Source organism: Lagopus muta, chromosome 1 (genome assembly GCF_023343835.1).
Source record: "Lagopus muta isolate bLagMut1 chromosome 1, bLagMut1 primary, whole genome shotgun sequence".
NCBI lineage: Eukaryota > Metazoa > Chordata > Aves > Galliformes > Phasianidae > Lagopus > Lagopus muta.
The window spans coordinates 34,491,244-34,635,422 of record NC_064433.1 but is presented as its reverse complement, the minus strand read 5'-3'; the positions used below and the strand labels follow the sequence as shown (position 1 = coordinate 34,635,422).

Genomic DNA, 144,179 nt, shown 5'->3' with positions numbered 1-144,179 from the left:
AAAAAGTCATTCTAAAAGCAATACATTATCCACCAGAATATTAATCCAGATAAATATATGGATATTTTTTTTTCTGAGAGGATTGTTGCAGTTACTGCCTTAAGGAGTCACTAAGGCCACTCTTCCCTTTGCTCAAATTCCTCATTGAAACTTATGCCTTTTAGGAGGCTGGTGAGAAGTAAGGCTATTCATAATGTGCAAGTAAAGGAGATTAGGGAATACATAAAGGACACAAATCACAAACTTAGGCTTCTCTTTTTCTCTGTTGCTTCCCTTTTTGAGCTAGGGATGATGAGTAAAAGCTTGGCTTTTACCAGATAAAGAATTTAAGGCAATTTTTAAAATGTATGTACAGTTTCTATTGGATCCTTTCAGTCAGCCACAGGAAAAACAGCAAATGCACTGTTATGATTACTTCAAACTTGGGCAAGCACATTGCAGACTTCTAGCCCCAGGCTGCTTAAACTCTGAGGCATGGGTCAAACAAAGGGTTTTAGAGTGTTGCCTTTGGAGGCCTTGTTTCTGTTGTGCTTCTGTGGCTTTTTTGTACACTTTGTAGACAAGCAAAAATTTCAGAATTATTTCCTCCTCATTCAGAATTTGCAATCTCTGGTCTGTCTCTGATTAAGTTCTTTTCTGTGTTTTGCCACAGAGTCTCAGAGTAAGATCCCTGGAGTGAAAGTGTAAAAGCTTACTCCACTGTTAGCCTCTTCTGCAGGACCTCCAGGTTCTTTCCTGGGCATGTTGGACTGAGAAGTGCCTGGGGTCCTCTGCCCAGTGCCATAGGGCCTTCTGTGTTTATCTCCAATGGCAGCTGCTCCTCAGAAAGGCACTGGCTGTAGCTGCTGATGTTGTGAGGCCTCCGGCAAAGATGTATGAGATGGCAGGAAGTGTGGTATACAGCAAAAGTGCGAGGAGCTTGGGAGGAAGGGTGAATGACCCTGAAGGTTGGAAATGGGTCCTCATGGTTTCTTGGGGTCACCTCCTCTGGCCACTCATGAAGTTACCAGGGACACTGAGTGTGATACGTGGCATCATCAGTCAAGTCTGTTGTATAACCATGGCTGAAAAGTGGTTATTGATAGTTCACCAAAAGCTTGTACAGAGGTAGCAATAGGGTTGGATGGAGACCTCTCTGCATCTGGAGCTATGCACTGATTTCATTATCATCTGAGATGAAGAAACAGTGAATTTGCAGACGGCACCATTTGAAGACTGCTAGTGCACTAGAGGAGAGGATGAGAATTTAAAAATAATCTTGAGATTTTGGAGAAAAAAAAGTACACCATGCCTTAGAATTTTGTCCCTTTTTTTCCCCTGTCTTTGAGTTTAGATGTTTCAAGAACGACTGAGCCATAGCTGACCATGTTCAGACGAGAAATTCCCAGCCCAGGTCTCTGCAGACCTCCTTGGGCTGGCTGTAAAGCCAGCTACCTAACTGTCCCAGTCTGATGGCTGTGAGGCTGCTGGAGGCTGGGCACAGACATAGAGGCCTTGGGAAGTGGTTTGAGTGATAGTTTCTCTTCCCTCAAGCTTTCCCATTTAAAGGTGGATTGTCGTGTGTTATGCTGACCATGTTTGCTATCTGAGTAGTCAAAGTAACATTTTAATGTGGGGATTTTCCTGACCAAATGCATTTTGGTTGTATCTTCTGTGATGAAATTTGATAGTTTTAGTGTCTGGTGCAGTTAGTGCAGTGGCAAAAAAACCCTAAAATAATATTCAGAGGTCTTGGCCTGAGGGAAGAGAGAAAAATAGGAACTGTAATGTTTTTGGAGTCTTCATGTCTATAGCACGTGAGTTATTTGATGACACAGTCCCCTAGTAAGAGTCTTGCGTGATATGGTTTAATACTAGTGGTGGCAATGGTGATGAGGAGATGGTTGGACTGGATGATCTTATAGGTCGTTTCCAACCTTGTGATTCTATGATTCTATGATTCTATGATTCTTGCTCTCATATTCCTCTTCCTGTTCATTATCACATGTCTACACACAAGCAAGTAAAGGTCAGGACAAGTCTCCCGTCCTGTCTGGCTTTTGCCATGCCCTTAGGTGCTCTGACCTCATAATTCCTGCTTTAGCCCTGAGTACACATAAGATAGGAGAATAGGAAGGGAGCTTGCAAGCCTTGCCATCCTGCCACAGGCCTTATGGAGGAGCAGCATCACCTTCCAGGTACATGGACAGCCCCATGCAGGAGGAAGGAATGGGAGAGCATGAGGGATGTTGCTGTGCAGCCCCTCCAGGCTTCCGTCATTGCGCTGAAGCGGTGCTGTGAGAGCTGGGGCTGCTCCATAGGCTGACAGTCTGCGTGGGGGTGCAGGGCCTACAGAGTGGATGTGGGGCAGGAGATGGCTGCAGCAGCCTTTCAGTGCACCGACCTATGTCCTGCACGTTTGTCTGCAGCTATTCCTGAGCTAACATCCTGATATCTGTATTGCGGGAGGCAGAGCTTAATGACTTCATTAACCTGAGTAAATAATTAAAATTGTCCCCACACTTCAAAGGAAAATGCATTAAACAATTACCTAAGTGTACAAGATTAAGTTAAAAAATATGAATCTACTTATGTGTGTCCTTGTTTGTTTCCATTGCTATCTGGTCTGTCCCTTGCTAACTGAAGGAAATGTATCTTTTCTTCTTCAAAGTCAATATGGTTTTATGTTTATTATGTCTTGTCACTTAGTGGCACATCCAGCTAGATTTCTAGAATTAGATGTTGATATTAATAATTACTTGTCTGAGCTAAATGAAGGTGCTAATGAAGTCAAGGTCCCTCTGGGGGTAAGGTCTGAGCTCATATTCCTATGGAGGCGTATCTGATTTTTTGGGAAGGCAGCTAACACTGTTTCCACACAAACACTTCTCTTGAGTGATAATACAGCGTATCATCTCCTTTAGCAAATAGTAACAAGTGCTACAAAGCAGGGAGCAATTTGTGAAATGCTGAAGAAGAAAAACAAAATTGCTGCAAACTACCCAAAGGCTACGGAGCTTAACTCAGCATGTGGCAGAACTGAAGGCAGAGCTACTTTAAATAATTGATAGTGCTGTAAATGTGCATGATGTGGTACAGGAAGAGGTCAGTGCCTAACACATAATGAGCCCTTACCCCGAAGGGCTGATGGTCTGATAGTGCAAACAGAGGAAAGCCTCAGCACCTCTTTAGAGGAAAGGGATGCAGGCAGCAGCGTGGCCCTTTGGAGCAGAGATGCCTCAAGGAGCGTGGGGGTACACATTCAGAGAAGAGGTCTGCAGGTAGAAACAAGTGAGAGGGACTGGCAGAAGGTCAGGTGCAATTTGGAGGAGGTAGCCAGAATATTCAGAGCCGTGCCGTTTTAAGCTGGCTGACTAAGACACTTCAGTGATTCAGCGGCAGTTCTGGCATGCCAGCAGAGCTTCAGGAGCTCATGTGAAACTAGCTGGGTTACTCTGAACCCAAGGTCTGGCGTGAGCGGTGCAGACAGAGAACCCTGCCGCTGCGACTTCCTCCGCTCAGATGCAGGGAGATTATGGCCGTGGGTGGATGGCTCCAAAGATCACACTCGTCATCTGAAATGTTAGATGCAGGGAATAGTATGCCTTGGGAGCAAGCAGCTTTGTCTTTATTTCCTGCGGCATTACCATTAGATGATGTTCATCACAACATGTGAGATGTGGTCCAGAGAGAAATGGCAACGCTCCTGTAAAATAATTGTGCTATTCTGAGGCATCATTGCCATTACCCTCCAACGATATCCAAGGATTGCCCTTGGATATCGCCACAATTCTGCAGATCTCTTCTCTACTCCTAAGGGCAAGAATTTGGCATAGAGCGCGCTGAATCTGAACCAGAGACATTTTCCCTCCCAGTTCTCCCTCCTCCCTTTTTGCTGTCTCTCACAGCATGGGACATCTACCGATAGGACTGAGGCCTCAGAGGGCAGGGAGAGTGGAGCCAGGGAGACAGCTGGTTGCCATTATGTTATTTACTCTTTATCCTGAAACATAAAAATAATGATGAAATGAATATTATTTGAGAGACGAAGAAAACTGGAAAGATTATTTTAGAATGACAGGTTTGGCTCTAATGGATTTGCATCTGAAACATCTGTCTGCGTGTAAAGAATTTTCACGCACAATTGCACAGAGTGGAATTCTCCATACAACACTCAGCAACTGCCACAAAAATCTTTGGATACAGCTCTCTCATACTATGTTAAGTAGCTTATCAGTAACTTAAGAAGAGGGACGTCCAGTAAAAACGATCTTATCCCTTTCCCCATTTAGCACATATTGATTAGGGGTAGATCTTAAGATGAAATTTTAAACAGAATTCTCCATTGCTTTCCATAGTATCCTGGTTCTGAAAAGTGGCATGATACCACCATATGTTAGCTTCATAAAAATGTTGTATATAACCAAGCAACAAGAAGTCAATTTTGTGATACGGAAGAAATGTAAAGACATATGGTGAGTAGACCTGCCCTGTGAAACAACCAATTTTCTGGTTTACAGAACAAAAATCTCAGTATTTTCACTGCCTACTCTAGGCTCTGCTTCCAAGAGAGCCTGCAAAATGAAGACATATGGGGCAGGACTCATCTCACCTAGCCTGAGTCACTGACAATTCAAACATATGCATTTCAGTTAGACACCTGATCTTCGGATGGAATACAGGCCCTTGCTGGTTTCTCTAATGCTCTGTACTTTTCAATTTCAGGCCTCACTGTTTTGGAAACATTCACATTACTTCTTGAACTTTGCAAGATACCCTAGTAATAAAACAAATTATGTGCAGCATGAGCTGACTCTGGGAAGGCCTGGAAAATGTATTTACAACATACTTTACATCTTTGCTAGTATAACGTTTTATGACACAAATGCAGATGCTAAATTAGAAACACTCTTTTTCTCTTTTGCTAAAATGTCACAACAGTTTCTATACTTGATCCTCGTTCCTTCGAGCACACACAGACAGGCACACTGTTTTGCTGCTGCTGTTCTTCTGGCAGTGACGGAAGTCTCGCATTCGTGGTAAAGGGGAATGATGGCTACCCAACTGTAGTCAAAAATAAATAATGAGGAAGCAAGGGGCAGACTGATAATACTTTCTCCCCGTGGGGAACCATCACAGGCAAAACAGTGGCTTAAGGTGATGTTCTTCGCTACATAAAACAGCTTAGCTCTCTCAATTCTCTTGGCTTTTTCTTCTTTAAGGTCTGCCTCCTTAGATTTCAGTTTCTCAGACAATGAGGAAATGCTGTGTGCTCTGTGACTTCCCTCCCAACCCTGTGATGTGCTCTGCATTACTGAAATTGTATTTGAGCAGATCGGGGGGGAAGAAGCCACAGCACCAATTTGGAAGACTGCACTGCATTAATGGCAGCCCCTCTCTTTTTGGTTTAAGTATAAATGCAGTCATGAGTGCAGATCTGCTCTTGTGTCTGCTCAAAACAAAAATTTCACTGAAAGCAGAATTACAGCCCTGACTGCTGAACAGGTCAATGGAATATCCATTTGGAACTCTATTTCTTGTATCAGGAATAAAGAAGCCTGTAGAGCAAATGCAAGATCAAAATGTTACACTTTCAGATAGACTGTGTTTCAACAAATATTAATCAATCAGTAAAATTCAGGGAGATGAAAGCATCTCCACCTGGGAAAGCAGAACTCACAGGCTGAAGGTACAAAGATAAGAGATGCACCACTAGATTTTTCTGCACGTTTTCCACTCTCTCAGCAGGTTTCCAGCATGAGGACTGTGGGTGAGGTGTTTAGATTGTGTGTGTGTTCCCTGAGCTCTCCTTTCTTGTAGATAACTTTGTATAAAACTGTATAAATGGATTCTGCAGTTTACTTTTATGCTTTCCTGTGATCACTGTGTGTGTCAGGAAACCCAACCTATGAAGAGTGGCTTGTCTAATGATTTTGTATTTGCTTGGAGTCAGAAGCAAGAAACACAGTACTGGCTCAATATCAGCAGAACCTTTTTCCAATTTAAGGAATCTTTAAAATGCATTTTCAATTCTAGCTGAAACTTCAGGGTTGTGAAGTCAGGAAACAGTCCACAATCTGCCTACAAACAGCATATACAAACACGTAAACCAAACAAGCCAAAGGAAATGACAGTGCAATAGCCCTTGAACATATGGGCAGAATGATTATCTAGGAGGTTATTTTTAAGTTGGAAAAACCTTTATTTGTCTCTAAAGTTCCAGGTTGTTCAGAGAAACATTTTCTGATGTTGCTGGCCTGTTTGCACTTTCTTCTGGACAATTTGTGTGGCATTCAGAAACGTATGCTTGTGACTAATTAAATTGCCTCCTGACTGCTTCTAACACGCATGATTATTCAACATAACAAATTCAGCAATAAAAATACAGCAAAGCAAGTAAAAATTACACAGTGAACTCTTTAGACCCAAATACGAATCATTCAGATTTAGTTGGGAAAGGAAGGCATTTAATTGTTTCCCATACTATCAACTACAAATAAAACACAAATGTAAATATTTAGTTAAAAAACAGTGGTGCTCCTGGCGGCTGAGTCAAAGTACTCCCAAATGCAGGGCAGATTCTGGTCTCATGTTGCAGAGAGATTATTGCTGAAGTCAGTGGGAACCCTGCAGGGGAAAAAATGGGCCTTTCACTCTATTGAACAAATGTTGTGTGCAAGGCTGCACCTCAGGAAAGGAAGAGGGCATAGGAGAGAGGCTGGAAAATAGTCATTTATACAAATATAAATGTCAGCAGGTCATCATCTACAAGAAAGGCCCATATGAAGCTGATGTAAGGCTTACTGGCTGATGTTTTTGGAAGAGAAGTAACAATAACCCTCTCCTAATACGGGGGGGGGGGGAGAAAAAAGGTACAGAAATGGGGAAAAAAGAAGTATGGCACAGTTTGAACAGGCCCTGAGAAGAGCCCAGCACAGGGGTCTGCATTAACGCAATGCATACTCATAGCTCCTGTCATCCAAGTAGCTTGAACAACTTTCTTAGAAACTGTATAAGCCTCTCAGTAGATGAGCATTATAGTTTAAAAGATGGACATGGCAATGTGCATGCATGTTAAGTGAATTGTACAACCTCTTAAACAGTTGTTTTAAAGACAGAGCCATAACCTACCAGTTCTGACTCCCAGTCTCACGTTAATACTATCTGGACCATTCTTGATTTCATCCTTCATAATGAGTAACTCAGCTGTTTGTCAGACTTACAGCAATGTTTTCCACAACATGCAGGTAAAATTCCATGCTGCATCTCCAGTATACATGTTATATATGCTACGGACCTGGGGGCACGCTCCCAACTGTGATCAGTGATGTATAGTGGATAGCAGATAGAACTTCGAAAAGTATTGCAGCTTAAACCCAATCCCTTCACAGACCACAACATAACCCAGGCCGTTCTTGTTCCTGCTGCTTTTCATCTCCCTTCCTAGCATTTCCCACTGGCAGATGCTGGCGTAGATGCCCAGGTTTTCCTACTGTCTTCTGCAGCACTTGACTCAAAGGAATATTTGCCACTGTCAGTTTTGTGCACCTCTTTTGCTGTGCTGTCAGTGCTGTATTCATCATAATGAGGCTGAAACACAGCAAAAGATCTTGATGCTACCTACTGTTGAATCTCAAGTTTTCTCTCTCCAGATATTTGTGGGTTATACATAAAACATAATCGGTAACCAAATAAACATGAACGGACGAGACCATTTTAAAATATTACTCTTTGAAATGTTCTCTATCCTGTAATTAAAGCAATGGTAGCTAATGAGCATCGAGATGCAAAACTGTGGAAGTGGACTTGCTTATGAGCCACTGGATATACGCTTTCCAGACAGTTCATAAAACTCACTGTGCACTGAACTAATGAGAAAGAAGCTGCAGCTGCCAACCTTTCTCCCTGCTGACCTACCACACTGCATGCACTGACCTGCCATTTCTGATGGTCATGTCACCTTCATTGCAGAACACAGAATTTACAAAGGGAGCCATAGAACTTTAATCTACACAGTATGATTTTTATTAGAGGGTAAATGCACTATTGATGTAGGTGACTTATCATGAATATTCATATTGCAAGTGGATGACCCAAATGGCACAATTTTAGGTTTCAGATTAAATATAGTAAATGGCATGTTTCTGGCCCATTGCTATGGTTTAGAATAGTTAAAAACATCCACACAGTGCATAGATGGAAGGGATCATTTAGTCCAAAAGGGTCGCAAAGGAACAAGGTTTAATCAAAAGGTGGGAAATTTTAATTGCACTTTTCAAAAGTTTAGTAGGTGAAAATAATAAACAGAAGAATGAAAAAAGACTCAACAATCTGTGTAAGGCAGCAACACTGCAGTCAGCAGAGTGGTCAAATTTTTAGGTCTGTTTGTGCCTGAACTTCAACACAACTCTTTTCAGGATAGGATCCTGCCCATGTCACACCTTCCTCATTCAGAGGACCAGCTCAGAGCAGTCGCGGTCTTTGCCAGTGTCAGATATAAAGTTTCTTTTATTTCTGAGGAAGGGGTGGAAGAACTTGAATACGGTGTCCTGGTAAAAAAATAATCTAATATTGTCACTTCTTTGTAATTCTACGTTCCTCCTATCTGCACATTTAATGGCCGGGTCACACTCTAACCTGATAGCCAGCCTAGCAGAGTCACATCCAGGCATGTGCCACATCTGACTTCAGGCTTGCTTCTGAAACTGGAAGAATGCAGAGCAGTGCTGACTCTGGCACAAATTTTGTTTTATAAAGGACAATAGAGATAATCATCAGAACAATTATGCAAAACTCATTAAAACTTCCAGGAATTCACAAGTAGGTACTGAGAAATATTCAAGTAGCAATTGGTGGGATTTCAAGTGCTAGTCCTTCTTTTTAATCTAAACAAGCACTGAAAGACCATGACAAAAGTGGTTAAACTGATATAATAAAGTGGAGTTGAAACAAGAAGTGGATGTTGGCACATACAAACAGTGTGGTAAGGAAGATCTATAAAAATAAGTACAAACAAACCAAAGTAAAATTGGAGGAGTAAGACTTTACTCTCAAATTGTAGATAGCTCTTTACTAACTTCAGATGATACCATGAGAAGATGCCTCTAGAAGAAGCCAAACTATTGACAGTGGTTGCCTCATCCGCCCTCCTGCCACCGGGCTTGGACTCAGAAGAGAATTTGAGTCATGGAAGTAAACAGAAGTAAACAAAAACTGTTGTGCTGTGTGGGAAGAAGATGACAGCAAAACTAAAGTGGGTGAGAGTAGGTAGGAGACAGAAACATGATATACTGCCTGGGGAAAGGAGTCTCTAAGTCCTCACTAAGCACTGTGTAAGCAGAGCAGAGTTTGGTAGACGGACAGTGCTTCTGTCAACACCACCAGCTCTAATGTTAGTGTCCACCCTGCTTGTCAGATATTGCACACTAATACAGTATAACCATTCTTAGATCAAACACACACAGTTGAGTGGCTTTGCTAAAAGGAAAGCCTAGCTGGAGCAGTTTCATTTTGAATTATGGCTATGGTAGGGAAGAGCTTCAGACATCTTCAGTAACAAAAGTTGTGAATCTCTACCCCAGCAATTCATCTACAAACAAGGGCATAACTGATCCGTGAAACTACTAAATTAAAATACACCAGCCATATTTATCAACCTGCCTGATCAGGTCACTGAGAGCTGCCATAGAGGCACTGCACACCCTGCTTTAGGCTGTCAGCAGCACCTGCATCCAAGCCCTGTCTGTCATGAAATAGGGGCTTGGATTTCCCACGTTCCAGATTACTTGACTACTTGTAAAATGATAATAACCTTTCTTTTCATGTGCATAAATTCTCCACTGAAACCTGACCCTTAAACTGTTGCTGTTTCTTAGCACATAAGGGGCTTGGTGTAAAGCAAATAAGAATAAGACATAAGAATGCCTGGTTCTTGCTTTTTTTTTTTCTTTCTTTTTTCTCTTCTGGATTGGATTAAACTCTGAGAATATCAGCTGCTTTCCAGTCAGGATAAATACCAAAAAGCAACCAGGTGTCATATCTGTGCCTGGCCATGGAGCCTCTCAGTCCTGCCCTTGGCTTGACTTTCTGGCCTTCAGATCTGGCCAGAAGCATGGGATCACAACTCCTCTGTTGGTACGCCATTGTATGCTTAAGGAAGCAAAGCTGTGGAGGGTGTTGGAAACAGAGAGCTCTTGCATCTATAGGTGTCTGGTTTTGTCTGGAATTTCTCCTCCTTGAAGACAATACACAGGACCCTAAATTTTGTCCAGTTCAGGCTCGAGAAAGTTATGCAGAGCACGTGACTGATATTGCCGAGGTGCAGAATGTTTGTGTCAATAAGAATGCAAGAGGTTCTTGTTTCAATGGCAGACCTTACTCTTTGCGTCACAAAGCCCTTGTTTTGTACAGGCTCCCTCACCAAAGGGATTTTCTCTTTTGCAATCTGATCCTGAGCTGGTAGCTTGGCATCAGACCTCCCCATCACATAGCACAGGAGGACTAGGCACCTGAACAATGGAGCTTTGTTGCTAGTCTGTATCCATCAAAGAAACAGAGACCCCAGACCTCTTCCTGACATGGCTAATAGCTGATTAACAGCTCTTGACATAGCGAGGTGGATCCTGTGGCTCAGGATGGCCTTAAAGTATACGAAACACAGGCAAGAGCCAATCTTGAGGCTGGTCCCTCGCCCCCCCCCCCTACCCCCATCCCTTCCACAGTTTTGTTAAATTAGCAAGAAGTCCATCTTTTCTTTGCATGTTTTCCAATGAGGGTTCATGATATTTTGCCCAAATCTGGTAATATGATATACTGAACTTTAATAAAGATGGTAATTTTTGATAAATCAGTTCCTGTTTTTTGTTTTTCCAATTGGATTTTCACGTTCCTTGCAAATTCCCACAATACTGAGGGTCTTCTCAGAGGGATTTGCTGGTGCATCTAATTATAGGTGTAATTGTATTAGGTCCCTGATATTTTCCCCCACCACTTTCTGTTTAGTGAATGAACTTATTTCAAATCACAGTATGGATGTTACAAAAACCCTTTGGATCTGCGGAAAAGAGTCAGGCAGCAGGAAGGAGAAGAAGTGGAGATGACAGTGCTTGTCTGTTGTACTGCCAGGCAATTGCAAGGTGTAAACCAGAAGCAGCAGGTGCTCTGCTAACAGCTGTCCCCAACATACGAGGAGCCAAAGAAATTGAGAGGAGAGATAGGCAGATAGAGGGTGAAAGTTTGGGGCAGAGCTGCTCAGTCAGCCAGTAACACATGAGTAAAAGGAGGACGATACCACTTTGCTGTTGCCTAAAGCATTTCATAGCTCCTGATGTGGTGGCTGCATGTATAAGGGAGCCTGCTGGACTCCGAGTGGCTGCTGAGCAAGTCTTAGTAATTATTTAGTGTGCAATGTATTAGCTGGATTAAGGCATTTGGACAGAGATTTGTATGGTACGTTGTGTCAGAAGGCTTTAAAAAATGATGGAATTACATTGATATTAACTCTAGAGGAACTGGTTTCTGCAATTTTTGTTCAGGGCAAATGGCCATAACTCTAGGTGTGAATGTTTTTTTACGTCCTTAGGCTAGATTTGCAAAGGCATTAGGTGCTGAAACATAGACTGCTACTAACATTTTCAGAAATATTGTCTGCTTCATAAAATCCTTCTTGGCACATTGGCATAGTGTTTGGCTCTTAAATATCTTGGAAATCTAGAATTGTGTGTGTAATAAAGATGTGAAAATAATAGGAGGTCAGAATACAAAAAATTGAGGCTGTTTTCCACCATGTCAGGATTGGCAAGCTGTTAAACTGTTGTCACAACAAAGTGAGAATCTCTCACATGGAGCTCATGGAACTGAGGAGCGGAAATGAATAACGGCCATCTAAAAAAAGAAAGAAAATGAAGAAATGCAGAAAGCCTATTTTATAAGCCCCTCGTCATGCAAATTTAGATGATTTACTTTTGCTTTTGCTTTTTTTTTTTTTTTTTTAATCTTTCCACCAGAGAATTATTAGATGAATGTAGAATTGTAAATCGAGCACATAGATCTTTCTGCACACTTGCAGAAAGAGAGATCTGAAATCACATCACCGACATTCTTAAAACTGGTAAGGACGCTTCACTTGTTCAGGAAGGTTAAATATATGCTGCAACACTGAGAAAATTGAACTGCACAATGAGGGACGTCAGGAGATCGCAGCATATCCTAATCATGAGGTGGATCCTCCAGCTTTTTCTTTCTTTCTTTCTTGTTTTTTAACTTTCCTTCTTTATTTCCAAGAGTGAGAGATAGAATGGTTCTTGAATATGTAGATCAGTATAATTTAATTAGCTTTTATGACCAGGACTCCTCAGAGATAACCATAAAAGTCAATTAGTCTGTGTTAAAATGTAGCCATTTCCCTGAAGCTTCTGCTGAACAGCCTTTTCTTCAGAGAAGTGTTAGAAATCTAGATATTTAATCTAATAAAAAGAATGGTCACATAGAAAGAATTGTGCTGTCTTTTCTAATATGAGAGATTTCCTTCTGCACTTTCTCAGTTCCTGAAGCACGTTGTAACGTGCAGTGCATACCTTCAGTTTATGCATTTAGAGGCTGTACTGGTCAGCCAGCATTACAATACGATCTTGCAGTGCATTTAAAATTGGATTTGAGGAAGATGGTTAGCAAAGTGTAGTGCCTCAGGGCACAAGCTGAGTGTCTGCAGGGATCAGGAAAGGTCTGTGTCCCAGCTGTGCTCCCCCTCCTAATTCCAGATGTTGCACACACAGCTGGCTGAGCACTCCGGAAGATGTGCAAATGTCTCACCATGCAGCCAGATGATCACATCTCCATGGGTGCTTCCTTTCCTCGCCCTAGCCTCTCTATTCTGTAATCAGACTCCCTACTCCTACGCTGCATTTCCCTGCTCGGCCTGCTTGCCTGCACCTCCCTTTCACATGGCCACCGCTGGTCCAGGTGCTGTGGCTCTCATCCTGCAGGTATAGATTGAGCAGAGCAGAGGAGGAGGGTGAGCAGCCTGAAGCCATGGAGTCGTGCCTATCAGCAGTTGGGCACTCACATGACAGGCCTTGAGGGGAGTGGCAGAGCAGCTGGGCATGTTCCCCATCACAGCCATGAGCATCCGGCCCTGAATTCCAGCAGAGACTTATTTATTTCAATTAGCTCATTAGGCTTTCCAAGCTCCTGTGCTTATCTCAAAAATAAATATTTGCTGTACAACACGGCACACTGCTGGGTATTGATGTTCTCTGCGTAAGAAAAGTCCTTGCAAAGCATAGCACAAAGAGCTTGCTAAAAATTCTATTGTAAGGATCTTCGTTCTGGCTTTACACATTTTCCTTCAGGACTAAAGTCTAAAGGTTGATGCTGCATTAGTGTGAAATTTCTGTGGAAAATACCACGTTTCTTAACAATGCACTCAAGTTCCTCAGGAAAGAGACAAATATGCAGCAAACAGAACTTATATGAAACTTCTGGTGGATAAGAGCAAGTACTGCCTTGAAATCTCAAGTTCTTCTCTCATTTTTTTTTGTGGAATAAGGAGAAATGCTTCAGTGTTAGCAACCGCGGCACTGAGGCGATGGTACTTGCATTGATGCAGTTAATGTGTCAGCAATTCCATCAGCAAACCTGCTTTTCAGACCTGTTAGCTGAGGTCTGAAAATCAATTCCAGACTTAATCAGGGACAGAGGGGTGTACCACAGTGTCCTGCATGCTGGCGGTACACAGGCATTGCTGGGGAGGGCAGATTCCAAGGTCTCAGGCCATGAGAAATTCTGTGCTTACAGTATTTATGACACAATAACACAGTTATGCTACAGACTACAGAGAAATTAGACAAAATAGGGGATTCAAATGCAAAATAGTTTGATCCTCTGATAGAAATTCCTTGGCCTTTTGGCATTATACCACAATCTGAGGCACGTAAAAATTGTGCTGGAGTTTGCCACTTGTCATATCTCATCACTTAATTATTAAACATGCGTGGCATGGTACGGTTGCTCTATAATAAGGTCTGTCATTACTTGTGCAAACGAAATTCCTTGTGCGTTTGTCCCCTCCCCTCAATAGTCGCTTCCTGATAAGGGCACTGCTGCACTCCTGGCTGATGCAGGCTCTGAGGTGCAGAGCAGCTTTGGGGTGAGATCTGCGCTCCGTGAGCAGCCACATGCCACACTTCAGCCTTGCCTTCTTCATAAAGGAACAAATCGTGCCAGAGGAGCTGGCTTGGGCAGCAATGAGCAGGGCAGTGGAGCGTGCTGGTGTTGTGGGAGCTTCTGCGGACGCCTTGCAGCTAATTTATCTTCATCAGCTGTGTGTGCCACACACTAGCCTGCAGCTGTGGCCTGCTCATGGCTGCCTCTGCTGCAGAGAAGTGGCAGATTTTGGCAGGGGGCAAGGTGAGGAGCAGGAGCGGTGCTTGTGTCTGGGCCTTTTCTGAGGGAGGGTGTGTTTTTGCTGAGGCAATAAAAAAATGGATCTTTTGCGGTTTCATAAAATCATGGAATTGTAGAATCCTTTGAATTGGAAGGGACCCTTAAAGGTCACCTAGACCAACTCCTCTGCAATGAGCAGGGACATCTACCGCTACATCAGGTTGTGCATAGTGCCCCCAGCCTGACCTTGAATGTCTTCAGGGGTAGGGAATCCACCACCTCTCTGGGCAACCTGCTCCAGTGCCTCACCACCCTTACTGTAAAAAACTTCTTCCTTATATCCAAGTTATATCTCCCCTCTGTTAGTTTGAAACCATTTCTCCTTGTTCTGTCACAATAGATTCTACTAAAGAATTTGTCCCCTTTCTTCTTACAGCCCCTTTTTAGATACTGAAAGGCCTCTCTTGGGTCTTCTGGAGCCTTCTTTTCTCCAGGCTGAACAGCCTCAGCTTTCTCAGCCTCTCCTTATAGGGAGGTGTTCCATCCCTTGGATCATTTTTGTGGCTTCACAAAATTCAGAAGGAAAGCCTTCTGAATGATCTTCTAGCTTTTTTCCTTGTCAGATCCCCATAGGGTATTTCATTGACTAATTCCCTGAAGAGCTGGAATATGGCTTTCCTAAATTAAGCTTCCTGATATTACTTTTTGTCTGTCCGATGTCCCTCAAGAATGTGAATTCCACCATAGCATGGTCACTACAGCCCAGACAGCCTCCAATCCTGATGTCACCAATCAGTTCACTTGTGTTGGTGAGCAACAGGTCCAGCACTATATTCCCCCTATATACAGTGGGAACATATACATACTATATACAGTAGGGCTGTCTATTACCTGGATCAGAAATTTATCCTTGATGCCTTCCAGGAGCCTCCTGGATTGCCTACAGCTTTCTGTGCTACTTTCCCAGCAAATACATGAATTTATAAGTACATACTGTGCACAGCAATGCTGTATCTTTATAGCCATATAATCTAGCCTATATTTAATATATGTATATATATTTAAATGATCCTAGGTATTTCTTTCTGAAGCTGGCCTAGCGCTTGCAAACCCAGCCCTACAAAAAGCGCTCTGTGCAGAACCTTGGTCCATCTTGCCCTTGATAATGAATTGGAAATTACTTCGCTTTAATGTCTTGACCTCAGGGCTCAGAGAGATCTGGCAGCAGCCCCATAACAGAGCCCGAATGGGAAACATTTTGCTGCTATGGTGTACACAAAGAAAAATTGCTTCAGGGAGCACAAGGTGAGATTTATGGACCACACAACTCTGCCAGAGCAGGGGTGAAATATAAACAAATGAGAAAATAAATATGTCGATTCCGTCCTTTATCGTGCAGGTAGTAGGGATAAAACAATGGTCCTGCAGGAAAATGCTGAGGCAAAGCTTGGCTGAGGAGGCCCTTTAACGTTTAATTTTATTGTAGAATCTCTTAGCCAAACAGTAGAGCTCTGTAAGGCCCAGACATGTTTGCTGTGTGTGGAGACCTCTGTTTGCAGGGCAGTCCTGCATCTTCTCTGTGTTCACGCGTGGCCTTCCAAGATGTCCTGTCTTTACCACTTAGGCTTTCCCTGTCCCTATCTCAGAAAGGAACCAGGAGTTTTCCCATTGTGAATGAAATTAATGAGGAAGGAATCTAGGGAAACTGGCTATTCTTTGACTGATTACTTTTAGTATTCCTACTGGCTGTGTTGGGGTTCAGCTTTACTGAAAGAACAAACAATAATGTAATTAATATGATTACTCTAATATAATGGAGTCTAAAGATGCCTTCAGCTTGTCGCAGCATGCACTTTTAAATTTTTTGCTCTGCAGTAACATTAGAACAGCCAGACTTTCAGCCCTACAAACTGTGGATAATGAATTTCTTTCATCCCAAACAATTTACTAGCCTGTGTATTAAAACACTTAACCAGATCAGTTGTATATGTGCCAGTGCATGCTCTGACGTGCTCAGCAATGGAAAAAAATGAGCAATCAGTGTGCAGTAATGATTATTTTCTTAGTAAACGCTTTTTCTAAAAATGATGGAAAGAAAGTCACATATTTCTCAGTGAGAAGTGAGTGCTGTTTACACAACCAACATGAGTAATGAAAACAAGTATATTCCCTCCTGCCCTTGCTCTCTTTGGACAGCATCCAGCATTGACTGAAGTCAGTGAGAGCTCTGCCGCGGACTCCTTTGGAGCAAGGCTGGATCTGCTGTCCACAGTCAGCATTCCCCTCCGACAAGGACAGCTTTGGGAAGGCTGAAAAATCCCATGGAGAATGCAGTGATTGTCAAGCTTGTGTTTAGAAGGGCCTCAAAGCAATGTCAAACTGGGGAGAGGGGAAAAAAGAACAAAAACAAAAAAGAAACAAAAGAATAAGAAGAGCATTAAAATAGAGGTTTGCATGCTTTTTTCTAACATTCTCATTTCTGAGGCATTTGGCTATATTTGGTTATATTCTTAGGCTCGATTCCAGGAGCAGATAGAAGAACTAAAAACTTTGTGAGATGAAAGTAAGGATTTCCACACAATCGTCTGACTTCAAAAACTGACGCTCAGGAAGAAATACCCCACCCTGAAACACTTGTTAAAATACCAATATTTTGTAAACATGTAATTTTAAGCTAGCAACACGAATAAGGTCTAAAGAATATATCTTTTTTTTTAACATTTGATTCAACGGTGTAGAAATTATGCAGCAAGGGACCATCCTTTCCCCTTGGAGCTAACCCCCATGTTTTATCACAAACCTGAATGGGACAAGATTTGCAGTCACAACGTGCAGGAACATTTTCTAATGCAACTCCTAGAAATGGAGTTTACAGAAAATCATCCTGCATCCCAGAGAACCAAAACTGCATGGTTTAGCCTGCGGGGGTGGATGCCTCGTGTGGGACTCGCCCATCCGCTTCTGTGACCTGGGCTGGATATGGGTCCTGCTGTTCAGCCACTGGCTTCAGAGGGAGATTTGCCTCACAGAATATGGGGTGAACACAAACTTTCCACTCATACATCTGCTAGAGCAGAGCTTTTTCTCCAATTGCTGATCTCTCCGATCCTGCTTGCTCTCTGGGGTGATTTGATCTCAAAGCATATGAACTGAGACTATTCTTGCAGTTGTAAAAACAATGCAGATTAATGAGAGTCACTCCCTACTAGGTGACCCCTAGAAAGCCTACTCTGCAGACACTGGAAGGCAAGAATTTTTAATCCATTTTGGTCAGACAGCGATTAAATCACTGGACTTTTTTTCCCATCAACAGCATCTTCAGTGTGGAAACACAGCACTGCACGTTTCCTGGTAGGCATGCACATTACGTGCTTTTAAAATTCATTTCAGGTAATCTGCTGTAAAGGAGAATATTGAGGCCGTGTATCTTGGCCACCCAATCTATACTCTCCTGTTAGCAGATCTATTCGCCTCTGCCATAATAAAAGCACCATCGAGCAGAGCACATGTGGAAGTGTTCCCAAGGAGATCACTGCATCTTAATCGCTGCCTTACGCCCTGCTTAGCACCACGTCCTCCAAAGCCATGCACATGTCCGTGCAGCTGTATATTTTCATCGCATGTCACTCCCAAATAAATTATTCAGCACTGTTAGATTAGTTATAAATGACACCAATCAATTAACACCACAGCCGGCCGTCTTTGGGGCTTTTGTCACAGGCCAGGATGGTAAAGCTCTCGCCTCCACATCTCCCAGTAAGAAGGATTATGTTAATGACAGCTTATTTTTATAGAATTTTTAATTGATGAGCAATACGTGTGGACTCACTGTGCTAACATTAGGTCTAGAGAGAGCTAATCTCTTGAAGGAGAATGCGATACGAGCAGAGCTGCCCTTCCCCAAACAAAAGCCCCACTTGTATGTGGCACCAAGCAATGATATGAGCTTGCTGCTGTCAGCTGTCAGAGCGTTTCACAGGACTTTCCACTAAATATATGGGCCTTTTCCTGACAGAGGGCTGAGCAGGCCTTTGAGAAGGCCACACACTGACATACGCTTCGTTGCTGCTCTGTAATAAGGTGAAAAACTGGGGTGGCTCCGGGTCATGTGCAACAAAGACAGCAGGAGCCTGCATTGAAAAATACTCAACCCCAGAATGGCTTTGCTGTTGTGCATGTGGAGTAAGTAATGAAGAGAGCTGTGTTTCAGTGCTGGCAGAGGATAACACAGCTGATCCGGTGTCTTCTGTGCTTCCTTAAAGAGCAGTAAAGCTTCATGATGATGGATAAATGCTATTATTGTGCGTTAAATGTGTGTGTTAAGAACAGGGAGCAGTATGATGCTTACTTCTTCAATAAAGACTGACCATGCATCTCTAACTGCTTGAGTGTTTTATATCTAAACCATTCCTGTAGCCCGAGGACTGAAACCATGCTGCTCACAGTCCAGTTGAATTCACTGTGCAATGTCACCAAGAATTGTTCAAAAACATACACATGGTACGTGGACATGGATTGATTCATTAAAGGTGATAGTAGAGTCTGAACTGGAGGGTGCAGTGAAGATGATGGTGAATTTTAATGTGGCCGGTGGCTACTGTTCAGCAAATATGAAATTGGAAATCAATGCTAGCTGTTAAATACAAATGGATGCTGCTTTCTCAGTTGAAGCTGTCTTCTATTCCTAGTCTTTCAGTATGCCAGGGGATTGCTCGTGTGAGTGAAGAAATCTCAGCTTCACAGCAGTGCCACTGCCCAGGAGTTGCATGACTGCATTTGAACATAAGGTTATAACTGTTTATAGATCTCGTGCTCAGGGAGAAACTTGAGGGAGTGTTTGATGGTGCAGTGATGCCTGAACCTGCTGGCACCTCGACACTGGCCTGAGGCATGAGATCAGAGTGCAAACCCTGCAAGCTAGGAGTGACCACATCCCAGCTTGGAGGTGGTATAGGAGAAGTGTGACATACCCAGTCACAGGTGCAAGGAAATGCTACCAGATGTCCCCTGGCTGCTGGCAGGAGTGGCTGGAAGGGAAATGTCTGCCTCTGCCTGCCAGGGAAGCAAAGTCCCCTGTGGTGGAGATACAGCGTGTACTTGGGAGTGCGGAGGAAGCACCAGGAGGTCCATGCTATATTTTGTCTAGGGCAGAAATCTGCCATAACCCAGCTGTGTTCCTGTATAAGGTGTTTTAGCCTCTGATGCAGTGGCATCTCGTGTTCTTCACTTCTATCTTCAACACATAATGTTTACGATGGAAAAAACGTTGTTTCTTCATAATAAAATACTAGAGAACACAGTGACCCCCTCCTCTGAAGCAATGCAATGAAGGAATGAGTATCCCAACCTCATTTAAATATTTGCTGGCTCTGTTGACACTGAAACGTGGAGCAAAGTCTGTAATTAAATGAGAAAACAATAAACACAAGTAGCAAGCTATTGGTTTTCATTAATCCCCATCTAGAATATTTTTAAACTGTGTCTAACAAAACGAGCATCATATTTTAAAAGCTCATCCTCCAGATCTCTCAAGTGTAACAAGTGATGTTTATCACTTCCTTTATGAAAATGTAGCTTCTCTCTCCCTTTTGCATTGCAGCAGCAGAGGAAGACTGGGGGCAATTCCTAGGTAAGGGTAAGGTACAATGGAGATTTACAGTATGTAACTGGATGTGCACTGGAATGTGCACTGGAAACAAACATGAATACTCCTGTGTGAATATGATAGGGGTATTGGTGTAATCAGCTCTTCTTGGGTAAATAAACAAGATGAGCTGATCTGTTCACAGTGAGGGACCTGGAAGATGTGGTCACTACATAGCACAGGGAAGTCAGGATGGCAGAAGGACTTTGAGAACCTCCAGCCTACAGCCTGGCATTGGAATAAACCAACATGGTCTTATGTATTGAGTCACAGACAAGCTCCATCTAACACAGCTGGTCCTGCCACCAGGGGCAGAGCTCACATGAGGACATTCACAGGACACCAGATGTGGTTAGAAGGGACAGTAGTGCATCAGCTCCACTGTGTTATATTGACCCATGTCAAAATTTACCTGCCTTCCCCAATTGTTTATTTTGATTTTACCTTGTGTTGGTTCCCACATGACAGCGATGTTTTTCTCATTTCCATGCTATCCTCGAGCCTGCAATGGCAACTGGGTATCTATTTCTCCTTGACTAGTATGCAGGAATTGAGCTAATAAGGTTGAAGCATTCATGATTCCCAGCTACTTTGGCCAACATTTTAACACTATCAGATGAAGTTTCATAATTTGAAGTTTATTGGAGCTGATGATCAAAATGGGAGGGAGGAGTGAAGTGTTGCTAACACATCTCTAGAAATTATTCATTTTGTGAATGTTAGAGGGTTTTTAAAAAATAAAAAATAATGATAATAAAAAAAGATATTCGACATTTCAACCAAGTCTGAAAGCTTCAGTATTTAATTGCAGTAAAATCAATGGTGCACCAGAAGTAATGAAGTGTGCCTGAATTATTCTGGCATAGATATAATTGCCATATAACTCCCGCAGCAGGGCCTGGTCCCCCCCACCACAGTCAGCATCTCATTGTTTGCCAAGAGTAAAGATGTCAAGAGCCAGTGGGGCAGAGAGCAATTAGCCAGGGTGATCTCCCTGCCTGCTTTTGTGCTTTTGAACGATGAATAGCAAACAGCATGTGTGAAGAGGAAAGAGTGCTAGAAGAAGATGGCTTGCTGGCATCCTGAGCACGCTTCACACTCCAGTGGTAGAGAAGATGAGTGTGGAGGTGATGTGGGAGTAGAGCAAAGGCTGGTGCAGAGGGTTTTGTTCAGGTGGGAGGTGTGGGTAGAAAGCAGCAGTGTCCTCTGTCGCAACTGAGTTTTGACTTTCACTGCTGTACAGAAAAATCAGGATGAAATGCCCTGCAAACTATCATCTGCCACCTCTTAGAAGCATGGCATTGCACAGGGTTAGGGGAGAATAAGGCACAGAGCCGGAGAGTGATAGAAACCAGTGTGAGGACTCTGTCCTCCTAAAGGACTCTGTGGGGCAAGCATCTCTGCTCAGGGTTTCTTACTGAGTTGTCTCTGTTGCCTTTTCTTCTCTTGGAGTGAAACATATCTAAGATGTGGTGAAAGCAAGGTGAATGTCTTCCCTGGCGTGAGGATACTTTGCTCCACACCTCCTCTGCTGGAGATAAGCAAGGCACCAGGTTTCAGCTTATTTTACTGCAGAAGCTCCCTTATACACAAAATTACTGTGCCTTCATTAAAAGCACTTAATTCAGCTGGGTGAGATGCAATGTAGGTCTGCCTACTGATGCAATTCCTGAGCCACAGGGGCAGCTTTTGTGATGAATAGATAGAAAGATAATTTGATAGATTACTATTAAGCCTTCCCTCTCTCTTTCTCTCTCTCTTTTACAAATAGATCATTTACAAGCTCAGGGAGATGTAATGGGGATATACAGTCATCTGGACTTTTTCTAAAAATAATACAAGATAAATTTAGTTAATGAGTTCAGCATGTATATGTTTTAATAGCTTTCATCTGCTACAGTGTCATACTGGTTCCTATAGTATACATCATTGCTTCTTTCAGCACATGTAAATGGAATAGAAAGCATAATTCAAATTCCCACAGAAAATAACTTGCTTTTAGTTAAGAATAAAAACAAATGCAGCAGCAATCGTACAGGCAGTATATCAAAAGTTGGGCAAACTTCTGCACTTTTACTCAGGAAAATAATCCCTACTGACTTCCTAACCTCAGTATGATAAACAGGGCTATATTTTCTGAAGAAATTTTATGTTGAAGTATATTTCATCCTAGCTCCTAATACCAAAGGCGCTTAGAAAACTTTCCATATGTGTAGCTGAAACAGAGTGGATGAGCTCTCTACATTAATAGAGAACACAACCAATCAATTAGTATAAGGACTATCTCTCCATAATCACTTGTTCATACATCATCTAACTACAGTGCTACTAAGGCAAGATGTTATAAAAAGCCTGCATTTGTTCATGAAGTCAACACTTTTAGACAAGACTCCTGTATCTATCAGTATAAGTTACAAGAACAATTGGTCTAAAACAGTGGATTAAAATCTGAGGTGCAAGATGAAATGTGCTGCACGTCTCCTAGTGGTGAAGTAGGCCTACTCTTTGGACCCACTTCTGCTTATTCTGGAGTACTGTGTCCAGTTCTGGGCTCCCCAGTACAAAAAAGACAGGGATCTCTTGGAAAGAGTCCAGCGGAGGGCCACAAAGATGGTGAAGGGCCTGGAGCATCTCTCCTATGAGGAAAGGCTGAGTGAACTGGGTCTGTTCAGCCTTGAGAAAAGAAGACTGAGAGGGGACCTGATCCAGGTCTATAAGTATCTGAGGTGTGGGGGGCAGAATGGCGAGGCCGGACTCTTTTCAGTGGTGAGTGGAGACAGGACAAGGGGAAACGGCCGGAAACTGCAGCATAGGAAGTTCTGCACAAATGTGCGCAAGAACTTCTTTACAGTGAGGTGACGGAGCACTGGAACAGGCTGCCCAGGGAGGTGGTGGAGTCTCCTTCTCTGGAGATGTTCAAGACCTGCCTGGATGCCGACCTGTGTGACCTGCTGTAGGGAACCTGCTTTGGCAGGGGGGTTGGACTCGATGATCTCTGGAGGTCCCTTCCAACCCTTACAGTTCTGTGATTCTGTGATTCTGTGATTATTAAGACAGGGCCATGCCAATGTTGCTCAATGGATGGTGGCCTGCTATACACAACTATGGACAAGGCTTGTACTTGCAAGCTGAATTTGCAAAGAAGTGTTAAGAAAGTTATTTTCAGGTTGGCCTTGCTGCGTATTGGTGGTTGAAGTCATGAGGGCATCAGTAACAGTGTAACCCTTTGCTTCTGCCTTTGGAACTAAGTGTTTGAGATGTGAAATGTGTCTCCTCTCTTCTCACAAGATCGTTATTTTGTTTCATCATGTTCTCTGTTCCTATGATGATGTCCCAATTCTTAGCCGGGAAATCAGTTGAGAATGGGCTGGTAGGGGTAAAGAGTGATGTACAGAAGCTTGCTGGCCAATATTTTCTAACTGCAGGTACTCTTCAAAGAATTTTTACCTGGATAAAGTATTTTAATATAAAATATACCAATGCAATGAGATATTCAGTATGAAACTATGAAGCAGAAGTTGGTGTATCTATCTCCTTCACCTTGATCTTAATCTACATCACCAAGGTTTGTTCTTGTCCACGTGAAGATGGCTGCTGTTGACTTCAGTGGGATTAGGTATTAGAAACGTGCAGAGGGAATGACACAAGACAGCATTTCACAGCCTTTCTGCACAGAAAGAATTAAAATACCAGGTGCAAATTCAGGGAGAAGAAAGATGCAGATGTTGCATTTGCTGCGTTTAGAAATAGGTGGCCAAAAATCAATATTCCTTATACATAGCTTTGAAATATGCTGCCTAAGGTGACTTGGATGCTACAGTGATGTGTGTCCTAGAGATCTGATCAATACAACATCTGCTCCAAAGGCCTACCTTAGTGAAAACTGGTATGACTCCTGACTTCTCAGAACGTGGTGAGCTCCTGCAGAAAGTAAGCACAAGCGCACTCTCTAATCAAATGTGATTATTGCAAGTAATGTTCCAGGTACAGTTTTCTATATAATACACTTATTGTACTAAATTCTAAAAAAAAAGATCAGATCTGTCTGGAAGATTTTTTATAAGAAGTAGAAAATACGTGCTCAATGCAGTAAACTTGGCTGATAAATGTACACTATTTTGCTTTGTTCAACAGTATAAGTTTGTTCTTCTTCTCCTCCATGCCTAAATTCATTGTGTAGGTATGTACAAGAAATACACTAATTTAATATGACATCTTTCCTTGTACCTCTTGTCTTCTACTATGACCTTATAAGTCTTTCAAATTGAAATACAGTGGGAAGCAATGAGGCAAAGATTACAGATGAAGAGCTGTAAGGGCAATGGAAAATCCCTCAGGCGTTCCCAAAATATTTCCACGTCCAAAGGAAATTCCTTTTATCTTGAGGCTGATATTGTACCAGAACGCTTTCCATTTTATGCCACTTTATTCATGTTCATCGAATCACCAGCGTTCCTAAGAAACCCACACTTAAAACCCCTGGTTAGATTTGTCAGAACTGTAGAAATCATGGAGAGCAAACTTGTAGGAGAACACTCGTGTGTAAGGATAACTGAGGCCCACTAGCATAGATATTCTTACCTTCCTACTGCAAAGAAACAAAAACACGTTAGAAATTCCCATACTTCACACAATAATGAGAGAGAAGTAGAAAAACAATATCAAAATGCCCCACTGCTCCCAACTGGAACTGCACAAACACTGATATTTTCTACACACTACTGCTTCCTTTCTAAAAACTATTTACAATTCAACTCTCTGAACTCAGTTAAAAACAAATCCAATAGGAACAATGAGTTCAAAGGCAGGATTCCCTTATCATCATCAGTTGTATTTATGGGCACTGGTCAGAAATGTTTTGTGCATCTTTGAGGTCTCCTTTCAGTTAAATATCTGCCTTCTTTAGCTGAGATGAAAGGTCTTGGTACTACAAGCACACTGTGCCCTTCGTTGTCTTAGTACCAGAATGAATGTATGATAGAAAAGAAAACCGTTTGCATTTATTTAATCCGTCAGGAAGATGGCACAGTTTGAAAGGAGTGTATGTGAGTATAAGAAATTGAAAGAGCCATTCTGCTTTCTGGAGCTGAGGCACATGCATTTATTACTTTTTTAAAGGTTACTTTTAATGATGCTATGGGGAAGCACTTTCTGAAAGGGGTATTCTGAGTGCAGCACTATTATTCATAACAAATTAGTCATACTGCATCATCAAAACAGAAAACAATGAAACTAAGGAGTCGGGGCTCTAATTTGCTCTCATGTGTGCTGGTGAGACTCCATGGGACTGATTTTCTGGCTGGGCTGAGCTGTATCAGAAAAGACAGTTGCAGCCTGGAGGCTGTTCCACACTGCTGAGGCTGAGGACCGCAGGTGGCCACCTCCCTGCTCTCTTTCCCCTCCCATGGGATACGCAGCCAGTCCAGGAGGCTGTCTGTCTTCTCCCTTGGTGCTAGTGGGGTGGTATGAGGCACTGCTGGATGAGAAAGAGTCACTCTTCTTACCAGGATTAAGGAATTGCAGAAGCCCGTTGTTTTTCATGCCACCTGAAAAGCAAGAAGGACATCAGAATGTTATGGTAGAATTTGTAGAAAGATAGCTTTCTGCTCTGTTCAAATAATACAATGTTCTGTGTTCTGATTAAGCTTTGTGGTGTTAGCATTTTTAACATGCATTCTTAATTAAAAAGAGCTGGAACGAATGTCCATTCTTGGTCTGGGGCTGTGCCGGAGATCAGAGGTGGGTCTCTGTCACATAACAGAATGAGAACTCCAAAAACCGAATGCACATGCTTGGATTGGAACTGTGCTCTCAGTGAGGTTTCCAGCAACACAGTACAGTTGACAAATTGTGGCACCATTTTAGAGAAGCAAGCTCAAAATCTGCCCTTGACATTTGAGCCTCCCTCCAGTTTAGACCAGAAGTTTTGATTCTGACAAACTAGGATTTCATTCTAGGTCTGTTGTAAAAAAACCTTCCTCCCTGCTCTTTGCAGCATCATGCTTGTATATAAACTGCATAGTAAAAAATCAAATAAGTAACCAAGGTAGTAGCAGTTAGCTGGTACATGAGCTACCAAGTATCATCATCATCTGAGCAGTTCTCCCCCTCCCCCTGCTTGCCTGCTTGTTGCAAAGTATTAAATCACTGTAAGAGCACTGCCCTAAAAAGAGCTCCCTAGGAAAGCAGCTGTAGTAAGCTGGGGCTGGCTTCATCTTTCTGTATTTGTAACTGTGGTGGATGGGGGTGAGACAGCTATGTGGGCAGGGAAGTAATTGGAAGTAATCACAAAACAGACTTACATAAGTGAAATGATGCATACAAGTAGTCTTCGGAGATTACAGATATTTGGGTTGGGAGAGGAGCTTTAAATGGAACTGACCTTGTAAAACACGCTCCCTTATGCTCAGGCTTATAATCATGGGTGGGCTGGATGATCTATTTTAAAAATGCCTGGCTCACATTAACCACACAGTTTTTATAGAGAGTTTTCAGGCACTTGTTTGAGTACTGATCTGGCTTGCAAGTGGTTAATGGAAACAAGCATGAATATTTTGTGTAGCACCTCAGACAGCACTCCCATGCAATGTTTTGACATAAGAAAACACTTTCTTTCAGGAAAATAATGTACTAATAATACAAGGGTTTCTACTAGGACAGTAGATTTTCAGTTGCTGATTTGGATTTATTTTTAGCAGGAAGAGGAATTAGAGAAAAAGATCTAATAAGCAGGGAGATTCTCCTAAGAAGAACTGGTCAAAATTAGTTCCTTTTATTATAGCACAGAATCTAATCAGCCCATCAATAATAAGCAAGCCATTTAGCTTGGTAAATTTGTGCAGGAAAGAAATGCTGCATCTTTTTGCATTTTGAGTGGAGGCAGAGCTGGGCTGGAAGGGGCAAAGCAGAATTTATAAAGAAGTTCAGGGCTGCGCTTTTCAGGCTCTGGCTGCAGCAGCCAGTGATTCACTTTAGAAAGGAAGAGCATGAGTAGAGGATATCTTCAATTTGTGGAGTTCTGATTACATGTACCTGATGTGAACTTTTACACAGCTCCACTTTGGGGCAGAATGAAAATTTTCTTAGGAATAGCTTAGTTTCCTCTGTGACATGAAAAAAAAAAAGTATTTTCTTTCCCTCTCTTTATAATTGCTCAACTAAAATTGAGAACATTGCTAGTTTGCTGCCAAAAATCAAGTTTCCTGTAAGGAAACTCTTTCTTATCCGTGTGTCCAATTTCTGACTGCCTTCATGTATACAACATTCATCACTTCAGTGTCTGAATGCAGCATCACACTTCCAGGAAACCAAACCAAATTCACATCTGACACCAGTGACTCAGGAACTTACATCAGAGTAATGTACTAAAACATGCTCTTTGTATAAGAAATGGGAATTGTTAAAAGTGTTTTCAAAGAAGTTGCCTCTGATCTTTTGCTTCCTGCAACCTCGGACTCCCTTAAAATCCTTCACTGTGATTCAGTTTTGTTTTTTTCTTCCAGCCAATCTTCAGTTGCTAACCTCTACACAGGCTTTCAAAGTGGATGCTATCCAGAAATCCTATTACAATAAATTCACTGTATTAGAAAAATCTAGAGGATATAAGATATGGTCTTATTATTAAGTCTGACTGTTCACTATTGCCAGTTTCTCACCTAGCCCTTTGCTTATTGTCATTTTATTCTGCACTTAATCTCATTAAAAGTGTAGGTGCTTTAGTGTGAGGACCTTCCATTTGCTTTCTTTCAAGTGCCTTCTGCATATATGACACCACATTTAAAGGATCTAATTATTTCAGAAACAGTTCCTGCCATGTTGTCTCTCTTTACTGTGCTTTCCCTGTTTGTGATGTTAAAGACATAAGTTTTTGTTACAAAAGCTTAATTAACAGTTGTGAGCCCAACCAGAACATATTTCTGTAACTTTCAGTTTCCTGTGTCATAAGCAGTGGGGCCAGATTTCCTGAACTTTCAGAGAGGCTGACTATTGTAACAACCCCAGATCCTTTTCTTCCTTGCTGCTTTCCAGCCACTCTGCCCGAAGCCTGTAGCATTGCCTGGAATTGTTGTGACCAAAGTGCAGGACCCTGCACCTGGACTTGTTGAACCTCATCCCACTGGCCTCAGCCCAGAGATCCAGCCTGTCCAGATCCCTCTGAAAGGCCTTTCTACCCTTAGACAGATCAACATTTCCTCCCAACTCGGTGACATCTGCAAATTTACTGAGGGTGCTTTCAATGCCCTTGTCCAGGTCATCAATAAAGATATTAAAAGGACAGGCCCCAGTATCAACCTCTGGTATGCTCCATCCCTGGAGGCATCCAAAACCTGGCTGGATGTGGCTCTGGGCAGCCTGGTCTATTGGTTGATGCCCTTCCCACAGCATGGGATTGAAACTAAATGATGATTGAAGTCCTTTTCAACCCAGACCATTCTATGATTCTATGAAATGAACACCACTCATGATCTGTCTCCAGCTGGATTTAACTCCATTCACCATCACCCTGTGGGCCCAGGTCTCCAGCCAGTTCTTCAGCCAGCAAAGAGTGTGTATGTGCAGATGGATCAGATATCACCAACTCTGAATTAAAAATGAGTTGTATGTGAGAGTGCATATCTCTAAAGAAGTCTTTCTGACCACTTACTTGAGCAAGCAGATCTGTCCTACTGAAGTGGATGACCACCCCAGGCTTGCAGGCTGACATTGCACCAGAGTACATCTGCCCCAGAGAACAGCTCTTCCCACTTTTGGAGTGCTGGCTGGGAAACCAAGCAGTGCTGTGAGCTTTGAGTTCAGGCCTTGGGGCCTGAAAGCAGGGCTGCACCCAGTGAGCGGCATGGCTATTGCCGGGCAGTGGGACAACAGTGCCAGTGTGCTGGCCTTGGTTGTACGGGCAGCCTGAGCCTTGCCTGTCATGCAACTCCAAGAGGGAAAAAGTGCATTCTTTACTGGCTGCTGGAATATAGAAAAAAAATTACAACAACGAGTTTTTATGCTCTGTTACAAAGGTATTACGCCTCCCTCCTTCATCTTTAAAACCGGTTTGCAAATCAGAATAGAGAGGGTTTTTTTCTACCCGCTGATGGCTGGTGAGGCAGTGATCCCTTCCCCGTGCTGGATGCCGAGTCCCAGCAGTGCTGGCTGCTGCAGCACGTCGTGCCACCTAGTGGCGACAGCGACATCGTGCCGCATCCTGGCCAACCTCTTCCAGAGAAACAGCAGTAACCAGCGTGCTTGCAATTGCCGAGCCGCGGTGTCTTATGTTACTGTTCCGTACCCTGTATGCTTATGTAAGTTTGCCTCCAAACTGCACGTTAGCCCTCAGAAGACTGTAGATTACACCCCGTTGAAAGTAAATGCCAGAGGCAAGTGCTGACATTTGCAGCTTTGCCTGCCCACTGCAGGCAGCCCCTGCCTGGCTCTTGCAGCTAGAGGCTACGTGCTTGTAATAAAGCAGAATACAGAGTCATGCAGTCCTCCAGTGCCACTTCTGCAGCTCTCTACCTTTGACTAAGTCATAATATAGCTGTGAATGGTCCCTATATTGCCTGGAAACCCTGGAAGGTACAGTTTGAAGAGAAATGTTTCTAAGTTTTATTTAACTGATTTTGTATTTCATGTTCATTTATGATTATTGTCTAAACTTTGCTCCAACTAGGTCTGCTTAACAACTGGCTGTCAGCAAACCTTCAGCAAATTCTAAATTGCATTTTTTTCCATCTGTCTTTGTTCACTGACCCTGGCAGCAGAGTGCTTTTGAAGGTTTGTTATCTTTCTGTTGTGTGATTTTAAGCAGAGAGTGAGAAAAAAGTATCTATCCACACTGTGTCATTGGAGTTACATCAGGAAAGAATCTGCATCAGGACATTTATCGACCAAAACACAACAGAAGAAACTGTTGACTTCCATCATTCTGCATTGAACAAGCCAGAGTACAGGCTACAGCTTTAACGAATAGACTGCAGTGGAAAATTTCTCATATTGTACATTCATGCACAGTTTAATGGATTCAGGCCAAGCCTGAAAAGAAAGTCAGCACTCAAATCTTCAGAGAAACTGCCGTGCCACAAAATCTGCATTGTCCCCACCCAGAGACTGCTGATTTGCCCTGCCTGGTGCCAGGCAGGAGCCATCCCACAACCCATGTGCTGCAGAAGCCAGGCCCTGGGGGGAGTGGGGGTGGGACGACAGGAGGACATGGTGTTGCTTCCACTCTGTTCTGGAAAATATTAGAGATGAGCTTTAAATTAAAACCCGGATCCCCTATGATTTATTCTGGCAGAAACTGCTGATAAAAGGTGTTGCTGGACCTAACCCTCACTCCATCACATCAACAGTTGTTCCTGCTCCCTATGGGATGTGCAGGCCTCGGCCTCCTCCTTACAGCCGGGCTTCTGCTGCAAGGATTAGCCAAGTGCCCAGGAAACAAACACCACTTTTGAGTCTGACATAATGCCAGTAAGGCTTTCAGGCATTTTCTCTGTACTTCTTAAATAATCCAATCCAAAACACAACAAAAATCATGCCTGAGAGATGAGCTGCAGCTCTCAATGAATGTAAAAAAAGGATTAGAAAAGTATCGTTTATTTTGTTTATTGAGGATTAAGCATTGTATAGACAGAAGAAACATGAGAAACATATCTTCTTTAAGCTGTCTTAATACCACGCTTTCAGTGTTGAGTACATGTCAAGAGTGGAGTAAGTAGACGTGGAAAGAGTAGGAGGAAAATCACTTGGAAGAGCTGCTGCATTACAGTTGTATTGTAAAGTCATAGAACAGATGCAGCATGTTATAACAGGAACTAATGTAACATCTCCAAGAGCAAATTGTTTATGTGAGGATGACTGTCTGGGAGGGAGATAAGGCTGTGAGCAGAAAAAGACACCAAACACATTGACATTCAAATAATTTTTTAAACTTGAAAAGCCATCGATTTCACAGAGACTGCCAGCAAGTCCTGTGCTTAAGGGAGAGATCCAAAATGCTGAGAAAACCAAAATGCTCATTTTTGTGTAAGACACAGCAGATGTGATAATAGAATCAAGTTGGATTGCCTTATTCGATCCTGTTGCTACTGCTCAATTAACATGTCCAATGATTTTTGAACACTTTTTGATATTATTTCTGCTAAGTCCAATTTCTGATAAAAGCAGGGCAGGTGAAGACTTTCCTCTTTCCTTTCTTTTTTTCTTCCTCAACACAAGGTAAGGTTTTTGAAAAATCTGAAGCTTTTGCGTTGAAAAATTATGATTTTATCATCAGATGATTACACACGAAATATTTAACTTCCAATTATTTCCACACAGTATTGTATCTACCAGACTATGTGGGAGGTAAATACCATCCTGGAGACTATATGTGGACAGATAGATAGCTATTTCACTACTATTCAGCCCCAAACACTAGGTGACTAGAGGATAAGAGGTTATTATACATAATTCTTTTTAGGCCTCTTAGCAGAGATGATGAATCAATGACGCTATGGCTCGATCTGGCATGCAAAGCAGCTAATGTGGTCTGTGGAAAGAAGAGACACCTTCAGCAGACTGTGCCTCTGAGTTTGCTCCATTGATTTTACTGAGAGCTATGCAAGAGAAGGAAATTGCAGGACTTGCTTCCAGGTACTGTTATAGAAAGAAAAACCCTAATGAAATTATATTTGGACATGTACTTCTGCAAGTCAAGTATTTTGAAAGGAATCCAAACTATCATATTTAGTGGCACGCATTTTCTCAGAAGTACTGAAAGCACCAGTGTGTCTGAAATCGACAAGGCATGCAAGATTAAGTTGATTGAAACTGGACTTCTGGGCATCAAGACTGAGTAAACGTGATAAGGACCAGATTGCTGGTTGGGTGGCAATTTCCAGCAGTGAATGGGAGCTTTAGATTTTGCTACCAAAAAAATGCTATAAAGCACTCTGTTTGTTCAAACCAGTTGTCAACATGGCAAAGCCCACTGTGCTCATTTTGTGAAGGCCCTGAGAACATCCACTCCTAGGATGCCAAACTCTCAGGGCCTGGGGATGATACCATCATGGATGAGGCGCTCCAGGAACACCCTCATCTTGAAGAAATAATTTCATTAAGAAATTCAAGATATGTCACAGTGATGTCATGTCTGCCTCTGAAGGTACTTTAGGATTTCTGCCAAATGCAGTTTACACAGAACTCAGAATGGTGTCCTGGGGAGCTCCTGGCAAGGCAGGAGGTAGAATACAGTTGCGCTGGTAAATATTCAATTTCTCTGTGCTCTCGTGTGTGCCAGGCAGAAGAGAGGCTGAGACAATTAAGAAAACTCAGTTTTAGGGAGGACATACTGACAAGACCATTAAGATTTGATTAGCGTGGTACTGTTATCACCTAGCAGTCCAGGACTGGGCAAGAGCACATGCTTGTGCTGCTGCTGAATTATCCAGAGTACACAACATGGTATTTATACTTTACATGGTCTGCAGGGAGCTGACAATACCTAATCGGACATAAAACCAGAGTGGTATGTGCAGAATATACTAAAACCAATACAAGCACAGATTTTTTTTAGCGCCATCAAATCCCTTGCAGCACTTTGCACCTGCAGTGTTTTGTACCTGCTGTATTAAGTGCCCTAAAACATTCTTATGCGTTGCCTAACTTAATCCCAACTGAAATGCTGAGCTGCAGAAATGGAAAGCTTATGTAGAGTTCAAAAGCTCTTGACCTTGTGAACAGCCCATCAACAACAGGCACAAAGTAAACCAGGTTCTTTTCAATAGCTAAATAAAGCTGAGACATTTACACGACCTCCTGCGTGTACCTGGTGCAAACAAAGAGCTGTTCAGGTTTGTGCTAGCCCAGATCTACAAGGTCCTTGCTACTTGCAGGTTTGAGTTGATTTTGGAAGGCGGCTAGAACTGGGCTTTTTCAGATGCCCTAGTCACTTTGTATGCTCTTTGATGGGAAACAAGCTTATAAATTGGACTTTTACAAACTTTTAAAGCCAGGTACCACCATGGGCAGGGACACTGGTGGCAGAGATAACTGCTAGCAGCAGTAGTGGTGGCCATGGCTAGCAACAGCAGCTCTTAGCCTGGGCTGCAAAAACACTGTTAAAACTACTGGCACAATGTATTTCAAGCTATTAGTGCCATCTCTTTCAATATTTACATTATAAAAAACAGTTCTACGTACATTTTACTCAGAACATTATTCATTATCATTGTTTTATAGATAACAGATAAGATGCAGATTTTAGCACCCATGATGCCACTGGCAAATTGCACTGATAGACGGTTACTACCAAAGCAAGAATAATTTGTACAAGTTTCTTTGTCCTGGTGCTGCCAGATGAAAAATATTTGCCTCTGTGTTGATTTAGGTATATAAAATCAGAGTTTGAACACTTTCACACTGTCCTCTGAGGTGTTAGAATAGACTCATCATTCCATTTCCAGAAGGACATCAGTGGGGTGTCTGGGGAGAGGCAGAGTTGTACATGTTTAGATTCCAAAACGTAAAGGGCAATGTCCTGTGTACAGTTTGGTTAATTTCCACTCTCCTAATGAGCTTTCCTTTTTAAATGGTTATGTGGCTGTTGAAGTTAGTGCCATGGAAGGGATTTGTTATTAGTACTTGTACATAGTGCCAATAGTATGACAGCAGATTATTGTTACAGAGAGCATACAGAGCCAATGGAGAAATGACAAAATTTCATTGTACAGAAAGTTCAGCAAGTCTTTTATAAAACTTTTTCTTAATATGTCAGATAGTTTTGGTCACCTAGCAGATGGCCCTCTGCAGTGACAATTAGCCACTTCTTCTTCCCCTTTGAGACTGAATTGCATTACCTTGCCAACCCAGCTGAGTCCACCAAGCCCAGGCCTGAGAAACTCGAGGCCACGCTTGTGTTCCCATTGTTACGGGGCCGTTACCAGTGCATCAGGCCATCCAGGGATTACACACACACTGCCAACAGGAGTTACTCCCCGAGGGGTTGTCATAACACATTATTCATGCCAGCATTGCACAATTTTGCTACTGTGGTGTGTAAAAAAGAAAGGAGATTATTACTGCATTATGAACAGTCACTTAGACTGGGAATGATTGAGTGTGTGCAGCCACAAAAATACAACAAAGCTTCCTATAGAAATAGAGATCACTTGTTTACAGCTATAAGTTGGGTATACGCTTCTTCACTAGAGGATAAGCAGCTGTGGTTTTATTCTGCTCTCAGGCAAATGATAGAACAAAATTAGATCAAAATGACACACGCCTTACTACTTTGCTCTTTCTTCTGAAGCAAGAAATGAAGTTAACCATTGTCACCCTTGCATCAGCAACACATTTGAGATTGTTCTGCTTCTGAGCCTCTATCCTTCTTAAAAATCTTGTGCTTTTATAATCAAAACAAGCTCACAATTAGCAAATATCAAACTATGGCTACATATCTCATGTTGTTCTCACTTAAGAGAAGGGAAAATTTCAGAAAGCCTAAGGATGCTGATTTCGGAAGGGATCTGATCAGTTTCAGGATCACCCAGCGCTGACATGCAGGCTGGTAGCTCTTGGTTATAGAAGTGCTGCAGCATGGGCCTGGCCTCAAGCGGCTAAGAAATGAAGTTCTCAAAGGCAGCAGTCACTTTTGACAGTGATTTGTCCTAAGAGAGCTCACAGTGTACAAAAAAAAGTGGGTGGTGGGCAAAGAGAAGAACCTTCTATCCACACTTTATATTTTTTTTACTTCTTTTTCTGTTAGGATGGTGAACTATGTGTAGGCTTTTCAGCAATTCAGAATGAAATTATATCCAACTGACAGGCAGGTAACATCTGATGTATTTGCCAAGCCCAAGAACTATTACTGTGGCACAAAGCCAGGATATCTTCGAATCCAGATCCTTGTAAGCAAAAAAAGTGCTGCCCTTTAACAACAGCTGGATCAGCTCTGTGAGTTGAAAATAGGATTGAAATGAGTAGTAAAGTTAGAGTAGTTTTGACACTACAGTTTCTAAATGAGTTGTAAAATAAGCTGGAACAAGTTTGCACTAGAAATATTTGCTATTAAGAGTAAAACTATGGGACTTGAGGCAGGCCAGCTGTGCTTTCCTTCTCTACTCATGTACCAGTGGGTGCCAGAGGCTACAGACACTGGAGGTAGAGAACACGTTTCACTGCTCTCATTTGATTCCCCAGGGCTGACACACAGCGTTGATGGGCTCCACAGCAAGCTGTGTCTAGCCACCCTTGGCTGGAGGGAGGATTTCTGACATACTGTATGTTGTGTTTTGGCAGGACAGACCATCAGTGCTAAAGCAAAAGAAAAGGAAAAGACTGATTACTGGTTACTGATTCTTTAAGGCGTTGCTTGTAGTATAGAGGTTTGCAAGGAGCATGAGCAGCAGGTCATAAGGAGGTCTCCATTTACTTAGATGGAATAGAGAACTATTCACAGGCTAACGTTCAAGTGAAAGGTGCTCAGGGAAAATCTAATTCAATCATGCACTTGAAGTCAAAACTCAAGATTGCTGAGGCCAAGAGACCCAGAGAAGGTCAAAGATAAAGATCGTGACATGCTTGAGGGATAGTGAAGCAAATGGGCAAGCAATCAAATTGAAAATAAAAATATATGAGTCATAAATTATCTGTTTGAAATTGCACATAAAAAAAGAGAATTGTGTGATTTAGAATGTGAAAATACATCTGTTAATTCATTTGAAGAACAGCAATAACATCAAAATCTGGAATAAAAATCACTTAAGGCAAGATGAAATACTGATATTTGCTTCATAGGAAACAAAGGAGGACGACGGTCATCCTCCCAAGTGTTGAGGAAATCTGAAGTGACTTGAACTGCACTGAAAACTATTTGAATGTGTTGTATGGAAACACTAGTTTTAATGCTATTTTTTTTAACAATGGGATTCAATAAATAACAGAGACCAATTACCAAGGGATGTACATTTACATCACTCCCAGATCATTTATTTTCCAGAAACCTCTTCATAGGTTTTCAGACACAATATTTTCCTTCTTTCCTGTGCCATAAGTTTGTGAGTATGTTGTGACTTTTTCTACACATGGATTCATTTCGACGATTGCATTATTTATTCAGCACACATGACAATATTCTTACCTGCTTAAGCATTTTAGCATTCTTACATTATATAACCTTAAACAACTGTGAATTAATTCATGTATATGCACTGAATTCAAAGTAGCTGCTAGTATGTTTCAGCATGGTAAGGAGCATCAGGTAAGGATCCCAGCTTCCTCACATCAGGTAGAGACAATTCTTAGCTGAAAGGAGGAGAGTTAAAATACAATTTAAGGCAATCAGTGCATACAGAGGAATATGTATTCCACTGATTCAGGATAATTTATTTTGCTTTATTTTATGAAAATAGGGAAGGCACAGTTAAGAAATACAATACCTGGTATTTCAGGATGGAGTGGTGTCACGTTATGTATTTGCATTACAGAATCAACCTCTGAAAGCAGACAGCTCCAAACCATCTACAAACATCATCGTTTGGCTAATTGCAAAACACTCCAAAAATACACTGAAATTATCTTTGGCCACGTTTCCTCGCATATCAAAGGAGAGAGATTCTGGGCAAACCTGCAACCTGTGTACTGAACAAGGAGCACGCCAGCTGGCTTTGCATGGCCTGTAACAACTCTGTGTGTTACTACAGAAAAGGTACTGAACTAGACCTGAGCAAACATCACAAATAACTCACTGCGATAACACAGCAACTGGTTTCTTCAGTGATCCTAAGAATCTCAAATTTGATCAATAAATAAATCATAACTTTATTTTTTCTTTTCTAAACACCCTGTTTTTTTTTAAACTCCATGCACTCTAACAGGAGCTGAGGGTCCTCGCGGGAGGATCAGCCCGAGGAGGCGAATGAGGAGCCCGGCTGAGGGGGCAGCGAACCCCGGCTGCTGAGAACGCTGCGAACACGGCCCCGCCAGCAGCGCCGTGAGGGAGGCGGCGGGGCCCGCCCCGCTGCGCAGCGCCGCGCAGGCTCGCTCGGGCCGGCGGCTTTGCCAAGGGAACGGCGGTGCTGAGGGCCGCGGGCCTGCGCCTTGTGGGCCGCCATGCCGGTGCGCTTCAGGGTGAGGCCCCGGGGCCCGGCGGGGAGTGCGGGTTGGCCGGGCTGAACTGAACCGGGCCGGCACGAGCCGGGCCTGAGGGGCGTTGGGCGGGTGGGGGCGGCGGCAGCGGCTCCGGCGCGGCGGGGAGCGCGGCCGCAGCTGATCGCGGGTGCCGCTGGCTTTGCGGAGGTGGGAGACCCTTGTGCTGAGGAGCTCGTAGGGGGAGACAGGCAGAGCTCAGTCGTGCTCACGGAAGAGGTCTTTTAAAGCTCTGTTTAAATATTTTGTGTGCTCTTTTTTGCTTTTTTTTTCTTTTTTTCTTCTTCTGCTATTTGGAGGCTAATACGTTGGTTTATGTTCTTGGGTGGGATTTGGTTTTGAGGATGAAGAGCACCTTCTGAGTTTAAGTGGATTCTGCAGCGGCTTTCTGTATTTCCCCTTGGCAATGAGTTACCTGTAGGTGCAGAGGAGCTGGACCGCCGTCAGTTGCTTGACAGGCATCTCTCTTTGCTGCAGGGCTTGAGCGAATATAAGAGAAACTTCAGGTGGAAAACCCCTGAGCTGTGTAGCCCATCCCAAGAGCAGAAGTCCCCATGGGCAGGCCTTCGGTCGGATCAGTTGGGTAAGCACCTCCAAACTGCCCCCCCTGATGTTATATAGAGTTCTAGGTCCAGTTCTGAACTCCCCAGTACAAGAAGGACAGGGAACTTCTTGAGAGCGTCCAATGGAGGGTCACAGAGATGATGATAGGCCTGGAGCATCCATCTCCCTTATGAAGAAAAGGCTGAGAGACCTGGGGCTGTTCAGCCCGGAGAGGAGAATGAGTAAGGGAGAACTTATCAGTGCTTATAAATATCTAAAGGGTGGGAGTCAAGTGGATGGGGTCGCACTTTTTTTAGCAGTGCCCAACAGCAGGACAGGGGGCAATGGGCACAAAATGGAACGCAGGAATTTCCGTCTGAACATGAGAAGAAACTTCTTAACTTTCAAGGTGGCAGAGCGCTGGAATAGGCTGCCTAGACAGGCTCTGGAGTCTCCTCCTTTGGAGTGCCTGGATGCTTTCCGGGGTAACCCAGTCTAGGGAACCTGCTTTAGCAGGGGGTTGGACTGGATGATCTCCAGAAGTCACTTCCAACCCTACAATACTGTGATTGCAGCTGCAAGGGGTTGAGAGAGGTTCCCTTTGAGTGTGTGAGCACAGTATGGACACTTTACTGAATTAAAAGTATATTCTTAATTATCATAAAGTGGAATGTGTTTTTTGGATGGTTTTAGTACTAGTGCTACTTACATAAAACCTGAAAAACATGTGGTTTCTGATGTGTGGCATCGACTAAATCCCAAATGTGAAGCACAAATGCATTAGCCCATACAGGGTGTGTAAAAGGAGGCATTGGGTTACCTGTAGTGCACAAAAACAGCAAGGAAAACTTTGTATTAAAGAATAGACTAACTTGGGTCAAAGTTTAATATAAATTGAAACTGTTAGGAAGGCTCCCAGGGACACTAAGTGGGACAATAAAAAAAATAGATGGGCATTGAAGGGTGAAGTTTGTAATGCTGCAGTCTAGGATTCAACCTTATACACAGATGCTATTATGGCAGGAAAATGTGGGATTGGAACGTAGGAAATGAATGAAATTGCATCTGGGTTGAAAGACCCATAGTGAGTAGAGGAATAGGAGTGATCTGTAGAGTGACCACAACTGCAGTGCTTTGAAAAGGAGCAGCAAAATCACAAAATAAACAGTTGTGCAATTCAGTGTGACTGTGCTATGCAGTATGTGTAATTAGAGTCCAGTGTATTCATTCTGTGTTATTGTAAGTGCTCTAAATTATGACCTAGTAATTAAGAGCCAGCTGCTGGATGTATAGTTGTTTTTTTTTTTTTTTTTTTTTTTTTTTTGACTGAGATACAAGGCATTCCAATAACCAACTTTGCAAAAAAAAATTATTTTATATATAAAACTAGTTTTTTCCACTTACTGCAGAATATGTATTTCTTTAGCCTTGTTTTCCTTAACACGTGGTTGTATGTATGGGTACCTGTATTTAAGAGAGCAATTTCCACAAATCTTGAAATGTGAGAACATTTGAATACGTTAACTTCTGTTGAAAACTGTAAGTTGTGAATCATCTCCAGTCGTGTGGGGTGGTGAAGCTTTATACTTACTGCAAATACTACCAGCCTTGCAGTAAATTTATGAGTTAGCAGTACAGCAGTTTCTCCTCCTTTAGTTTTCTTACATGTTTTGATTCATTTTTACTCCCACCTTTTTTCTGGCCACTTAACAGTGTGTATCTTTGAATGTCTCTCTTGACACCTTGTAGGACTTTACCATCTGTGCAGATTGCAGTTAATTCACTTGCTGGTTTTGTTGAAATGCATAGTTGACAGTTTTAAGAATGACTTGAACACTACCAGAAAAATACGTGCAGATGCTCTGAGGTTTTTTTCTTGCAACTTTTCCAGCAGTTTCTCCACTGGAGTTATTTCCAAGTACCTGTGTGCAGTTGGAAGTTGGACAAAATCGGATAGAATGTCCTGTTGAACATTTGTATCCTGTTGGACATTTTGTATACTTCTCACTGCAGGCTATTGTCTGGTTTTACTCTGATTTTCTTTTTTTTTTTTCTCCCATAAAACAGGAGTTTCATTCCCTCCAAGAAAATGTTTCTTTCAACCAGTTATAATCCTTCAATTATTTTTCCATTATAGTTTCACACTTCACAGCCGCATTGTCATTTCCTACTTTAAATGAGTTCAGCCATTCAATCTTTGTCCTAAAATGTCAGGGTATGTTTACTTTCATCTGCATGTGTAAAAGTCAGAAACTTTAACTTGATACATTGTCTTTCTATGTGATGTTTTTAGGATTTTGAGAACTATTTTATGTTTGTGGTGTAGAAAGTTACCAGCAGTCTGAGATAAAAGTTTTAAGTCAAACCTGCAAGGTGATTAAGAATGGAAATGAATTCAGGTACCTCTTTAGTGATCTACAGTTGTATTAAGGGTCTGTCGTGGTCCCTGCACTGTGAGTACCTGCCTAGCAGGTACATAATGCTGGTGTAGGTAGAAATGCTTGTGAGGTACTTCATGGCTGCAGACTGATTATTCTGTATCTGCATTAACCACCACCTCTGCTTTTCTATTCTCAGAATCAACTTGGAGAAGATGGTTTGTTGGCCATATTTTATTTATAGGTTTCATCCAGTGTGGTCCTGGAGTGCCATGTTACGGTCCCTCTTTAGTGGAAAGGAAAGGCATTTACAGATGTGAAAGAAGCCATGATTTTACAGTTGTGCCCATAATTCATAGGCTCTTGTTGCTCAAAGAAAATAGTTTTTCTCCACTGGATGATAAACTTCCAGTTTCTTCTTGTAATACAGTAATATTATATATTCAAGATTATGTCTTACGTTAAGCTTAGTATGTTGTTTTTTAAGGAATCACAAGAGAGCCAAACTTCATTTCGAAGAGAAGAGTACCTTACCATAACCCACAGATTTCAAAGTCATTTGAATGGACAGGGGATTGTGATTTGGATGACCCAGGTGAAACAGAGGCTCTCAAGACCGCAGAGTCACATGCAGACCACAGTAATGATGTGAATCAGGAAAACACTGAAACACCAGAAGGACCAAGGCTCCCCCCAAAAGTTCGGTCACATTCTTCAGATTCTGGAGTCAAAACTGCTCTTGCCCTTGCAGAAAATAGTATGAAGAAATCACCACCTGTAGCTCCACCTAATCAAAAGGAAGCATTTGTACCTCCAAAAAAGGAAGCAGAAAAGGTGAACAGAGGGGTAAGAGAAGACTTTTTTTAATTGACTGATATAAAAATTACTCATGTTATTTACAGAAATTTAATACAGTAATTTAATACACTTACACCAGCCTCTGTTGTTTAACTCTCCTTAGTTCTGTATTTTGATCTTCTACTCCAGCTTCTCTGTTGAGGGAACTACTTTTGAGACCAGATTTTGGTTCCATGTAGATCAATAGGGCTTCTTCCGTTCATGTGCAGTTTGGATTGATTTCAGTTAAACAAGGATTTAGCCAATGACTTACAGACCTTTTGGAATTGTTGACTAAAATGAGAAAATGTACTTTGCATTCATGTAATTCAATTAATAACAACAAAAATTGGTTTCAAGATGTGCACTGAAAAGATTTCTGACTTGCAAAACATGGTAGGGAAGGGAGCAATTGGTGTAAAATTTTCTGCTTTTTTATGTTGTCAGCTTCACAGAGTCCTTCAGAGGAAAACAGGCATGAATATTCCCCATTTAAGTACTTTCCCTAGAAATTCTGAATATCAAAGTCAATTTGTTTGGAAGAGTCCTCAGGAAAAGTCACCAATACTTGCAGCTGAAGAGGTAACTCAAAGAAGTTTCGAAAAGTAGATGAATAATTTCTTTTATGTTTTAAGTTGCTTATTTTCCCCTCTTTCCTTTTTTCTTCCCCTCTCTTTCTTCTTCCTCTTTCCTTTCATAAGCTGGCATGCTGTTATGTATATTTTTTTTCACCTCCTTTACCATCTATAGATGTGCAATGTGGTTACATGTTTCCCCATGAATTTTCATTGTCTACTACTTGATCATCTCCTTCCTGGTTGTATTCAGCTCTTTCAAAGACCATTTTCTTCAATTTTCATGAATTAACTTTAGGTGCTCTTAAGTATTACTTTTTATTTTCATAGTTTTTATGCTTAGTATGTAGCTAATCAGCACAGGAATGTTCAGGTGTTCAATGTTAGAATAACATCTTGCCACTGAAATCATGCAGGTTTCGGTATTTATTCTCATGATCTTTTTTGGGTTACCATAGTTTCTTACTCTCAATCTGTGTGCACATATGCTCCTAGGCCCCAAAAGGCAACTCTGTAGTTATTCAGCTGTAGTTTTCTTTCAGGAGAACTGCTTATATGTAGAAGTGGAATCTCCTGATTATAAAAGACCCTTGTGGCGTTTCGATGCATCTCATCCATTTTTGGACTTTGTAGGACTGAGAATACTGCTATTTCTAATCTGGCCATAAAGAATCATTCTGACTGCAAGACTGCTTTGGTTTTTCCATGTATTGTTACTGAGGTCAGAATGAGGAGATCCAGTCTATCTTTTGGCCCTCTTACAGGGTGGGCTTTCCTGCAGAATTTGGATTTCTAAACTTTGTTGTAAAAGAGAATTTCTATCCTGTCTTCTGTTTCCTCAAAAGAAACATGTGCACTAATAGGATTACTACAGATAGTGCTATCTCTGGTTTTATCTACAGGTTGCAGATTGGCTTAGTAGCAGCTTTCAAAGGCAGTATATGATAACTAGGAATAATTCCTCCAAAAGCCGTTCCTGACTTTTTTTGTTGCGGTGCCAAGCAGGTGGGCATGCTTTGAGATACCTGTTTCCCAGCAGTCCCTCATGCAAGGAAAATTCACTGATAAGCATGGAAGTAGTATAGACTGGTTGAGGAGGAGTCTGGTCCCAGAATGTCAGTTTGATGCTTGTGAATACTGTGCTATTTCAGAGGAAAGAACGTAGAAACTAAAATAGCAAACTTTTTTTCCACACAGATTATAGAGAATAGGAAATCCTAAGAATAAGTTTGTAAGTACTGTAAATGCTTAGATAAATATATTTAGATTTTCTCTAACCTCTATGTAACTTCAGCTTCTGAGCTTAAGGCTACAATGTCATGATTAAAAATTAAAATATTAACAATCTGTTTTTCTTCTGATTGCTGTTGAGATGATGGAAAGCACGGCTGGGTATTGAATCATGACAGTATTATCTCTCAAAGAAAGTTCTGTGGAAATGACCAAGTTATCCAAGTTAGGTTAGAAGTCTGACCTAAACTCACGTAGTAAAGCTGAGGAAAATGTGTGCCATATGTGACATGTGGCATCGTCTTTTAACTCTCAACACCCTGTGTAGGAATGACACCAGAAGACACATTGGGCCAACTCTGTGCCTTGCCTTACAATAAATGCTGTGGTGGTTGGAAAACTGCCTAGGTAAAACCACCAAACCCTAAGCATCCAGTTCTAAATTGAAGAACAGTTGTTACTTAGGACAGGGCATGTACTGAGGACTCTGCGAAAGTTCTCTGGCATTTCTATTTGAAAAAGAAAAGATCTTTTATGAAAGTCTGAACTGCAACATCCCCCCAAATAAACTTTCCTAAATAAAAGTAACTTCTGTTAATGGAGTTCAGTAAGAATAGTATTTGAGCACAGGTCTAACCTAACCTGATTCCACCTCCTGTAATGAATGTTTTTGAAAATAAGTTTCTGTTCAGTTTGTCCTAGAAGTTAGTCTGCACATATTGTGTATTTACGCATGGCTGCCTCTCTGCTGATTTGTGAGTACATCTGTGTGAATTGGTTAACTGATTTTGAACATTTAGCTTAAGTTAAAGCAAATCACAATGCTGATATTACTGTTCTTTTTTTTTTTTCCCCTCTCTCCTCAAGGCTCTTTACAATGTGACTAAATCTGTACCTCCATTTAAATCTCCTGCAATTACTTCTGAAACTGAAAATGTGAGAAATTTCAAAGGTTCTCCTGCTGCTAAGGGTCCTCAAGAGAAATCTACAGAAGAGAAAGAATTTCTGGTTTGTGAGCAAGTAAATATTTCCCTAAAAGAAAGACGTATATATTGTTTAATAGTTTTGATAGTTTTTTTCAGTAATATGGGAATGGGTTTTAAACATTTTCTAAAGTTACATTTTATAGTTGTTAATGAGTCTGGTCTCAGGCAATAGTAGTTTTGCTGTGGAGGACTGGGAGTAACACTGTTACACCTCTCTTTGCAATAGCAGTTTCTGCAATGCTTTTTTTCTATTTACGAAGTCTTTTTTTTTTTTTCCCCTTGAACTGCCACCTTAATTTGAATTTTCAATTTTATTTTATTTTTTAATTGAAACTTTCTAATTCTCCTGTTCATTCTTTCATTGCTACCAGTGCAGTCTCTTAGTTATCAGCAGGGCTGGGTGGGAGAAGGTCTGGAACTTTTTGGGTAGGTCAGACAGTGTGTGGATTAAAAACAAAGAAAAAATGTGTAAACACAGATGAAACTGATTTTTAGACAACAGTTGTAGTGTAAAGGAAGATGGAGGAAGAGTTATCATTAGTTTATCTTTGTTATCATCTTTTCGAATGTCAGGGAAGTTCTTTCCAGTGATGTGCAGAGAGTGGTGAAGTGCTGGCACAGGCTGCCCAGAGAGGCTGTGGATGCTCCAGAGAGGAGGCTGTGGAGCGTGTGCAGAGAAGGGCAACGAAACTGGTGAGGGGCCTGGAGCACAAATCTTATGAGGAGCAGCTGAGGGAGCTGGGATTGTTCAGTCTGGAGAAGAGGAGGCTCAGGGGAGACCTCATTGCACTCTACAACCTCCTGAAGGGAGGCTGTGGTGAAGAGGATTTGGCCTCTTCTCCCAGGCAACGAGCAGCACACGGGGTAATGGCCGCAAGTTGTATCAGAGGAGGTTTAGGTTGGACATAAGGAAGAACTTTTTCTCTCAGAGAGTGGTCAGGCACTGGAATGGCTGCCCAGGGAGGTGATGGAGTCGCTGACCCTGGCAGTGCTCAAGAGGCGCCTGGATGACGTGCTGCGTGATGTGGCTTAGTGCTTGTGGTGGCAATGGTGATGAGGAGACGGCTGGACTGGTTGATCTTATAGGTTGTTTCCAACCTTGTGATTCTATGATCCCTGGAGGTGCTCGAGGCCAGGTCAGATGGAGCCCTGGGCAGCCTGGTCTAGTACCAGATCTGGGGATTGGTGGCCATGCCTGTGGCAGGGGAGTTGGAGCTTGGTGATCTTTGAGGTACCTTCCAACCCAAGCAGTTCAGTGATTCTTTGATTGTGAGTTGAAAGGCAAACAGAGGGCTGTAATGGGACCTTATGCATCAGGTAGAAGGGCCACCTGTGAGTCTCTTCAGCACACATCTGTGATCTCAATAAAAGAGAGTTTTTGTAAAACAAGATGTTCACTAGGACTGTTGCCAAGTAAAATGTGTTTGACATGGAGTGCCTTGGCTCAGTTTAAGTTGTTGGTACTCTTGAGGTACTTAAAGATGATTGTCAGCTTGGAGGCTTTATCATTTAGAACCTAGGCTTTTCTGGTGCTTTAAATCTCATTTGAGAGGGACAGACATTATGTGCTCTTTTGCCTCTTGTAGCAGATGTGAAGACAGCCTGAAGGGCAGGAAGATTTCAGGAAGTGTTTCTTTGCTTCTGGTATTGGAAATTCAGATTATGTTTTCCCAAGAGAACTGATAAAGTGAAAGAGTCAGAAAAAGAAGAGAAGACATGAGGAGATGATGTATGGCAGAAGTGCTCAAAACACTTCTGGTTTATACCCATGTATTCACTTTGATGAATATCTTAGGGGAAAAAAAATGAGATTTTGTGATGCTTTGGGTTTTTTTTTCCTTTTTTTTTTCATTTGGGTTTTCTTGAATTTGAAGAATTTCTGTAAAGATCTCCAGTAGAATCAGAAACAGTACTTGAGATTTCCAAGGGCATAACATAAGCAGGAAGAAAAAAAGTCTTTGCTGTGAAAGCTGAACGAATCAGTCTGACCCTTCCAAAAACAGAATGGCAGCAAATGAAAAGTTTTCATTTTTGTTTATTATAAAATAGTTTCCATTGCCTCACTATAAGACTGAGAGCATCACTATAAGACTGAGAGCATCACTGAGTTATTTATTTAAATTATACATTCCAGAAATTCACATGTTAACTCCAGTTTCAATGCAGGGGTATGATACTCTTTTATTTCTGTTTCATGTTAAATTCTTTTGGTGAAATGTGCAAAATACATCATGTGTAACTAAGAGAATGTTGCACTTAGAATCGTAGCTTTGGCATTCTGGTGATTTATTTTGGTATTAACAGAGGAATGTAATATGCTAGCTTCTTTTTAATATCTGAAAGAGTTAGTATTTTAAAATAACAATCAGCTGTTTGCAAAAGTTTGGTGTCAGAGGGAATAGGAGGGTTTTCAGTTTGTTAGCTAATACACTATTTTTAAAATTATCTTTGCCTCAGACTAAGAGGGAAGAACTGTTACAAAAGCCAGCAGAAGATGCATCAAAACAAAGGAAATCAGAGCAGAAACACCCTAAACGAAAAAATAAGCAGCATATCAGTCAAAAGCCCCTTTCTTTACATACAAATCGTGGGTATGTATAAAATGAGAAAACCTGCCTTGTGAGTAGGTGTGCAACTGCCTGTTTAGAATGGTGGATGATGACCTTTAACTGTGGAGTCCTGTTGTCACAAGAGTAAATGTGGTGTCTTTCCCCTGCAACACAGCGGCTGAGCTTCCTGTGGTACCTAAAAATCCTGGTGTGAATTTGCATCTTTTTCTCCAGGCAGTGGAAGTGGATGCATTTAAACACTGCTGCTTCAGTTAAGCCTCCTGGTACAAGAATAATATGATTATAAATAAATAAATTTAACATGAGCGAAATTAAATTGCTGTAGTGCTGCTACTGTGCTTTCAGTGCGTGCTTTGGAAGTTGTAGTCACCTTGCAAACAGCTCTCTTGTGCTTGCTCTACATGCCTTAAAACTGTTTTGATTGTGCCTGATGTCTGTTTCTGTTCCATACCACCATCTGTCCCATAGAGGAGTGCAAGAAAACACATGAAGTAAAAGGCCGTAAAGAAATTTGTCCTGTATGGGTAATATGATAAGCACTGAAAGTAAGCAGCGTTGTATATTGCTGAGAGATATCTAAGCATCTTTTTCTTCTGCTACATGCCTTCTCTGTAAAAATGGAAATCCTATTCCCATTTTCCACGCATCTGAGATCTGTCAGTGTAATAAAAGCCCAGAATGGATGCAAGTTTAAAAATGCAGAAATCTGTTCTATCTTCATGCTTCGTGCATCTCCCAGTGACTGCTTTCATTCATATAATTTTCTGGCAGTGTCAAGGCATTAGGTTGGAGGTGGGCAAAATGATCACTAAAGGTACTGTGGGGTAATATCACTTTGAGAAAAAGCATGTGGATATAATGCACTTGAAACCTTAAATTCTTTGGATTTTGTGGTTCCTTGACATTTTAGATCATTTAGTTGACTTTTTTTAAGTGTAAAATTCTGTGAAATATTCTTGATAATATTCTGCCCATTTAAAGACAGATTTCTGCCTCTTAAGCTTTCAGTGTGGTAGAACAAAAACAAAAGTTTCCAAAACAATGACTGGGCAAACAATTGAGGAAAATGTGCAAGTTCTCAGCATGCAGGCAAGACTTGCAGTTTGTATGCAACCTGCGTTGTGTGACCTGCCTGTGATACAGAACTACTGGGACGGAGGCACGGCATGGATGTGTGTTTGAGCTAATCAATTGGTTTTGTGAATAAAACAAGAAATTCTGTGAGTTACAAAAAAGAGACGTACAGAAAGAAGTTCTGAATATTTTTTTTCCCCTGATACTTTTATTTTCACAAGGTGCGTTTTGTTCTCTGATGATCCATGATCTTTTTCTGAAGGACTGAAAAAAGTTTTTATTCATTTGATATTGAGTATACAAAAATAAAGTTAGCAATGTTTTAAAGCAAGATTAGAAAGAAAAAAACTCGAGATTTGAGCTAATCAATCCACAGTTCAGTGGTTAAAGGACTAGTAGCATTGCTTGAGGTTAGACGATGCTCATTTGTGTGTGTGTGTGTGTGTGTGTGTGTGTGTGTGTCAGAAGGGGAAATGACTGTCTTTAGGAACACTGAATGCTTCTGAAAATCCCAAACAAGAGGAAATAGATGAATTAATACTGAACATTGTTCTGGTAGTCAGATGGATCTGCTTCAAAAGCACACCCCACTCATATGCAGTGTGAATGCTTTACATCAGCATTCATAGAAGGAAGTATCCTGGCTGTGTTAGTGCCAAACCAGGCATTTTACTTAAATGCACCTTCATCTATGATGTAAAGCAAGGTATTTCATTTTATATCAAAGTAATTGAGCCCTATGTGTTTTACTGTGTTCTTCTGATTTGCTGAGAGGACAAAAGCTTCCGACAGAAGTGCTGGTAGGAAAAAAAAATCAGGAATAATTACCAACTGAAGGAGCTTTTCATGTCTTTCCTGGTTGCGTTGCTGTGAGTGAGCTGTGTTTCAAAAGAGTTTTCATATCAGCCCTGGGATTTAAGTGCAAGAATGCTTTTTATTGTTGATGTAACTTATAAAAAGGCATCTTCTGGATATCGAGGATAATTCTTTCTATTTTCTCCTCTTTATTTTTGATGTCTTAGGAAGATGAACACTGAGTACAGGTCAAAATTCTTGTCCCCAGCCCAGTATTTCTACAAAGATGGAGCTTGGTCTCGTATTAGGAGTAAAGTCCCCAATCAGGTGAGTGTTTTTAAAAAAAATAAAAAAAAAATCAGAGACCTGAATATGGTTTGTAGTATGTTTCTTGTATGTTAAAAAAACTGTGGTTTGACATTGTAATGCTAACAACTCAGGCTTCCCCAGGTGACTGCAAAGAGGGTTAGATTCTGACAAGACAGTAGTAAGAAAAAATAAGTGACAGCGTGATTTAAAAAGTAAATTAATTAACATGATGTGGAAAATACAGGAGAAAATGTTTTCCTTACAAATCAGAATCACTCAGAACAGGGCCTTTTCAACTGATAATTGCAGTGTTGATGTTTAACCCAGCAGAATTTTAAAATATGTTGAATTAGGTGGTAGCAGTTTTCAAGAGAATAAGAAGAGAAGACCAATACGTGTATCAGCTTAAGTCTGTTTGACAGCTGAACTCTGTCACCTGCCAAGATGAATTTATTCAAAGCAGTTGGCTAAATTCAGTCATATACAATATAAAATACAGATTTCTCCGGCAAGTTTCACTGTATCTGAGTATTTTCTTTTAGTTAATTCACCAACTACAATCAGTATTATACCCCATGGTAACTCATTTGACAGTCTGAAAATGCTCAGCAGCTTCAGGAGCATAGTATTTCTTAGCAGGTTTACTGAGAATAGAACAGAATAAAATCATTAAGGTTGGAAAAGACCATTAAGATCACCTCATCCAACCACAGCCTGTCACTACCATGCCCACTAACCACGTCCCTCAGTGCTATGTCTCCACATTTCTTGAACACCTCCAGGGACAGTGACTCCACCACCTCCCTGGGCAGCCTGTGCCAATGTCTCACTGCCCTTTCTGAGAGTAAATTTTTCATGATATCCAACCTGAACCTCTTCTAGCACAACTTGAGGCCATTACCTCTCATTCCCTTACTGTTACCTGGGAGAAGATGCCAACCCCCACCTCACCACAGCCTCCTTTCAGTCAGTTGTGGAGAGTAGTAGGGTCTCCCCAGAGCCTCCTCTTCTCCAGACTGAACAGTCCCAGCTCCCTCAGCCACTCCTCACAAAACCTTTAGCAGTATGTAAGAAACTGTTAGAGCTAGTTCTGCAACTGTCAAATTTCACTAAATTGACTTAAGCTTTGCTCATCTGATAGAGGGAGTCTTCTTGAGATACGATGTGCTTCTAAATATATGGCAAATACTTGTAAAATGTGAATTGTCTTGTAAGGATCAAGCTGACGTGGAAGGCAGAACTGGAGTGATTCACTCTAGAGTGTTGGGCTTTGAGCTTTAGCAAGTAGCATTCCCTAGAAAAAGCAATAGTGTGTTAGCTTTCAATTCTGTGTTGTCTTACTAGACTTGATCAAGCAAGTCATTTTACTTTTCTTCTTAGGCAAAAATGTATATATATTGAAGCAGTTATTTTATATATATATATATATATATATATATATATATATATATATATATATATATATATATATATATATAATCAGACATTCCATTATGCAAAAACAGCTTTGTAAGATGTTGGAGAACTAAAAACAACAAGTATTTTAATTTTGATGAACACTGATGTATGTGTTAGATTAACACCAACCATCACTAAGGCTGTAGAATAAGCCAAGCTTCTGCATGCAGCCTGACTGTAAAGCAGCATGCAGAAAGTTTCTGTACGATGTATAATTCTTTTGGCATCTAGGGCTTTTGTCTGGAGACTGGATGTTGTGTCAGTAATTTTTGAAACTGGAGCTGTTACCAGCTTTGGGTGTTATGCTTTACCAGGCAGGATCCTTTTTATATATAAATATATAACATTTAATTAGAGTGCACTGGAAATGAAGAATTTCACACATTTAAGGATGTGTGTTTTGGATGTATCTGGCTTTATGATGGAGATTTTCTTGCTGACAAGAAATGCAGAAGAACAGGAAAATGGTCACTGCATGAAGAATTCAAAGAATGTTTGGATTTTTGGGACCTTCTAAGTGAAGGAGTTGTGCCAGGTAGCTGGAAGAACCAAATTTTAATATGATAACGAATGAATTATGGATTACTAGTATATGTAATGTACACATTTTTAATATATACATACTTACATTACATCTCAGTATGACTTCATATAGCAGAGACTTTTAAAATTGGAATTACCTGAATTTTTCTCTGTTACACTTTGATTCAGATGTGTGTGGGCATATCACACTAGTTTGTCTGGAAGACAAACAATAATGTTTAGCTTGTGCAGATGTGTTACTTGGTGGGATTTTCTATGTAATCTTTTTTTTTTTTATTGTAACTGCCTTGTTAGCATTTCTATATAAATCTCCTGGGTTTATCACTCTCAAAAAGAAGGGTTTTTTTGGCACAGTGGAAGCAGACAACAAGCTTAAAGCTTGGAATTTTCCGGTTGTACAGATAGGCTGGGAGAAAACCAAGATTAATTATTAAAACCTCTATTAATACAAGAAGAAAAATTCTGGTAGATCCTTTGCCGTGCTTTATTATTATTACTATTATTTTTAATTCCTTTGAATGAGTTTGAATTACAGGATGAAATCCAGCGTGTCTGAATTAGTAGAACTGAATAAAATATTTCCTTCACTACTGAGATACAGGAAAGAATGTAGCTGTTTGAGGAGTATATTACTGCAGGTTGTTCCAGGAATGTATAACTTGGAAGAACTGCTAAGCTAATCACTTTTACTAAAGGCAGCAGAAATACTTTGGCTATTCACAGTACAGGCTACTACCCTACCAGTTTCTTAACAGTTGTTCTGGTTTCTAAATGATTCCATACCCACTCCCATACTAATGCACTGACATGACTGTTCTGCAGGGCTCCATCTTAACCATTATCTCTAATTGCTCTTTGAGGCTCATCCCTGCTGAAGGTGCCTACAGAACATTTCTCTGTAGTGTGATTAGATGATGAGCTCTGGCTGCACCAGTCTGCTTTCCCAGTTGAGACCTTACATAGATAACTTTGGGTCCGAAACATAGACTGAAGTTTTGAGCTCAAACAAGCAAGGAATGCAATAGAGTCCTGGTGTGACCTTAGCTGTAGTGATTACTGCTAAACTGCTACGCTATAATATATTATTAAGGGCTGCTTTTCAGCAGTAGAATGAAAAGATCTCTTTGAATTATGCTTTTGAAAAATTAATGTGGACAGTTCATAATCACATTAGGACTCTCTGGGACCAGTGTCCTGCTGAGATAACGCTGCCTGCTGAGTTGCTGAAGGAGTCGGTTGTCCTTTGTACTTCTTCACAACTCATTGGAGACATAGTATTCTTCCTCCCCCTGCAGTGTCCTGTTGCTCTGGTTTTGTATTCCTTCTGTTGTGACTATCATAATTAATTTATCGTTCTGCTATTTAAAGTGAATAATCCAGTAAATCACTCGCACCTTTAAATTCTCTTTGTAAAATGACAAGTATATATTTTTAATTGACTACTCCTTGGAAGTTTAATGGGTCAACTATTGGGATATTAGCTGGCGCAGGCTGAGTGGATATTCATCTTCTGTATCCAATTACTTTTTAGTGGGATTTGTGGAATTTGGCCCACTTCTTCCCCTTCTTTGCAGGAAGGACTTTAAACCTATCATGAAATTAAAAAAAAAAAAAGAAAATGTACTAAAGGAAGCATCAGTATTGCTTCCCTTCTGTTTGATGAAATGCATAATTCCTGTGAACCACTTGTAGTGAGGCAAAATTCTTACAATATCAAGAACTTCTTTTGAATCAATTTCAAAATAAAAGTAAACTTTTATTGCTGTTTTGTATTCTGGCTCTTTAAATTGTGTTCAAAAGATGGAAGAAAGGGAGTGTTCAAACAGTATTTAACCAGTGTAATTTCAATTTGTTTGCAATTTTTACTTTTTGAAACCTAAGCTGACATTTTAACAGTTTTACATCTCATTCATGTAGTTACTGCTAACCTAGAAGGAATGATTTTGATGTTATGACTTATATACAGTAGTACCAAGAGATCTCATGTAGTCATGAGCTCCTCACTGAGATGCGATCAGTGTAGCAAGAGACAGGTACAGTGTTCACAGTTTATGAACTTGGTATTACACATGCACATAGGTGTGTTGATTTGAAATACAAATTAATATACAGCAAATGTATTTTTACATGTTAAGGCCTAGAAATGTAGTTTCCTCAAGCTCAGTGAAAACTGGTGTAATGGCGTTGTTGATGTGTTTGTTTTACAGCTTTTTACTGAATCTCAGGGAGGCAGCATAGAGCTGTGTACTTGGTTTGTTACTTAGATTCTGATCGATTTACAATGGTAATACAATGTTGAGAGAAAATTAAGGAATTTTGAATTAATTCTGTATTCCTCTCTTTAGGCATCACAAAACCCCCTAAATTCCATGTGGTATATGGAGGTTTGTTGCATCTAAGTTCTTGTTCTGAAGTTTGGAGCACTGTGTTGTGCCTGAACACTGATGGAAAAACTAGAATCCAGTACTAAGCTTGTTCATAGCCGCTGCATAACTTTTTGTGCTCACTGAATGAGTAATTGATAATTTTGCTTTGGCTTAATGGCTCAAATATGCTTGCTAAACACAAATTTCTGTTGTTCTTGCTTTTCTCTTGTTGCATTTACTGCAGCATGCAGTGTTTGCTCTGTGGGCGACTGCAAGTTATGAGTAACTTGCCTTTCTCTTTTAGCTGCTATTAGCTAATGCAAGTACTTGGTAGTAAGATGTAAGTCAACTTTAAATTGGCATGCAGCTTATGTAACCTTGGTGTGCAGGTGAGAGAACTTCGAGCAAGAGCAAAGGCTTACAGGCAACGAATAGAGGGAACACACTTCTCTCGGTACCATCTCAACCAGCTCCTGTCTGATAATAACAGTCTGTGGGATGTATCCTCAAATTCCAGTTCTGAAGAAGGCATCAGCAGTGACATCAGAGCACTAGATCTTGCTGGGTAAGGGAGTCAGTTCTACATTTTGTTCTGCAGCTCTGAACACAGGGCAAAATGCTTTAGATTGGCTTAGCATAGCTTTGAGATCTCTCTTGTTAGACTAAATGTAAATTTTCTGGAACTGATGTGGGCATTTACTGTTTCACAGATGCATTGGTTGATATAAGCTCCAATTTAAAATGAGGAATGGTCATGTCTTCTAAAAGAAGAGAAATGCTACTCCTTTATGGTTAACCACAAATGCATATTTAGTGTGGCAACCTTAGTCTTGTCAAGTACGGAGAAATTTATCTTTGAATCATACTGAAGTAATGTTCCTCTTTCAATTGGAGTGATATGAAGTATATTTTGCCTGCTCAGATTTTGTCATTGTTCTTTATTGAGATTAATTAATAATCTGATGGTTGAATCTTAGACACAGGTTACTTCTGAGATGTAGGCTTATAAACTGGAATGATCCGTTGTTTGAATACCAGGTAGATTAATAAATATTTTGCAAGGAAAATTCAGAGGTAGTGTTTTACTGAAATGTACAGACAGCTATTTCCCAAATGAAGTGTGTTAGGATAATTTTATTATTTTCAGTTTGGAAATAGTGCACTAATTTTACAGTCCATTTTTTTGAAGTGGTAGTTCAGAGATTTCAGTCCAGTTTGAAAATAGTTTAATCATCATTTAAAGTCTCAGTATATATACATTATGTTAACTCTACTACTTTTTAGTGTCTGAGCTGTATTTATTAGGAAGGACTGAACTGGATGAATGTGCTCTGTATAGATGCACAGTATGTGTTATGCAAATCAGTGGTATAAAACAGTGCTTTCTTTGTTACCCAGAGTTTCTGAAAAGGAGACAGCACCAAAGCCAAAAGTGCTGCAGCAACCTGGCTCCAGAGAAGAGTCTCACCAGGATGTCACTGAGAAGAAAGACCTGTCAGATGCACCAACTGTTCCAGTCAAAAGACGTTTAGTTTGGGGTGAACAAGAAGGCACTGAAGAAAAAGAGAGTCAACAATCAAGAGAAGAAGAAGAAAAAGAAAATGAGCAAGCTGCAGTTGTGACACAGAATTTAGAAAAAAACAATAAGGGTATAAATGAAGATAACAAAATTGAAGGGTAAAAATGAACATTCTTGTGGCATATATATTTTTTTCCTCTAACATCTCAGAAATGTGTACATTAAGTTATTTTTGTTTTAAATGCAGACTTATGCAAGTATAATTCAGTGTGACTCTGGTTTGGTTTTTAGTAGTTTGATAATGAACAGGAAACCTCAGAACACTGAGCTGGATGATGGAAATGGATCCATTACTAGGAATACTGGATTTCTAGCTTGCAAGACTTAAGTTGTAATTTGTATAGAAGCGTGAAAAATTGGAATGAATTTTTCCAAAAGCTTTAAAATTTGCAGTGTAGGCCTATCAGAAGAGTCTGTTCATTGCACAATAGCAAAGTGTAGTGAAAATCAAAGCCCAGTTTGCTTCAGGTTGACAATGTAGTGCTGAAAGGATGAAGGACATTCTAATCTTGTTCTTATGTGTCTGCATTTTTTCTGAAGAAAATTCATGGGCAAAGATAGAGGACTTAGGAGAAAAGAATTTACTAGCATCCAGAAATCACCAGTGAGCCCAAATGGGCAAGATGTGTAGGGGAATTTAGAATAAAAGAGGTCAATTCTGTGTGCATAGTACAGTGTGTATAACTGTATCTGTCTGTTGAAGGATCCTTAATATATCTGGTTATTGACATCTCTGGCTTTCTACTGTGCAACTTTTGTAAACTTTTTGTAAAATTTTTGGTTGAGCAGTCTGTTAGCTTGGCACGTATTTAAATCTGAGTAACTTTGGCCATCATTATCACACTACCTAAGCATGTTGTATTGCCCATTGTGTTTGGTTTCGATTCTGTAACATTGACTGAAAAGGTAAACCCACATTCCAACTTCTGAGGTGACTATTAGCAGTCAGATTCAAAGTTATTCTGGGTGAGATCTGTGCTTCTGCACAGCAAAGTGTTCAAAGTATAGTGGGAAACAGGCAGCCTGAATTTGAAGCTTGAGACTGTTTATATGTTACATTTAAAAAAAAAAACCCAGAGCAACAGAAACTGAGGCTCAGAGGCTGGAATTCAGGGTTCCCCATTGCAAACAGATATTCTAGCTACAGGATGTTGGTGCTTTATGGCCCTATCTGACTTGCCTTTGTTGTAGGAATGTATTAGTAGCAAAACGTTTGAATGCAGGATGCCCAACACCTTAATTAATCCTGGAATCATCTCTCATTTTTGCAGTGAGAATACCTGCCTGTTGAATTCTCCTGCAGCTGTGTCAGATTCTTCTTCTGTATCCTCGGAGCCTGGTGGCAGACTTCCTACTCCGCAGCTGAGAGCACTTGGCCGAGTTCGGAGAACTCATCATGATCTCACTACCCCTGCTGTTGGTAATAGAGACTTTTGAATACAAAATCAAGAACTAAAGAAAAACAGATATGTATGAATTAGTTCAGCAAGTTTGCATTTTTTATCTTCTCCACTACAATAGGAGGTGCAGTTCTAGTGTCTCCTCCTAAATTCAAGTCTTCATCTTCACGGCACAGAATGAGAAGTTTAGGAACAGAGCCTTCCTCAGCGAAGCAAGGTGCAAGAGGGGCTTCACAAAGAAGGTCCTTCTGGGTGAGTGAGAAAAGGAACTTAGTGTAATGCTTTTTAGGAACATGCTTCTAAAGTAATTCTGAACAGTAACTTAATTTTTTTTCTTGAGTTGTCATTTGCTATTGTAAAATTTTCAGCATCTGTGACTAAAAGGGCTGATGTCTGAATAAAAAATATGTGGTTTTTTTATCAAACCAAGGAGTGAGATTAGATGAGCTCCATTTTGGCTATTTCTACTAAATGTTACAATTTTTCCTCCATACCAGGAGTTGTTCATTTTCCCATTAAAACATTAGCTGCATACGTGAGGGACTGTATTGGAAGAATGTTAGTGTATATGAAGTGCTTTTTTTTTTTTTTTCTTTTTTTTTTTTTTTCCCTTTGCCACTTGAGAATCCTTGAGGTCCTTTCCAGTCTAAGCTATTCTATGATTCCTTCCCTATTGTGTTTCAGCCTGAAGCAGAAGTGAAAGCTGTTTCACTCCTTACCTCGCCACCTGCTGGGCTGGGAACTGTGGATCTTCTGCCACTTAGGCAGGATCAGTGGCATCCTAACGGTGTTTCTGGTGAGACAGTTGCTATTAATTCAGCATATCAAGAGCAGTCCTCTACACCTCCTGTGCTGATGTCAACCAAAAACCACCCTGTGCCTTGTTGGAGTCCCTCTCCTCGTATTCAAGGGACTCTCAAGGATCCTGAATTCCAGCATAACGGTGCGTATTGTTTATTAACTGGCTGTGTTAAAGAATGTCACGAGATGGAAATAGCTACCTTGCTGTATTCAGGCCAAGGGAGTGCTGAGCTTGCTGTCTTACTAACTTTACAAAGAGGAGTTTATAAACAAAAAAATAATACTAGTATATTTAGTCTTGCCGAGGATCTGAAGGAAAGGTGTGCATGACTATCCACCTTAGTTTCAGATTCCACTAATATAATTCTATTCTGTGGTTTGTTGTCTAATTCTGTTCTATTAATATCAGTAAGTACCCACTTACTATGAGAACTATTTGGTTTACCACAGACAGTTGTAATATTTAATCATTAGGCTACAACTGTGTAAGTCCATCCAGTTGGAGCAACCAACAGAGATATGGAACAAAACCTTTAGAGCATGTTGTTATATTGCAGAGGCGATGAATTTCTGAGAAATAAGCTCCTTAACTATTTCTGCAGAACTTGGAAACAAAACAAAACAATTATTAAAAAGTTATGGGGTATTGAGGAAAGTCATGCAAACGGTGTTTTTGATTCTTCAGTGAAAATTCTTTGCTTAGGAGGAATTTGTGCTGGAGCATTTCGGAGATTTTTAGCAGCTGTTGAAGGCACATTAGATAAAGCAGAGTCCTTTACCCCTTAGTCAGAATAAAGCTTATCTGCTTACATTGCCCTTGTGGTAAGGCTTTCAGTAGCTGATCACAGTGGTCCCACAATTCTTGGTCCTTGTGTTATAAAGATTTGTTAGACTAAGGTAAAATTTCCATTCTAGAATGGAGCAAGTACTGGTCAGGTTAAGAGGATTGGTGGAATCCAGAGAATTTCCCTGCAAAGAGTTAGAACTGGTGCTGTGTTTTATCTGTGCACCTGGAGTGCTGTTCACGAAGTAACTGTTACAGTGTCTATGAAAGACAGGCGGGGAGAACACAATGGAATAAATTTTACCTCTGCCTCAAGTAAATGGGTTTCATGCAGTTTTTGGCATATTTGTTATTTGGAAGACTGATGTTGATGAAAGTAATAATATTCTAACATTTTAGAATGTTCTGAAATGAAATCCTTTGCCTACTTAGAAATTATTCTAAAAAGCAACATGACTTTTTGCTCTTAGGAAATATTGGGAATCCGAAAATGAGATCTTTCCAGCTACCTCTTCAGGAAAGAAACTACAACAATGAAGGTATTTATAATCACAAAATATTATTGCATATCATATCTATGTTATCTGGATTGACTTCAACTTTTGCACTAATGTGAGAGGTCTACTACTGGTTTATTATACAGGTAGTTATAATATACTGGTAGTGCATAGATACCTCTTGGCTTCACAGAAAGAAAATTAAAAATGTTCATCCCAGTAATGTGAAGTAAGAGCACGAAGTTATGTTCCAGCATAAACAAACATTATGAACACAGCTGAAAATCAAACAAACCATTGCGGTTCGGTATGCTTAATATAGCTTGCTCAATTCCATACCTAAATCATTTCCTCCCCACACATTTTTTTTTAAATCTTTGTGTTGGTAGCAACAGAAGCAAGCTTCAAAATGAACACAGCTCCGGTTGCAGCTTCAGTAATTACGGGTGCAACTTAAAAGGTACCACATGTGCTTGAAACTTTACCAGCAAGTATATGGCATACATAAAATGATTCCTCTGACTTCACACCTATTCCTCTGATTTTCACACCTATTCCTCCGCTCCTTGCATTAGGGATACTTGTGGCATCCTGCTACTCTGATTGCTGTTTTGGCCTTTTTTTCCATTTACTATAAAGTTACTCTGGAGGAGCAGATGGTATGTGTGTGGGCCACCAGTGCATCTTCTTGGCCCTTCTGTGAGCAGCCCCAAATAAACTCTTGTAGTATTATGAATCAACCAAAGGCTCTGTAGCTTCAATAATCTGGGCCACTTCACATCATTTCATAGCAGGGCATTTGGTGTTTGGTGCTGTGCTACTTGCAATCGCCTGCCTTTGGTTCAGAGCATGGGCAGAGTGAGATTACATCTGACAGTAAGCTATTTATAAGTATACCCCAGAATAAACACACGCTCTTTTTTGTACCCCTTACGTTGGTTCTCTCCTTGGTTTTAACCAAGGTTCGGGCCGATTCTCTGTTTTAGTCATTGCATTTGGCTGGAAAATGTGTGGGTTGTGCAGATGGTTCAGCTGAGCATCTGTGTATCTACATAAAACATGCAATATCCTATTGTACTCTGCAGCTTCCCACAAGCTTTTCTGTTCAAGTTTAAGTGCTGTAAATACCTTTTGTTTTTTTAACTTCTTTTACTGTGATCTGAGTAATGATGTCTGAGCTTTCAGAAGCGTTGTAGTGTGCCAGATATTTTGTATGCTGGTATTTTTTGATGTACATACAAACCCAGGAGTTATTCCAATGATGTGCCTGATTGCACAAGTACAGTCAGCAGTTTTCTCATACATGGGAATATAGTTGTTATGTGTAGTGTTTAAGTCTGTTTTGGGCTGTTTTCACTGGATTTCAAAGATTAGCAGATGCCACTGAAAAACTATTGGCACGCTGACAAAGAACAGATCCTATTAGGGTTTAGTTATGGAATCTTTGTTGTTTCCTGGTGACAGGGCTGAGAAGCAGTGCTACAATTTTTGTAATCCATTGCAAAAGAATTAATGTAATTGAGATTTTTTTTTTTTAGAGAGCATCTTTACAGAGCTATGGCACCCTTTTAAAAATGTTGTTGTAGGAATATAATGTCATGCTTTGCCAGAGAAGCATGGTCCAGGCTGCTTAATTTTAGAAGTTCTGTTGGGTATGAAATGAATCTTGTATTGAAAAAGAAGACCTTTCAAAAGTTTGTAAAGCTTGCTTACTGTTGTGCTAAACTTCCTGTTTTCTTCAGAAGACACATTTCTTTCAGCAGTTTGTTGCACACAAATAAGTTTTGGCATAAAAGGACATTTTGACAGTGTAGGTTCTGCTATTTTAGTTGTAGCATTCTAGGGTAGTCCTGTTTGCTTGAAGTGATGAGTTGCTTTCATGAGTATGTTTTTCTTAAGAGTCTAGTCTGTACAAAGGTCAGTGGCAGAGGGATGATGTTGAGATCTCCTGTCAAAGGAGACTATATGTAAAGATGCCTTGGAGAATTGGGTAGTGGTGTCAAAATTCCCCAGGTGAGGCTGCAGATCTCAATTCTGGAGTTTGTGCTTTCCAAACCTGCCATGAACGTAACAGTGTTTTAAATGCATATTGAATTTTTCTTTATTTTCCCTTGTTGCTCTTCCTCCAGATGACAGGCTCTCTCAGATTTCTGCTCGCTCAGCAGCCTCTAGCTCACTTGCATCTCAGATACTGGAACGAGCTCAGAAGAGGAAGGAGGATTTCTGGGGCAAGACATAATCTCTCTCACCTATTTTCTACAAATTGTTCTGTAAAATGATTTATTTTTATAGGTTGTACATTTCTAAAAGTTGTAGATATCATGTAGCATCCTTTTACTTGTCACTACTACAGTTCCTCTTTAGAACTTGCCATCCCAATTTAAAATTTCAATATTTAAACCAGTGTTGAAAATGCAGATCCTTTATGTTTGGGAATTATGTTACAGAAGATGGGTTTTTTTGTTTGCTTGTTTGTTTTTTAATGCAACCTCTTCAAACTGAGACAATTATTTTTGTGTAACCTGTGTCTTTATTATCAAGATATTCTGCTGCAGTGAGGCAGTGTGACCTGGGGCAGTATTCAGGGGCAGCATTATCGCTCACAAAACATCTCAGTTGCTTGATTTTTTTTAACCAGGTATCTTAAAGGCAACTGTGGTACGTTTCATTATGCTACTTCATGAATTTGAGTACAACACAGTGCTGTAACAAAATCCGTTGCTTTTGCTACTTACTACTTTTAACCTATTACCAAAAACTCCTTATTACTTCTTAAGAAAGCTGACATGGCACATAAAAGAATTGGAGAAAAGGACACTAAGCTTCAGGGTTTGTTGATTGCCCACGTTTTATTTGTTTTGGCCGCGATGACTGTTAGAGGTCAGTGCAGTTCTGCAGCTTAGCAGGTGTACTGATGTTCTGTGGGCAAGATCCAGATTTAGTATTAATGTCAGTTTCTCTAGAAGAAGCAACCTTAACCACTTGAACTGTGGTCTGTCCCAGCATTGCTTCAACCTCAGGTACTTAGGACTAATTGACACCTTTAAGTAAACCCCGAAGAATGTTTTTTGACTTTGACGTTTTAATTACCTCTGTTTCCAGTTACCTGTTTATAGGAAACTGGAATACTGTTACAATTGTCAGAGCAAAAATATTTGTGATTTGTGCTGATAGCCTGTTTTTCCTTTGTATGTGATGCAGACAAGTTAACATGAAATAGAAGAAATGGATGGCTAGCAGCCAATTCTTTCAATGGTTTGGTTCTTCTTACCTGGCTTCAATTTTCCATATTATTGAATTTGAAAATTTTGTACAGTAACAATCTGAATTTTGTACAAGTTTGTATACGTTTTGATTTTCTACACAATTAATGTCCATGTGTTACTTAAAATAAAAAAGGTCAAATTGGTTTTGTTGGCTTTGTTTCTTTTAGAATTACACAAGATAAATTGCTAGAGTCTGTTATGTTGGTACTTCTCTATTTAGTGGAATATTTAGCTGTTCAGGTGGAATGTCAGTGGTCTTCTGAAAGAAAAGAGGTTTCCTCATAACTAGTCTTTAAGAAGAATAATTTACTAAAGCAGGTATGTTCATATTTGGAGCAGGTGAGTACTGCACAAACTGAAGGGCTGCAGTGCCCAAAGGGCCAGCCCCCAAATAATGAGCTGTTGGCTTACAAACAGCATGATATTCAGCTATGATTATGTTAGAAATCAGTGTCCTCATCTTCCAGATGTTCTGCACTGGAATATTTTCCTACCAGTAGAGTTGTTTCAAACCAATCAAGATATTTTATCTCAAAGACTTCTGGACTTATTCTTTGGGATACACTTAATACTTAAGTTACAATTGGTCAGGAGGTTCCTACTGAAAATGAAACTTCATTTCCTTGTGACTCAACTTTTATGGAAGCTGCCAGTTTTCCTGTAAAATAGTGGTTTTACAATGGAAAATGTAATGTCTAAAACTGGAAAAGTTTTTGTTAAGATGGAAGTGTTACTGCAATGCATTATGGCAGGGTTAATTTGTCAGTCCATGTTCTACATACAGTTCAATGTATGTAAAAGCCAAGAACTCCCATCTTCCATTACTTCTCTGTGATACCTGTACTCTGAGTTTTATTAACTGTCCTCTTTAAAAAATAGAACACAATTGAAGCTTGGAAGTAAAAAACGTTTTAACAGCTTATGTGCCAGTTTTGCTTACAGTGTTGCACTGTGAGTGATGGATGGTAAGAAGAGGATGAAAATGGTAGAGGAGGAAGACGTTGTTGTTTCGAGAGTGTACAAACCAATTGAGGGATGAAAATGGAAGCCTGTGGCATGCTACATGCCATCGTGGCATTTCTCATGTGAACAGATTTGAGGCTTTGCTTCAAATGCTCTAAGTGAATTTATTTTTGGACAGAAATGTTTAGGAGAAATATAGACAAAATACCCTTTTAAAATAGTGCTGGTGTAAAGCGTCTGAAGCCTTTGAGGCAAGCACAAAATTCTTTATGCCTGCTTTCTACTGTTGTTTATCTAGTTCTTTCAGTTGTGGTTTTTTTTTTTTTTTGTTATCCTTACTGTCTCAATCCAACCTTCAGACATGCTTCCTGTTATGATTTCCAGTTCAAAAGTGCACACTTTATTAATAATTACAAATGCGTGCTATACAGTGAATGTGTATTGTTTTCTGACAAGGAAATCGTAGAAGCCTTGAAGTGGAGAGACAAAAAAGATAAAGGAGGAAGGCAGATGCGAATAAGTGATATATCTGAGGAATAAACTGCTTTGCAAGTTTGCCAAGGACAAGATCTACAAATACAGCGCCCTAACAATGGACCCGGTCAATAGCTGTTGAATTGCACAGTTTCAGCTCCCGTGTTTTGTAAATCTCACTGCTGTGGGTTCTCAGCTCTCCACTATCTGTAGAAGTAGTTAAGGTCTGACTTCTCATGGACCACTGCTAGCAGGGAAAAGGCCTTCCATTACTTGGTATTCCCTTACCTGAACAACCCAATCTAGCACTTACATCAAGTGGTTGGCAGCTCTTCCTGCTGCAGAGAGGTTGGAACTAGGTAATCTTTGAGCTCTCTTCCAACCCAAGCCACTCTATGATTCATGCCAATAAGTAGTTAAATAGGCTTGTGTTTCTGTATTACTTATCTGGATCCCTGTGCAGTTGGTAATAGCCTCCTGATAATGGTTTTGCTTTCACTGATACTTGCAAGTAGTCTGAGTTTTCCCTGGGCCGAAGGGCCACAGGTTGAAAACATGCCTATGTTGTGGAAGGGTCAAGGGATGTGAAGCCACCAGTCATCCACTTTATTCTTCATTCAAATTCGAGTCCATGTACTAAGATATTTTCTTTACCTGACCCACCATCGTTCCTGACAGATAGCCCTGGGAGCTTCTTTTTCCCTCTACTGCTATCCATAATAGCCAGTGAACTACTTCATAGTATTTGAAGATAAGAATCAGAGTAAGTAAGTAAGAATCAGAGCTTTGAAAAATCTGGTGTGCTCTTATTTGCATAATGCCATAGTGCCTCATTACAGCTGCCTGTTCTGCAAGGCTGGGCAGGCAACTGATGCTCTGCTGTCAGAGCAGCTCTTACTGTGTGGTACATTTTGTCAGCAAAGAGCTTCGTTGCCATCTGTTGCAAGTGGGAGCTCTGCTACGCGCTAGTCAACTGACTTCTAGCAGAGCTTGAAGCAAAACATAAATGAGAGAGAACAAAAAGTTCTAATTAGTATTTAAGTTGTTTTACTAATTAAGAAAACCACGGCAACCAACAGATTGTTTCAAACAGCAGCTTTCATTTGAAGCAACCTAAATAAATGCCCCAGCTCCAGCCATTGCTCAGACCTTTGCAGATCTGCTGAGGAGTGGGGAAGGCTGTGGATCTGCCATTAACCCACCGGGCACAGCCAGCACTTTGGTGTGGATCCTGTCTGGCTTCGAAACCCAGTAGGAAGGTGTTATCTCACGTGGCAGCGATCCCACCAGGAGCAGAAGCTGTAGAGAGGGTGTGGGGCTGGAATAAAAATACAATAAAGCACTCGTTTGCTTTGTAAATGTACTAATTACATTTCTTCTAACTTACCTTTCCTGCGGTAACTAAAGTCATAAAATATGCAGGTTCTTGAAAGGGCCTGAAAGCTTTTCCTTTTAACTGTATTTATGTCTGAGGTGTACACATATTAAACGTGTGTACATATGTATATATATCAACACTTTTTGCTCAAGATTTGTGTTTGTGTCCTGGGGTGTCTCCAGCCAATTGAAGCTGGATGGAAATGGCTGACAGGATCCAGAAAACCCATCCTTCTGGGATAATCCTATCTCTGGTCCCTTTCCAGTCACTGGGCTCATCACATACGCACAGGAGCGCACTTCCCGTCCTGGGGCGTTGCGTGCCCAGCTCTCTGGTGGAGATGGGGGATAAGCAGACTGCTCCTGTCCTGACAAGCCTTGCTTGTGTCCTGCCAGGCTGTATGGGGCTGTGTGCTCCCTGAGGAGTGCTGTCATGAGCAGTGTGCAGTATTCTTCCAGGGGAAGCTGGCTCTTGCTGGTTTATCCGTTTTAGCTTACACAATATGCAGCTAAAAACAGATAACCCAGGAAAACAGCATCCTAAGTGCTAGGCAGCAGTTGTTTTCTTTGGGTCTCCTTTTGGCTCCATAAATCTTATGTTCTTGACAATAGCCCCAATCCAACAGGAAGCTCGCTGGCTATGTTATTCTCCTGAGGATGGACAATTGCATCACTTAGGGCTGGAGAAGGGCTGGGGCTGGGGCTATTGGCTTCCTAGAGACAGATGCTAACTAGAAGGCCACTGTTAAGGAGATAGGAGCTGTGACCTTCTCTAGCACCCTGTCGTACAGGGTAACTGAGCAGCTGAGGTCTTCTCCAGGAGCCTCAAAAGGAAGTGCTGATGTACGGGCAGTGTCTGCGTAGAAGCACTTCACCTTGAATTTGTTGCTTCCTTTTAGAACATTTTTAATTACTGAAAATGATGTGAAATTGTTACGTGATAAGCCTTTACTTGGTAAATCAAGGTGCATGATGCTGAGGTTATTTCTTAAACTAAGTAACCGTGTACCACTGAATTTCAGATTATAAGACAGCTTGCGTAATTCTGTTCCTAGTTAGAGTGGTTTTCTTCAATGTGCACTATGTCAGTAATTCCACTTTGCCATGCCACTGAGTCACTGCTGTGCAAGCACACCACATTAACAGGAAGCACAGAAGTTTCAGTTCACCTGATCTGACTCTTTGCGAGACACAGTTGGATATGTAGGTCACTATACAAAGTGACAGAGTATGTGCTTGATTTTACATCCTGAAGTAGGAGAACTGTTTGGTGGAAGGATGAGTAGTGGTACCTATGGAGGCATGGAGATGTGTGCACTGAGATGGATTCAGCACTCTTTTCTCCTATCCACGTAGGCTACATGATGGATCCACTTGGAAGTCCAACTAAAATTTTCTTCATGTTTTATCAATGTCAACAACAGTTTGCAGAAGAAGAGCCACTAGGCTAACATCTATTGCACTTCCACTGGCTCCGTTAATTACTGTTTTCTTTTTCACCACGGAATCCTCCTGACACTGCAGTGGAAGTTACAGCATCAGTGATCCTGGGGTAGCAGTAGTACTATCAGAAACATCTGCATAGTGTCGTCTCAGTGTGACTTTGGGTGGCTTTATCTTGGAGCTCCACTATGTCAGCGTTTCTGAGGTGACAATAAAGGCTTTCATGCCAGGAAGGATTAACTGTTGTAGAATGTAATTGAAAATTGAGACCACGGTGAAATTATTAGTTCTCATCCACTTAGACTTTATATAAGATGAAACACCAATTTCACAATTTTTGCTATATAAAATCCTTTACTTAATAGATCCAGAGATTATGTAACAAAATTGAGTGAAGATCAGAAAAAGTGTTTGATGGAATACCAGATATACAAGCAAAAGTGTTACTGACGGAGGAAATATGTTACTCACTGTATAAAAGTAAGTGGTCATGGGAGGTATATGAATCGCACATCCTCTGGAAAATGCCTGAGTCAGTGGTATCTGCTCTGAGAACTGGTGCGTCCCCATACAGAGGTCTTGTCCGGATTCAACTAACGTTCCCAGGCAAAGCAATTTTAGGTGCAAAGAGAATGGAGCCAGGCTCTTTGCAGTGGTGCCCAGTGCAAGGACAAGAGGTATGGGCACAAACCTGAGCACAGGAGTTTGCCTCTGAACAGCAGGCAGCACTTCTGTGCTGTGAAGGTGAACGAGCACTGGCACAGGCTGCCCAGAGAGGTTTTGGAGTCTCCTCTTTGGAAATCTTCAGAACCCGCCTGGAATGGACCTGGGCACCCTGTGCTGGTGGCCCTGCTGTGCAGGGAGTGGAGCAGATGGACCCAGAGGGCCTGGCCAGCCTCAGCCACTCTGTTGCTGTGATCTGAAATATTTTCAGAGTCTGCTTTACTTTTTTCCAACCTTGAAAGACTAAGAAAAATCGTAGCTTAGAAGAGCTTGCATAAAGTGCAGTGAATTAGCTCATTCATGAGATAGTGCATTCTAAAAGCATTTATCATAATAAAAAAAAACTGTAATCCAAAATTGAGTAAGTAAATAATGGAGCAAAGCGAAGGGGATGAGAGTGACCTGAAAGTTGGAGATAGATTCATAGAATCATAGAATGGCCTGGGTTGAGAAGAACCACAATGATCATTGAGTTTCAACCTCCCCTGCTATATGCAAGGTCACCAACCACCAGACCAGGCTGCCCAGAGCCACATCCAGCCTTGAATGTCTCCAGGGATGGGGCATCCACAGCCTCCTTGGGCAGCCTGTTCCAGTGCATCACCACCCATCCATTCACCAGTGTGTGACAAACTTCCTCCTAATATCTAACCTAAACCTCCCCTGTATTAGTTTAAAATCATTCCCCCTTGTCCTATCACTATTCACCCATACAAACAGTCATACTCCCTCCTGTTTATACACCCCCTTCAAGTATTGGAAGGCCACAATGAGGTCTCCCCCGAAACTTCTCCACATTAAACAAGCCCAATTCCCTCAAACTTTCCTCATAGGAGAGGTGCTCCAGCCCTCTGATCAGCTTAGTTGCCCTCCTCTGGACCTGTTCCAAGAGCTCTGCATCTTTCTTGAGCTCAGAGGTTTTGCCTGTTCAGTTTTGAGCACTTTGTCATCTGTGGTATATTTGTACAAATACTTACGAGAATTACATTCGTCGGGTGAAAGACCCAAGAGGACAACGCAGAGTCTTCAACATCTCTGCTCTTGACAATGTTTCCAGAGTCTGATGCTTGATCCTGAGGATGTTTCTAATAATACAGTGCAAACCCATCTAATTGAACATGTATTAAAGCTGAAGAAACCTCCTGCATGGCAGTGTGCTAGTGATACACAGATTGAAGTATAACATGGAAGTACAGTATTGGTTATTCACCTGTGGCCTCATTCAAAGCAAGAAGGAAGTGCCTGTGGCTTTTGAGGTAGACGTGATGTAGGGTTCCAGTCCTCCTCAAAAAATCCTCTGTGTTCAATATGGGTCAAGAAGTCATTGTCGAGAATATTCAACCGCTATGGTTTCTTAATGAATTAGGGAAACTCCACATAATTACGCTTAAAAATTATATTAGTGAGGTCAGTGGTAGGATAGATGCTTGGTTCTTGGAGAAGAAAATGCAATCTGTGAACAATTTCGTAATTATTTTTGAAGTGATTACACTCAGAAATACAATGCAAAAGACACTTTATAGAAGAGGAGAGGCCTTTGTTCTTTTTGATTAGAATAGAACCATAACACGTATGTTCTCTTATTAATTTTTTTATGTTCTCTTAATTAGTTTTTTTAAACACTACTAGTAGCCTCAAATATTAAAAATAACATTAAGCCTACAGAAAATCACAAAAAGAAAATGAAAATGGGCCCTCCTGGTGATATGGGAGGCCTATCTCCATTCCCAAACATCTTATCTTGACATACTAAGAGGAATAACTGCAGACATGACCATTGCTGTGCCATAACTCAGAGGTACATCAAGAACCAGCAGTCAACAGGTGAAAAGTGGTCAGGAAATGTCCAACTGTTGACTGATGTGCAAGGAGAACCATGTGAACTGCTAAAATTAGTGTCCAAAAAGACTCTGAAAATTCATTTTTGGGCTTGGCCATATTCTCAGCAAGCTAGAAAGAGGGAAACAGTGTTGTTATAACCCACAAAGGCAAGCAAAAGATTAAGTAATGCAAAGGCTTTACAAATGTCATAAAAAAGAAGTTCATGAAGTATGAATTAATTAGAACTTAATTTTCCTCTCGATGTCTGGAAAATAAAGGTGAGTATGAGCAGCAGAGATAAAGCAAACAAATGAAATAAGCACATTTTGCAAGTCTCAGAAGGAAGACAGCATGGCACAGCCAATGATGTGTGACTGAGAGATTTCCGACAGCACAGATGGGAGAGAGGCTCATGAAGTATGACTTAATGCTTCCTCTGGAAATATATACATCCCAGTCTATGATTTGCAAATACTAGAGAAGCCAGATAGAAGAGATCCTGTAATCACTGCATAAAAGAGGGCAGGAGGCAGATTCAGCATCTAATTCCTCATCCATCTGCCTGATGTTATTTAGATATCCATCACTGTGGGAATCCTGAGACCATGTGGTCTCCTCACTGCAATTTGAACAGATGTGTGTAGTACAGTGCGTGCTTGCTCAGGCCACAAACACTTTCCATGAGATCAGAACTACCAGAAGAGGTCAGGCAAAACTGGAACCAAGTCAAATGAGAGTGAGTGATCGGAGAGATGTGAGGTGCTATCTAGAAGTTCAGGAGGTCAGGATGTGGAGCAAGGCGGGGGCTATTGCTCCCCTTGGAAAGGGTCAGAATTTCTGTTCGTGGTTTTTGTGCTGCGCTTGGGACATCTGAACTGCTGATGGACTGGTAGAGAAATGAGAGAAACCTAGCTTAGAATTCAAAGCAGGCCATGGTTATCAGATTGTGTTAGCCCTTGAAGAGGAGTTCATGGGAGTGCACTTCAGAGCCTGACCTTTTGAAACAGTCTCTGCCTGTATTTCTCCCAGTTTGTTCTTCACCGCCCAGTTTGTTCTCCACTGCCATTCTACCTATAATGCATTCTCCCATCTTCTTATTGACCTGCTCCTCCACTGGGCTTATTCACCTGGCAAATGACAATTTCACAGAACAGAGTTTATAAACATGTTCTTGAATAGTCTTTTGGTACCTCTGACATATGAACTGTGTGGTTAGCATCCTGAAACGAGGCTTGCTGTTGGAAGCCAGGTATGAGAATGGGTGGGATACATTTGAGAGTCCTGGAAAGGGTCATGGTGATGGTGGCTCTGCTGGAAGCAGCTTCAGGGTGAGTAAGAGCAGCTCCAAAGGCTGTGGAGCCATGCAGAGATGAAATGGGATGTAACTGGGGTGACAGAGGCATGGAGAATTGAAGGATGTGAATGTGTCAGAAGAAGATGAAGTATAAGTGCATTGCCTCAGCTCTGGTTATTACCCCTGGTTGCAACCTGAAAAATGGATCATTTTTTGGAAAATGGGAATGTGAGGATAAGGAATGTGATGAATTCAGTGTTGGTCCTACACAGTTTCTGATGTCCCAGAGAGAAATGCAGTGATGGGCAGACAGCCCATGGCTCCAGTGCAGCCCAGTGTGGGAAGGGATTTTTTGGGGTGAGAACCACACCTGGTCAGAGTGCTCAAGGTCAGGAGTGATCTCTGACCATTTGTGTTCACCCATCAGCTCCAGTGGGTCACTAGTCTTATACTACAGAAGATGAACATAAACATATGATGTTATTTGCCATGGAATTGCCAATGCAGTCAGTGTGGCACAATCAGGACAGAAGGCACAGATCTATGAACTTCTCAGATGTTTTTATGAGAAAAGGATACAAGATCCCAGTCCCAGTAAAAGCCCCTGCTTTGTCCCTGCATTAAAAATTGGTTTACTTTATAAGAACCTGAAGATTACAATTGCCTTGAAGTTGTATTTGTGGGTTTTGTAGTGGTTAGGAAGTTCTCAGAAGAAGATACAGGAAAGTAAGAGACTTGCTGATGTCATTTTTAATTCACCACCAATACTCTCCCCCCAAAAAAGCTGAGAGAGATGTTGATAGCCCTATATAAGGCGCACCTCACCTTCTTCAGAGCACATCTAGAATCACAGCAAAGGTAAGGCTTACAGCCTGTGTGCCTCTCTCCCTTTGCCCTTGCTCTCTCTCCCTGATGCTAACACTGTTCTCTTTCATCAGTGCTGAGTGCTGTAACTGCAGCCTCTGGGACAGACGTGAGCCATGGCTACCCTGCACACCCTGACCAGGAGCTTCTCAGTATGGGTCATTTTCTGCTGCTGTTGCTGTCTCCCTCTTCTTCTCACCAGTCCCCTGCCTCCAAAAGGGACAGGGGTGGCTTCCAATGCCCATCAAGCCTGCAGCCTCAGAAAGATCAACTTCCAGCAGCCCTACATCAGGAATCGCACCTACACCTTGGCTGAAATGGTATGGTTACCCACTTTCCCTTCATGGCAACACATGAGGACCTCCTTCTGTGCCCTGGTTTCTTGCCTTCATCATTTCTCTCTCCTTCATCTACACTTCTCCAGAAAAAAAACCCACAGACATTTGCAGTTAGACAGAAGTTGTCATGAGGAATAGTCCCATTGCCCACCGGTGGTGTGGCCGAGGGAACTGCTTAGCTCCTCTGGAGTGGCTGCTGCTACACAGGGACAGCTGTGAGACGTGATCTTTAATTACTCTTGTTCTCAGAGCTGGGCATGTCTGGCTTTCCAGCTCTATGCCTGGACAGGTTTCTTGGCCATCTCTATCATGTGTGGATCCCCCTCATATACACCTTTGAGGGCTGCACTGTGGGAGACAATGCAGCACTGTGGAGATGCTGAGGATAGCCAGCAACCCGCAGTTCTGGTTTAGTCATCATAACCACTACGACCTCTGATGTTTACAGGAGGGACAGGAATTCAGATTTCTGCTTATTTACTTTCCTGTGACCTTGATTCTTATGCAGTTCTGGAGAGAAACAGCCAAAATTTCCAAGCTTATCTTCCTGTACCTTATCTACCTGCTTACAGTGTCCATTTCTTTTTGTCACTGGAACTGTTAATGATGAATCCTCAGGGTTCACTGTTAATCCTCACCTGACGTTTCCTTTTTTTTTCCCCTCAGGCCAGGGTCTCAGATCAAGACACTGACAATAGATTTATTGGTCAGCAAATCTATGTCAACATCAGGGTGAGTCTCCCAGCTAGAGACAGATCCCATGTCCTTCTGCAGCACTCATTGGCCTCTTTCCACAACTTAACATGACTTCTTACTTGCATGCGTAGGAGAACAACCGCTGCTACATGATGAAGAGAATTACAGAGATTATATTGAAGGATGTCCTCCTCACAGAGGCCAAGGAGCGGTACCCGTATGCTGAGGATGTGGCACAGTTTCTGGCATCCCTGACCTCGGAGCTGAGCAGATGTGTAAGTGGTATTGGGTTTCTTTCCCCTGGCTGTGATTCTTGTCACTACTCCCGAATCTCAGCTGTAAAAAGTGGCGAGAGGCAGTGATATGAAAGGAAACCTCAGATCTAAGATATCAAACTAGAGGTTGATAAAAACGTATGAAAAAGGGGAAAAAAAAAAGAAAGAAAAAAAAAAAAGCAGCATATTGTCACATGCAGCTGTTAATGTTACCTCTGGATATTTTCTCTTTTTTAGAAATACTCAGGAAACAGAGAGCATATTGAAAAGAACCTGGAAGAAATGAAGAGCAAAATGAAAGAGGTATATTTTCCCCCTATTTTTAAAAAGTGCAGTTCAAAACTCCAGTTGTTTAGCTAAATTAAAGCTGACAAAGTTTTGAAGCGAGCTCTGGAATTTATGTAAGAGGTGAAGTTTGCAGGGATGTTAAAGAGGGGACGAGTGATGTTTCCATTTCCGGAGTTCCTTCATTTGTGGTGTTAACTCTCTGCATGTCTTGTAGTAATTAGCCCTTAGAAATTGAGTTGCAAGTCACTGCGTATACTAGACTGGATCTGAATGAACTAGTTTATATTTTATGATATAATGACTTTAACAGAACTGCTTATGAGAAAGGAGAGTAAGTTCTCTATGCAGTTTCCTCAATGAGCCTAATTTTAATCTTCTGAGAAATGTAGAAATTTTAAAACCTGTGTTCTGCTCTTTTCTAGTTGGGAGAGAATGGAAAGAACAAAGCCATCGGAGAACTGGATTTACTGTTTGACTACATAGAGAATGCTTGTAGTGATGCCCCAAAGAAGGGAGGGAACAAGAAGAAAAACTGAAAAAAAAACCAGATTAGTCTTGAAGGAATGTCTCCAAAAGCTCTTACTACTACCCAAATTGATTAACTACTGTGGAAAAAATCCCACCCATAACTGCAGTACATTTTTTAATCTGTACCAGAAATAGCAAACCAGGTGGGCAGAGATGGATACGTATTGCTGCCTTCTTTGAAAACGAAGACTGCAGAGCAGTGCTTTTGGTTCCACTTCAGTGTTGCACACTGGTTACTTTCAAAAGCATGCTCCTATCCTTCTCATCTGCACTGGAATAAGACAACTCTTTCTGTATTTCATAGGCTGAGATTTGACACCTCTGAGTCAGCTTTGGCCAAGGTAGGCAGTGCTCCGTAGCCAGGAAGTTTTCAGCCTTTGACTTCAAAATTTCTCTTGTGTATGTTGCCCTCTTCTGACCTTTACCTGAAAAGCTGGAACTTTAGACATTCGTAAATTAGTTTTGTTGCTCATATTTAATAGTAACTTATTTTAAGGTAATAATTTTGTATTAATTATACAGTACTTGTATTTATACAGATTAATTAAAACATAGCCACAGGAATGTATTTATGGAGACCAGAGGCTTCAGAGTGAACTTTAAAATTAAAACCGCCGTGTAATATTTATATGCAGATGGATTGTTTTATAAATGCTTATTTTTTAATTTATTATAATAAATATATTTGTTTTCAAATACTGCCATCTTATAGAGCTTTTCTCTTTTACTGAAAGGCCAGGGAGGTGACGTATCATGCCTGGGGGGTTGCTGGGCTGCATGATTGTATTCTTGTATTCAGAAAGGATCCAAACTCAGTCTGGGGACACCAAACCTGAAATTTCAACTTACCATAGGCCAGGGATTTGTGGGGAGTGTGTGGATCAGCCTTTCTTGTGAAGAGTTGTTGGAAAAATAGCACTTCTCCTGAGAGTCTTTGGTGTGGTTCACTGAATCTGCCTAAGTAATTCTCCTTAGGTAAGGTCCTATCTTGAACAGCTGATAACAGAAAGTTTCAGACTGTCCACCCTTGAGTCAGATGAGATGGAGATAAATGGACAAGTAGTAGAAGCTACAGGAAAACTCACTGACCCATAGCGCTAAGACGAAAGAGTGCTCAGCAGCACCATCGATTTGGGAGCACTTCAGAAGAGAATTGCTTGGTGTCATTATCTGTTCCTTCAGCAGTGTCCCCTGGGCAGACAGACAAGTCTCTCTGGTACACCCAGGATCATTAGTGGCTGCATGAAGGTTAAAGAGGTCAAAAAGCATCCAAATAGTGAAAAAGTCAGAGTAGATATGCAATTGTGGATTGTCAGCAACTGGTGAAGTCCTCTTGAGCAAGGCTTTACCATTTCTTCATCAGGAGAGCACGCATCTTGCCCACATCTTGAAGAAAAGAAAAAAATAAAAAGAAAGAAAAAGAAAGGAAAAAGAAGGGGAAAAAAAGTCACCAAAGTTTTCCTCAAATAAGTGATCCAGTTGAGTTGGCAGTACAGGTGAAGTTTTGTGAACACAGCATCTTAGGGAAATCCAAATTCTAAAATGTGTGCTAAAGAGGCATCTTAAAGATTCCTCAAGAGTGGATATTGTAATGTGCTAAAAGTACTGGCAGGAAAATATTTCTGCCTGTGTAGCTTCCTGAATTACTCAAAGAGAAATCGAAGCTAAACCAGATGTAGTCGCAATGTCTTACATCAACTATTGTAATGAATTAGCATTAAAGCAGGTTAAACTATGCCTTGTTGATTGTGATCCATTGGGTTTTCAAGACAGAAGCAATTATCCATACCCACTATCGAAAAATTTTATGAGAGCTGAAATAACATTTGTAGGAACTCACATTCTAAACTGATACATGATCCATCTGGGTAACAATGTCCATCACCTGTCAAACTGGATGCAATCAACATGGTTTGCTTTGCTCCACACTCTCCTTTGTATCTGACGACATGTGAATTACATGCCTGTTCACAGTCAAGGAAGAAGTGACCCAACAGTGATAGCCGGCCAGGTTTTGTTACCATATGACAGTTCTAGGGATTTAATCTTTTATTATATTGAATAGGATATTTATTTTCTAACTTGTGGGATAAGGAATTACACTGTCAAGAGTTCTTGGCTGACATCCTTTCTCTTATCATTCAAACTTGCAACAGCTGACAGTGAAGAGAAGGAAGCTAAAAACAAATAAGGGAATTTATCTCACTGTCTATTCATGACCTTCTCCCAAAGATACACCTAGCTCCCTTTACAGGTGATGGAAGGTAAAAGGAATCATCCAGGTGTGATTTGTTTGAACTCCATTTTGAAGTTTATGAAGGTAATGCCTCTGAACAGAATAAGATGGCTTTGTTCTAGAAGTACTTGTTTTCTTCCTTATTTAGAAAGACTAGATCAAGAACTACTTGTACTATTGCTCACTGATACAATCTCTTTACCAATGGATGATTAACTTTCTTCTTTCTTCTACTTTTTCTATGCTGCCCTCTTTTTCAGCTGCCCTACCTACCCAGAAGTGTCAGATGCATCTCTTGAGCTTTCCATGTTCTGGCTCAACCTAAACAAACCATTTGTCCACAGATGCAAAAGACAGTCATTCATCTATTTATTAACTTCTCTAATCTTGAAAACCACCAGCTAAAAGGTTCTACAATGGAAACCTAATGAGCTGGAGCCCTGGAAATGTCACACAGCAGAATGTGCAGAATGTCCTACTAAGTTTTTCTTGCAAGAAACATGTGGCTTTTGGATGTGTGAAGGATGGTGGGTAGGATTTCCCTTACAGCAGGGGAAATGTCTGGGGCAGTTACTGACCAGAAGAAAATAAAGAAGTTCTTTCAGTCAAGCAAGTTGTGTTTCATTTCAGTCAATAGTTACAGTTCAGAAAAGGGAAATCAAATTGAAATATTTCATTCTGATGTTTTCTAAAGAAAATAGTTTTGCGCTTGGAAATAGTGCTTTGGTTTAGAGCTTTACTTACATTTTGTCTCAAGTGATAAAAAGAGATTTGAAAGCAAAATGAGCTGTTTCATTTTGAGTTGGATGAGTGCTTTGGGCTGACTCCAAATTAATTTTTTTGTTTGATTTTTCAGTTGGGTCACCCAACAGAAACTCTGTTGTTCACACAATTCTAATTTCCGTTGCCCTATTTTCCTCTCCTCACTCCTACCCTAGGCAAGTCACAGACAGTTTGCAATTCCAAGATGTCCTTGACCTAATGTTGTTAGGGAGTGCATCTGCTCCACGTCCTTCACTGTGAACACCTCTGTTGTAGATGGTGGGGGACTTCTCATGGGGCAAAAAATGGACAGAACTACCTACTGTCAAATTTGCTTTTTGTTGACTTTTGCTCCCTGTTGCTTACACTTGGGGATTGGAACAGACACTTTTTTTGCTAAATAGGTAACTATAAGACATTTATCTAACTCTGAAACTATGTGTAGAGAAGACAAGGGAACCCAGTGCAGAAAAGTTTCCACATCCTGCTCAGTAAGTATTGGTGACATGTTAGGAAACCTCTCTTAAATACATCGTATTGAGCATTACTCAGTTACAAGATTTACATATTCAGCGTCTGAATATACTTTTAAAGTGACCTAGAATAAGAAAGTGTCAATATTTCCAATTTGCTGCTGGAATTGTATTCTAGAGAATGCAGAGCTGAAGCTATCCCAATGGTTACCCAGCAGCCCATGCTTTAAAGCACAGCTAACTAAACTCTGCTTTGAAGAGCATATGGATTGCATTGAACAGCCATAAACACCTGATAATCCTTTCATTTACAACCATAATCAATAGCTAATAGATATTTGTTAAATGAGTGTGATCTGGAGCAGAACTGGCCTGTTACTGTGAAGCAAGGTTGTCAGAGACATTGATAGTCGGTCTCAAGCTCATCACTGATGTTGTTGATTACTGGTACTGATGAAGAAGATAAAGGCGGTTGTAAAGAAGGAAAACCTAATCATGGGTCTTGGGACTCTGGGGATATATAGGAGGCTGCTACCCAATGACATGGTACATAAACCAAGATATTTGGATTAGAAAGTAATGCAGCCTCTCATGATCATGATTCCGTGTTGTTCAAGAGTTTGTTAGCAAGACTTATTTGGAGGAGAGAAATGGTTAAATACAAAATGTGCTGAGACTGATGATATTTCTGGGGCCACATGTGGCTCTAAAATTGTACCTATTTGCAGCAACTTTTTCTGAGATAACACATAGCCAGATCTTATCAGATAAACTGTATGAATTTCACCACTAGAAAAAGTGCTAAACTAATGTGTATGTGAGAAGTTTTATTCCGAAGTCTAGGAAGTTGCTCTCTGCTTAACTTACACATTTCAAATCTCTAACCAAATTCACAGATATATTGATATCTGCCATTTGTAATACACTGATTAAAGATTTAGAAAGGAAATTATTCTTGCATCTTTCTTTCTCTAAGAGAAAACTGAAAAAGAATCAACTTCAACAAATTAACTCATTAGACCTAAATGTGAATGTTTTCTTGGTTACAAAGTTTATTAAGGCACAACATGTCTTAGGTTAATACTTCTCATCAACCATGTCTCTAAAATTTCTGGTTTGTAGTTCTTTAAAATGTAATTCCTTCAAGTCCTGAACAGCAGAAGAAGATTCAGATTCTTTCTCTCTTTTTTGTTTTATCCCCCCAAAAATGAATAACTGACATTTTAGATAGATAACCCCAGATTTAGAGGTTATCAAATCTGATATTCATTCTTCCTCGGGTAACTCAAAAATGGAGAATACTTGTTTGTCATGCATAGAATTTGGCAAAAATACATGTCTCATTTATAAGCATTAGCTTGTTAACTACATCACAGTGGTCATTGCTGCTGCACATAACAGAAGATATCTAATGTTTTTGGTTTGGTGGGACTCATGCCTTTCTCAGAAAATGCAAGACAGCTACTTAGACATCCATCTTAGCTTAGGCTAGGGTGGAATTTTTTTCTTGAGAGTGTCTGGTATGGTGTTCTGTTTTAGTTCTAGGAGAAAAACAATGATAACACACAGATGTCAATAGTTACTGCTAAGTAGTATTGTATAGAACCAAGGCCATTTTCAGTGAAGGGTCCAAGGAGATGGGAGGGAAGAGAATTAGGACAGATGACTTGAACTGGCTAAAGGGATATTGTGTACTGTATGACATCAAGTGGAAGGAATTTTAAAGGGAGTGGGAGTTCATCTGGCTCTCTTTTGCTGAGCTTTGGTTGGGGGATAATGAGCAATTCCTTGTTCATCACTTGTTGTATATGTTCATATATATGTTATATATGTTCATATATGTGTATATATATGTATATATTTATCATAATGATTATCCTTCTCTTTTTCTCTAATTTAGTAAATAGCTTTATCTCCACCCACAAGTTCTACTTGGTTTTTTGATTCTCTCCCGCATCAAACTGGGAATGCGGTAAGTGAAAAAATGACTGTGGTGCTCAGCCACATGCCAGGTTAAACCACAACAACACCAACTGTTTGATTTAACTTGACATAAGGCCTCCATAACAGGAATCTGCTCAACAATGGCTTCATGCTCTCATTTTGAATCTGTCAGTGATCCAGCTGTTATGTGACAAGAACTTCTAGTCAGTGACTGGGAATGAAAAACAGAGCAGCGACCAACCCTCTGATCCAGCAAGCCAGTACAATTGGCTTACATGTTTTCATAGTGACCTTGTATTAGTCATGTCCCTTACCTTGGGTGCCAGAAAAATAGCCAACAAAATCTTGGTGCCCATAGGCTCCCACAGAGACAGTGCTGTAGACATATATCTCTAGAACCTTCGGCAGCAAGGATGTCAGGCAGATGAAGTGAGGTGTCCTCTGAGGGCCTGTTCTCTTCTGTCAGCCACAGAGAGAACCCCTGGTGATGAACATGCATTCAGAGATCCAAACCCCTAAAGTTTGTGTCCAGCCATGAGAAATCCCAGTCATAGACTGCAGGATATTGTGTTCTTACCAGATCAAGCTACCACCAAGTGAGAAAACCAGCAACAAGTAGTATTGCCATTTTACTTTGGAAACATTTGACATTAAATTTAGATTTTGTTTTTCAATTCTTAACCATTTCCCAGTGGCATTTTTAACATTACTTGCAGTTATGAAATTTGATTTATGTTGGTAACCTAGCGATGCTGGAAATGTATACTTAATAATAAAGAATATGTTTTAGACTAGAAGAACGCACAAGTTTCTCTGAAAATAGGAAGAATAGGGCAACTCATCTTTTCTACAGTTCTGAAAAGTAAAACAGAGAATGTCTCAGAGATGCAGTTTGAAGTTTTGGCCAAGAAGGTCGGGTTTATGCTGTAACCTCATTATCAGAACTGAGGTAAGAGAGAGGTTGCAAGTTGACAAATTATCTCCTGTTCTTTGCTGTGATAAATCAAATGTTTGCTTTCAGAAGTGACAGAATAGTAAGAACAAACTTCAGTAGAACTCAGAGTTTTGGTCAAATATTTCAGACCTGGGATACTTTTCAGGTCTTGTATGATTGGGGTACAAAAAGAAAAATGATGACAGAGGATTACTCTTTAATTCTTATACTTATCGTAATGGTATATTGTAAGTCAAAATCTTAATGCATGTTTTGACATTTGGCACATCTATCTGTGTGACATTCATATTTTGTGATAATTTTTTCTGTAAGTTATAGAATTTCTACAATAAATACTGCCAACAAGAAATTTAGATTTTACTCTATCCCCAGGTATTTTTTGTGCTTATTTATGTGACTTATGCTTGCAGGATTTTATGTGCCTTGGTAAATAAATCCAGTGTGAGTAATTCATTATTTAGCCCCTACATCTTTTGCCGGAAAAAAAAGTCACCAGATGTAGTCATATCTAAAAAATATATTTCCCTCAAAAAAGGCCCCTACTGATGAGATTCATTCAAAGTGATATTTCACAAAGAAAGCATATACGCGGTGGGAACTGGAGAAATCTGGAGGCACTGAGGGCTGTTGGATGAAAGCTAGAGGAAGGGTGCCGAGGCAGCAATCTCTGATTTTAGGTCACGGAACCAACAAGATGGCTCCCAAGGGAACTGTAGCGGAAGGAAGCACTTCTATTACCATTAGGTTTAAGTTCACCAAAGGAAGGATGCTACCTCAAATGGAAAAAAGCTTTAGAAAATAATTTTGTTACCCACAGTGCTGTTGCTTCCTTTGCTGTTGTTTTCTGGTGTCACTGCTGGGGAAGTTTGCAGCAGTACCATGGCAGTAGGACCAACAGTAGCTGGGGTTCACGCCTTCAACAAACTTTTTTTCCAGTGTCCACAACCCAGCTCCTAGCTGACATGGCTCAGAGAGCCCTCTGAGCACAATCTATAGGCATTGCCAAGATGATCAGGGATGGACTGGGAGAAGAGAACAGAGGGGAACCACTTCAAAAGCTAAATTTTATAAGTTAAAAAAAAAAAATTACACAAAGCAAGAAGGGTAAAGAACAAACAAGCAACAGCAAGGAGAGAAAGCTGAAGAAAGAGGCACAAAGGTAGAATGAGAGAGATTCTCAGTGTGAATGTGGTACTATACAAACCAACCCACTTCCACCAGCCTAGCAGATGTAGGCATTCTCCTCTCCCAAAACCATGCTCAGGTTTCCATGTGATTTGGTTTTTCCTTGTACAGGTTTAGGACTACTTTTTAATAAGGCTGCAATGACATTGCAAGAGAAAGCAAGTCACAGATGTCTGAATATTCCTCTATGTGCAAGAGCAAGCAAAGAGTTTGGAATAGACATCTACCAATGTGGGGAAGCTGAGATGTCTGTTACTGCCCAGCATGCCTGTAAACCAAGGAATAATCCCTCTGTATAGAAATTTCCTAATAAAAGTTGGATGGCATCAGACTAACATTTTATAATGAGGTTAGAGACTGAATATCTGTCATTAACTGAGATCACTTCACTGGTTGATGGGAACAATGTGAATGTGCCTGAACATTTCCTCACATTCAATATTCTCTCAAATAGCATTATCTCCATCAGACTACAAAAGCATGACTAGTAAAGGCCACCTACGTAAAAGTTTTATGTTTAATACAGATCTTTACCTAGCCATGAAGTGATTTTTAGTTGCATAGCTGAAGATAGTGAACAGCATCCTGATAGTCAGGTAGTGCTGAGCATTCTTCCAAGGTGCCTAACCAACGGGTGCAATGGTTCACTACTGCTATGAAATCTTAAACTCCTGTTTATTTTCTGTGTGTAGAGGGAAAAGATCAGTTTTAGTACCTTGGTGATTTCAAACTGGACCCTCTGTGCACTGCCTCTGGGGAGATTGAGCATGCTAAACATGGATGAAGTAAGAATTGCTTGGCAGACAACTGCTGGCTGCCACCAAACTGAAATACAGAACCAGACAAGTAGCCTAGAGAGACCCACCGTATGAGCCTGTCTGTGTCTTTTCCCGAAGATGAGAGGACATTATCAGTATGTTTTATAACAATTCACATTTGAGACTTCTTCATGAGATGTTACTCATACTGAGCAAAGAGATGCAAATGCCTGGAGGAAATGTAATTGGGTTTGAGGTTTCTATTTTTTTTTTTTTTTTTTGCTTGGTTTTTCTTTTTCACCTTGGTTTGATTATGATTTCTGCTTTACTTAATATCTTAAAATTTTTATTAGATTCATCAAAGGCATAAAGTGAATAAATTCTGTCTGGACACATGGTCTTGCTGGTGCATAGACACAAAGATGATTAAGAACCTGGAGCATCAAGAGCAGACTGAGAGAGCTGAGACTGTTCAGTTTGGAGAAGAGAAGGCTCAAGGGGGAACTTATCAGTGTACAGAAATATCTAAAAGGAGACTGAAAGAGAATGGAGGGAGGGAATGTGTACATTATACAACACAGGAGATTGCTTCTGAACACCAAGCAGCACTTCTGCGCTATGTGGGTGACAGAGCACTTGCATAAGCTGCCTAGAGTGGTTTTGGAGAATCCTCCCTGAAGATCTTTCAAAGCTGACTGAACACAGCCCTGGGCACCCTGTGCTGGTGGCTCTGCTGGACAGAGGTTGGAGCAGATGGACCCAGAGGGCCTGGCCAACCAAAGTCATTCTATGCTTCTTGGATATATTCAACAAAGGTAGTTGAGGAGCATCCAGGCAGGCACCATAGACTGTGAGTGCACCATGGAAACAATTGTAGTCATAGTTAGGGGTGGGAAAGGCACCAGACTGACATCCCATATTAGGCATCAAATGTTTGCAACCTTTCTTAGACTATCCCAGTTTCAAGGTGCACTCCTTTCCTTTCCTTTCCTTTCCTTTCCTTTCCTTTCCTTTCCTTTCCTTTCCTTTCCTTTCCTTTCCTTTCCTTTCCTTTCCTTTCCTTTCCTTTCCTTTCCTTTCCTTTCCTTTCCTTTCCTTTCCTTTCCTTTCCTTTCCTTTCCTTTCCTTTCCTTTCCTTTCCTTTCCTTTCCTTTCCTTTCCTTTCCTTTCCTTTCCTTTCCTTTCCTTTCCTTTCCTTTCCTTTCCTTTCCTTTCCTTTCCTTTCCTTTCCTTTCCTTTCCTTTCCTTTCCTTTCCTTTCCTTTCCTTTCCTTTCCTTTCCTTTCCTTTCCTTTCCTTTCCTTTCCTTTCCTTTCCTTTCCTTTCCTTTTCCCCCAAACCATAGCAGTGTGCATGCGATATTTAAGCAAGAGCTGCTCTGCTGATTGTTGAAGATGTGTTAGTGAATGACTGGGTGCCCATGTGCTGAGTTTGCATGGTTAGTCTAGGCCCTCATGTCTGAAAAGTCGGCTCATAAATGTTTAGTAATTGTCAAAAATCTGTACCAGCTCCAAAGTCTCATACTACTTCAGATAGCGAAGAAGGTTAAAAGGAGAAGTTCTCAAGTGCTGATGGGCATTTTGTGCCTACCTATATGACTATATTCATTACAACCATGTTCCAAAAACTGCAGAATCTTCTTTGGATGATAAGAGATGCTCCACTCCAAACTTCTGTCTACGATGGAGGTATTAGGACTTTTTTGGGGAAAATCTCAATAAACATCATCATTACTCATCAAAACATATTTTGGTGCATAAATACTGCAGCTCTTCATGTAGAATACTATTTTTCAGAAGACTAAAGTTAACTGAAAAAAATTGTCTATAGGAAGCATAGGGCTAATTTAGTTCTAGTTCTAGTTATGCTAACAGGAAATAAAATCAACAGAAAATGTGAAAGATGAAAAGATTCAGAAGTAAGAGATTAGATGGGGTATTTTATGGATACAGATAAAAAAGCCAACTAAGCTGCAAAGTAATAGTATGTTTGTTACCTGAAATTGACTGAGAACTTTGTAGCAGTGGTAGATGTATCCATTTGCTTTACACAGACCAAGAGAATTTAATATTAATAATGTCTGTTTAACTCATATAGATTGAGTCAGTTCCATGATTCACAACAAGATGGTGAAGAAAAGATTCCCTCCATGGTGATGTTCCTGTGCACTGAGTCTGCGTTGACGTGGATTGTTGCACTTGTAAATCACACACAGTCCTTTCTGAAACTTAGTCCCCAGCCAGGGCAAATTCGGCAAGATTTTCTTCTCTAATATGTTGGTCATTCCGTTAGTTTTTTCTTATTCTTAGTGGTTTACATCCACCTGCATCCATTTACAGAACTCTATGGAAAACTAGATGGATTCAGCAAGATGTGTGCTGAGTCACCAAGGAAGCTCTCTAAAGCCTAGTGCATCAGTGTAACTACTATAGCACAATGGTAGGAGCTTGCAGAACAGACAAAATGAAACTTGTGGGTTCAAGGGTTTTCCAGCAACAACAGGAGTTTTCAGAGATGTTTAAAATTATTGATTTTCTCGTGAAAAGCCATTACAGTCTGGCTACATGACACATTTATTCCATCTAAAGTAAAGCTATTGATCAGAGAGTACCACACCTTGGAGAAAGTAAGGCAGTTATGCATTTTGACTCTGCTTCTGGTATTGCCTGAGATCCTTCTCTAGGAACAAAATAAAAGAAAGTGTTTAATCTGCTGTCCACATGGCTTGAATGCTGGTCTTTAGTGTATCTCATCAAACAAATCTGATAGCATTTAGAGAGCTTAAACACAGACCAGAGATCAAACAAGCACTGAAGTGCATATAGGGCCTCAGTTCTCCATCATCTCCACTTAACCAAAAGTCTTAATTCTCCTCCTCTTGTCAATTCTTTGGTCCTGAGCCACAGGAGCATAGAGTGAAGCTGCTGGAATATGTGGAATGGTCAAGTAGTAAAACTCCTTTCCAGGAGATGTTACAAGCGAGATCCCTGGAGCTGAATGCGACTTCATCTTGACTGAGAATGCAGGCATATTTATTTGCATAAATAAACAGTGGGATCAATGCTGAGGGTAAATTTACTGTCTAGCTTGTCTCATCCTTTCTCCCAAACCTGCTATCACTGTAGGTGGAAGAGTTGGTATGCTGGACCAGAAGCTGCTTTCTCCTATTTCTATCATACATAGAAATGGGGGTCATACAGGTCATTGGAGTTCTGATGGCTGACTTCAACAGTTCATTATTTTATAGCCTCACACTGATGGTATCACTTCAGGATTTCTAACTCCATCCTTGGTGTGACGTTCCTTGTATGAATGGAGTGGTACCAGAGATGAATTTATCCCAGTCACCCAACTGGGATGGACAGCTCTGTTACTCCCAGCATGTGGCAGGCTCAAAAGCAGGCCAGAGATACAGACTGCCCAATTTCTGTTTGGGCATGAGTGTAGAAAAGCAAGCATCAGACTCTACAGTTTTAATTTTATAACCTTCCTGGTGGGTAGGTTGGGACCTCTCATGTCATTTCCTGACCTTTACTTGGTGTGCTCTTAAGGAAGCTTGGTAGCCAGGCATGCCCTGGTGCATGAGGAGAGCTCCGACTGGAGCCTGGCCTTTCATGATAAACAACCTGCTGCTACTACAGGTTCAAATCTTGCCCCAGCAAAAGATTCATTAAATCATTAAAATAAGCAGCAAAATCCTTTACTATTATCTGCTGTATACCTGAAATACACTTCACAATGGACTAGACAATGAAGAATTAAAAGCAACATAGTCTAGCTTCCTTACACATAATGGATTTTCAAAACTATTTTAGTTTAAATTAGCAAAGATCTTTTTGTCTCTGGGCCACTACGTGTTAGAAAATTGCTGCCATAAAGTTTTGTGGAAAAATAATTTTAGAAAATTCACGTTTGGTATAATTTGTTATGAAACCAAACTAACCAGCTCAAACACTTTTCTTTCAAATGACCACCGCTTAAGAGAAAGACTTCTCACATGAGAGGGAAGTTCTACTTTCTTGGAAACCTTGACCCTGCTGCCAGTAAATATGGAGATATCGTTTAGAAAACGTCACAGATGATTGTGGTAAAACTTGTTGAAAGTGGAGCAACATCTATAAAAAAGCCCAGCAACAATACTAATGAGCCAGCACACGAGCATTAGGTTATCTACATGAGCATCTCAGTGCAGAAGCTGTGTTGAGGGTTAACAAAATTAGGTTAACCTCTGTAATCTAACCAGTCTTGCTGTATCACATACGCTGCTGTGACTGTAGAGCACGAAGATTTGGGAGTGAAGATGAAAGCGTATTCTATTTTCAGATCTGGGTATTTGTTAGTTCTACTTTGTCTTTTCTCTGTAGAAGGCAAAAAGTCACCTACAGGAAAGCGTACCTGCCGGAAAGGACTACTCTCCCAAGTGACAGAGAACCTATATACCAAGGCAACTAGTTTAAAATCATCTGTTCCTGTAAGTTGATCCCACTAGCTGAACTTTATTCTATTTACGGATGCTTCTTTGACAGCTTTGCTATTCATCACCCGGACACTTCAGTAAGCTGAATGTATCTCTGTGTTCTTGAGAGAAAAGATAATGCTTCTACTCCTTTTGTAAAGATGGGAAAAAAAGAGGATGTATGGAGAGGTGGGATGAGTTTGCCAAGGTCATGGAAGAAGTTCATAGGCTGACAGGCTGGGACTGGAACACAGATTAACGGGGACATCATCCTACATCTGAATAAGATCATTATTATTACTGTGACTAGAATACACCTTGGTAGGAAACACTACTGTACAGAGTTTTGTACAGATCAGACTAAAATCTCTTTCTCCCTTCCTCTTCTTAGATTAATTAGTACTAGAACATTGTATTTTACAGAAGGATCTCATCAAGAATACAAGACTTCTAAAAAAGACGACAAAAATGCTGTTTATGGTAAGAGTCATATTACTGTTTTTCCTCACTTTTTGCTTTGATTTTCCTTTGATCTGTAGAGATAGGAAGGAATGACAGCTGACACAAAAGTTAGTTGTGTTTAATTGTCAAGTACGCAATGTTTACTAGAGCCATAACTCTAACAGAATTCTCTGCTTCAAGGAAGTGTTACATCTGTACCACAAAAACTGTCTTTCCTATGGGACTTGAGGGGAAAAGTGACCGTGGTATGAGGAGAAAGAGGTGGGTGTGGAAAGCCTGGCTAGAGGCGTTTGTCACTAGCTGGTTGCAGTGGAGCTCTCCTTGGAGCATTGGGGTGACAGTGTCTACTGCATTGTGAAGGAACATGTTTGTGGTAGCCCTTGCTCCTTCCTTGAATACTTTACACATGTGTGATCCTCTTCAGTAATGCTTTTCAGGTACCATCTCATTCATATGAGGCCCGAGGCCAAATCCACCATCCTCACAGTTGAGCTACCTTCTGTGAGGCTATGTGTACTGCAGATAGTCCAGGAATTTTGAAGACTGGTCAGGATATCCAAGCAGCCAATAGCTGCTTTGGGCTTAGACCTCTGCAGGTGCCCTAGAAGAGAGAGATTTGATTTCCCAGATATGATTTGGTGCGGAAGTGAGACACTGAATTTATGGTGTCTATTCATAGGTGACTACAGATGTGTGAGTGGTTTTAGCATCTTTTATGCAGAGATTTAGTCAGTAGGGCAGACTGACTCAGTGGAGTCAGTCAGTAGAGACCTACTAGCCTTTGAACTTCTGGGGATCTCATTGAGTGGATCCAGGATCGAAGGATCCTTACTTGCCCATGGGATGTACATGCAGACACCTGCGTTTCGATGGCTTAATTTTGCACCCAATACTTGCTTCAGTTTCTTAAAAATAGGCATATAGCTTTTTGAAATACCTTTGGGTGTCCAAGATATCCCCCAGATAAGTAAGGTATTACATAACGTGGTCTCTTCTGGAGAAGCAGCTGGGGCTGGGAGAGATTCCTTTGCAGCATCTTGTATGGCATGGCACACTGGTGTGGAGGAATCAGACAATAACACCCACAATCACACCTACAGTGTGGTTAAGATTATCTGGCTTAACTCCCCTATTGATCTTCTATTTATTCATTGTGCATAGATAGATTTGTTACTATCTCTTCTGTTCATGGCTTATCTTACTGGTACTCCTTGCTGTGTCAGTGCAACATCCTCCTGACCTATCTTCAGAAACCTCAGGGTTTTGAAAAAAAGGATGCAATGTGATGGGATACTGAAGTCCTTGAAAATATTTCTATTGATTACATGCTTTCTAACCACATGTATTTTTACAAACGTAACATTTCAGACAAAATTTGACTTGTGAGATCTTCATTTGTCAACTCCTTGCCTATTTTCAGACAAATTGTAATGTTCGAGATCAGCTCCTCTCATTCTACATGAAAAATGTTTTCAGTCATCTTGGAATGGAAAGTGAAAAGCTGTACGTTATTAGTGCCTTCCGGGTCCTGCAAGAGAACATGAATGCCTGTGTGAGTATATTACTGAAAGCCAAACCACCTCTATCCAGCTGAAAGGCTAGGAAAGGGCTAGATCACACTTTTTTTGACAGCTAAAGAGTGTGATTCAGACTCATGATGTGCCCTATGCTGCAGAGGACTCAGTTTCCCAAGGGCTTCCCCCTGATCCTGGGGAAGTTTCACACCACTCATTTCCTTCCAGAGTGTGTCGGCAGGGTTGTGGAGATGCCATGGGTACTCTTACTTACACATTATCTCTACTCCACCACACTGAATCTGGGAAGAGCTGATTCATGAGCAAGTGATTCATAAGCAAGCAGTGGCATGAAGTGATATAGACTTGGGAAAGAGCATCTGTAAAGTTACCAAGCAGAAGGGACATGGGAATACTGGTCAACAGTCAGCCGAACATGAGCCAGCCATGTGCCCAGGTGACCAAGAAGGCCAAAGGCAGCCTGGCCTGCATCAGAAATTCAGAAATAGTGTGGCCAGCAGGGCTAGGGGAGTGATTGCTTCCTTGTATGAGGCACTGGTGAGACTGCACCTCAAATTTGGGTCCCTACAAGAAGGATATTGAATTGCTTGAGTGTATTTAGAGAAGAGCAGTAAAGCTGGTGAAGGGATTAGAAAAGAAAACATACGAGAAGTGGTGGATGGAATTGGAACTGCTTAGTCTGGAGACTGAGGCTGGAGGCTGAGGAGAGATGGCATCATTCTCTGTAGCTATCTTGAAAGAGAAAGTAGGAAGGAGGGTACCAGTCTTTTTTCTCAGGTAACAAGTTATAGAATGTTAGGCAGCATCCTCATGTTGCAATAGGAGAGATTTAGACTGGTTACCAGGAAGAATTTCTTCACTGAAAGGTGAATTGCAAGGGGATCACTGAAGGATATGGTGGAGTTGCCATCTTTGGACATGTTTAAGAGATGTGTGGGCATGGTTCTTAGCTACATGGTTTAGTGGTGGACTTGGAGTGTTAGGTGGATCATTGGATTTGATTCCAAAGGCTTTTTCTAACATAAATGATTCTATGATTCTATGGTTCTATGACATGGGACAAACCACAAGGGAGCAGTTTTCATGTATTGGTTATGCAGTTGCAGCTGCTGCCCACTGGCAATATGTCCCAAGAGTGAATTGAGGTGTCCTACCAATACCATGTCATCATCCCACCTTGCACATGACACCAGGACAGTAGTTAGTACACATTTTTGCATGTGCAAATATGCACATAAATTAAAGGGTGATACTAAAATGACCCCATCACTCATAGGCTGGTTCTCTTCCCCTTCTTGTCACATACATGCTAGGCTGCAGAATGTCCTGTTAGGCCTTACCTCCCAGCTCCTCTTTAAAGGGTAGGTGAATAGGAACAGGGTAAGCTTTATCATCCACAGCCATTTTTTCCCCTCCAATTTCTTTAGTCCTTACAAGTAACAGTGTCACAAAAAGTGAAATGTGAGTTAGGCTTTAATACAACCATGAACAGTCAGGTAAATATTTATGCTAGTTTTAAAAAGTGAAGGCAGAATGAAAAGTCAACAAAATGTTATTGAATTACAGCATAGCTTTGTCTAATTTGAAATATGTGGTAGCATGTAAGAAAGGGACAGTGGTTCTTTATGCACACAGAAATTTGCAGTTCAAAAATAAACAACTTCAGACAACTTGCAATGCTGTATCTCAGAACACAACAAAAATATTTGTGTAATGTAAAAATGTTTAGAGCTCAATGGGAGAAAACTCCCCCATTTCTCAGGTTCAGTGTTTAAGCCATGTTACATAATTGCAATCATTATTCACAGAATTCTGTTACAATTATCTGTGTCTGTCAAAATTCCAGGTATTAGAACAATACAACAATACAACATAATTGAATGAAATTCCATTCTTATCTAGAAAATTGTCTGAAAATTATGCCTCATACAAGAGTCAGTACACATAGAGGAGTTCAGACTATGAGCTATGACTCAGTTCAGCACATCAGTTATTATGACGTGCCGTCAGTGACTGGAGCTAACTATATAACTTAGTAACCCTTCTGTTTCTGTGCTCTATGGAGACAAAATGCAGTGCATTTCCCAAAGATACTGAACTCTTTTCACAATTAGTACCAGTATTCTATCCAACACAAATATAAACAAAACAATTAAAATTTTCTAATCTTAAATATATATATATATATATAGGAAAGAAAAGACTTCTTCTCATAGAAGAAAAACAGTAAGTGTTCAGAAAATGATGACTTGTCATGATTTTCTAGGAGACACCTCATTTCTGGAAATGGTAGCACTTTAAAAATAATTTTTTATTAGTTCAAAGTCAACAATAGAAAAAAAAAACATTTGAAAGAGTAACAGAAATTGTGATCAGAATGAAAGTAATGAATCTTCTTCTAATACTTAGTTTGTGATTTCTCCACCGTATTAGTCCCTCATAAACTTATGGATGAATTCTTTAATGTTCATTGTATAGTTGAACTGTAAGATACTTGTCAGAAAGGATTTCCACCATGGCAACATACTTGCATAAGAAATGCATCATCTTTCCTGGGTCAAGTTCTTTATGCAAGCGAGGGAAACAGTGACACCTTTACGTACATACCCACCCTATATTCTTTTGTGAACTCTGCCTCTAATTCAGCCAAGTAGACTGGCAAGCCCTATGTAAAAATCCTAACAAGATTTGGTTCCAAACAACTTCCAAAGACTTTGTACTACATTATTGTCATGATTTTAACCTTGCTATTCTTTTTTATTTTTCTTACTGTCCCCCCCACCCCCCATATATTAATATTTTCCAATAATGTAAGAGCCCAAGTTCAGTTTTTCAAAAATGCACAGGTACCAAAATCTCTAAGCCCTTTTTCTGCAGGGAAATCAAGCCCTTTCACTTAGAGTATGACTGCACTGTTAAGGAATTCTACATTTTTTCTTGGATACTGGGATCATCCATCTGCAGCACCACTGTCCTCAGCAAAAGCCCATTTACTTGCTCATTTTTCCTATTGAGATGGCAACAATGTGAGAACAGCTGCTGCTTCTGGGGATATTTCTACATCAGTAGGAGGTTGAAGAAGTTTTTTTCTTGTATTTGAGTGCAGAAAGGCAATACATTGGCTGTAGGATTTTTAATATTGCTCTATCATTGCAAATAGAGCTGATTGTCTTTAGTAGAGATTGCAGCGTAGCTTGAAATGAGCAAGCTTGCTTTCTTGCTCATTTGTTCACTTGCTCTGAAATACTTGTGTGGAAATTTGCATCATGCAAACTGACCTTTAAAAAAAAGGCATACAAAAAACCAAAAAACAAACCAAAAAAACCCACATCATAAAGAACTGCCCTAGTTAGAAGATTGTTAAACGCGAGTTACTTCTACTCACATTTTCAGTTTGCAAGGTGATTTTAACATACATGGAAAGCAACTTGAAAAGAAAATTTGCACTCCTTTTTAAAAATCCTGTTTGAAGTGGAAAGATGGACGTCACATATTTTTAAATGAATTCAGGACTTTTGCCTCTTTTCTTTTCCAAAATGCTGGCTTTGCTTGTAAACTGGAAAATACCAGATATGTCCACTTTTTCAACAGTAGGATTTTTCCCTTGAAAAGCATAGAGAGTTGGGGAATCAGGTAGCAGTGCTGAAGGTGTAGCTTAGAAAGTTTATCCAGAGTGCTCCAGAAAATGCAACCAGAAAAACACAATTAAAAGAGTTATGATGCACACCTGTGAGCATGCAGATCAGGCACAGTGAACAGCTGATGGTGACACAGATGTCGGGGCACCCTGGGGCCATGGGTGCCAGTCTGGTGATCCCGTGGCAGCTGTCAGGCTGCCAGGCTGAAAATTCTAGTTAAAGGACATGAGCCTTACAGCTAGGTTACACCATACTAAAGCTGTCACTGCCACTGATATAAAGACCCTTAAGACAAATAGGAAATTTGCAATATGAAGGCTTGGTGATACCTATATTACGGTTTTTGTAGTGTGATCTCAGTTTTCCAGACAGCACACAAGTAAAACAACACTTCTGTAATAGCAGGAGGTGCTGATTTCACACATTTTACACATAGTCCAATGGTGCCACACAGTGGGTTTGTCTCTTCCTCACTGCTTTTTTATTTCCATCAGCATCCTTGTTGCAACAAGCTTTTTTGGTTTCTTCTCATCCCTTCAGCTTCCATGTGCTCCGTCCTCAAGGTTAACTTCTGCTGTCAAAAATATAAAGAAAACATTTCTTAAGGTAAGAGCAGGAGGTATTGGCTCTTGCTTTGGTAGTGTGGGTGGTTTCAATTCTGATGTCTTTATCTTCTTGACAGCTTGGGGAAAAGGGAGTATACAAGGCCATCAACGAGCTCGATATTCTCCTTCCCTGGATTCAGGCCTACATCCAAACCATAGTATGAGGAACAAGGAGGTGACTGAAAACACGTCATCTCTATATTAAGAACAGATCCTTACCCAAAAGGCCTGACAAACAACCATGTGCTGGATGTACGACTTGCCTGGCAGCAGCACTGCAACACTGGAGAAGAGCTCTTGTAAAAAAAGAGCGGAAAGAGGAACTTTCAAGATCTTTCAGAGTTGTCTTGGCAGCTATTCCTACCCTCAGTACAAGAGCAGCCCCTTGAACAGTTACAGCATGACGCGCTTTGTGTCCTGCCCACCAGTTTGTTGCCTCACAGGCACCCCTGGACACACTGCATGGGCCCATCTTGTAGTCTACTACCACAAGGATCAGGATCTAGCCATGCCTTGTGTCACCACTGCGTGATTACAGTTTAAAATAACATGGAACACTTCAGAACCTCCCCCTACAATATATATGTAAACATATTTTATAGATATGTAACTATGCACAACTATTCTACATCTAAAGAAGAAAAAATAAGTATATGCTGCTTATCATTGTTATTAACTTAAAGTAATAATTGATACCTAATAAACATACTCCAATTAATGACAAAACCTTGGTCTATGACTCATGCACGACCTTCTTATGTCACACACTCTACTTGAGATCCCATAGTGCAGAAAACATGATTAGTTGATTGCCATTTACTGGGTTTGAAAACGGTTTGAGTGAGATTTGTGGGACATTATTACTCAATTGATTGGTAGCTGTTTCCAAAAGATCTTTCGCATAGTACAAGATAAAAACGGTGTTCTAGTTTTCCCACATTTTTAAAGACTTAGAAGAAATCATCCAAGTAAGAAAGAATTCCTCATCTGTATGACTGAACTTCCATAAGGATGAGATTCTGCAGAATCGCTTGTGAGTCACTGCCCAGCATCCTGGCAGAAAGCATGAGCGAATCCATGAGTGAACTGTTTCTTTAGGAGCCAGAGCTCTATGCTACCCCATGCTCCAGCAGCTCCTTACAACCCCACCTCACCCCTCCCTGCTCACAAACCCTATCTGACCTTGCCTTTCTTATGCCCTGGGGTTTTGCAGGATGGCGGCTTTCTCTTCCAGGTCCTTCCACAGCTATGCAACACGCTGTGTATTTGCTGATCGCTTGTGGCAATTTTAAATTGCAGTGTGGGAAGTTACTCATTAACACGTTGTAGATCATTTAAGAAAGAAACAGTACACCTTTGTTTTGGGAAACTGCCAGTGAATCTCAGCACGAATGGCTTCTGATGGCAATACAGTAGTTTTAAAAGCAGTTTTTTTATTATAACAAATGATCTCAGACAGGTTCAAGCGCTGATCTTCAGTGAGAACACGAAGCAATTACTTTGTACTTATGTTTGACATTAAGAGCCATGCAATGAAGACATGAGCCCTTCAGCGCAAGCAATGAACTGTCATAACACTGGCTTCCTAGCTTTGTGTTCTAGCAATTATCTTCAAGCAACTGTATTTATTACATGTTGAAATACAGAACATTTTTTTGTTAAAGCGGATGCTCTTGGGAAATACCACTGACTGATTTAAGGTGCTGGGACAGCAATGAAAATGAGAGCTTTGGTGCTTAGAACTCAACTGTCAGTGCTGTGTTACATGGCACATGGGCCTCTAGGTGGCCTTGTGAACTTCAGGCATTGCATGTCAACCGAGTAGCTGACCTGTTAGCATTTTAGGATAAACTCTGGAGATGCTTTATGATGATTTTTATGTAAATATACGCTCATATAGCTTGTTTCTGCTCACTGATGATTTTCTTATTTTACCATGACATGACAGGTACTTGTTGATCCAGAACATAAGTGAGATTGCATGGAACATGCAGGTGAGGCCAGGAATACTGCCTTCTGCCCCTTCTGTTCCCCATCTAGGCCTGCAAAGAACTTTCTCAAGTGCTCCAGAGGAATACCAGCTCCACCTGAATGCCTGTGTATTTAGCAAGCAGAATAGGATTTAATCTGCTTTATAATTAGTAGTATGTTATGTCACATTATATTATATTATTCCACAATTTGTTTTTTTTTTATTACTAGAAGGAGTTGCAGAATACAACACACCAGGTTTTGTTGCAATAACTTACCAGATCACTGCATTTTATCTGAGCATATTTCATTCTAAGACAAATTGAACAAAATCATTTCTGGCTCTGAGGAAACACCTGAAAGTTACTTGAATCTTACAGATTTTTAAAATTATTATTTCTTTGTCATTCGGGGATGGTAACACCTAGGATATTCACAGGCTAAAATGCAGCCTTAACTTTGCATTTGAGATTTGCAAGTACATTATCTGTATTTGCCTCTGTAATAGGAAAGGAAGATGGACATAAGCTCTGTGCTCAGCACTGGTGTTAAAAAGGAGTTTCCAGAACAAGATAACAACAGCTTTTTTTAAGTTTTGAAGTGGTTTATGATGATTTCTGAAGGTGAGCTTTGTTTTTTGAAGGCATACAGAGGTGACACAGAATGAAACAGATAGAAACATTTGGAATCTAAACTGTGGGTGTCCGACCTTTCAGCTTGCCTGGACCGCATTGAGTGAAGAGGAATTGTCTTGGGCCATATACAAAATATATGATATAGCTTATGTCTATAAGTAACAAAACTTCTTTTATTTTTTAGACTTTTATTTTCTAGGGCTTTTAAAATCTGGTGAAGAGACATAACTGGATTTTTGAGTTGACTTTCTGATTACAACTCAGTTCATTCCATTTGAAAATTCACAATAATGTACTTACGTCAACTGAAAATGGAGTTGTAAATATACCAAATAACTGATGATTTTTTGGTCAATCTTGACACCAGTTCTCAAATTCCTGTAGCAGAATGGAAAGCAGGGCTGCATATTTTCTGCTGATCACAGGACTGTGTTTATCCAGTGCATCAAAATGCATAACATTATTTGCCACGTTTTGAGTTAGCATTGCACTGTGCCCTCCCTGTGCACAGGGGGTGGCCACAGCATGTGCTGAGCCAGGCTACACGTGGCCCATAGGCTGTAGATTGGACACATCTGGTCTAAATGGGTCAGACAGCTGGTTTTTACAAGTTTCAGTTGAGCTTAAGCAGTTTGTCTAGTTACGTAAAAGTCAGTCCTGATTCCTCCCTCCATGTGATGGAAAAATCAGGTTATCATCTTACAGCAACAAGCCTCACGACATGGTGTTCTCACCCTCATTTTCTGCATGGCTTAGGACACTGCAGTGTGCACTTACTCACCTTGTCTATAAAATGAGAGCACCACTGCTTCTGGGGAGGGTGCATGCCTTCGTGCAGGAATGCAAATCACACTTTCAAGACAATTTGATGCTCATCAATGAATACTTAAATATGAGGCCTGCAAAACAAAGGCCTTTGTTTTATAGAGAATTGTTCCAGTAAATGACAGATTAAATATGTGGGCTGCTTAACAACAATTTTGTATGAAATCTGCACAAAAAATTACTAACAAATTACTATCAAGTATATATAACTATAAATTCAAAGTACTATGCTTGTACAAATGCCTATTGCCTTCTAAATCTGGACAAGTAAAGAAAACCTTTTTACATTTTCAGATGAAACTCTAGGTGTCACTCTTAGAAAACAAGACTCATGTTGGTCCCAGTTTACTTTTGACTCTTCAGTTAGTGGAGAAAGTGTTAGATGATGCTTCGAAAGTTGTTTTCTTGTATGTAAAGCTGACATGGATATGTAGAAGATTTTTTTTAAACATTCCATTGCCACAATCTTAAAACTGAAATTACAAATGCGGAGGAAAAAGGATGGGCATCAAACCAGAGATTTAGGTTTATAAATTTGGTATGAAGTTCCTGCAGATTTCTTAAGAGAGTATCATATGTCACTTCATTAAGGCACCATTCCTGTGTGGCAAATAAAAAAATATCAATTAATTGCATAAGTCACTTTTTTTTTGCTTTGTGTATGGAAATCCTCAGAAGGGAATGAATGTATGTGTAGTGTTAACTGTCAAGGTTGTGCAGCATGGCTTGTGCAATACACTGTTTTGGTTTTTTGGGAGCAGCAACTCTTCTTAAGGGGAAAAATCATATTTTGTGACTGCTATGAAAATGAAAAATGTGTGGCTGTGCATTAAAATTTTTCACTAGCTTGTAGCTTCTTGAAAAACACGGATCTAGTGGAAAGTGGCAGCTGTATCTGCACTTTTGGTGTCATGCAAATAACAGCAACAGTCAGCAAAGTCAGCAATTTCTATCACATATAAGACCAGTTAGCTACAAATTTACCCCATTTCCCTGGGTTTACTTGTCTGAAGTGCAAAATCTCAGACCAAAGACCATTTCTTAATGAGTAATTTCTGCTGTAGCCAGAACCATATGCAGCATGTTCCTTATCCCAGCTGGAGCCCTGAGGTGGTACTGTGAAGTAGTCCTCAGCATACACTGTGATGGCTTTCTTCAGAAGGCATTGGAAGGAACGTAGCTGTTCCTGAAACACAGAACAAGAATGGCCTTTGGACAACCATGTAACATGTCAAATTTCACCATTTGATTACTGTTTCTTTAGGCCCACAACATACATCAACATCCATAGTAGCCTCCTCACGGCAAAGACATGTAACCAGAGGAGAAACGGATGCAGTTGTGCTGTAGCGTTTAGCAAGATGCTTCCCAAAACAGCCTCCTGCAGACCCTGAGCCCAGATACAGCTCATGTCAGCTTCCCCACCAACACCTACACAGCACTAGGTAGGGGAGAGCTGAGAAGGGGGAGGATCTCTGTTACTGTTACTGGAAGGGAAAGGTTACACCAGCGCTCGCACAGCACGTCTGTGGTCACTTCACAATGTTCCCCAATCTCTACCCAAGCTTCTTTTTATTGTAAACAGCGACTGCCACTGCGGTATTCACTTGTGAAAACCAACAGGAGCTGGAGGGTTTCCATGCACATGTTCGGAGAACAGTTTCACCTTAGTTCAGATTTCACTTTAGTTCAGGGTTCATTTTAAAATCAATACTTTGGTCGGTATTTCTATTCTATTCTACTGGAAGAGAGATTAGGAAATGCAAAGGCAAGCAGTAGGCTTATAAAAAGCATTGCTATATGGAAAAGGAAGGCAATGGAATATACAACCACTGACTAAAGCTGGAGACGACTGTGGAATAAAAATGCTGGCAACATATTTCGGGAGTAAGTTTGAATGCTAAGCTGCAAAACATTCTGGATAATGACTTTGCAATCCTGTGGATGGGGTTGCAGCTCTGAAGGACATCGGTTAACATAATGCCACAGTAATTCAGACTGACTGCCCTCCAGAGGCCCCTGGTTTGACCTCCTGCTCATAGCATGGTCAGTCAGGGTATTGGATCAGGTTGCCCTAGGCATTAGACAGTTGAGCCTCAAAAACCTCTGATAGAAGCTGTAGAAATCTGACTTTGATATTTCTGACATTTCTGGACAGGCTAAAATATTGCAGAGCTGGATGCTGTGTGAGCATAAGCAGTGAAGCTACGCAGCCACAGGGATGCTCTTCTGTCATTGAACCATGCATGTCACACAGGAGTCATTTCTGGTGACCCCTCAACCAGGATGGCACAGGTTAGACACTAGGAAAAATGCCTTAACCTCCCCTCTGACTGGAGCTGATAGTCACTGACGCAGATGTGACAACCAGCCCATTCCTCTCTGCTTTCAGCCCTGCTCCCTGCTGTGCCTCTCCTCCTCACCCCAGATCCTAGTGATCTTTTTAGGGATACAGAGCCTCATTAAGCTACAAAAATCACAGAATCACAGAATTACAGGGGTTGGAAGGGACCTTGAGAGACCATTGAGTCCAACCTCCCTGCAAAGCAGGCCTCCTACAGCAAACTGCAAAGGTAGGCATCTAGGCGGGTATTGAATATCTCCAGAGAAGGAGAATCCACAACATCACTGGGCAGCCTGTTCCAGTGCTATGTCACCCTTACTGTGAAGAAATTTCTTCGCATATTGGTGTGGAACTTCCTATGCTAAAGTTCATGGCTGTTTCCCGTTGTCCTGTCCCCACAGACTGCTGAAAAGAGGCTGGCCATGTCCCTTTGAATCCCACACTTAAGGTACTTGTAAACATTATTAAGATCACCTCTCGGTCTTCTTTTCTTAAGGCTGAACAGACCCAGGTCACTCAGCCTTTCCTCATAAGAGATGCTCCAGGCTCTTTCTCATCTTTGTGGCCTTCACTGGACTCTTTCCAGGAGATCCCTGTCTTTTTTGTACTGGGGAGCCCAGAACTGGACGCAGTACTCCAGATGAGGTCTTACCAGGGCAGAGTAGAGGGGGAGGATCACCTCCCTTAACCTTCTGGTCATACTCCTTTTAATGCACCCCAGGGTTCCCACTGGGCTTCTTGGCCACCAGGGCACACTGCTAGTTCATTGCCAACCTGTTGTCCACCAGGAACCTCAGGTCCTTCTCCGCAGAGCTCTCCAGCATGTCATGTCCCAACCTATACTGATACTTGCAGCTATTCCTTCCCAGGCACAAGAGTACACTCGCTTTTGTTATACCTCAAATGTTTACTGCTTCTGTTAAAACTCAAATATGAACTTAACATATCTTACTGGGAGAAGATATATGGAGGGAGAGGCCACCCAAGGAAGACAGCATTGGAGTGCCATTATAACATCATTAAGGTTGGAAAAGACCATCAACCCATCACCACCATGCCTACTAATGGTGTTCCTCAATGGTGTGCCACATTTCCATATTTCTTGAACTTCTCCAGTGGCTGTAACTCCACTACCTACCTGGCCAGCCTCACCGTTGTTTCTGAGAAGATTTTCCTAAATCCAACCAGGACATCCCCTGGCACAACTTAAGGCCACCACCTCTCATCTGATCACTTTTACCTGAAAGAAGAGGCTTGCCAGAACTTCCTTTCAGGTCACTGTAGAGAGTGATAAGGTCTTTCCTGAGCCTCCTCTTCTCCACACTGAAGAATCCCAGTTCCCTCCCTCAGCTGCTCCCCATAAGACTTGTACTCCAGAACCTCAGTGTCTTTCACAGTTAGGAGCCCAAAACTGAACACAGTACTCAAGGTGCAGCTGAGTACAGGGGGACAACCTCCTCCCTGGTCCTGCTGACTATAGTTTTTCTCATACAAGTTGGCCTTCTGGGCCACCTAGGCACATTGCTGGCTCATGTTCAGCTGGCTACTGTCTAATACTCCCAGATCCTTTTTCTTCTTTCAGCTTTCCCGCCATTCTTCTTGAAGCATATACCACTGCTTGGGATCGTTGTGACCAAAGTGCAGGACCTGGCACTTGGTCTTCTTCAAACTCATACGATTGGCACAACTTGTTGATCCAATCTGTCCTGATCCCTCTGTAAGGCCTTCCTATCCTTCGGCAGATTGACATTTCTCCCCATCTTGGTGTCATCTGCAAACTAACTGAGGGGGCACTCAATCTCCTCATCCAGATCATCAATAAAGATATTAAACAGAAGGGGACCCAGTACTGACCCCTGGGGAGCATCACTTGTGATTGGTCACCAGTTGGATTTAACTATATTCACCATCATTCTCTAAGTATGACCATCCAACCAGTTTTTTACCCATCTTCTGGTTTACCAGAACCTGAATGGCATGGAAATTTTCATCTGGAGCTTACGCAACAAACAGCTGAGATCTGGTGGCTTGATATATGAAATATTATTACCCTCCAAGGGTTATGCAGATTGGTCTTTGCTTTTTAATCATTCTTCTAGTCAGTTATCACAGGCATTTGGTTTTTTTTTTTTTTTGATTATCTCTAAGGCCTCTGAGACTTTCAGACATGTGATTCAGTACCTCCGTTTTGGCCTATTAGTACGCATGTCTTGTTATCATTAACTGATTGATACTTTTCCTTCCACTTTCCCCCCACGCTGCTTGTTTTAAGTCATTTTGGTACTTATGGTGCAGTCATGCTTTCCACTGAATTGATGACAAGGAAGCAATGCCCTTGGAGAAGCAAAACTGCAGGGCAATTTTGTTTGTTTGTTCATTTGTGCTGATGATTTGGTCGTAGGTTGTTAAGGGGGTTGATTGTCATAGGTGAAGCTCAATAGCCTACACATATTGTTAATCAAGCATCATCAATTCTTTCTGCTTTTTCCCTCTCTGCAAGAAAGAAGAAATGATATGTGCCAGCCCAGCCTGTTGCCCCTAACCACGAGCAAAGAAGCCACTGACATCTCCTAGGTAAACTTCGTCATGCCAGCTTAGACGTTTTCTCCATTTCTGTACAGCAATCAGGGAATAACAGTAGCACTTTCCAAGTGATGAAGAGAGCTCAGCGAGATAAACCACAGGCGTGGTAAATTAGTCACTTGATAAAGCATTTGCACTCAAGCCTCCTGTATGTGAGGAAAAAAAAATTGTGAATGAGAAACCACAGCTGTCAGTGGAAAAGGCAGCCTGTTTTTCTACCCACAGCAGAGGAAAGAGCGCTTCACGTAAAACTCAGCATGATGGCTGGCAGATGTGAACTCCAAGCCAGCGGATGACCGCAGTGGTGGCTGGAGAAGAGCAGCCTACGTCAGCATTAAATCTGGAGTTTCTTGGTCAGGTACCCAGTCTCATCCCTGCTGTTGTGAGGTTCCCAGTGTGAGGAGAGAACTTGCGCATGGAAGATGATGGGTCATTACCCTGCTTCTCAATTTTAAGCTATTTCTGGCCTTCTGGGGCTTCTTTTCTGTAACTACTGAAATAGAAGAGGGTTTCTTGTTCTATGAAATATGTGGGGATTTTAGAAAAAATTCTCATTTCACTTGAATGAGCAAAGCCAAAGTTGTTCAAAGTTTGGATTGTAAATGGTTACAAAGAGGGGGCTGCAATTAATGTCAGCAGCTTGGGCTCTCTGAGACCTACAGCCTGCATTTGCATTCCCTGTACTCTCAAAAAGCCCTACCGACACTAGGAGATGACCAAGGAGAATATACCAGTGATGTGAATCATGCTCAGCTAATAGATGCATTCAGCACAATTTGCTTTCAGGCCATGAAAAACAAGATGCTCGTGCATATTCCTTTATAGAGTGGAAAACAAAGTTAATCTTTGAGTGAGACTTAATAGGTGGAAGGGAAGAGGCCATACTGATTTTCTGGGACCTGCAATCTGATAAAGACTATTTCCCAGATCAATGACAGTAAAAATACTTCAAAACTGTTACAAACTGTTCTTGTGGTACAATGGCAAAAAGTGCACTCAGGTGCTTTCAAGGAGTGAGGGCAACAAAGAGGATGCAGAAATATGTTTGTTCTAACTTTTGCATGTGGTCTCACTATTGATTTTTCTGTCTGAACCAAATTTTCATTTCTTTGAAATTCTGAAATATTGCAAAGGAGCTGAAGAATAGTTATAAGTAAATGTGCATTCTGTTAAAAACAAGACATTAAAGACATAAATTAAATCTTGTATATGAAAGGGAAAATAAAAATCAGCTAGAATGCAGTTCATCTATGTAAGTGACCTTATAAGAAACAACAGAATTCTCCAGTCAGACCGAAGAAAACACAAGAAAGATTTACTTTTTCAACTAAAATTGGAAAATCCATTTTGCCTGGAATTGACAATAAGACAACTGCTCACCATACAACCTGGTGTAAATTATCACTTCTAAGGCTGTAACAGGAAACTCTTTTTAATAAACTTTATCCATGAGACACCAAGCTCAAGCTTGGCAAAAGTTGTTTTGAAGAATGCAGATAAGACACTCAAAAATTTTTATAGCTATGAATCCTTCCCTGTTCTTTCAGGAAGACTGTTCCAGAATTTCATGCTTGGGATGCCAGAAATCTTCCATTTTTTTGGTCTAAATTTGCTCATGGTCATCTTATAGCTACTTCTTCTAGTATCAGTTTATTCTTTTAGCCTATATTATTTAGTGAATTCACTATTTTCCTACTCTAAGATAGTTAGATAACAATTAAGTCCTCTCTCAGAATTTGCTTTTCTGTATTTGAACAAGGCAAGCTTTTCTAAACTTGGATAATACAGAGGATGACTACTTGTTTTCTGGACAATTTCTACTTTTAACTAATTACAGCACAGGACAAATCCACAACTGTATATTGGCATTATTCCCTTCTTCCTTCTCCCATACCATACTTTGTACAACTAACTCTCACTGCATCCATATCCATTACAGCATTCCCTCGATTGTTCTTGTGATGTTCTCCTCCTTCAAAGGGCACCATCTCAGCTTCTTTCGACTAGAATCCATACACTTGGCATGGCAGTTGTACAGTCACATTTCTCCCTATTTTATTAATCCCACTCACAAGTTTATTAAGTCCCTCTTAATTCAGTCTTCTTTGTCTTTAGTGACTGATTATTCCACAATTTGTTCTAAAGCCTTGCACACAATTGTTGTCAGATAACATGCCTGCATCTACCTTGCTTGCTATTTCTCCCTTTCTTAATGACATTTGTTTAATTTGCTGTAATCCAATCTGACAGCTATTATCACTCATCTGAAAGTTTAATAAGTTTTCTCCTTACTGCAATTGCACTTTTACACATCCATATATTCAAGTTTTTTCCCTGATGAAAGAACCCTTAACTCCACCTTCTTGCTCCTGCTTTCTTTATAAAAGACAGCATAATTCTAGTCACTGCCAGTCATCCTGACTTTGCTTCCATACTCTTGTGTTTGCCGCTCTCCAAATTATCTTGCTTATCAAATAGTTTTGTATTAAAAATGGAAATAAATTGTCTATTTAATTCTGGGGCTATGCTATAGACTATCACATATCACAGCTTTAATTTCACCCTATTCCAACCTCACTTCTTTCTGTAGAAGCACTGTTGCTTATATGGTGATGGCATGTTGTGCTTTTTTTTCCACATCTGCCTTTGCATGAACTGATTTGCTGTGAATTTAGAAAGTTCTAAGTTGCATCAGCACTTCCTTCTGTCTGTCAGGGCTCTTCTATATTACCGCTGTTCTTTAAGAGATGGTTGGATTGCCTGCTCTCATAAAAATAGGATCATAAAAGAACCCAAATTGGAAAGGAGTACTGAAGACACATAGTCACGTCTTCTGTTGAAAGCAAGGTTATGTATTAGGCTATATAGAGCCCTCTTTATTTTGAGGTAAACTCCAAATAATTGTGTAATCCTGGCTTACAAAAATTCCAGTTTTTCTTCATATTCTCCTTCCCTTTAGACCCGCTAATAAGTTTCATTAACTTCTCAAAACATTTCTTCTCAAAACGAAAATACATTACGTAACTATGGAGTTATAGCTCATCTAACAACATCCTGCCAGAGAATTAGGATCTCCTTTCACGATACATTTCCCAGTACTATTTACCTTCTCACTCATGTTTTGTTTGATTGTATTTTATCTTTATATAACTGTGGTATTGTATAGTGGACAACCTACAGGACTGCAAAGGAATGCATTTTACAGTGATATTTTACCTAGCAACATTTTAGGCTTTCTATGATGTTCTTTCAGACTTTTTGACTATCAGGTCCTTCAGCAGCATACAACATTCTGTCATCACTCATTTTTTTTTACTCTTACTTTTCCCTAACTTTGTTGTCTGTGCTCTTGGCATGACTGCTACTTCATTATTCCATTTTTGTTATTTCTACTGCGTTTCTGGAGATACTCTAAGACTTACACTAAGACTTTCTAAATGTGAATCCTACCCAGATATAATGTATGCTGTGATTCAGAAGGACTAGAAAACCAACATAAATACATTCTTTCTTCAGCTAATCAATACTTCATAATCACTGACTCTTTGACATACTATTCCTGCCTAGATTTCCTTGGAAGTAGTGACATCTGACCGTAGTTTCTTTTGAATGTAATTCAATACAGAGATTATGAAATTTAAAAAATAGGTTTCTATGTGTGTTCAGGTATGAGAAAATTCATGTTTACTTTCAAATATTTAATCACTTTTCCCATATATATATATTCCTCTCTGTATACCTGTTTGTCCCCTTGAGACAAATCTCCTTGAGATGTTTTTGGTTAAGGGTCTATTACACCAGCATTTTAGTTTCCTGCTTCCCAATGCTTGGAACATTCAATGCTGGTGCTTAAAAAATTCAAATAAGACATGAGAAATTGCTGCATGAGAAATTCTATCTGCATTAGCAAAAGGAGTAGAATTGCCCTCCATTCGGTAAGTCAGAAACCTGGTGTTAAAAACCCAACTGTTAAGAACCCAACTGATTTGTTTTGTGTTTATTTATAGCGGGCTCGAGTTTGGGTCCACGGCCTGAACTCCCATTAATTATTAAGGAGTTTCTGATAACAGCTTTCCATTTTATTCTATCTGAAAGAAATTAGTAGCTGATCCGAAAGTTCTTTGGACTTATTTGGAACAACTATCTAATAAGAACTTGTGATTTTCCAAAGGAAAATTCTCCCATGAAAAGAAGAGAGTATTTGAAGTGTGCTAATGAAAACAAGACTTTATGTGTTTGAAATTTGAGTCCTTCAAAATTGAAATTCAACGTATATATATGCTTTTGGTGATACTACACCATAACTAATGCCTGGTGTATCATGGCTCTTCTGCTACTCATATCCACACTAGACAGATTAAAATAAAACAACTCTAGGTACTGTGTGCTAAATCTCTCTAATTTTACCATGGAAACAGACATGTGGTTTAATTTTTTTGGTAGCCTCATGTGAAGCTGGGATCTGAATATGGTGATCCTTGTGAGTCCCTTCCAATTCACAGAATCACAGAATTGTAGGGGTTGGAAGGGACCTCCAGAGATCATCGAGTCCAACCCCCCTAATTCAAAATATTCTGCTATTCTAAAGTAGACGTAGATTCGACTGATGTGGCACAGCAGATGCAGAGGCAAAGGCAAAGAAGGATGAAGTAAGAGTCCAGAGCCCTGTACAGATTAATATGGAAGAATAGGATTATTTAGGATGGGAAACTAAGTCTCTTTTTGTAATTCTTCATGGTTTTGGAAGATTGTCATAGACATCATGTAGGCTTTCCAATATATTAACAAATCCTTAAATAATTGATGCAATGAATATGATTTCACAACAACCAAATACCTATGTAAGGAAAGCAATTCTTCTCCTTGTGGTATTCAACTCATACAGATATTTAAAAATACCAATCTGTGGTCTGTAATTAGCAGAAAACCTTGCTGTTGCTTAGCTGTCAATTGTAATGAAAGCTATGAATCTTCTGACTCCTTCTCAAATTAGGATAAAATTGCTGATTCTGTTCAAAAATTACTGAGGGGGAAGGAACTGACTGCTAGAGAAACGAGTTTCATTTCCTCAGGAAAAGAAAGATTAGCAAACTGACTTGCATTTTGTTCTTTTCCAGCATCTCTTTGTTTTAATGTCTTTCATTTTTTATTCTTTCTTTTTTTTTTTTCTTCCCCTGGGACTTGCTTCAAAAAAGCAACAGAAACTTAGGTCTCTCATTTCTATATATTTCAAATGCTTAGTATTAGCACACTTTCTAATTAAATCTTCACATCTCTCAAGGCTGATGAGAGAGAGAGTATCCAATCATATCACCTTATAGCTGCTAGTTCAGGCTTTTGCAAAAAGAAGATTTGTGACTTTAAAATGAAGTACATCTACGCGCAGTAGCTCTTTTACAAGGCAGTCTTATTTCCTGTGGAGATGAAGAGGAAGTGTACTTAGGGTGTGAAACATTTCTTTAGTTTATTTATTTATTTTTTCTAGCCCCAAGGAGCAAAGATCTTGCATATTTCTCCTTTCAATTTAAATTCTGTATCTAACTGGAAACTCTTTGCCACTAAATTTTTCTCAGGAAGTCCACTTGTAAGTAAAAATGTCATCTGTGGATGGATTGCTTGTATGCTTGGATTTCTGGTGTGCTCATAAGTGTTCTGGAGGCAGAACAGAAACAGGTAGCACCAAATCATCACATAGATTTGCTTTCTTTTTCCTGTGAGTAGAGATGATTGGTTTTCTCAGTCATGCAATTTTGAATAGCACTAGAGAGTAAAGTGGGCAAGGGGAATCCCCACTGAACAGTCTCCTGGATTGTTTTAGAAGAAAGGATTACATCATACAGAAGGTTTCTGCTAGAAACATCCTGTGGACCTTTCCAAAAGGTTATGACAAGATGTGCCCGCTCTGTAGGCGGATTTGAAATATTTCATGGATATTTTCTTATTGATTCTGGAAACAGATCATCAGCTTCTGCCATATGCCCACATCTGTACATTTGTGCTTATATATGCACGTGTTACTTAATTATTTTTAAAAATGCAAGGAATAATGTGAAAATGACCAGATTTTCCCCCAAAATGCTCATTTTTCAATGTATTTCAGAAAGAAATAAAAGCATTGCGTAATTGCTCTCTCTAGTGCTTTCCTCCAAATTTAAATATGCAAATTAATTTTTAATCATGACTGTGTCTGTGTGATAAAGATATTTAGGTTGGGAAAACAAATGTGAAAGTACAACGAGAACTTGAATGGCATTTGAATTTCTTATTGGAAACTAAATCAAATGCTTTCACCTCAAATGAAAACCAATAATTTAGATAACCAACATAAGGAAAAGGAATAAATTGCAGAAATCAACATGTGAAGAAAATTTGGTAATCATACAGTCACAGAATCACAAAGGTTGGAAAAGATCACTAAGCTCATCAAGTCCAACTGCCACCCTCTATGTCCAATCACCACAACCACTGACCATGTCCCTCAGTGCCACATGTCCACATTTCTTGAACTCCTCCAAGGACAGTGAGTCCATCACCTCCCTGGGCAGCCTGTGTCAATGCTTCACCACTCCTTCTGAGAAGAAGTTTTTCCTAATATCCACCCTGAACATCCCCTGGAGCAATTTAAGGTCATTACCTCTTCTCTTAAAATGGCAGGAAGATGAATGGAGCTGGCTCATTGAAATGTGGAAGATCTGAAAAGCACCTTAGGCATATCATATTGAGAACTTGTGGAAAGTAATGGATTAATAATGGAACTGGAAATCATAACCTCCAGATGAGTCTACAGTGAATTTTCAGGGGGTATTGCAAACTGGACCCTGATGAAATGGATGGTCCTGAGGCCCTGGCTGGTATTTACCCGCCACATACAGCATCTAACAGACAGCCGATCAGAGTCTAGCATCATTTAGACTTCTCTCTTTAAAAAGAACACGGTCCTCTTGAATATGCATTGTGAAGTACTACGGCAGATCACTGAATGCAGAAGTTCAGATGACTTTCTGGCTTCTTTTGAATGTGATCTGGTTCTGAGAAAACAAATCTGAATAGTAGTCTCTGAAAATGCCAGATATCTTCTCTGGGGGGGGAGATTGTGTATAGAGGAAAACAAGCTGTCATTTACTGGGAAGTGGGGAAAGATACTGTGGGAAAATTGTGATGTTTTTGTATATATTGATGTACAGTAAAGACACATGTATATATATATTCAAAGGAAACAACAGAAAGTCATAATTAGATAATATAGACTAGCCAACTTACAAAGGAATTGGTTTCTTCATCAATTAATTCTCTCTAAGTGAATTAAAGTGTTGTACTAAAACAAACAGAAATATCTGTGAAAAAGCTAATGGAAATACTCTAATTCTAATCTTACAGGGAATGTGGCTATTAGGGAAGAACTAGGAAACCCTGCAAGATCATATTGTGAAGAACTGTATTTAAATGTGTCTTTATTTTATAGAAAACTTTACATCCAGCAAGTTACAAAGTGCCTTAACTTAAGTCAGGAGGTGGTACTGATACCATTGGATTGATAGCGTTGCATGGTTAACATAAAAAATCGACAATATTAATGTTGTAGATGCCATAACTGCTTACAGAACTTCGGTGGAAATGTTTGAAAGTCTTTAGGAGGAATCTGGAAACAATTACATTAAAATAGTAAGTTCTTCTATTTGCTTTCCTACTGTTTTAAAATTCTTGCTTTCAATATTTTCCCTACAATCTTGACAATTAAAAGTGCTTAGAAAAAAATCCCAACCCCAAAACTCTAACATAAGCCCCGAGATTCAAAAAAATCACATCAAGTAAGACATTGAGGCTTTAGAAAGGAAAAAAAGTACCATAAGATTCATCATCTCACGCTCAGAACAGGCTTAATCTCTAAAAGATACCATGGTGCTGAAAACAGAAAACTTTCGGGACTGTTTTATTCTTCTTGGAAGAATGAAGATGAGCTGGTGAAAATGGAAGGTTTTATGCAGAAAAACCAATAGATACTCTGAGGTTATAGTACAGGAAGTTTTTAAAGTAACAGCGGCCAACGGCTAACCTGCCTTTCCATTGATGCAACCTTAAAGTAAAAATGAATAAGATTTGGAATTTTCTTCTATTTTATGAATAACAGATTTTAATTAGGAGGTGGATATGTGGAAATACTCCAAGCTGTACAAGTATGAGGTAAAAACCTGCACTGTTTCACTGTCATTGCCTTCTGTACTGCCATTATTATTTTCCATACTTCATTACAAAGAAAAAACACGTTTTAGGACTGCATCTGCCTTTCTCATGGCTATTTCCTGCTGGTCACTCAGAAAACTTTAATCATGTCTACATGCAGACAGTGTTTTTTTGGAGAGCTGGAAAGTAGTTGGTATCAACCTCTACCAAAGCACGAGGAACAAGGAGGACTGTTCAGTGCCCTTTACATATTTGTGTTCTTGAGCAATCAGCAATGTCACAACTTTCGTTGTAGGTCCCACTTTCTAACCTCCAAATTCTTTACACACCTCAGCGCAACAGACATTCAAAGAAAGGGAGGGGAGGCAGCATGTTGTGCTTGTTCTATATTTATTGTCATCTCTGTATTTCTCTAGAAAAATACTTTAATTCAGTTTCTGAATCTTGCTGTTGCTGGGCCCAGGGAAAAGAGGATATATTCTCAAGGCAAAACCCAGGCAAGGGAGAAACTTGATTTCCTCTTCTTACAGGGTGGATGAGGGATCACGAGGGTACAGTTCTTTCCTCTCGCCATTTCAGAAAGTCATCACTGGCATTTTGTGGGGAAAGGCTTTCCCATCTCATAAACTTTTTTCATCCCACATGCGGTTACCAAATTGAAATTCTGAAGGGAAGTATGAAGCAGAAGTCTTGTGTTATTCAAGGTACCATGTTTCTAATTTATTTTACCTCATACTCTAATCACTTAAAATAGTAACCACTAGTTAATTATCTAGCTGGACATCTCTCTTTCTGGACATCTATCACTGCTGGGTGTCAGTTTTCCCCTCTTTTCATCAGAAGACTCATCAGCTAATGTGTGTGAGAAATTTTGTGAAAGAAATAAAACACCTATGATATATATTTTTCTCAAAGCCAACCATGTGCAGGCAGGAGCATGAGGCTAAAGGATTTTCCCCGTGCTGTATTCCAGGATGGTACAATCAGGTTTCCTTATTTTCTCAAACATTTCTAAAAAGTAATTGGAATGTGTAGGATACAATATTTTGATTAGAAAATGCCAAAACAGATGATTTTGAGAATTTCAGAATTTACTCCTCCCTCCAAAATAATAAAAAGATTAACTTATGAAGCCTTTCTCTCTTTATTTCTCTTTCTTTCTTTCTTTTGGTGGTAGAGATAAGTGTTAGTCTTTCAGTGTGTTCACAAGGGCTAGTTACCAAGTCATGAAGTCTGATTGCCAAGACATCCTCTTTGCAGATAGATAGCTGCAAAATGAATAATAATATTCAGAAATTATGTAGTGCTGGTATAAAGTGTGTAAAACTTCAGTCACTTAGACCACTTACTGCCCCCCAGCATTGAGAAGATGAACAGAAAGAATTACTTCTACTTATAGGAAAGTTAAGCAAAGAATGAAATGTTATACCAGGTCAGAATGGGCTTTCCAACCCTGGGCTGCCTTCCTTGCTCAGTGGTAATAGAAAGAGATACTGAGTTTTAGAGAAATGAAAGTCTGTCAGAGATCTGGGCTAGTAAGTGTAGTTTCTTTGTAACTACTTAGTCAGCACAGTGAAGATTTCACATAAAATAAAAAATGAAAAACTTCAGTCAGTGGTCACAGTGAAATCTGACATGATTGTGCAAGGAAATAATTGGGTAAGTGATGTAAGGCATTGCCTGAACAAAAGGGTATGAAACCTCTACTTTGCATGAAGAATCAGAAGATTTCCAAGCAGCAAAATGAAAAAATGCTTTGGTTTCATTTCCTATGGCTTTTGGAAGAGATGACAGTCCAGCTGTGACTGCTGAGCCACATACCAGGACCATTCAAATTACGTGGCACAAGACTTTTCAGTACTGTTCTGGCATCTCTTTTACCTAGATAACAGCTAATGCTCAGGTAAAGATTTTGGTATTAGTAGCGAGCGTTCATTCCTATCCAGCATGTGCTCAGTACATATGTACCAACAAAGACAATTAAAGAACTGGATGGTCTTAAGCCCTTGTCTCTGTCTAGAAGAGGGGAGATATTACAGATATTCCATTATGTATGTAATGGTACTGATGGCTCAGGAGAGACAATGTAGACCAAATGCCCTAGATTGAGCTTTCCTCTCAACTTTATTGCCATTTTTGGCCAACAAGGCATGTATGAGACATGGAGACCTGTTTGGACACATTGTGCGGGAGCAGGAAACAAACCAGCTGGAAGCAAAGCAAAAACTTGAGAGCCCTCACATTCTGATCACCTAATCCAGGTTGTTGCTTAGTTTCAAGGTGATTTGGAGAGGTGATGGCATATGCTAATAGAAAAAAAGTTATGATAAAAGCCATAAATGTTAACATGGCACAACTTATTCAAATGTAAAAGAATTTTTATATTAGAATACATTTTCTGTCCTGTCACCAGATTATGCATTTACCACAGAATATTCAAATGTTTCTCTGATCATTCAAATGTGCTGATGAATAGAAGTACTGAAATAGGAATATAACTTTGATAGTCAGAAGACTGGTACCTGGAAGTCAGACCTGAACTCAGAAGATAGCATGACAAAACTATATGTAATGAATTTCTTCTTCTTTGATATTTTTTTTCAATTTATTGTCTCAGTTTATGATAGAATATTCATGGTGATACTTAGTGGGCAAAGGACCAGACTGAAACTGGAAGATAGTGTTTGTGTTCCTTGATTTGCATTTCCAAGATGCCAAATCCCATCGCTATTTGCTCCCATTTTCTTACCTAGAAAATAAGATACTTGTTTGACTGCAGTCTTCTCTGAAATTCATGGGATCTAGTGATGACATTAGCTATATAAATCCCCAAAACTTCCAACCAGCATCTACAAAATGTGCACTGGAACAATCCCTCCTTTCTGGTATTTCTTATTCCTATTATTCGTAAAAAATTAACTTAACGTTCTGTTCAGGAATGGAGATCAAAGGGAAATGACTCTCCTGCAGACAAAATGCATGTTTGGTATGCTTAACACAGCAGTCTAACCTGATGTGGTGTAAGTAGTTGTCTGCAAAGGAAGGCAGTGTTACTGACTTCAGCTTTCATCTCCTGCAATTATACCTTTTGCCTGGTTGGTTCATTACAGCAATTAATTGCATTCAGTTATGTTGTAATTTGTTTGAGTAAACGGTTCCAAACTATTTACCCTCCTAGCAGCACTTCTTTACACATACATAATTCAACAGAAATCCATTATTCAAATCAGGACATGTGGCAAAAGAATTTGACTTGATGACCCAGTCCCTCTTGCAGCTGTATGTTTCTGACAGTTTAAAGAGCCCTATATGTAACAGGAATCACTTTCCATATGCCTTTAACATTTATTTTCCAACATTTTGCCAAAGAATCTCTCCAGTGTCCAGCTGATATCCTTTGACATGTATCTCTTGTAAGATTTTCTTAATTTTCCCATTCATACAAACCCATACCCATGTTTAGCAGTGCCACAACATGCATTTTGTCCTTGTTTGGTTTGTAAAACAATCCAGATACTTTCACATCACCGATACAATCAAAAATCATAGAATCACAGAACCCTTAGAGCTCGAAGAGATCTTTTAAGATCATCTGGTCCAACTCTCTTGCAATGAACAAAGTCACACACAGCTAGATCAGGTTGCTCAGGGCCTGATCCAGCCTGGCCTTGATAGTTTGGTATTGCTATTGTGTTGCACGTGAGTTCACTTTGTATTTCTAGCATGATGACTTTATCTTTGTGCTATGCTTTGTGGAGTCACTGAATAGCCATGATTAGCATTATCACCTCACCTCCATGGCAACACCTGTGGCAGTTAAGTCATTTCTTAAACTGTTTTAAATTTCCAAGTTAAAGCCAATAAGGATATTGTCTAGCATCAATACTTCAAGCGCACTTACAGCCACAACATTAGTGCAGTACTGTCTCTGTTGTGAGATGCATGCCATCTTGGCATGATGAGGTTCCCATGGAGTTTTGTGTGTAGATTTTGGGCCTGTCACTGTTGATGGGATTTGCATCTTCTGTCAGCAAAATGGCAGTTCTCTGTTTGCAGTGGTCATAGCAGCCTAGACTTACCCTGTACGTGAAGATCTTCTTTCAACCTACAGATAAAAAACTATTAATAGAATTAATGGCCATTTCTTGAGGTTGGAGGTTTTATAGAGGAAGGGGAAAACTTATTGTAAGGAACATCTGAAGACTCATCAAGGACTGCGGTGGGGAGCTCAGATCACTCTTGTTCGTAGCCACTTTGAGTCCGTTCTGTTTCTCATGGGCTACAGACATCCTCCGCTGAGGACTGTGTGAACTGAGCCCACATCTTCCTCCTTCCTGATCCTCTCTCTTTTGCTTTTTTTCCTATGAGATTCTTTTTCTTTTTCTCATGAGTCTAATACCCATCCTGCATTCATTTATTACAGTCTGAAATTACTCTGACTTCATCATAAAGCTCTGCACAGTGAGCTTTTTTTTATGTAATGATATTCCTCAAAGCAGAGTTCAGTGCCTACACAAGAACCTCATCTCCAACAACCTTCAACAGATATGTTGCAGGGATCTATATACACTTGGAGATCATCCTGTTTGTCTGCTTCCACTGGGCTTTTTTTGAACAATGTTCTTCTATTTTCATTTTTCCCATATGTAAATGCAAGTTAATACGCAGGTGAGGAACTACAATCATCCATGGCAACACTTCCAGCAGTTAAGTCATTTCTTAAACTGTTTTAATTTTCCAAGTTAAAGCCAATAAGGACATCGTCTAGCATCAATACTCCAAGTGCACTTACAGCACTTAACACAAATGGGTGCCTTGAGTAGAAAATATCCAGCTTTTGCAGATAGTTGGGAATCATAGAGATATTTAATATACCATTGCATCCATGCTAGAACCTCTTTTTCTTTAAGTCCACTTTGAATTCAGGGGTAAATAATGAGAAAGAGCTAGAATAAACTTCAGAATATGGAAAGAATGAAATTAGTGTTTCATGAAAGGACAGCACTAAGGAGATTCAAAATTTAATATGATTCTGATCTATTCCACAGTAGTCTCAGTGGTTACTTTAAAAGAATACCAGAAATGAGTTGACTGTTATATTGACCCCTTAACCACATGCTATGATTTTTCAGATAGCTTGTAAGAGTGTGCCTGAGCCACAAGGGATACTCCTCAGTCAGTATCATAATTTCCCTCTTTTTCCCCACCATGGGTAAAAGAAACTTCAGAAATTGCCACGTAAATTTTACCCTCCGATGAACCACTGAAAAATTTTCCAGGACCATGCTTTAAGAAAGACACTTTCGAGGGATTCTCTTAACCAGCCAATAGCAAAATCTTATCTAACACTATCTTGGCTAAATATACACAGCCTGTGATGACGAAATAAAAAATTTCAAGACCAGGTATAAATACCACTGACAGGCAGATGAAGTTCACTCGTCTACTTTCTTCTAATAGAAGATATAACTATTAGAAGCTGAAGCTCACTGAGCTTATATCTCTCAGAAGTTATCTGAGCACTTGAAGTGAGCCATCACCAAGAAGATGACTTGCCAGACTTACAACTTGTTTGTTCTGTCTGTCATTATGATCTATTATGGACATACTGCAAGTAGTCTAAATCTTGTTCAACTTCAAGATGATATAGACAAACTGAAAGCTGACTTTGTAAGTATTGCCTTCTACTGCATTTTTCTCCTCCTTCTGCTTCTTGTGCTGTAGATACAAATGCAGTAGTGCTGCAGAGCACTGCTTGTCCTAGACCTCAGTGTGTATCAGTATATAATATAGGGTGATTATAGAATTTTTTTTGTTACTTTTTTTTTTTTTTTTTTTTACAATAATACGGTCAGTTTCTTTGGTTTTGTCAGCTTTTGCTCTCTCACTAGTATGATTCAGTTCTTCTTTCAGTTTTTCATACAGTGACTGTTAATGCAGCTATTTGCATTTCTTTCAGGGATACTCCACCTTTCACAAGAGAATCTCCCAGCCCCATCTGCTTTTGAATTCATGAAATATTTTATTTCAAGAAATCTTAATACAGTTTATTATGAATGAATCTTGACTCAATTCTATTCATATGCAATTTACTGCCACTTAAATAACCTCCAGGCATCCTAATTACATGTCTGTTGACTATAGTCTGATGTGGAAGTGTTAAGTGATAATACCTTTTTTCAAACAGAATTTTGATAACTTAATGACTGTAATTCAGCTGTCTTCAAGTAGGAGGCATTGAAGAAGTCCACCGCTGACTTCAGCTGGGATTAGTCATAGAGATAAGAGATCTACAGTAGCGGCACTTCATCTTAATCTTTCATCTTAATATACGTTTGGTTTTGTTTCTCTTTTTCTTTAATCACATGAAAGTCACAGCAAGAGTCTGCTCCTATTTCCAGCTCTGATTTTTCAGAATTTTGTGCATGTGAAAATTGAGATTTAGTAGTCAATGAATCACCTCAGAGATGTGGTTTAATCCTTTATTATTCCAAACTGCCAGTAGACCAGCTGTAAAATCGGCCTTGTATCCTAGATTTGTCATTAGTGTAGATAAGAGACATTCATACTAGAAGATATAGAACTCGGTCTGAGAGATCCTAAGTGCTGATGAGCTTCTGGCAGAGAAATTAAAAACTGCAGTCGGCAGCAGATGCTTGCCACCCTTCAGAGCTGCAGAGTCAGCTTCAGCAAAGTGCTCAGCACCAGCAGCCTATCAGCCTGCGGGGTTACCGTCAGCCTGCAAGCTTTCCCATTACACTCACGGTATTTAAATTACCAAGCAGACGAAAAAGGAAATAGCAGCTGTTGTATATAAAAAGAAAGACAAAACATAGAAAAGGAAATGATTAAGTTTGCCCTTCCTTGGTGGGAGAATTGTACTGTTGTTTCCTAGGGCCTGTCACAGTGTGTGGCTAACACCTGATGGTTAAACTCCGACCCTGCAAGCCTCTTGGTAGCCCACAACTCTTACATATCCCCATATCTGACTGTGGGCTACTGGGCTACTCTCCAGTTTTGCAAATGGTAGTTTTATAGTACAGTTTTGTAGCTAATTCCTCTTTGTTCCACGTGAGATTGTACTGAGACAGAGTGAATTCGAGCCTGCAGGTGTGACCAAATCTGACAATGCCTAGCCAGCTGCTGGGCTTAGTAAGTTTAATTCTCAGCTGTCAATAGCAAAACTGACAGAGAACATTCGGTAAAATATGGTGGTGAATGGCTCTGTTCATAAGCTGTAGCAGAAAATTATATTCAGAAGAAGACGAATGGGGTTCTTGTTACTATATAGTCATCTACTGTGATTTAGTGCTTAGATAATCTCTTTGCAAAGTAGCTCAGAAGCCAAAAGCATTGCAGTAATTACACATTAGTGGTGCAAAAATCATGTGTCTGTGTTTTTTACTGTTCATTTGAATGGAGAACACTATTTGCCTTGCAATAAGTAGTGTTTATATAACAGACGCTTATGTTCTCTGTTGCAGAACTCAAGTCATTCAGATGTAGCTGACGGTGGACCTATTATTGTAGAGAAACTGAGGAACTGGACAGAGGTGAGTCAGAAAACATCTCATGTGCTCTGAAGGGCACTTTTGGTAAAAAAGCAGCTCCAAGTCTAGTGTAACCAGCCTGGGCGGAGAGAGCACAAGCAGAGGCTGCTTCAGTAACTCGGAAATGAGAAAGCAGCTTCCCTTAAAACGCATCCCTTAAAAAAATTCAGTATGCTTTATGCTGCACCATGAACTGATCCTGAGGTACAGCCAAGCCCCAGAGAGGGCTTACAGCATCTTCTTTGTCATGCTGTCACTAGAAGCAGAGAGGACCCTGGATTTTAGTTTCCTTCTTTTGCCTTTTGATGGTCACTCACAGATCTTTCTTTTTGACCACATTCTTCAACAGAGAAATGAAAAAAGGATCATACTGAGCCAGATCGTTTCAATGTACTTGGAAATGCTTGAAAACACTGACATGTCAAAGCCGCACATTAAACACATATCTGAGGAGCTCTATACTCTGAAAAACAACCTTCCTGATGGCGTGAAGAAGGTGAAAGATATCATGGACCTGGCAAAGCTTCAGGTAAGACTCTTTGTCTGCCTCCAAGGCACTTGTGACCTTGTGTTTTCCAGTTTAGAGTCCTGACGCAAGGCAATGTTGGCTTGGTAACGTACCTGGTAACCCCTGGCCGGCTCCACTTGGGCTGGAAAGTATGATGTTTCCACTGCATGTGGGGAATTGCACTGGGGCTGCTCACCCTGAGCCTTGCCAGAGCCTTGCCAGAACCCACTGGGCTGGGAGGTTGTGTCTGGCTGCAGCACATCTCTGTGAGCTCTGGGTCACCCAGATTGTTGGATGAGTGCTTGTGGTGTGAGTCACCAACCTCTGTTGATCCCTGTGCTCTGAAGGAGCTGGCTGCTGGTGGGTACCGCAGGCACAACACAAACCACCAATGATAACAGAGTGCCTCCATTGCACAGCATGTGCTTGGTCTGTTACACTGCAAAGTAATAGAGAAGGCAGAAAACAGAAATCTGTGAAAAAGCGGTTCTTAGTTTCAGGAGCCAGGCGGTAGAATAACTGAAAGTTTCCAGTTTCTGTTCTATGTCATTAGCAGTTTAGCCTGAAGGATGCAATCCACAAATAAATACAGCTCTTGGTGTGACATTTGTTCTGCCTGTTTCTTGCTCAAAACAGATGAATGACTTGAGAATCCAGCGCAAGGCTGCAAATGAGCTGTTCAGCGTCCTACAGAAGCTGGTGGATCCTCCGAGTTCCAAAAGGAAAAGGAGCCAGTCTCAGAGGAGATGCAATTGCTAATGGCATCTTATGACCTTTTGTGCTCAACTATTTTAAATTTTACAATGCACAATTTTTATTTTTTGATTTTTTTACTGAGTTTTTTCATTTATTTATTAATATTTAAGTATTCTAAATAATTATTTATATTTAAAAGAAAACAAACAATGAAAGTATTTATACCTCCTACTGCTATGTAAGAAACAATTTCGTCTTAAAATCCTGTCTACCTGTTATATGTTTGTTGACCTGAAAATACTGACTGAGGTAATGTTTACCAAGTTTCTCTGTGGAAATACTGAATTGACGTTGATATTGCACTCAGGAAAACCCATTCATATCTGCTCAGCTCTAAGCATATGTAAATCGAAATCAAGGAAATAGACTTGCATTAAGGTGAGAAAATGCTGAAGCACTTTTCTGAACTGGGATCTGGGTGATTTACTGCTGATAATTATTGTTATGCACTGAAGAAACTGAGAGGCCAGGCTACTTGGCAGCTCCAGGAATTGTGACAAACTCTATTGCACTGACTTAACTTCAACTCACTTATTATGAATGTCTCTGTACATTTTTGTATTGAATCATCTAAGTGTGTCTGACATCAATTTATTTATTTGGAAGTAGCAGTTTGGAAGATTTTATCTTAAGGTCTGTATTTTTGTACTTGAGTATTATTTAAAACTTTGGATTTCACAATGAAAGTTTCTTAAAATTTGGATATTAAATAAAGAAAAGAAATAAATAATTAAATTTTCTTGAGCTTTTATTCACCAGAATCTCTGTGAAAAGTAGAATTTCAATTTTGCTTGATGTCGTCACAAAAGACAGCCCTACACAGGTAGATGAAGTCATATTTCAGTTCCTTGTCTCTGCCCAAGGTCTGGGAATGGATTTGAATAGTCCCAGAGGCTTAGACTTGGGCTTGGAGAGGGGAGTTCATGAGACTTCCCAATTTTCAGGACTCAAGGGTGCTACCAAATAAATGATCTAGGGGCAGACTGGTTGAGCTGACTGGGAACAGGGCAGATTTTCTTTGGGATTCCTGCCAACATGAGACTTTCAATCCACTCCAAACTTTGGCTGAATCTATAAGCTGAAGCAGTAACACATCACTGTGCCCAAAGTTCAGTTGCAATAAACCCAATGGGTTTCACTGCAATTGCTGAAGCCTTTTCTACTTCCTCGGGCCCAGTTGTCTCCCCTGGTGTAAGACACCTTCATTCATGACCCCATTCTATAGTCATAACAAAGTGATTCAGTAATCCTGCAGACTTGAATTGATTTTGAAGGAAACAGCTGTTCTTGTTTGTAGTCATCACAGCCATGCATGTGTTTGTGACATGCAAGTGATATAATACGTGATAGATTTCTCCAGTTTATGGACTACACATGAGAAACCTTAGTACACATTTAACATAGGCAATGCATCTTTCTGTGTATGCATCATTCTGTGTACGTACTGTTACATAAGGTGTTACTGAGAAGGGAGCAGACAACTGTTCTCCAGGGAAGCAAGGCCAGCTGCAGCAGCTTCTGTATGAAGGAACAAGCCAAAGTTTCATTAGGCACTAACAGTGAGAAAATGACTCTCCCTGCCCCTCCTGCCTAAATGGATTTTTGGAGTTTACAGCTAGAACTGGTTAGGAGCTCAAAGGGAAATTCCCTGTTTTAGACTACAAACTGAAAGCTCTATCTCTTTCCACTCCTTTCCAAAGGGTTCCACCAGAAACCACTAAAGGCAGCTGCTATACATCCAACAGAGACAACATTTGCCCATCCATCCTCCCTCAGCTGTCCATACCCATGCAAAATGCCATTCCCTGCACTGTGCCATCAGATGTATTCCTGCTGCTACCCTATCAAATCTGGCTCAAACAGCTGGCTGTTTTGTGGGCAGGTAGTTGCTCAGGCACATCACGTTGGATCTCCTCTGAACCTTCCACATTCAGTGTGAGTCTGTAAGACCAGTCCTGCAGGGTGCTTAATATAATGTGCTGAACCAGGTGTTCCCAGTTTTGTTCCATTATTGTGATAAATGTGCTAGATGAGAACACCATAAAAATACGACTTCACAAGAGCATCAGTTGTGTACCATACAAATGAGGGGAAACACACATGAAAGCCTGTCAGATCTTCTTTCATATCCAAGGGAGTCCTGGATCTCCTGCACTGTTCCTCATAATATCCAACTAAGGAAAGCGTTTCCAGCTAAACTATACTTAAGTGCAAAATGGATTTTGATGGTTGCCCTAAGTCTTTTCAAAGAGAAAAACTGTGGAAATGCTGGATACTTCTACAGTCAGTACAATTTTATCCAGCGATGCAGCCTGGGAGACCTAACAGATGTGTGTGCACAGGAGAGAGATGGTATCATCTACTCTGTGGTAGTTATAATTGGAAAAGGAAAATAAATGGTTTTAAAAAATGGATTGATTCAGATTGTTTCAGAAAGCCTGTGTATTTGATGCACCACTTCTGCAGTACATTAATTCTGTCCTTGCTCTCTTCTCCTCCACATGGCTCTTCACACTCCTCACTTTGAACCTGATATTCACTCTTCTCACCCAACCCTGGGGCTGTGAGGGACAAGGAGAACCTCTCTAATCCCTCCAAGTGACTCCTGCCTTTAGACATTCACATTTCACTCCACCACTGAGTTGTCTCTGTTGCAGGCTGAGCAGTCCTCAGCATGCAGTTGTCTCCCAAACAGCAGCCATGCCATCGCTTTGTTCCTTTCTATTGATTCTATTGATTGTTTTTGAGACGTTTTCCTGTATTCTCTTTGAGATAAGGAACCAGGGCCATACAGCAGGCCGCAGTCATGCTGTGCCATAATGATTTCTCCTTTCTGACGATTCTTTTCTAACGGTTGCTGGTTTTCTATTTGACATTCTGACTAGTACTCAGACAAAACAATTTTTTTACAGAGCTGGCTGCTGAAATCCTAAAATCTTGTTCCTTAAACACACAAGCTTATTCAGCACCTGTCATTGTGTGTATAAAATGAAGATTGCTTTTTCTCGTGTGTATAATTTTGTAATCATCAGCACTGATTTCAATCTGCCAATTCACTGCCTTGTCACTCAGTATTTTAAAGTTCTTTGACAGTTCTCTGCAGCTGGACCTCCTCTTTGCTATCCTGAATACCTCAGTACATCAGCAAACTGATGTACATTCCACAATTCACCCCATTACCCAAATTTCAGATGGCCAAATTAAAAAGCACAGGCCAGGCATGCCTTCTCATGATTAAACTCATTCAACTGCAAAACCCATATGTTTAGCCCCTTGCTTTATTTCTTGTCTTTTAACCAGTTGTGCGCTTATGTGAGGCCTTTGGTTTTACATAACAACTCAGCTTCACTCGCAGCTGTACTGTGAAAGTCAGTGGAGACTCTAGCAGATTGAAGGAGATGATGTTTTGACTCTGTCCTGACTCTAGCTTAACAGTGAGGTGTGACTTCCTTTCATAAACGTCATATGTATTAATTTTTTGTGCACCACATTTATCCACGAGCCCACTCTGTCTTGAAATTGCATGGTATGGATGTCACCTTTACTGGCTTGCAAATCGCTGGGATTCCCCTGAGACATTTTAGATAACTGATAGCCAATAGGACCACTTTGTGTAGGTACAAACCTTGTGCCTACAGTTTGTAGTTCAGCCGTTTCACTCCAGAATCCCGCAGGACTCCTGGGTCAGCGCTGTCATTTCAGATCTGTCCTACTCACCCCCTTCTCCTGAGTGACTCTTCCAGGAGTGACCATGCTTTTATTTTGGTTTTGACCAGTGGGAGGTAGGGGAAATGGAATGTCCAAAAAAGGGCTGCAAGTTGAAAACAACCCAACCTGGCAGAGAGTAGTGGGGTTTTCAGCCTAAAATAGCTACTCATACAAAAACTCTCACATCTCTGCTACCTTGTATGAGACAGAGGAGTGATAACAGCAACTTCTGCAATGCATAGGATGTACGTAGGCTGCTGAAGTAGGTGAGGAACAGCATAATGGTTGAGCAACAGCAGCAACGACGACTTCTGAGTGCAGCTTGTCCTAAAGCAGCATGGGAAATATGACTCCCAATTTTCCAGCTTCCTCTTTTCTTCTTTTCTTTCTGAGGTGCTCCCTCACAGTGAGCATATTCTTCCTGGGAAGGCACAATGAAGGCTTGTGCTGGAAATTTAACTGCAGGTGTAAGCTGGGTAATTACTTGATCCATGGCAAAAATGGCTGCATATGCTATGGCCATACCATACCTGAGGGAGCTCGAAATAAAAAAGGTTTCAGTTTCCTGTTGCACAAAGTAACTCCAGCTCCTCTCCATGCTGCACTACAGATAAACATTCTGTTTGAGAGGTTTTATGTAATTATTCCCACAGGAAAATATTCCTGAAAAAATGTATCGTCTCTCTCCCATAGGTTCATATGCCATGAGCCCCAAATCAATGGCACTTGGAACGAAAGTCATTCCATAATTCACAGTTGTATGTTATCCTCAGGCTGTTAATGTCACTGGCTCTAAGGAAATTCCCCCAGATGCATTCTTCTTATAGGTCTCTGAAGGTTAAAAGACAGACGTTACCCACTGACATCTTTCTCTATGTGCAGCTCTCTCCTCCATCCACTTTCTCATCTCCCTGCATTAGCTGCTGATCCTGTAATACCACCCTGAGCTGCCCTCCATAGATTTATTGTCTCAAAGTCTGCATATAGGTGTTGGTGATTAATGTTCTTATAGGAGCAGGTTAAGACTCATCATTTTATTTTCATCTTTAGATGGAGTGTTAAATAGAAATAGTCTGCAAATAGTTCTTTTTCAGAAAGTTAAAATCTTCTTTCAGTTTTTTATTAAACATCCTCCCAAGTTGGCCTACATTTAGATGACTACACTATCTCAAGAAAGCTTAAGTCTAATTGAGTGGTGTAATTAACATAACAAATATAAACAAGAGTTGAAAATTTGGCTACAGGGCTAAACAAATACTAGAGGACACAGTCTGAACCAATTTGTTGCAATGTCAATGTACAGTTCTTCAGTGTCTCTAGCGAAAATCCAACCCGACATTGTTCACTTGACCTATAGTTCATCATGCAGGTTTGTTGCTTAAGATTCCTGTTATAGGTTGGTTGATTTCAAAGTTCACAAAAATCAATGGAAATTTAAAAAAAAAATTATTTAAAAGTTATGTAAATTGTGTTCTAGACATATTGCATAATGCTCTTATTTTTTTCAAGAAGTGGACCCCAACAATTGAATAAATAAATAAAGGAACCACTATGGAAGAGGTTGTGACTTTAATATAGATACTACACATTCGTGACTTTATACCAAAAAAGACCACCAGTGTTTTCTTTATTTGTTGCTTATATTTCCAGACTCTTATTAGTCATTCATAAACAAATTGAAAAGAACTTAATGCAAAGGAGAATATTCCCATTTCCTAAATAATCTCAAAACTCCTCAAATTTACACCTGGCATAAATAACTCAGAAGCTGGAAGAACGTGAGCTGCTTCACATCATCAGAAAACAACTATTTGTCATGGGCTGCATTTAATTTGGACAGTCAAGGCTTGCAGTTTGATTCTTCAGTCAAGTTTCTCTTACGGACACTCCAGATACCCAAGGAACACTCTTTACCTAATGCTGGAAAGGTTTGTTTACTCACTGTAAAGCTAAGTCGTTCTGGTTTTGATTACAAATGAATGTGTTAAACTCCTTTCCCTCATTAAAAACAGTGGATGAACATTTGGAATAAAATGGTTGTGTAATTTCTGGAAGAGCTCTCTTTTAGTGATAAATGACAATATTCTGAAAAATACATAAAGGATCAGAAAACAATTAAAAATGTGGACAGTAGTTTACAGAGATTCATTGAAAATACACAAAATACATCTGCTGTATGTTATTCATATAAATGTTGTCTTAGTTTGTAGATTAGCAGGGAATTATTTTATGAGAAATGGTCTATGAATAACAGATTTCTGTGGTTTTGTATTTGAAACAAACAGTGCTGAAGGTACGTGCATACTATCCATCTGATGAAGTTCCTGGTATCTACCTAGCTGCTGTTTTTTCTTTCTTTTTTTTTTTTTCTTTCCATAAACATTGCAAAAAATTATTCGCTTCTTGAACACTGCAGAAAAATACTTTGGTGTATTTATGAGATGATATTTTTCACAAGTGGCTAATGACATGGATATAAATGGAAATAATTACTCATTTTAAAACTTCTAACTGATCTTCTTATCAAGCTAGCTCTTTGTTTTTAGAGTGTTCCTATGAATTCTAAAATGATGTATAGACCAACCGCACAAATGCTACATGAACAATTAGGAGAATTAAGACTCAGGCATTTTTGTCTCTGTCTCTAAAATAAGTTATACTCAGAAAGGATATGTAGAAGTTAATTCAGCTATTCAGTTATTTCTATCCAGTGATCGAGGCTGCTTCCAAATAAATATTTACCACGCCTTTGAAAAGCTTCAAAATCTTTGGAAGCTCAAATATACTGCTATTTTCACTTTTTATATCTATCAAAAGCCCTGCCTCAAACCAGAGGTGCTCTTGGAGAGAGTGGAAGAGTGGAAGTGCAGTGCTGAGGAGTAGCTCTACACTCCCTCTACCAGCGTTCAATAGCTCTAGGTACTCTTGTCATCCATATAGCAATCTCTTCACATATATTGAAATTTGTTAGACCATGTATGACATCAATTCATGTATTTTCAATTTTGCTAGGTCATCTTCTGCTCTGAAGTGGCTTTTCTCATAAACTTTCCAAAATCATGTGAACAAATGTCTGACATTACAGAAAAGACGTATTTCTGACTTTTCTGTCAGCATGATCTATCCCTTCCAGGTCAAGGGGCTTGTATGCATTTCTCTGCAGGGCATTTCTGAAAGTGGCAGGGATCTTAGGAAGCTTTGAGTCAGGATCTCCATCTGAATCAGTGCTCATCTCTGGATAGTATGAAATATGCAGTACATTCACCCTGCCCTCTTGCTGCATAGACAGCTCTGCTCCTGCTGCTGCCTTTGCTCTCCTCTGGCCTCGTGCTCTGGATGAATGAGCTACGACTGAGCTACAGCTGAGCTTATTGTTTCAGATAGGAAAACAAGGAAGATTTTGATCCAGTTTTAACCCTTATCCTCAGTTCTTGTTTCTGTTTCAAATTTCCACAGCTGCCTTGTGATGGCTTTGCAGTGGAATATTTTTCCTCTGATCATCTGATTCTCTTTCTCTCTCACTCCCAGGGAAGTTCCCTGATTGTTGTTCTCATTTGGTCACTTCTGGAGCTCGGCCTCCCGGAGCTGATGAATAGGGCCCAAACCCACCACTTCCTATATAATCATAGAATAGTTAAGGTTGGAAAAAGAACACTAAGCTCATCAGGTACAACTGACAACACCTCATCACCACACTCGCTAAACCTTGTCCCTCAGAGGCACAAATTTGCATGTCTATTGTTCTGCTTTCTCTGAGATGTGACTCTGCTTATGTTGTCTGAGGACTATCAATAGATGACTACTGCACAGTTGTTTGCATGTGTATATTAATACATGCATGTTAGTTTTTAGAAATGTCTCTGCCAACTCTTTTTCAACCCTCCACCTCCACGCTTTAAGAAGAATGTTCAGATTCAGCCACACAAATTGGTAGTTTTAAAAAATATTATTATATATAATATTATATTATTATAATATATATATATTACATATATATATAATATATAATATAATATAATATATATAATATATTATATATTATATATTATATATTATATATAATAATATAATATAATATAATATAATATAATATAATAATATAATATAATATAATATAATATAATATAATATAATATAATATAATATAATATAATATAATATAATATAATATAATATGATATAATATAATATGATATAATATAATATAATATATGTATTATAAAATTAAGATATTATCACCACTCTCATTTCATCCTGTTCCTTAATCTTTTTATTGCATTCACCTCTCCACTGGATTTATGCAACACAGCATAACAGCTTTTAGTTGGGACGAAGGTGTAGTGAGCTCCTAACAAACAATATTAGCAATTTCAATGAGTTGATACCATTATGCTTTGGCCCTTCCATCTTTCATGGTATCCAGTAGTCGAAGAGACTCTTACTCACCCACATAAGAAATAATGAGTCTAAAAATTAAGTGTGGGAGTTCTACTTCTTGTCTGGCTACAACTTCCCTGTAACTAATTAGTTTTATCTTCATAGGAAAGTCTGTGGTTTTTGCTACTTTTTACCATTATTTTTTTCTCCCTGATAGTTATTCTTAGTTTGTTTCTGAGTTAGATGAGTCCTCCAGTACAATGCCTCCCCTCCTGTAAGAATATGCAAATATATATGTAATAAATTCAACATCTAAGTAGCTTTTTGTATTCCGAAATGCCAGCCAGACACAGTTCTAGCTTTTCACTTCCAACGAGGACTGAGAGGTGGCTTGGTGTTTATAAATGTTTGCTGTCAGCCCAAGAATAAAGATGAATAAGATGAATTTCCATTTCGTTGCAGTCCTGCATTGCCACCCCAAAGAACTGCCACACAACGGATGATGCACAAGATGCTACAAGAGATGCACACACTCACACAAGTTGTCCAAATAATGTCTTTGCAGTGGCAGAATTAATTCACTTATGCGAAGCATCTGGACAGCAAATTTGAGTTTCAACCATAGAAAAAATTGTTGCAAAGGAAACACAAGCTCTCATATTTGAGAAGGCTGTGGTGAGAAGGATTGTGAAAAAATTCAAAGCTAGAAGTCCAAAACCAAACCCCACCTGATGTTCAGCCTGATTTAGTATCACCTCTTCTGCTTCAGAGTGCCAGAAGCAAGCCTCATTTTCTTTGCATCAGACACAGAACTTTAAGAACTGCTGAGCAGCCTGGACAGAAATTCACTGCTGGGCTGAGCAGCCAAGGCCCCAGCAGGAGCACTGCATGCATCACAGCTCTGACCCCCTCCTGCCGCTAGCTTGCACAAGCAGCAAAACAACAGAAAGGCCAAATATATACTTTGTGAAATGGAGGGTAACCACTACCATGGCTTACAGAGACATATGTCTCAAAGGAGCCACTGATTCCCTGCATCTCCCTAATGCACTGCATTACATACCTGCTGCTGTTGGACCACTTGCAGGAAGAGGTGATCAAGATAACTGCAACAGTTTTGAGGTGCAGGCACTTCTATCAAGAGAAATGAATCCCACTCTAGTCTTAGTCAGATGTGGTCAAAGCTAAGCAGTGAGCACAGTCTGCAGCAAAGGAGCAAAGAGTTCAAATGCAACACATTAAAGTGGTACTAAAACTTTCCTACTTATGTGCTGTTTGTGTAGATATTTGTATAAAAAAGGTACTAAACTAACACAGGGCTATTGAACAAGTCATCTTGCTGACTCATATAGGTAAAAGACAACGGACTAATTAAAGAAGATAGGCACCAAAAAAAGTTTGTGGTTAGAAATCCAAGATGTTAAAGAGTAAAAGTGAAAATGAATTGCTGTCAAAACAAGGATAATTATTAGAGCAAAGGGGCAGCGCATTATTTCATTATTTCATTTTGAATTCTACATTATTTGAAGGTAGTATCTCCTGCCAATTGATAATGCTTTTCAAGAAAAAAAAAAGTATAAGTTCATAATCTCTAAAAATCCCATTTCAAAAAATTGTACTGAAATGGATATCTCCTGTGGCAATTATAAATTGCTCACATAACTCAGACACATCTGAATTGCAGATGCAGAAAGGCAAGGCAAATTAAAATTACAGAGTGGGCTCTCCCACCTGAAGAATAAGGAAAACATGGCTGCAAAGAAATGTGTTTAACAGCTGGAAGGCAAAGAGGAGGAACTGCACAGAGGTGCAAGTGCAAAGCAATTGCAAAGGGAGCATTTACCAGGCAGTTGTGAGAAAGCAGAGGAGCACATTTTAAGTGAGCCCACCCAGGAGCAGGGATCCATGGAGGAACAATGTTGGGTCTCCTGCCTGGGGAACTAGGGAGAGCAGCCCAAAGTTCCAGAGTGGCAGACTGATGCAGGCTGATTGGTATGTTGCCTTTATTCCTGCAACTGAGTAATAAGCTCCACAGCTAAAGCACAAACCAAACCACCTTCAGAAGCAGACAGAGTGTATATGCATGGAGCTCTGCAGCATGTACGTTCAGTTCCTGCTGCCTTGGAAGAGGTTGAATTCATTGTACGTCTCTATCTAGCTCCTTCAACCCTTCCATTCCTGCCAGCACTTGTTTTCCAAGGAAGATAATATTATTTTTTGTAAGTGGAAAGCTATCTATGTTGATTAACCTATGTTTAATAATTGATTGTAGTCAAGAAATTTATGTCTGTAATTTAATTGATTTTGTATTTTCTTAGCTGGATTACTTGTGCGGACTTAAGCTAGAGCAACAGTTACTCATGTGACTTCAGCTGGAAATGACTCATTTCCATGTTCTTGAGCAGTTACCACCACAGGGTTGGGTTTCCATCCAGAGTATACCTGTTTGCTGAGCAAACAAGATTCCCTAGAGGTGACAAGAAGCCATGAGAATAATTTCATCAGTCTTGCAGAATTTTGAGTTTTGTCAGTTTACATTGTGTAAAGCCTAAACTTGGTGCAAAAGCTTATCTCACAAGACTGACTTGCCTTTGTTTAAGTTAGAATTTGAATTTTCCCAGATAGAGACCTTGATAACAGGATTCCATTTTTGTGAAGGAGAAAAATAAAAACTGATTTTTTCCTACTTTTCTTTGTTAAAAGTTGCTTACACAATAGGATTAAATATTTAACATTACACTCATATTTCTCTCAAAAAAGCAAGGTAGGTGTCCAGAAGAGAAGTACATAAGTACAAAAGGAACACTGGGAGGTTTGCATTTCATGCTCCAATCATCTCTTGATGAAAAAAGTCACAGAAAATATAATGGGTTTATGAATTTGTTATTTCAATTGGCAAGAAAATTTCAACTTTTTTTGTAGTATTTTTTGAATTCCTGAGAGAAACAGGCAGACCTCATCTTCTCCACTTATACAGACAAATTCAGCTTTTTGACTCATGATGTTCCAGCTTGAAGCTCTTACAGCTTTTGTTTTTTTGCCTTAGCCTTGTGCTGTTGGGAAATATGATCACAACAAGGCTTGCCAATTTCCCCAAAGCAAAGGCTACATCCCATGGCAGGGATGCTGTAGCTCAATGATCTTTAAGTTGTCTTCCAACCTAAGCCATTCTGTGATTCTACAATTCTTCTTGAGTCTTGAGCATACAGTAGGCTGTGGAGCCAAAGACATACAAGAGATCAGTGCTGATTTCATATTATGATTTCATATTATATTACAACTGCCTCAAAAAGCACACTCTTTATCAAGGGAGTAGCTACCAAAATTTCCAAGAAAGCAGATGGAAAACAGTAGATTTAGTAGGGCCCGGGTAGGTCTCACCAGCTTGATTGTACACATTTGTCTGAGCATCTTTTGACAGAAACATGGTAGCCCTAAGTTTGAAAGACCAACATGAAGCTGACGCATGGCTCTGTAAGACCTTTATCCCAAAAGTAAAGCCTACTTGCTGATAATTTATACCAAATCAACAGGAAACCACTGTCCACATTCTCATATAATTGGAAACTGGATGCCATCAGGTTCTAAAACCACTCAAGTCTTTTCTTAGAAATGATATAAAACCTGATATAGTTCAGTGTGTGAAATACCAGAAAAAAATGGTCTCCAGATACATCTCTGCAGTGCACGGGAAATGAGAGGAAGGATAAAAAGCCAAGCAAGTGCATACAGGTAGATTTGACATGAAGGAAAAAGGAAAATTTGTTGAAGGACACAGTGGTGATAGCTAATATGACACACTGCAAAAAGAAAGATTAAATCACTATGAATCAGCATAGTGAAGGCAAGACTGCATTGCTCCAGCCCGGGAAAAGGGCGTTGAAAATGAAGGAACATGAAAGTAAAATAAAAACTTGGTTGTTAAATTTACCTGTATGGATGGAAAAAGTGCTGTATTTGGTGGCATTAAATTTGTAGACTGTAGAACTCGCAAGACAATAAGGATGTGAAGACCCAAAGAATGCTGATCTGAAGGAGACATGTGACTTGCAGGCCTGAAGAAAAGTTGCTAGCCTGGATCTAAAAGTGGTTGATAAGTAGAAAACTACGATTTCATTTGACCACACTAAGTTGGTCATTCATGAGGAGATTTTAATTTGGATAGAGAAAGATGAATTCAAGGAGTAGAGCAGGTAGTTCTCAGAAGAGATAGGGGTTGAATGAAGAAACAAAAGTGAGAGAGCTAGACAGACAAGGAATAAAGAACAGGAGTCTACAACATGGCTGAAGAACCCCCTGCAAAAAGATTGGGCAGGTGATAGGGAAGATTTCCAGTTTTACACAAACAGATACAGCTACACGTAAGGATGGGGAACAACACAAAAGTCAAGACAGAAAATGGCAGCTAACTTTTGAATGACTTTAGGCTAGTGGCTGTAAGTCGGGTCAGAGAGGTCAGGAAAAACAGGAATAGCTACTCCAATGGAGTGTGGGAAGCAGAAGATGGATCTATCATCTGAAAAGGTAGACGCTTTCAAAGGAAACCAGCAGACATATACACGCTCTGTAAAATCTCTTCAAATATTATTTTGAAAAAATCTTAAGCCAAATTTCTTAGTTCTCAAGGGAATTTAACTGATGCGGCATGAAACAGTGTGAAGAGTATGACTAAACAAATATCAAATAAAGACATCTAAGAATGGATGATGACTATCAGCTGAGGTGAGTGAAAATGAAAGATAAATAGGGAAGGATAAAGCCATTGAAATTCAAAACTGATTAAATCAGATTTATTCTTTGTTCATTTCAATTGAGGGTCAGTCTTATATTACACATTTTGCCTGTGGCACAAGGACACTGCTAGAATTCAGACCGCATTCTTTTTGGTAGCTCTGCATCCAAACTATGGAGGTGTGTTTTCTGTTTTATCTCTAACCACCAAATTGTGTTTAGTGGAGGTTGCTGGTGTTGTATGAAACCACTGATTTGTTCCTTTCAGATCTGATAAAATGCAATGCAAATCAGCTGTATGCGCCAGTCTTCACTGGGTTGCATCTCATGACAAGGAAAGCAAAGGGTCTGTAGCTCAGGAAGGCATTGGAGGCAATTCCATTTTTACCCCCACCGGGTTACAGTTTTAAATGGCTGCAGACCACTGCTATTATTGGAATTAAACACATTCAGGAATCTGGAAATTGCATCCAAAAATCTCACTGCTTGCAAGGTCTGGGATGAGTCTGGGCTGCTCATATACACTCTTGCATGTATACATGCCAAAGGATGACTTCACCTTGGGATTTTTGCTACATAGCAAAGGTACAGAATGCTCCTACAAGCAAAATCTCTTGAATGCATCTGCTCTGTGTCGCTGAAATAAAGAAAACCACATTCTCTAGCAGTCAGCTGTTATATATAACTCCAGAGAAATTCCAGGACATGAATACTGGACTACTGTCCCACACAGCCACAGCCTCTCTATTAGCCTCACATGGGAGCAGGAGCCCCATTCTCTCCTTGGCCCAGGGTGGCCCCTGGCACCTGGTTGGGGAGATTGGGCAGGGAAAAACATGGCCTGCACAGTGCACAGGGGGTGGTTATATCCTGCCTTGTATTTCTCATCTCATCCCTTGCTGCCTTGCATTGCTTTTCCATCTGTGTGGAGGATGTGTAAACAGATGGGTTTTGAAATGTTGAGTTGGAAAGATATCTAAAACACAACAAAATAGAGCCAAGAAAAATGGGCTTTGAACATTTTACTTGCTCTCTACATTATGTAAACCAGTTTAAAAAGATTCATCAGGGCCTTTACCATGGCTCTCTGACATTTTAGGTCACAAAACACCACCATTTAAATAAATGTGTATTTTCCAGATGTTTTTGTATTGTGAAAACTGAGCAAAAGCAAACTGCTCAGCAGTAGCTGATAGCACCATACAGATAATTTCTGTGCAACATCTGTGCAACACCAAGGTGAAGCCTAAACATGTGGTTATCAAACCAGCACATACCACACACTAAGCGCTGCATAGTTACATATGGATCCTCATATCCCTTTATACCAGCCAGCTTGGGCACAAGCTGCCTCTGGGCAGTGCTGTTAGGATGCTGCCCTCAGGCAGGAGAGGTGCTCCGCTAATCCCATGCTGCAGAGCTCAGTATTACCGCTTGACTCTATCTGCTGGATTACAGAAGAGCAATTTGAGAAAAGATTGCTGTCTGAGAACAAAAAAAAAGTTTTTGCATATTTCCTGACTTCTGCAGTCAACCTGTAGGAAAGGACCGAGGAAGCTGAATCTTCCTCTCATCTGGATGGTGAATACAGGGACATATGGAAGCATTTTACAGTTGATACAAATGCTGCAAATTCTGATCACCTTCCTTGGAAAGGAGAAAAAAAATGCATTTTGTACCAGTGTTATTCATTATACACATAATGGTAGGGAATTTCCAGGCCTACTTGAAGCCCTACAGGATGAAGATCAAGATGCATATACTATCAATTACTTATTCATATCTTACACTATCTACATCTAAGTGCAGCCACTTCTATTTAAGTCATGTGGAGGAATTCCCTTTGGCTTTGGGGCCTACGCCTCAGAAGCCTCACACATTGTAATGCGATAATGAGTAGGAAGCCACCATCATGTTCTTGTTCTTGTATGTAGCTTAGAAGGATACACAGAGTGAAACAAACTTCTTGCAAGCTCCTTTGGAACTGACTGATCACTAAACATCTCCACCCATAACACCCTGCAGAGTAGCAATGCTTTTTGCAACTGAGAAAATGTAAGTGTCTTAAAAATGATAATTTGCCACATGCTTTTTTTCACGCTTGGTGCAAATTGTACTAAAAGAGTAGCCAGTCCAGCTGATGTGATGAAAATAAAACAACTTTAAAAAACCAAAAAATAAATCAAATCAAACAATATTTCTCATCTGTGAATGGCTTGTGAATGGCTTGCTTAGTTTCATTTTGTATTGCTAGCCCACAGAAGGTTTACAGGAAATTTCAGCTGGTAAAATGTAAATTTACCGTAATTGTGTATTAGCACCAGATGCAGCTGACCACAAGATAGTGCTTTAGAAAAAATAAGCGTTCATACTAGCAGGGCAATAAATGACAGGAAACAAACCTTCCTGATGCCACCACTGTTTTTTAAGCTTGTGACTATCAGAAAAAAAAAAAAAACAACAAAAAAACAAAAAACCCAACAAAAACAAAAAAACAACAAAAAAACAACCAAAACCAACCAACCAAACAAAAAAACTATACTCCAAAAGAACACCATGCATTCTAATGAAATTTTCACAAGCAAAAGTTATGTGATAGAGAAAGATAAACTGTTTGGGAAAGTGGTGTGCTTGTTTTGTAACCTTATCCTGTACCTCTCTGAGGTTTCATAGGAGATAACAAGTTAAGCTGAACTTGGGACACCCATTCCACTGTGTCAGGGTAGGGAGGTGCTCTTCTCTGCTGCTGGGAGAACCAAAGACATGGTGCCATTGGAAAGCAACAAGTGGTGCTCTGGAGCTGGGCCCAGAACCAAAGCAAAAACCTACACCTAGGAGCCCATATTATACAGAGCTCCTCTTGGTGCAATCTCTGAACAGCCCAGAAAGTCCCTGAATCACAGAATCATAGAATCATTAAGGTTGGAAAAGACCATTAAGGTCATCTAGTCCGACCATCAACCCACCACCATCATGATCATTAACCATCTCTCTCAGTGCTACATCTCCATGTTTCTTGAACACCACCAGGGACGGTGACTCCATCACCTCCTTGGGCAGCCTCCTGAGGGCACCACCACTCCAGAGAAGACATTTTTCCTGATATCCAACCTGAACCTCCTCTGGCACAACTTAACACCATTACCTCTCATTCTAACACCTTTATAAGGGAGAAGAGGCCAACCCCCACCTTGCCCCTACCTCCTTTCAGGTAATTGTAGGGAGCAATAAGGTCTTCCCTGAGTGTTCTCTTCTCCAGGCTGAACAATCCCAGTTCCCTCAGCTACTCCCCATAAGACTTGTGCTCCAGACCCCACACCAGCTTCACTGCCATTCTCTGGACATGCTCCAGGGCCTCAGTGTCTTTCTTGTACTGAGAGGCTTAAACTGAACACAAGGGATGAGAATCCACCTCACCAGTGCTAAGTTCAGGGGAACAATCATCTCTATGGTGCTGCTGACTCCACTGCTTCTGACACAAATCAGGATGCCATTGACCTTCTTGTCCACCTGGGCACACTGGTGGCTCATGTTTATCCAGCTGTCAACTAACACCCCCAGATCCTTTTCCTTCACACTGAAGTCCTAGTTCACAAACTCACCATGAAAATACTCTGCCCACGCTCCAGCCATGATACTCCCCTTCCCACTCTCCAACAGCAGTGGGCAAACAATGCTGCCAAGCCACTGTGACTCTTCTTGCACAGAGCCCTGCATCAGCCCTATTTATATCACAGTTGGCCATTCTGCTGGGTTTAGTGCAGCCCCTTTCCTCTTCATCTGCTACATCTAGTGTGGTTTGTACATGGTACATACGGAATATGTACCAAACACTTGGTATCTTCAAATCAATTTTTTTCATCAGTTTTTTATCACTGACCTCTTTCCAGACATGACTGATCCCAGCCCCATGGTGAGACAAATGTTTTATTACAGGCTGTTTAGTAATTGCTCCATGACTACAGGTTCAACTCCTGCCTGATCATTTCTCCCTCTTCAACCAACCCATGCCTGACCCTTTCTTACCCTTCCATTACTTGTTTCACAACCTGTTTACGCTGCTCTCCACACATGTAGCAAGCCCACAGTGAGTAAAACCCATCAGCATACTCATCTAGGTGCTTGTTGGGACCTTGCAGATGCTACGAGAAAGCAACTGAGTGAGACTGTTTTAATAGGAAATCAGCCCAGGTAAGTCAAAGGACCTTTAGCATGACAAAAAACACTATACATTCTACACGCAGAGATGCAAGCAAGGATAAAGCCTGTATAATCCCCAGAGCTCCTCAGTGTGTTGTTCATGTGAGTATACTTCCATTTTATTAGTGTCTGCTCTGATGTGATTTTTTCCAGTGTTACACAAAGAGTAAGTCTATTAACTACTAAAAACATTAGGGAAAAACTCATCTTAAGTTCCTAGATAAAAGCTGTACGAGGTATTGCAAGACAGACCTAAGAAGCAGCATGTCCTTTTGTCTTCTCCTGGTACTGCATCTAACTCTGCTCCACTGTAGTAGCGCAGCCAGATCTCTGCATGTGCTCCACTGGTACTTAGGCAGCATGAAATATCTGTGTCCTACCAGCACCTTCCAGTGTGGATAGCCTGCTTCAAGGACCAGCCTGCCCCTCCCCTTCCACTCTAGTCCTTGACAAGGCAAGAATTTGAGAGCCAACGAACAAAAGGAGAAGAGCAAGGAATTTGGAGACAGATGTGCAGAATATGACCCCCACCAAAGGACTTCTGACTCCTAGCAGAGGAAGGGCTGTGAAGGTTTCATCTTGGACTTTTGGTCAGCCAGAAGTCCTCACCTAAATGTATGGCACCACTGAGTGTGGCACTGGGAGATTTTGGGATGAAAAACCATGAGGTCTTCATCTGAAGGGAGCCTCATGAAATCACTGCAGACTGTATGAATCAAACCCCTCCAGAAAAAAATCCCAACAGTGGTGGTCTGCTTTGGTTTTTGATAATGTACTGGCAATCCACCACACTGCTCTCTGTGGAAAGCAGGATTTCCTGACAATCATAACACTGCCCTTCCAGGTGGAGTCCAACTTACCTGTTTTCTATCTTTTCTGAAGGTGTTTTTCCACTGGCCCTGTGGAAACAGCACAGCCTTAATAAGCAGAAAACAACCGCAGACCTGACTTCTGCAAAACACCAAAATGAATGACTTGATGCTTGTAAGGACATGAGGAATGATTAGCTGAGCCAACACATGTCACACATGACAGACTAAGATGTATAGGGCCTGTAGGAGGTAAGAACACACCAGGAAAGGGCACACCATGCAAAGGCTGGTGGCAACTTTTCTGTCTGGATCAAACTAATCAACTACAAGATATTCTGTAGGAGAACATCAGAAGAAGCACAGATAAATACTACCTGATCATAGAAAGAGGCTCCACCAGCCAAATAGGATAAGAAATGCCAGGAATGACTTAACACAGTTACGGCTTTAGGGGATCTACCTCCATCATGCACAAATGCTCATCATTTGCAACGAAAGAAGATATCAAAATGTAAATATCCAACTTCCTCCTAAATTTGTGAAAAAAGAAAATCCTTTTGAGACAACGCATAGAAGAAGAATTGAAATGCGATTAATTTAAATTTTGAAGTAGTCAAGTACTTGTATTGGCTATTAATCATTTTTTTTCCTCTCTCTACTAATAAGAGGTAGTGCTTTGTATCATACATACATTACTCATGTCTAATAGGAAGTTCATATTCAAGTTTGGGATAATTTCTCAAACAGAGGAAGAAGACTTCTATGACCTTTGGCTGCTTTAGATGGACAAATTAACTGCAGCAGGGACTTCTTACCCAGTATCTTCAAGTAGAGTTCCAGTTTACAACAGCTCTTTTTTCAAAGAGGAAAAATAAGGCTCAAGCAACCTTTGTGGCAACAAAAGGGCGCACATGGTAGCACCTTAGGTTTGCTGAATGTTATTAAAAAGCCTTGTATCTCAGTTAAATCTACTGATTATACTGGAAAGCAATCCATTTAGTTCTGTAAACTTTGAATCAGGCCCAGAATGAAGATGCAACAGAGACATTAAAACATAAAAATGGAAAAGAATTTGTCTTCTTATTTTTTAAATTAAAGGTGCTTTATTTGTGTCATAGGCATCAGGTTATAATTAATTATATGCCTAGGCTTATGAATTGATTTTCTCCAGTTAAGTGAAGCAATTTCTTTTTGGTCAGTGTGCTGTTTTCATGTTAGGATATTGCTTTTCTTAAAGAAAATTCGACAGGACAAGCCATGGTTTTACGGTGAACAAAGCCTGTCAGACGTATCACTGTAGAAGCTAAAATAGTTGTAGGAAGATTTCAGGTATTTTTCTTGGATTATTCCCAGTGTTTTGTAATCATTTTTCAGTAATAGTCCATAATACCTTAATTACAGAAGAGCACATAAAGTATCCATATCCCACTGATTCATTAGGACATTCAACACCCTTAGCCTTCTTTCAAAGCTATTTTAAAAGTTGCCAGCTGATTCTGCAGTTTGCAAGAACCACCGCAGACCATAAGAAATCATTTATATGTGATCGTGGATGGTTATAGGCTAGATTAATGCTTGCATAAGTCAGACAATTTCAACAAAAAAGATAAACATGATGCACTTATTTAACATATCCTTCTTTAGATGAAGGTGTGAAGATTCTCACTGTGAGAAGTAGCAGTTCATAATGCATTCCTGAAAGAGGAAGTGTTTGACTTTCTTATTCAAGAAACCCAAAAATGTGGTTGGTTTTGCAAATACTTCATTTCCGTCAAGGTGAACCACATTAAAATTCCAAAAACATTTGACCATTCTTTATCACACACTAAATCTACAGCACCTTAGATATGGGATTTTCTTTAAGCAGACATGCTTTAGGAAACAGAAACTTGACGTTCAGACTCAGCAAGTTTCTTTGCCAGGTTTTACATCATTTTACAGGATATGGTAGGGATTATTGCTCCCGTTCTTAGAAAGAGAAGTGGAAATAAAAAAGGGTGTAATAATTGATAAAAGACATAGAAGAAAATTCAGCACTTCAATTACCCAGGATATAGGTATATAAAACTGATAAACAAAGTGACTACATATTCTTTCCTAATAAGCTCATATCAAGTTCAGGGAAGAACTTCCCATGCACAAATAATAGCCCAGCTCAAAAGTTTAAGGTGGCTCACTTTGGCATGTACTGTCATTACCAGTCTTCTGTATGAAGCGTTAAAATGCATCTGAATATATCAATTGTCAGAGCTCCTGGAAATGATACTTTTTTTTATCCCAATGTTAGTCTTTTTTAAAAATCTCTATTGTGAGGAACAAGAGTTAAAAAGTATTTCTGATGTAACTACATCTAATGTTTGTTTTACTGGAAACTATACCCATTTTCTTCCTAAATGTTCACATATGGCGATGTTTGATTTTATAGAATAAGAATCATAGATTTGTTTGAATTGGAAGGAACCTTTAAAAGTCACCTAGTCTGACTCCCTACAATGCACAGGGACATTTACAGCTACGTCAAGTTGCTCACAGCCCTGTCCAGCCTGGGCTTGAGTGTCTCCAAGGATGGGACTTCTGCCACCTCCTTGGGCAACATGTTCCAGTGCCTCACCATGAAGTTTTTTTGTAAAAAACTATTCTTATGTCCAACCTAAATCTCCCCTCTGTTAGTTTGAAACAATTTCCCCTTGTCCTACCACAACAGACTCTGCTAAGACTCTGTGCCCTTTCTTCTCACAGCACCCCCTTTAGATACTGTAAGGCTGCTTTCAGGTCTCCTGGAGTCTTCTCTTACCAGGCTGAACAGCCCCAGCTCTCTCAGCCCGTCCTCATTGGGGAGGTGTTCCATCCCTTGGGTCATTTTTGTGGCCCTCCTCTGGACACACTCCAACATGTCCACATCTCTCCAGTACTGAGGACTCCACATCTGAATGCAGTACTCCACGTGATGTCTCACCAGCACAGAGCAGAGGAGCAGGATCAACTCCCTCAACCTGCTTGCCATGCTTCTTTTGATGCAGCCCAGGATACAGTTGGCTTCCTGGGCTGCAAGAGCACACTGCTGGCTCATGTCCAACTTGCCATCCATGAGTACCCCTAGGTCTTTTTGGCAAGGCTGGGCTCCATGCTTACATCCCCCAGCTAGTACTGATAGTGGGGGATGCCACGGTCTATGTGAAAGACCTTGCACTTGGCTTTGTTGAACCTCATGAGGTCACTTGCACTCACTTCTCAAACTTATCTCTCTATGAACGGCATTCTGTCCCTTAAGAGTGTTAACTGCACCACACAGCTTGGTGGCATCCATAAACGTGCTGAGTGTACTCTGTGTTCCTCTGTGGATGTAATTGATGAAGATATTAACGAGCATTGGTCCGGTGAGGAATACCACTTGTCACTGATCTCCAACCAGACATGGAGCCATTGACCACTACTCTCTGGGTATGATCTTGCAACCACTTCCTTGTCCATTAAACAGTCCACCCATCAAATCCATATCTTTCCAATTTAGTAAGTGATGACATTCCTGTCTCTTCTCACCTGAAGGCTGATGTAGAATCTGATTGCTCTAAAGATGTAACCACATATAAAGACAGTTGATTTCCATTAGCACTTTTACCAGGAATTTATTTGGTTTAAATAATACTTCTCCCTCCTCTGCGCTGGAATGGGCTGCCCAGAGTGGTGGAGTCACCGACCCTGGAATGTTTGGACGTTGTGTTGAGGGATATGGTTTAGTGAGTACTACTGGTGATAGGTGGATGGTTGGGCTGGATGATCTTGTAGGTCTTTTCCAAGTGTGGTGACTCTGTGATTCTGTGATTCTGTGCTCACATACAATGAGCAGTGTATACAGACTGCTATTCTTTGAACATATTCCATATTCCATATGCCATTAACATATTCCAATTTCAGTATAAGTAGGTTTCTTTGAAAGAAATGCCTTCATTTCTGTGGAAACTAGAAGAGATACACAATAATATTGCCTATTTGATAGAGCAAATTATCAGACACAAAACACAATTTTTCAACACAGTAACCACCATTGGCTATTACATTCAGAGCAGACCTTGAAACTCCCTTGAAACTGCATGATTGGAACCATGTATGCTGTTAAAGACAAAAAGGCACCACTACTTTCATTCTTCTGGCAGTAAGTTGGCACCGTAGACTGGGAGTTATTGAGGTACTGAGGAGCAGGGAAATTACTGGAGAAAATACATCTGGACCTCAATGGCTGTATGGAAGTTTTGGCATGGCACTTAGGCCATTTTGGCCCTTGTTTGTACTTACTATTTTTAAAATGTAAAAACCATAAAAAATAAGTTCAAGAAGGCACAGACACCACATTTAATCCCAGCTTAGAAATGAATCTATTAGTATTTTCTTACATTAACACTTTGTCACTCGGCTCTCTTTTTTTACAGCCTAGAACATGATTAACAGAGCCAATGAATGCAAGTAAAATTATTTCCTCCCTCATAACTTTAAAGAAATAGAAGAAAATTAATTGACTGGAATGCAGAGGTCATGAAGTTAGCTGAAAACAGCAACAGCAAGGAAACCACCAAAAAGCAATTAGACTGAATCGAACAGTTTTCTAGCTCCCCCTTTAGGACAGAAAGTGAAAGCTGGAAACGTGTCTTATCTGCAGCATTTAATTTCATTTCAAGCTCTCTGGAATGAAAATGAGTGAAAAGAAGTCTTCCTGCTGCCAGTTGTAATTTATTTCCCTCTGCAGAATTTGTGAAAACTCTTGAGATGATTTTTATAGAGAGTTCTTTAGAAAAGGAGAATATGGATTAAAAGAGTTCTCTAAATCAATTATTTTATTTATTTATATGCTTTGTTTAGGTTGGAAGAGACCTTAGAGCCCATCCATTTCCAATCCCCTGATATGGACAGGGTTGCCACCCACCAGATCAGGATGCCCAGGGCCTCATCCAGCCTGGCCTTCAATGCCTCCAGAAATGAGGAACACAGCTTCTCACACTGATCCAGTGCTGTTCCAGGTGGATGGATTGATGGATGAATAACAGGTGGGGATGGGAAGGTGGATGGGTGATCTGAGCAGAATGTGGAGCAACCCCTCTGAAATGGCCTCTGCTGGTACATTATGTTCCCACACTATGGGAAAGGGACCTAAAGATTTTATATGGTAATTGAGATGTCTTGATTTGAGGAAATTATTTTGGAAGCTCTGTATCATAAGCAAATAGAAATCTGTATCACAGGCTTTGAATAGACATAATTCTTCTTTTTCTTAAAAACCAGTATTCGTAGCAAAAATAAGGGAATGAAAACATAATTTACTTCTGCAACTTTCCCAAGTTGCTACTTCATGTATTGTCAAACGCTTTCACTTCTGCTGAGGCAACAGCTGAGGAATATGCATGAGGTGTAACTTTAACAGCAGCTGAATTCACAGACAGGGTTTGTGCTTTCCATAGGGATTCTGCTGTGCTGAGATTTCTTTTCCTTCTTTACTGTAAAACAAGACCCACTGTGAAGAAGGCAACCTCTGTTTAATCCTGTGTCCCTTATTTGTAGAAGAGCTCAGGTACAGCAAGAATAAACTCTTAACATGAAATGGGGCGCTCACTTCCTGTGGTTACACATTCCTCTTTGTTGAGAAGCCCAGCAGTCATTTATACCTTCGTGGCTGCACCAGGTCATGTATGACTGAGGTGTTTCCTTGAAAATTGCCTTGTTTCAGCTTACTCATCATCTGTTTCACTGAAAACGAGTTCCTGCCTCATCATCATAACAAAATTACTCACTATAAATTCAAAGGCTTTGGACTAAAGCAACCCACAGGTTAGCAACTGCAGAATTCATCTTTGCAGAAAGACAGCAGTTTACTGCAAAATGAAAATACTGTGGTACTTGCTGTTGTCATCACCACCACCATTACTGATGTTTAAATGACTGGATCTGAATTCTCCTGCTTTGCATTTAATGGAGCAGGATGGGCCCTATGAGCAGCACAGCTTTCCAACCTCTTGCACAATCTCGTATTTGTAGATGCAGGGAAGCACAGATGTACATTTGTACCCTAAAGATTCACTTCTCACACCATTGGCTTTACTGCACCAAAAGCTGTACAAAGCCAGCTGAAATTAATGGCTGTTTTCCTACTGAGCTCAGTGGCCTTGTGAGCAGGTGACAATTGGATCTTCTCAGGAAATGCAACCACAGGAAAAAGGGTTTCTGGGTTTTTGTGGTTGCACAGGGAAATAATATTGGTTTGACCGTCAGCTCAGAGTAGCTCTGCAGCCATGTCAGTGCAGCACTATCATCCCATCATTTGAATTTCTCCAGAGAAGGAGACTGCAGCCTCTCTGGGCAGCCTTTTCCAATGCTCTGTCACCATCACAGTAAATAAGTTCTTCCTTGTGTTTTTATGGAACTTCCTGTGTTCCAGTTGTTGCCTATTGTCCCTTGTTCTGTCACTGTACATCACTGAAAAGAGCCTGGCCCCATCTGCTTGATTCCCACACTTCAGCTATTTATAAACAGTGCTGAGATCCCCTCTCAGTCTTCTCTTCTCCAGGCTGAACAGTCTCAGCTCTCTCAGCCTTTCCTCATAAGGGAGACGCACCAGGTCTCAGTCATCTTTGTCATTCTCTGCTGAACTCTCTCTAGAAGTTCCCTGTATTTCGTGAACTGCGGAGCCCAGAGCTGGACACATAACTCCAGATACGGCCTCACCAGGACAGAGGAGAGGTGAAAGATCATTTTCCTCAACCTGCTGGCCGTGCACTTTTTAATGCTTCCCAGGATACCACTGGCCATCTTGGCTACAATGGCACACTGCTGTCTCATGGCCAACCTGTTGTTAAACCAGGACACCCAGGGCCTTCTCTGCAGAGCTACTTCCCAACAGGTTATTCCCAAGCCTTCCAGTTTGTCCAGATCTCACTGAATAGCAGCACAGCCTCCTTGGGTGTCAGCCACTCTTCTTAGCTTTGTATCATCAGAAAACATGTTCAAGGTGCACTCTGTCCCTCCACTCAGGTCATTGATGCAGAAGTTGAACAAGATAGGACCTGGTACAAACCCATGGAGAACTCCACTAGTTGTGATTATGTTATGATAAAAGAGTAATTGGTTATCAGTCATGATAGCAGAGGTACTGGAAAGTTGAGACATGGGATGCGATGCTGAGGAATTCAGGATGGGGCAATAAGGGACAAGACAAGCTGAGCACTGGACACCCTACAGTTGCAGTGAACTCACCAATGGGCAGGTAAAGAAGTACATACCTGGACATGGGCTGCACTGGCATTAGAGACAACCAGGAGAGCAAGGACCCAAAAGAAACATCTAACACGTTTGCAAACCATGCGTAGTAAAATAAGATTTAAAGTGGATTTGTGGATTAGTGAAGAAAGAACAACGTGCAGCATATGAAAATGACCCCACATTTCATGTCACTCCATAGAACAATAAGCCATTGACATTCATACCATATTTCTCCCTGTGAAGGATTTGGGCTGTGTCTTGAAATACCCACCCAGGCCCAGATTGAAGCCATCAGGACCCTGAAGGGAGTGGAAAGCTGAGCACAACACCAAATAAAGGGGTAAAGCTGGAAGGTGTATATATAGCAATTTTAAATGTATAGTTATTCATGAAATATTTCCTCTGTAACAGCATTCTTCTCTGCACTGACTTTTTTTTTTCTTTTCTATAATTAGATCAGTGCTAATATCCATTCCTTGAATGCACTCTTAAGGCTTCAATTATACTTAGAATAAATTCTCATCTTTATACATCGAGTGTACTTTCTGTTTTCCCATCACAAGGATTTCAGGGTAATGGGATCACAGCTGTGCAAGTGCTGATTCTGGAGACTGCACTAATTCCTTGTTGTATCAACTTGTGGAAGTCTCTAGTTTGAATCTAATCTAGAAGTAACATGATTTAATGCACTAAAGCTGTCTGTTACAAAAAATGCAGATCAAGAAATATTTCCTGAATATTCCCATTTAGTGTAAGAGTCCTTACATCTTCAAGAAATAATGGACTGCTGTGTGGAGCAGGATAAGGTATAAGCAGACCCATGGAAAATAAGTTTGGATAGAGGGAGAGAGTTGTTAATCCTTCATTGTATTTGCTAGAAAAATTGGTGTGAGGACAGACTTGTGCAAGGCCTTTGACATGGTCCCACATCACATTCTTATCTCCAGATTGGAGGAATATGGGTTCCAAGGGTGGACCGTTCAGTGAATAAGGAATTGCTTGGAAGGTAACGGCCAGAGGGTTTGCGGTCAATGGCTCTATGCACATATGGAGGCTAGTGATTTATGGTCTGCTAGTGACACCAAGTTGAGTGGTGCAACTGATACGGCAGAAGGAAGGGATGCCATCCAAAGGTACCTGGAAAGTCTTGAAAAGTGGGCTGATGTGAACCTAGTGAGGTTCAACAAGGCCCAGTGCAAGGTGATGCACTTGGTTCAGGGCAATCCTGGGTATATCTACAGACCAGGAGAAGAAGTGATTGAGAGCAGCCCTGCTGAGAAGACTTAGTTGTCCTGCTGGATGAAAAAACTTAACATGAGTCAACAGTGTGCACTTGCAGCCTAGAAGGCCAACAATATCCAGAGCTGCATGAGAAGAGGGGCGGGCAACAGGGAGAGGGAGGTGACTGTCCCTCTCTTTTCTGCTCTTGTAAAATCCCATATGGAGTACTGTGTCCAGGCTTGGGGACCCCATCACAATGAACACATGGAGCTGTTGGAATAGGTCTTGAGCAGGGCCACGAGGATGATCAGAGGGTTGGACCACCTTTCCCATGAAGACAAGCTGAAATAGATGGGCTTATTTAGCTTGGAAAGTAGCAGGTTACAGGAAGACCACATTGTGGCCTTTCAGTACTCAAAGGGAGCTTATAAGCAGAAGGAAATCAACTTTTTACATGGGTAGATAGGGATAGGACAAGGGGGAAGGATTTTTAACTGAAAGATGGGAGATTTAGATCAGATGTTGGGGAAACATCTTATTGTTTCCCCACAGGCTGCCTGGAGAGGTAATGGATGCCCCAACCCTGGAGGTGTTCAAAAACAGGTTGGATGAGGCCCTTAGCAGCCTGAACTGGTGGGTGGTAACCCTCTTTTTTGCAGGGATTGAAAGTAGATTATGCTTGAGGTCTCTTCCAACCCAAGCCATTCTGTGATTCTATGATTCTGTAACAGACAGAAATGCCGACTGATAGCAGATAGTGATTAGGTAGTAACTTCAGCACAGTAAATTGCTGATATTTATTCCAGCACTAATGTATAATCTTGGAAAAAAGCTAACGTTAGCAAACAGAAGCCACTTTTCAGTGCAGAGTGCCTTTCTGATTAACTGGATTTTTAAATGAACTCCCAAGCACCATGCCAGTTATTTTAAAGGTGAAGATAGCAAAACCATTGCAAACTCAACTTTGAGCTGCTAAAAGTGAGATGCAGATGTGCTTTCCCATACCTGGAACGTATGACTCAAATCATTATTATCTGCTTCTGAATAAGAGGAAAAGGAGAGTGTTTAGTTGCTGGTTTTCAGTTTTTCATCAAAACCCCCTTACTGAAGCATGGGTCCAGAAGTGCAGCACTCTTCTCCTCCTACATCTCAGGGCAGGACTGGGGCAGAGTGGACTGGGCAGGAGGCACTGCTGGTTCTGCAATGCCTGCTGCCAAAGTCTTGGTTGTCAGGTGTGCCCTGAGCCTCTGCTTTCCTGCAGAGAAATCTTCCTTTGCAGGAAGCCCAACATAAAATTTGCTTAAGCAAGGCTTCTTACTGGATAGGAAT

The 144,179-nt window shown here is 40.5% G+C and overlaps 4 protein-coding genes across 7 annotated transcripts; all 4 read left to right on the top strand.

Annotated features, from left to right (window-relative positions):
* The first annotated feature begins 36,982 nt into the window (after window positions 1–36,982).
* MDM1 (Mdm1 nuclear protein) lies at window positions 36,983–61,248 on the top strand. 4 transcript variants are annotated; one of them, XM_048933596.1, is made up of 15 exons: window positions 36,983–37,102; window positions 37,598–37,703; window positions 40,529–40,887; window positions 41,326–41,460; window positions 43,551–43,691; window positions 46,127–46,260; window positions 48,336–48,435; window positions 52,764–52,802; window positions 53,174–53,349; window positions 54,183–54,461; window positions 55,635–55,783; window positions 55,885–56,015; window positions 56,448–56,706; window positions 57,819–57,887; window positions 59,975–61,248. In XM_048933596.1, the coding sequence occupies exons 1-15, from the start codon at window positions 37,085–37,087 to the stop codon at window positions 60,082–60,084; spliced, it is 2,205 nt and encodes a 734-aa protein (XP_048789553.1). In that variant the 5' UTR covers window positions 36,983–37,084; the 3' UTR covers window positions 60,085–61,248. The 4 variants fall into 4 exon arrangements, with proteins under 4 accessions (XP_048789553.1, XP_048789552.1, XP_048789555.1 ...); XM_048933595.1 differs by having other exon boundaries at window positions 43,551–43,703; XM_048933597.1 differs by having other exon boundaries at window positions 37,014–37,090; window positions 43,551–43,703.
* Window positions 61,249–70,186: 8,938 nt separating this feature from the next.
* Window positions 70,187–72,203, top strand: IL22 (interleukin 22). Its single transcript, XM_048933610.1, has 5 exons — window positions 70,187–70,390; window positions 71,075–71,140; window positions 71,236–71,379; window positions 71,617–71,682; window positions 72,090–72,203. Exons 1-5 carry the CDS (start codon window positions 70,187–70,189, stop codon window positions 72,201–72,203), a joined length of 594 nt encoding a protein of 197 aa, XP_048789567.1.
* Window positions 72,204–84,807: 12,604 nt separating this feature from the next.
* Window positions 84,808–91,367, top strand: IL26 (interleukin 26). The gene is made up of 5 exons (XM_048933613.1): window positions 84,808–84,978; window positions 85,387–85,443; window positions 86,846–86,977; window positions 91,139–91,204; window positions 91,281–91,367. The coding sequence occupies exons 1-5, from the start codon at window positions 84,808–84,810 to the stop codon at window positions 91,365–91,367; spliced, it is 513 nt and encodes a 170-aa protein (XP_048789570.1).
* Window positions 91,368–113,289: 21,922 nt separating this feature from the next.
* Window positions 113,290–116,559, top strand: IFNG (interferon gamma). The gene is made up of 4 exons (XM_048933612.1): window positions 113,290–113,412; window positions 115,227–115,295; window positions 115,642–115,821; window positions 116,437–116,559. Exons 1-4 carry the CDS (start codon window positions 113,290–113,292, stop codon window positions 116,557–116,559), a joined length of 495 nt encoding a protein of 164 aa, XP_048789569.1.
* The last annotated feature ends 27,620 nt before the right edge of the window (window positions 116,560–144,179 follow it).

Coding starts and splice junctions, on each gene's coding strand:
- MDM1 (XM_048933595.1), top strand. Junction 55,784..55,884: donor TCTCACTACCCCTGCTGTTG/GTAATAGAGACT, acceptor CCACTACAATAG/GAGGTGCAGTTCTAGTGTCT. Junction 57,888..59,974: donor AAGAAACTACAACAATGAAG/GTATTTATAATC, acceptor CTCTTCCTCCAG/ATGACAGGCTCTCTCAGATT.
- IL22 (XM_048933610.1), top strand. CDS start 70,187: ATGGCTACCCTGCACACCCTGACCAGGAGCTTCTCAGTATGGGTCATT. Junction 70,391..71,074: donor CCTACACCTTGGCTGAAATG/GTATGGTTACCC, acceptor TTTTCCCCTCAG/GCCAGGGTCTCAGATCAAGA. Junction 71,683..72,089: donor TGAAGAGCAAAATGAAAGAG/GTATATTTTCCC, acceptor GCTCTTTTCTAG/TTGGGAGAGAATGGAAAGAA.
- IL26 (XM_048933613.1), top strand. CDS start 84,808: ATGAAAGCGTATTCTATTTTCAGATCTGGGTATTTGTTAGTTCTACTT. Junction 85,444..86,845: donor CGACAAAAATGCTGTTTATG/GTAAGAGTCATA, acceptor GCCTATTTTCAG/ACAAATTGTAATGTTCGAGA. Junction 86,978..91,138: donor AAGAGAACATGAATGCCTGT/GTGAGTATATTA, acceptor TCATCCCTTCAG/CTTCCATGTGCTCCGTCCTC.
- IFNG (XM_048933612.1), top strand. CDS start 113,290: ATGACTTGCCAGACTTACAACTTGTTTGTTCTGTCTGTCATTATGATC. Junction 115,296..115,641: donor AACTGAGGAACTGGACAGAG/GTGAGTCAGAAA, acceptor ATTCTTCAACAG/AGAAATGAAAAAAGGATCAT. Junction 115,822..116,436: donor TGGACCTGGCAAAGCTTCAG/GTAAGACTCTTT, acceptor TGCTCAAAACAG/ATGAATGACTTGAGAATCCA.